The following is a 144,179-nucleotide window of genomic DNA, read 5'->3' as shown; positions in this document are numbered from 1 at the left end:
GGAAGAAACCCTATTAGGTCAGGAGAAAAACCTAAGGTGACCCTAGAGGAAGCAAGGGTAGGAGAAATACTAGTTGTCACATCAGAGTGGTATCAAAGCAAGTTAAAGACTTGGGAAGGAAGTCTATGTCTGTAGCTACTGGAGAGTCATTGGGTGAGTCAATTATGGTAACTAATGTAGAGATAGCTAAGTAAGTGGATGAAGAAAAGGAGAAGAATAGAGTCCTTGAAGAAGCCTTAATAGAAGTGAAGATAAAGTTTGATGCAGTTGCTTATGCAGCCAAGAGAAAGGAAGAAGAAGTTATTGGAAAGGGTAAAGAGGTAGTAGAGGAAGTTTTTGTCCTTGAAATAAAACCTATCTTGAATGAAGAGCCCTTCTTGAAGGCTATAAAATCCCTAGGAGGGAAAGCCTTGGAAGATATGCCTCTATTTAATTGAAAGTTGAACATAGATGCAATGATGGATTGGATAGTTGTAATGGAAAACTATTTTGAATGTGAAAGGGTGTTAGAGGCACAAAAGGTCAAGATCCTAAGGAGGTTAGGATAGGAAGAAACCCTATTAGGTCAAGATAAAGACATAAGGTGACCCTAGTAGAAGCTAGGGTAGCAACAAGGCTAGTTGTCACATCACCCTCCTGACCCCCTCCCTCCCTCCCCCCTCTCAATATCTTGTTTCAAATTAAGACTTCAAACAAAACCTTGAACTTCAATTATGAACTTTGAGGTACAAGATTCAATTTCAATAAACCCTTATTTAATTATCATTTTACAAAGAATAATTTTACAAATAAATCATTAATGAAAAATTAATTCACTGTATGGAAAATTTGGAAATCTTTTCCATGTGCTAATTTTTATAAATTTGAAACTTGGGTGTTGAAAGCATGATTACAACTAGCTCTAGCTGGGGATATGGGTCCTAATGTATATGAAAAATATAGCAACATTTGGTAAAGAACAATGCCTAACCATTGGGGAAATAGAGTCAACACTAAGTGGGGAATAAGGGACTTCTTGTAGAGAGGGTGCAGAGTAGGGAAACAATCCAAAACAACTAAACTATCAACAAGCCAAAAACCAACAAACTAAAACTACTAGACTTGTGCCTTTGGTGAAATGGTGGGGCTTCTTTCCTATAGGGCCTAAACCATGGTTAAATTCTCCATAGGATCACTCTCTACTATGGTTCTTAATTGAGAGTCATTTACTTTGACCCTTGGTGAAATAGTGGGGCTTCTTTCCTATAGTGCTTACAACCAAGAGTCAATAAATTATTAATCAAGTAAGACATATCATTGTCTACATAGAAATTTGAAATGCTCAGAGCTCTATTAGGCAAGAAACTAGAAGGATGAAACTTAGTGGTAGGGACTGATCCTAGAGGGATAGGAAATTGAAAGGCGGGGATCTTGATAGGTTCTGCAAGAGAAAAAGACACATTAGTTTCTTGTTCCACAAACTATGGGGTTGGGAATGCCCTTTCCATTCCTTTTCTTGCAAATCATGTGTTCAAAAGGGACCTTGAGAAAGAACATAATTTTTCATAGAATGTGCAAGAGAATGAAATTGTTTGTAGGATGGAGGACAAGGTGAAGAAGAAAGTGCTAGAAAATCAAAGGAAGTGGTCTTCATTGTTCAGGAGAAAAGCTGGAGGCAAATTATCTTTCCCTATGGTCACATTGAAATCCTAGTTGGAGAAAGGTTAGTTCCAAATATTTATTCTAGATTTTATTGTTGATTTCTCTTTCTTGACTATGGATTGTACTCTTGTTGGGAAATTTATGGGGGCTAGGCTTGATATTGATGCATTGAGAAACATGATCAAAGAAAAAAGGATTGTTTGTGGTCAAGTTGAAATAGCACCTATGATGAATGGTTTTTTTTCCTCTTTTTTTAATTCTAACAAATATTTGAATATGGCACTTTGTAGTGGACCATGGTCATTTGGTAATATTACTCTTAAAATCAAAAAATGGGAGCCAAACATGGATTTATCTAATGCCTTATTCCTAACTACTTTGGTATGGGTTAGGCTTCCTAGATTACCTTTAGAGTTTTGGCATGAAGATATTTTTAAGGGTATTGTTGATTCTTTTGGTGAACTTTTTGTAGTTAACAACATCACGGCTTCAAAATCAAAACTCTAGTGTGCTAGAATATATGTGAAAGTAGCCCACTTGAAAAACCTTCTTGAGAAGGTGGAACTAATTTTAAAACTTGGGAAAAGGGTGCAAGAGATAATTTTTGAAGATCTTCCAAATACTTGTTTTGTTTGCAAAAAACAAGGTCATTAGGCAAAAAATTGCCCTTACAAGAGAAAGAATCAACCAAAGATAGCTAATGTGGAGAAAAAGAAAGAAGTAAAGATCAAAAAAAAGGTATGGAAACATAAAGAAATACCTAAGAAAGTGACTAAGGATAAAGATATCTTTGAAAATTAGGAGTCAAGAATGCAAACAGATCCAACTTTGACTTCTCTTGTGCATAGTAAAGAGAAAATGTAGATCCTATGAATTAGTTGGTAATCTATCAAAAAAATAAATTAGAATCAAAATATCTAGAAGAATTAGAAGAGATAGAGGAATGTGAAATTCTTGGGGAAAGGAGTAGATCTTTGGCATTAGAGAAACATAGATTGTTGTAATCTAGTCTCTTGAGCCTCCCCTCTATAAAGAGATTATATCTTTTAAAGATAGATTTGAATCCAAAGAAGTGGAAGGGAAATCTAAAAGGAAGGAACCTAAACAAAATTAGACTAAAAAAAAGAGAAGAAAGGTAACATTGTTTCAAAAGGAGTGGAAACTCAGAGTAGTAAATTGGAGTTGTTTCCAAAATTAAAGTTGAATGTTGGTACCCTAGAGAAACCTAGAAGGAAATTTTTTTAAAAAACTAGAGAAAGTGAAAGCTTACATAATATTGCTAGTGGAAAGCAAGAAACTATTCTAGATTTTACCCCTAAAAAAATATAATGAATATTATAACTTTAAATATTAGGGGATTGAATAGTATCCATGAACTAGATATTGTTCAAAAATTTATTAGGGAGCATAAATTGGATATCTTATTGCTCCAAGAAACTAAAATGGATAAAGTGAAGGCTAAGAAGATCAAGTCCTTTAACAATTACTATATAATGGCTAGTAGTTCAAAATGAGAGCTTCAGGGGGAACAATGATTTTGTGGAAGAGATCTTTGTTCTTAAGAACCTTGTTGAATGCAAACAAACAATTTATGGGCATTAAAATTAAAAATATAATGATTGTTATATTGTCAATTTGTATGCACCTAACATCAAGAATGCTAGAAAAAAGGTGTGGTAAATTCTTTCTAACATAAAGAGTAAAGATGATACAAGCTAGAGTTGTTGTTGCACCAAAAGGTCAACCTGTTAATGCCTTATACAACCACTAGACTTATAGAACACAAGAGGTGGTTAAGCCATGTAATGAATCCTAAAGGGGAACATTGGTGGTTAGTCCAACAATTCCCCCCTCAACGTCACCCAAGGAGATTTGAACCTGTGACCAAGCTCTGATACCACTTGTTACAAGCTAGAGTTATTATTGCACCAAAAGATTGACTTGTCAATGCCTGATACAACCATTAGACTTATAGAACATAGGAGGTAGTTAATCCATGTCAAAAATCTTGAAGGTGAACATTAGCAGTTAGTCCAACAAAAGATTTTTATGGAAGATGGATTTTTTGGGAGGATTTTAATGTTCCTCTTTATGAGCATGAAAAAAAGGGGTAAATGCTAGTCAATTGGATGGAAGGCTAGATTTCATGGATTTTATTAACAAGGAAGGCTTATGGATATGATCTACAAGTTATTGAGTTTACTTGGAGTAACAAAAGGATAGGTGATGAATGTATCCAAGCTCACTTGGATAGAGTTCTTATTTCTCCATAATGGACTAAAGACTTTGTGTGTAATCTTAAGGTAATTTAGAAGATTGGTTCGGACCACTTTCCTCTAATTTTCACTACTAAGAATATCCATTTCAAAAAAAATATTCCTTTTAGATTTGAAAAAATGTGGTTGTATCATCCATAGTTTGAAGACCATTTGGCTAAATGGTGGAACATTAACATTGATGGCACTACTCTTTTCTGGGTAGCTTCTAAACTCATAAATGTTACAAAGAAAGTTAAAATCTAGTATAAAAGATGTTTTGGTAATATTTTTTATAAAAAATTTATAATCAAAGAAGATCTAAAATTAATCCAAGATAGGATTTAGAGGGAAGGATACACTTTGGTTTTAGTGAGGGAAGAAAATGAGAAAATGGTGGAGTATTATGATATTGTTACTAAATAAGAAACTCAGTAGAGGCAAAGATCTAGATCTATTTGGTTGGATGAAGGTGATAGAAATACTAAATTTTTTCATTTATCTACCTTGAAACATAGAGTTAAAACTCATATTTCAAATCTTAAGAAGGGAAACATGAAGATAACTGAGCAAAAGGATATCACAGAGGAGATGGTCTCCTAAATCATAACATTGACTTAACTCATTAGGTGATAGATGTTATTCCCTCTTTGGTTATAGAAGAGAAAAATAGAATGTTGTGCTCTATTCCTAATGAAGCAAAAATTTATAAGGTTGTTTGTTCTTTAGGAGGAGATAAATCTTCAGGACCATATGGTTTTCTTGTGTTCTTTTTTAGAAGGAATGGAAACTTGTTGGGAAAGATGTGTGTGATGTTGTTAAACAATTTTTTGGGGCCAAAAGAATATTGAAGGAAATAAATTCCACTTTCATATTGAATCTCCAGATCAATTTAGGCCTATCAGCTTATGCAACTCTTTTTATAAAATTATTTCAAAATTCATAACCTCAAGGTTGTTGCTTCTACTATTGTCATTATTTCATAGCAACAAAATGGTTTTTTTTTCCTAGCAAATAGATCCTTAATTCTATTATCTCTGTGCATAAGAATATCCATTATTTATCTCTCTCTAATAATTAGGGCTTTATTATGAAAGTTGATAGTGCAAAAGCTTATGATAGAATTGAATGGGCTTTTCTTTAGTAGATTTTATTGGCTTTTGGTTTTAGTATCAATGTAGTGAAGATTATCTTATAGATGATTTCTACTACTTTGATTTTTGTCCTAGTTAATGGTTGTTCCTTAGAGTTATTTAAACCTTCTAGGGGATTGAGATAGGGAGATCCTTTATCTCCTATCTTATACACTATTATGGCTGACTATTTGGGCAGATATATTAGGAATATGGTTTCTCTAGGGGATATCAAAGGATTACAACCTTCTTCTCATCCTCTTATTTTTTCCCATGAGAAATTTGTGGATGATATTATTTTTTTGGGTAAAGTTGAGGTTAGGAAGCCAGGAATCTTAAAAAGGCTCTTAACCTCTATACTTCTACTTTTGGTCAATTGATTAATTGGAATAAGAGTTCCTTGTATTTTATCTATATTCCTATTTCTAGATAGAGTAAAATCACTAAGATTCTTGGCTGTTCTATAGATTCTTTCCCTTGTATTTATCTAGGCCTCCCTTTGGGACCAAATTCTTTGGACTCTTTTTGGGATGATCTTGTTAAAACATTCAACAAGAAACTAGTAGGATGGAAGGTTATTATTTTGAGTCAAGCTAGTAAAATTAATCTTCTCAAGGCTTGTCTCAAAAGTATCCCTACTTATGCCTTGAATCTCTATAGGATTAAAGCTAAATATGTTGATTCTATTGACAAAATTCAAAGGAACTTCATTTGTTCTGGTGCTGGGGAAAGGAAGAGAATGGATTTAATTGCCTAGGATCAAATTTATAAGCCTAAAATGGATGGTGATCTAGGAATTAGGTTGGTGAGAAGTATGAATAAAGCACTTCTTGCTAAGTAGGGGTGGAGAGTTTATCATGATGATAAGGAATGGAGTACTATCTGGAAACATAAATATCTCATTAATGCTCCTTATTTGTCTAATTCTCTTACTTATCCTAATGTTTTATCTCCTTCTACTATTTGGGGAGTTGTACAAGGAGCTAAAACTATTTTAATTAAAGGTTGTTCTTGGAAAGTGGTTAATGAGCAAAAGATCAAGTTATGTGATGATGCTTGGATTCTAGACCATCCTTTGATTAAGGATTTTGAGGATAGAACTTTGATTGACAGAGTTAAACAAATGTTTAGAACTCTTGTTGAACATTATTGGATTAATAAAAAATGGGTTAACCTTGCTGATATTAATTAGTCTTTTCATAATACTCAGTTAATCTTGAATTATTTTAGCCTTTATCCTCATATTGAAGATAAAATGATTTGGGGTGTTGATGCTAGTCGTTGTTTTAAAGTCTCCTTTTTCAAAATTGAGGAAAAAGGTCCTCGACCTTTGTGGAAAAAAACTTGGATAAAAGTTCTCACTCCTAAAATTTAAAAAAAAATTGGATCTTGCTTCAAAATAAAATTCTTACTTTGGATAATTTGCAAAAAAGAGGAATCAATGTGATCAATAGATGCAGCTTATGTAAAGAGGACTATGAAGAAAGAAACCATATTTTCTTAAATTGTAGCTATAATCAAAGTGTGGAGTTACATCCTTAACTATTGGAATTTAGATTGGGTTCAACACAATAAAATTGATCATTGCTTCTAGAGTTGGACTTGTCTGTCTAAGGAGGGAAATATTGGTTTTTTGTGGAAAATTATCCTACCCCATCTTTGGTGGGGAATCTCAAAAGAAAGAAATAATAGAATTTTTTGAGACAAAGAAATACCTGAGTGGGTTCTTGGTCATAACATAATCAAAGCTATTAAAGAAAACTTCAACTCACGTAGAAAATTTAGTGATCAATTCTAAATCAATAATACTATGCAGACTAAAGGCTTTAAAATTATGATTGATGATCAAAGATAGAATATCAAATGGAAGTCTCCACCTATGGGATGGATCAAAGGAAACTTTGATTGTGTTGCTTGTTGGAGTTATTTCTTGTAAGGAACATATCAAGTGGATTTAATCTTGATACTAGGAAACAAAGATAGGGATAGGCCTAAGGATTAGCCAAATCCCATAATCAGCAAGGCCAAATCTCTGATCTGGGCCAACATTAATAGAGTCATCATGAATCACTTCACTTTAGGCTCTGTAAGGCCAAGGTGGGAAAACCTCAGGAATTAATCTAGTTAATTGGTTACTTTCTATTTCTAGATTATTCATTACAACAGAAATGGTCAATATCCTTATGTAATTTGCTAATAAACCTTTTGAAAATAGTAGCTAACTATGACCAAAAAGTAGATGAAAATAAGTGATGACCAGCATTTAAGTTCTTGATACATTAAATAGTAAATTGATTTGTTGTTGTGCATGTTCTGTAATGAAATGAATCATTAGTGTAATCTTGAACTTTTGAATGGACCAATGTCTTATCCAATGGGATATAAAGTCAAAGATTAGTAGATTTGGACCTTTTTAATCAACTTGTGATTAAAAGTGTCAACATTAAACTCTAAGTTTTATTCTAATTCTCATCCTTTTCACCAACCCTAAACCTTATCAATTACATAAAGCAATTAACCAATTCCTTAAATTAGTAGCAATCAATAAGAGATATACAACTATTTGAATTGCATTAAAATGAAGGAAACCAATGCGTTCAGTCCCAAGCTTACAGATATGTGAGAAAGAGACAAAACTTAAAAGATAATGACAATTAAGGAGAAATCCTTCTCATTTAGATCTTAATAGTACTAATAGAAACTCATAATATGATACAAAGACAAAACATGGGTCCCAAATGTTCTCTTTTTGCATTCAATTATGCATATAACTGAACTCATTCAAATAACTACAGAACAAATGGATGGACTAGAAAATAATACATGACATATGTGAAAAATTCTACAAATAACCCACCTCTACTTTTAATCTTGGAAAACCATATATAGGATTGCAACAAGCTACAAATAAGAGAAAGACACGTGTCAAAAAGTTACTAGGTTCCAAAACTTTGGAAGAAGGGAACAAAAAGGTATATAGAACATTTTTCAAAAATATTGATCAGAAAAAGATTAGCTAAGGAAGTAAAGGAACACTTATATTAGGTATCTGATCTCTTTTCTTCTTGTCCTTTTCCTATCTTGTTTACAAAATATCTAAACTACCTCCCACCGATAGAGCCTTAATTTCTCCTACTACTTCCTAGACATAAATTTGCCTTTGGTGGGCCACTCTATAGTTTTTACCTCTTGTAATTCTTGAGTGGCTTTAGTCCACTTGGTATCCATGACTGCTTTGTATTCAACAATGAACTTATTTAAATCTATTTTTGCCTTAAATAGGGAATTAATCAATTTACTATAGGGAATGCCTAAAATGTCCTAAAAAATTAGCACTATAGCCTCTGGGTCAAAATATTATCAAAAGAAGTAGACCACTCCTTCTAGTCTTTCACTATGCCAAAAACATCCAAAACTAGTGGTATGCAGGGTTGTATTCCCTAGGATAAAACATTCAACTTTCCTTGTGTAATCTATAATTTTCTAGTGAAGAAACCCATCAATTATTTCACTATTTATAGGCCTTCCCTCACCAAAATTATTTTGTCAAGTAGATCTAGCTTTTTAGCCATTAATTAGCCTCTCCAAAAATTGAATATATGGCCCCAAAAGATTGAATGTGGGTGATAGCCATGATAGTGGCTCATTGCAAAATTGCTCAACACTTTGTAAAGTAGTATAAAAACCATGAGCCTATGGTGACATATTTTTTCAAAAAATCAATCCTATGGCTCCTCACATTCCTAAGGACAACTATCTTTATATCCCTCCCCACTGAGTAAATGAGCATCAATGCTCATTCTTCTTGGTTCTGATGCCTCATCTTCATCCATATCCTCTATTAGTACTAAGGCCTTAGTTGTATCTTTAGCTAGTTGTTGTTGACTTTCAATTTCCTCTCTTTGTTTTGCAGCAACTATCTACTTTGCTTGTGTAAGTTGCTCTTTGAGAGATGCAACCTCATCTTCAAGTTCTTGGACCCTAGCCTCAAGCTCTACAATTCTCTCCTTATATACATGGCTACTCTTAAGCTCATCTTCATAGAGCTTCCAAACATCTATGTAATCATGTATGGATTTTTCAAGTCCTATTTTCATCTCCATCTCCTCTACCTTGGCTTCATTCATGAATGAAATTTTTTTTAATGCCTTGGAAATCTCTATGCCAAAGGTGCCCTATAGAGCCACACAATCATGTTACCTTGTTCAATACTCTATACATCCATCAATTTTGGCTTATTGGAGGTAGGAGACATACTCCAGATTGCAAGAGACTTTGTATCAATATTAAAATGAGTCCCCCTCTTCAATCCATCTACACCAATTTCCTCATATGAAATGGCATTCTCCTACCTCCTTATTTGATCAAACATAAATGCTTTTTCTAAGTCCCATCTAGGCACTAATAGCATGCCACTCCTTTGTACTAAATCTATGGCCTCCTCTAGATTCATAACCTCACTCTTAGGATCATAGGCTTGCAGCTTCTCCACAGGCTCCATTTTTTACTCATCAAACACTCCTAGTTTCATCTCCAACACAAGTTCACTTTGTTTTATCTTTGTTAATGAATAGATTTTCCTTCAAGAATATGTGTGCAAATCTAACCCTGAATGCCCAAGTGAAAGGACAAATCAACACCAACAGTTGGATAGGTTATCATGACATTGATAACCTTCCTCTAAATTTTATCAAGTACAACTCCCCACATGAGATATTCAATTAATTAAATGCTGATTCTTTTAACCAGAAAGCACAAAAGGATATCAAGCATCTATCCATAAATACAACATAGATGCAAAAACATATACTACTGCATGAAAAGAAATGGTAAATGATACAAAGCCCATTCACCCGACATGCTATAAAGGATGAAAACAAGAAATATGTTTTCCATCTTCTTGAGAAAGTGCAAAATAGAGAATGTATACAAGAAACAATGATGGTAAAAGCATGTTTAGAGAAAATTAAAGTGACACAAAGTTCACAATTAGTGGAAAGAGGATCACTCAAACTCAAAGTTTTGACATACAATCAACTTTCAAGTCTCCCTTCCCTAAAGCATAAAAGATGCAAAGATCTAATTATACATTTTCAATTACAATCATCATTAAAGAAGGTTGTAACAAATAAAAATTCTCCTATTGCTAACACATAGTTCAGAAAAGGAAAATAGAAACTTGTTTTTCCCCCATATCCTTCACAAGAAAATGGCATAACTCTGAAAACTTCTCCCTTTATTGTAGCCCATAGTCTACAGCCTCTGAGAGAAAAGATGGAACCCTCTGTCTTGCTGCTGCTGGCTTATTTATCTCTTCACTTCCCATGGCTTTTCAGTTTCCCTAACTAAATCTTGAAACCATTTCTTTTCACCTTCCTTGATAGATTTTCTTCAATTTTTATGATATTCAACTTTTAAAGGTTTTTTACTAAATCAAATGTCATCTTAGCATATTTGGACAAGTGGCAAATGAATAAACTAGTCCAAAATATTAATAAAAATTTGTTGTTGGGCGGATTTTTTTTGACAATCAATTTGGGTCTCAATGTGGGGGCTATAACTAATTATTTCACTGTTGGATTTCTTTCATTTTGGGATATGTTGGTGAGATCCTAATTCTGCACAACTTGATTGGAGCGATCGAGAAAATTTTGTTCGAGTCAAAAGTTATTGAGGACTGAGTGAAGGTCTGTATGATTGTCAAAATTATAAAGTTTCCAACAAGAGCCTTATATCTTTGTTGTATGCACTGCTCTTATATTGAGCTAGTGCTTCAATGCAAACTCATGGTTTGTCTCATGAGATTGTTTAGACATTCCAATAATGGGGGTCGAGCTCTTGGTTTGGGACTTTATTTTTCCATGCTTTCTTCATGATAAAACTTGATTATCTCATCCCACTATGTTCTTGTGATAATTCTAAAATGTTCAATCACATTAACTGTTTATCCTTTGCATGCATATCTTTGCATTGAGTCATTTCCATATCTTAATGTTGCCATTCCTCTATCATAAACTTCATACCTAGCACACTTTGGTAGTAGTCTGTCACATGACTCATGTTTTGGCTGATGCCAACCTCTAAATTAAATTTGGGATGATTTATAGAGTAGTTCAAATCCATTTCCCATATGTCCATTACCCTGTTTATATCTCGCCATTCAAACTAAATACATTAAGATATGAATAAAGTGGAGCCTTCAAACTATATAGTGAGATTCTCATTCCTTAATATGTAGCTGGTATTATTGTCATGATATGAAACCATTTCTAAACACCATAATATTTCCTTGCTTGAAATATTCCAAACCCTCTATCAAGCTTAGAGATTTCTCCCCATCATATGCCCCAAAATTGACCATTGGACTATCAGGGAAGACAGGATTGTGAGTGTGCTTTCAATATTCATTACTCCTCACAGCTGCAAACTTAATTTGTTATAGAGGTTAATTGCATGACCTTAACTAGAGATGCCAACTTTGAATCTTTGAGCATTTAAATCAGCACATTGCAATTTTAAATGATATCTAAAACTCAAATATGAAACAAAAACATTGGGAATCTCACATTACTAAACCTCTTCATCTATGGATCATCAAACTTGAAGACAGTGAGCTTGAATCTTGTTTCTGAATCTGCATGTCAAAATATTGAACCAATTCAAGCTGTTGAACCTCTTCGAACCCTTGAACCTAATCTTCATCTTGACCTGCACTTTTACATCTTCTGAAACTATTGAGCTGATTGATACTAAATTATGAATGCAGACTAGATTTTGGTATTAAGCTGAACACAAATTATGAACCATTCTAAATTAACAAATCACATTTTCAAACCCATTTGAACCATTGAACCACTTTGAACTACTTCGAGCTTCAGTTCAAAGTGGTTCAACAAATATTCACTTGAAGTTTTAAGACCATGATCATGTTGGGTGCTAATAGGGGCTCTAACTACAAGATTGATTTTGATACAAAATTAAAGAACTCCAACAATCTCTAGGAAAAGAACAGTACCTTAACCATTGGGAAAATATAGTCAGCAAGAGAAGAAGACTAGGAGCTTCTTGCAGAGAGGGTGGTGGGGAGCAGGGAAAAACTAGAAAACCAAAATGAACAACAAAAACCTAATGACCAGCAAGCACAAGGCTTGCACATTATTCAAACTACCACTACACACAACAAAGCATATTTACAATATTTACAAAGGTAGGAAGAGAACCTACCATGAGAACTAGAAGAAAGAAAGGGTTCATGTAAATCTAGTTATAGGCTAGGAGAAGTAGGAACCTTTCCACATCAGCAAACCATGTCCCAGTAGAACAGCTCCATACCATTGCTTGTTGATAACTTTTTCAATGCCAATCTTCAAACTAAAATGACATATGCATATGCTGATCCAACTCTTTTTCCAAAAATCCATAACTCATCATAGCACTCTTCTAATTGATCTTTCACATTCATGGGGTTAGATTTTGATTCATGCTAAAAAAAAAAAAAATGTAGACATCTCACCAAGAAATGATGCATAATGCCTGGAAACACTATTATGAAGATTCGATTCCTGCAAATAGTCATGGTCAACTTGCAACCATAGAATCACCCCATTCAACATGGGATCAACCATTGGATATATGTTTTCTTCAGTTCTCTCAAGAATCAAACTGTCATCAAGCATGCAATGCACAATATCTTTTGTCTTTCCCAATGTGCCATCACATTTTCCAACACTACTTCCACAATCCAAATCAGAAAAGCCACACATAGATAAATGGAAAGAAAATTTATTAATGAATGTTTCATTCTCAACCTGATTTGAATGAATACTTGGGTTGCCATTAAAGGGACAATTTGGTTGGAGTGATGATACAAATCTACCTATAATTTACTCTTCCTCATTGGGAAAAGTGTCTTTCAGCATTTTGGCTAAGTCATCTAGTTTTTCTAAAAGAATTTCATCATGAGAAGCTCCAGCCAAAGGCATCTTTATCTCATCACAAACATCATTTCCATTTTTAGAGTGACAAGGCCCTTTAATGGGCTAACCACCATTTTCACAACAGGACATATCACTTTTAGCTTCACTTTGTGGAAGAAAAACATCTTTGTTGTGTATGCCAAGCATCCCATCCACTTCACCATGGTGCTCAACCTCATTTCCACATTCTAAATTTTTTAGAGCAAGGTTGTCTTCTTTGATAACTAATTTTTCTTGTAATTGTGACATCTCATATTTATGGTTATTTTTCTGTTTCATCTCAATATTCACATGGTAAAAAGAACTTTCAGAGTAAGATAAATATTTATCATCAGCATATGTCATTTTACTATTAGCACAACTTCCAAAAGGAGAATATGATATGGCTTTATTATCATAAATGATAGATTCTTTAATTTGTTGATTAAAATTTTCAAAATGGAAATCATTATTCATTCTGTCAATGAGACTAAAAGTTTTATGCTTCTGATTACTATTTGGAAAATCTTTATTATTTGGACCACTTGAATCTAGATGACATTCCATACCTATGGATTTGAGAGATCTAGCCTTTGGGCTAAAGAAAGATTGTGACAAAACCTTGTCATCTAAATTTACGAGCTCTTTAGCATTGCTTTGCTCCTGCTTATCATTTTCAATATGCAAGTAGTAGAATCATGTCATCTTTAAAGCATTATCTTCAGCTAACAAAGGTTCTTGGAAATCTTCATCATTAAAAACAATTAGATTCTTAAAAATAGAATCATTGGGAGTGCATTTGGTTTTTCCTAGAAGACACTTCTTCTTTTTAGCTTCCTCATCAATATAGTGTTGTTGTCTGCAATGGTATTCTTCCTTTTGTGTGTCCAACAAATTTTGCACTCCAAGGCATTGTAACCAAAACTTGACTTCGACATCCATAGAAACAATAAAGAAGCATATCTAATTATTTTCATTAGGTTGATAAGATAGAGGAATTTTACCAATAGTCTGATTAAATCTATCAATGAACTCCCTTATAGATTCATCTTCTTTCATCTAAATTTAAATAAGACTTGCCAACAATTAATGGGAATCAATTGTGAGTTGAAATCTCTCAAGGAATCTCTCCTCAAGATCATCCCAAGATGTGATACATCCATATTGTAAATGCTGAAACCATTCTATAAATTTTCCCATGAGGCTTTGAACAAACAACTTGATGAACACATCTACTTCATGTACACCAAAAATCCCACATGCAGCAGTAACTGCTTTGATGTGACTAGTCGGGTCTTGTGTTTTGTCTCCATGAAACTTGGGAAGGTATTCCCATGATCTCTTTGGTAAGGCTAAATATTGGGCCAAGGTAATTGGTCTAATCCAAGTCCCCCGTGGCTGAGTTGCAATTGCTACCATAATACAACTTGGAACTCCAAAATCAAAGATTCAATAAGTTTGTAGAGTTGCCAATTTCCTGCATGCAGAGATAATCATAAAACTGAGGAAAAAATGTTAGGCAATGATCTTCATTTCCTCCCTAATAGAGTCACCAAAAATCTATTAGTGAATAGATTGTCCTTGAGAATATGTGTGCAAATCTAACCCCGAATGCCCAAGTGAAAGGAGGAATCAACACCAATAGTTGGATAGGTTATCATGAGATTGATAACCTTCCTCTGAATTTTATCAGGTATAGCTCCCCATATGAGATATTCAATGAATTAAATGTGGATGCTTTTAACCAGAAAGCACAAAAGAATATCAAGCATCTATCCGTAAATATAGCGTAGATGCAAAAACCTATACTACTACATGAAAAGAAATGGTAAATGATACAAATCCCATTCACCCGACATGCTACAAAGGATGAAAATAAGAAATATGTTTTCCATCTTCTTGAGAAAGTGCAGAAATAGAGAATGTATACAAGAAACAATTATGGTAAAAGCACATTTAGAGAAAACTAAAATGACACAAAGTTCACAATTAGTGGAAAGAGGATCACTCAAACTCAAAATTTTGACATATAATCAACTTTCAAGTCTCCCTTCCCTAAAGTATAAAAGACACAAAGACCTTATTATACATTTTCAATTACAACCATTAAAGAAAGTTGTAAAAAATCAAAATTCTCCTATTGCTAACACATAGTTCAGAATAGGAAAATAGAAACTTGTTTTGCCCCCATATCCTTCACAAGAAAATGGTGTAACTCTAAAAACTTCTCCCTTTGTTGTAGCCCATAGTCTACAACCTCTAAGAGAAAAGATGGAACCCTTTGTCTTGCTATTACTGACTTATTTATCTCTTCAGTTCCCATGACTTTTTAGTTTCCCTAACTAAATCTTGAAACATTTTCTCTTCACCTTCCTTGATAGATTTTCTTTTATTTTTATGACATTCAAATTTTAAAGGTTTTTCACTAAATCAAATATCATCTTAGCATATTTGGACAAGTGGAAAATGAATAAACCAGTCCAAAATAATAATAAAAATTTGCTACTGGGTAGATTTGTTTTGACAGTCAATTTGGTTCTTGGTGCGGGGGCCATAACTAATTATTCCACTATTGGATTTCCTTCATTTTGGGATATGTTGGTGAGATCCTAATTCCACACAACTTGACTAGAGTGATTGAGAAAAATTTGTCTAAGTCAAAATTTATTAAGGACTAAGTGAAGGTCTATATAACTATCAAAATTATAAAGTTTTCAGCAAGAGCCTTATATCTTTGTTGTATGCACTGCTCTTATATTGGGCCAGTGCTTCAATTCAAACTCATGGTTTGTCTCATGAGATTGATTAGAAATTCCAATAATGGGGGTTGGGGTCGTGGTTTGGGACTTTATTTTTCCATGCTTTCTTCATGATAAAACTAAATTGTCTTATCCCATTATGTTCTTGTGATAATTCTAAAATGTTCAGTCACATTAACTATGTATCCTTTGCATGCAGTTCTTTGCATCGAGTCATTTCCATATCTTAATGTTGCCATTCCTCTATCATAAACTTCATACCTAGCACACTCGAGCAGTAGTCTATCACATGACTCATGTGTTTTGGCTAATGCCAACCTCTAAATTAAATTTGGGATGATTTATATAGTAGTTCAAATCCATTTCCCGTATGTCCATTACCATGTTTATATCTCACCATTCAAAATAAATACATTAATATATGAATAAAGTGGAGCCTTAAAACTATATAGTGAGATTCTCATTCCTTAATATGTAGCTGGTATTATTGTCATGATATGAAACCATTTCTAAACACCATAATATTTCCTTGCTTGAAATATTCCAAACCCTCTATCAAGCTTAGAGATTTCTCCCCATCATATGCCCCAAAATTGACCATTGGACTGTTAGGAAAAATAGGATTGTGAGTGTGCCTTCAATATTCATTACTCATCATAGCTGCAAACTTAATTTGTTATAGAGGTTAACCGCATGACCTTAACTAGAGATGCCAACTCTAAATCTTTGAGCATTTAAATCAACACATTGCAATTTTAAATGATATCTGAAACTCAAATATGGAAAAAAGAACATTGGGAATCTCACATTATTGAACCTCTTCATCTATGTATCATCAAACTTGAAGACAGTGAGCTTGAATCCTATTCCTAAATCTGCATGTCAAAATATTGAAACAATTTGAACTGTTGAACCTCTTCGAACCATTGAACCTGATCTTCATCTTGACCTACACTTTTACATCTTCTAAAACTGTTGAGTTGACTGAAACTAAATTATGAATAGAAACTAGTTTTTGGTATTAAGTTGAACACAAATTCTGAACCATTTTGAATAACAAATCACATTTTCAAACCCATTTGTATTGTCAAACCACTTTGAACTACTTCAAAATTTAGTTTGAAGTGGTTCAAAAACTCTTCACTTAAAGTTTTAAGACCATGATCATATTGGGTACTAACAATCTTATATAGGAAACTCTTGAATTCAATGGATTTGATGAATTCATCATCCTCTAAGAACTATAGAGCTTGGATGATCCTATCATCTAGCCTTGCTACTGCTAGTTCCAAGTCTATGAGAGTATTTTATGTTGCATTTATTGTAATGCCCTGCCAAGAGATCCAAATAATTAAACTAAAGTTTTACTAAGTTTGGTAGCATTTTTTTTTTAAATACATGAAAGTAAAATCATTTACAACTTATACATAGTAATAGAAGCAATAGCAATGTCCATCTAAAAGTAAACATAACAGGTTACATTTTTAGGAATCCATTAACGTTGAATTACATCTAAATCAACTAACATTATGTTTCCATCCACATAAAATAATAATGAAAAGTCCAACGTTCTTAAATTACATTTTCAATTTCTCGATCATCCACTCTACATGCCATAGGGTATGAAAGGCTTAAAATAATATACATAGGTGAAAATAAACTACATCATCATACTAACTCTAATCCATGATGCAATAACATTAATAAAACCATAAATAATACATGATACAACATCATAAAAGATATAAAAATCCATCATAAAAGATAACAATATATTACAAACATAAATAACTAAGTGCATGGTTCCTCCCAACCATTAATAGCATCATTAGACCATTATGGATCCTAGCCATCCCTTTGTGTGTAACATCCCAAAGCACTGAAGAGATCATCGATATTAACATAGTAGGAATGTCACTCCTAAAACATCCTACATCATACGCAGAAAGTAATCTAACATGTAAAGTAAAGCATAGGATAACATCATCTAACATATGCAAATCATCAATAGAAGGATAAGAGTCCACCATCATAATCCATGAATGCATCAGCCACAGTGTCTCAACAAATCTCAAATGATAAGAGTGATAAAGCACTACCACCTAATTGCATGGAACCTAAATGGTCCACTCCCACCGTGTTGAGGAGATAATATCAAGTCCCAAATAGGTTATCAAAACCACTTAGAATAAATACTCTCTAAGTCTAGGAATCCTAAAAGTATACTAACTCAAAGGTTCCAATCACAAAACTAACATCTAATTCTCAAAGGCACACAATGACATGTAGGAAACCTACTCTGTAAGCGGGCAAGTGTCATCACATATATCATGTAGAAGTTACCCTGGTAGTTAGCTTACAACTCCACAGGTCCCTACTGATCCTTATACGGCCACTAGTATCCTCGCATACTGATAAGGCATACTATGGAATGCAAGGTCGCAACCAAGCATTCTCTCTACTCCCATCCTAGTCTGTACAAGCACTCAAGGCATGGGCGAGAACTAAAACAATTATGTTTTTAGGTTCATTTAATCCCCATTTAGTGTAAATGTTGTCACTTATTAACAAAACTTACAATGAGTTACCCTAGCAGCCACTTAGGGCCCCAACCCCCATTGCAAGCCACTTCTCGACACTACAAGTAGATAACCTACCCTAAGCTCATGGAATCATAAAATCACCAAAATCACCATAGTCCTATACAAGTGACTGGAAAAATACCAAAAGATAATCCATAATAAGAGCATTAAATATCCATAATAAAAGCATCAAATCTCCATGAGCAGATGAAAAGCATCCATAGATAATCATGACCACAACAATTCTCTATTGGCAACTAAAGGTATCAATGATAATCAAAAGTATCCATTGGTTCTCAATAACCAAAATATATCTCAAAATCATACTAATCGAAGACTCCAAAATGGTTGAGTCAAAACATGTCACAACATGACATCATCAAGAAATAAATCAACACTTTAGTCCCATCATGGAAACTGGAAAGTAATCCAAGGATAATTGATCGATGACTCAAAAATGGTTAAGTCAAGTGTCTCAAATACACATACATCTTAGCTTCACACAAGAAGATTGATGAGCAATAACAATCAGTAAATACAAACATCTCATAGAGCATGCCATCACATTACCATGGTTGGGTTTAGAAAAGATCGAGATCAAATAACATCAACATGCCATCACAATCATAACCCCTGAGCCTCTGGTAGACGTCTTATAATTGGTCAACACTAGTCAACCCAAAACTCAAAATAGATAGCATAGAGAAAACACAATGCAAACACATGTTTTGGTTTACTAAAATCACATAGTTGAATTAAGTGTGGGGGTTTTACTTTCTGTTTGCATGTATACTACAAGTATATAAGATTAATCATTTGACCTACAAGTCAACCTGTTTATTCCCCCGATAGCATTATCCTTCCATTATTTAAAATAATATTCTAAGAATAGCTTAAGGGTAAATACTTTACTCATTAAACTAATCATCATTGACCCTTAATTAACTTGTTCTCTTTATTCAACTAAGATCCATATTCTAATTGATTAACTCTTCTTTAATGTTACTTCAACTTTCAACATAAATCAAGGATCATTATTCGTTATATTATAAGAGAGCCAATTACTAGTCTTCAAATAAGAAGATTATAACTTTATTAAAATGATCAATTAAATCAATCAATTAACATAGGTACACAATCCATGACCTTTTTAACATTCTAATAGTTCTCAATTAAATATTACTAAGTCTCACCATTAAAATATCTAAGGTCATTATTCAAGTCATGAGAGTACGACTTGTCAACTTCGATGTAAATACTTCATAACTTCGCTAGAGGAATCGATATTAGCATATCAATTAAAACTTCATTACATATCTTAATTATTAATTAAATTTAATTAACTCTAATTAATTAATTTAATTAATAATTACATAACCATACCAACAACTCAGTAAATATCAGTTGATTAATAACTAACTATAATTTGTACGTTAGAAGTCAACTATAATCTAGTACACAAATATTCATATTCATAGTTCAATAATAATAACTTGTTAATATTTAATAACAAGCTATAGTGGGAATCTTATTAATAAATCTATAATGACCACATTCATCTTTCTTTTCAATGAGTACTAATATTTCCTTAACAAATTCGTATTATCGATAATCATTTCAATTAAGACTCTATCGCACAACTTAATTATTAACATCATAGTTATAATAACAACTCAATGAATATCAATTGATTAAAAATCAACTATACTCCAAATCCAAAAATTAATATCTTTTACAAAACTTTAATCATAAAATAATCTCCACTAGATTAACTCTAATCGGATTAATTGAGAACTATTTAAATAATTTATACTATTATTTATTAATAGTTTGTTAGACCCAAAAAACATTAATAAATAATAAACTCATCAAACTATAGATAATCGATCTTAAAGAAACCTTACAAAACTTCATTGGTTAATATTTAACTAACTCTTAGCATAATTAAGGTATATCAAATATCTCTCCTCTTTAATAATAATTGACAAATTATAATCATGTCATTTTCAATAAATTGATTTACAATTTCGAGAACCCCAAAATAATTGATAACTTAAATATTATAACATTTAAACTCATTTAAATAAATTTATTAATTATGATTATACAACTATATGTATTTTATTACTTAAATAAAAATTTCATTAATATTATATATACATATACATATAAACGCTTAATATAATATGAAAATTGATATATGCATAATCAAATTCGCAACATACATATCACACAACCTATTTATATCAACAGTTTCCGCAGTACATATAGTACACTGCGGACTATATATAATAATCAAATATCGATCCCAAAACTCATACACACTACGATATAATAAATCGCAATAGTGTTGTTCGCCTTGGCCGTGCGGCCTCTGCCCTCTGACGCAGGGCTTGCGATGGTAGTTACAATACCTGTGGCAGTGGGTATAGGCGACTGCCAATGGGTGAATAACAAAGTGGGGATGGGGTGGGATAAAACCCCCCCTCCCAAACATGTATAAATTTTATAACATTTTCAAACATTTTTTTTACAAAATGTAATTCGAATTTTGTAAACAATTTTCTTCATTGCGCTTTTTAATATTCAACTTTTCAATGAATATGTATGTATGTATGTATGTATGTATGTTTGTATGTATGTATGTTTGTATGTATATATATATATATATATATATATATGAATATGTACATAAGTATGTAGATTTGTAAATATGTATGGGTACATTTCTATGGAGAACATACACACAATATTTTCTTTTCAAAATAATTGATCTCTAACTTTATTCAATATTCCACCTAATAGGTTTGACTATTAGTTTTGAAAACATTTTCAAATCTATTTCTCAATTCGATTCTAATTCTAACCCAAGCCCAATTTAGATCTAGTTTCCTTCCTAAATTGAAACTAGGGTTTTCTATTGTTTTCTTTGCATTCAAATAAAAATTAACATATGTATCTAGATTCTAATTTCAAGATTGAAGATTCAATCACAGAGAATATTCAAACACATATAACAGACACGATGAAGACAGGAAGAGGAAGAGTGCAAATAGATTATGAAAAAATCATGAGTGCACCTGGACACTGATGCTAATTTTTCATGCCTCAGAAGTCCATAGAAAAGTTCCTTCCTTCTCCAACATTCACAATTCCTCCAAGATCCAAGCCAACCAAAACCTCCAAGTGACTAGAAGTGCTTGTAGAAGCATATGAGCATGTAGAAGCACATGAGCTTCTCAAATGCATGTAAGCTTTGAAGCTTGTCCAAACACACTAGGAGAGCCTCTATTTAAAGGCCTCTAGGATGCATCTAGAATGTCTCTAGAAACAACTAGAAGATAAGAATGAGTCTTCTCCAACCTTCTAGATGAGTCAAAAGGTTGTAGACACCATGTGCTCAAATAATATGCTAACTCCTAAGTGTAGACAACTTGTGCATACTTAGAGTGCAAACTCCTGTGTTGTCTACATGACAACTCTTGAGAATTTGCAAACTCCTAAATATTAAAATAATGCACAATAATTAATATAATATTTACTTTACTCTTTCCAATTTAATTTATTAATTTTTAAATCTCATGCACTAACTTTAATAACTCCACTTGTTTAACCTTAATATATTTATATTTTAATCACATGCACACATCATGCAACCTTTAATCTTTTAATAATTTTAATATATTGTCCACTTTTAAATTCATTTCCAAAACTTTATTGCTAAAATATTTATTAACATAAATAAATATTATCACATTCCAACTTTTAAAATTATAACTTTTATCTTAAAATTTAATTATTTTATTTAATTAATTTCACAATTAATTAAATAAAATAAATATCAAAATATCATATTAATTTTTCATTAAATTAAACCATTAATGAAATCCTTTAATTAGGCTTAATTAATAGAAAATATATCAAAGACTCATAGAATAAAATATGAAAAACCCATTATAGAAAAACACATACAAAATCAAATCAAAAGGGTTAATATCATGAATTATATCATCTGACATATTCGGAGGGTACTCAACTCAGATACTTGTCCTAATTTCCAATTAGGAAAAATAGCTTAAAGGGTTGGGATTTGGACTTGAGAATTTATCTCCCCTCTCTTACCATTGAGATAATGCGATAAGGTACACTCATCTTGGCAATTCAGGGAAGTCAATACCTGGTACCTACAACCTACATAAAATCCATGCATGTACAAGCACAATATATACTAAGATAAACAAGCAATGGCAGGAAGTGGTGTATCGTGTTGATCCCGACTAGCAGGTGGCTACGACTCCCTTCCTTAACTACATCAGAAATGCCATACAAGAAAAAACACACACACCATACACATGCAAGTATGGGGTAAGTATCCATAAGAAAACACATGTGATAATAAACCATCTAATCTAATCAACAACTGAAAATAATGTAATAGTCATCATGCATACATGAAATGTAGAGTCTAAGTAATCTCATCACATATCAATTGAATCTATAGCACAATATTTGATAGTCTCAAAACAATGATGCTTACCATCAACATAAAACTATCCCTAAAAGAGTTCGACAATGATAACAAAAATGTGACCTAGGGGCAGGCACTACATTTATTCTATTTTGTAAATAATTTTTCCTTAAGTCAAGAAAGTATTGATTATTCCTTGGTAAAATATATAATATCCTCTATTTTACCTAAGTAGAGATGTGGAAAATTTTCTATCTTTTATTTTCCTTTTCCATCCATGATGTTTGAGGAGGATCATCTTCTTCTACTTAAAGGGTTACATTAGGCTCAAGGCTATTAAGGAAAACCCTATCTTCTTCTCCTATTGGGCCCTCTAGCATTTTAGCCATGATCTTAGCATGGCTTATAACCATCTTCCTAATCCTCTAAGGATAGGGGATATCCATGTAAAATCTCATGAATTGGGGATCTATTCTTTTCAATTCTCTCTCCACCTTAGGACATCATCAATCTTTGCTAGCTTGTCAGCTACCTCATCCTCTACTACTATGTTTGGAATAGTATCCTCATGAGGCGATTCCTTGGTGCTTGGCAGTACAGAGTTTCTCATTTCTTTAAGGGTGACCCTCATCCAATTATCAAGGTCATACATTCTATAAGGGCCAGTGCACAAATTGTAATGGTGAAAATAAGAGTGGATTTGGTCTAGGGCCTCTTTGCCAATTGTAAAATCACCAATCCTAAAACACCTACACAAAAAGGTTCCTCTATATACTTTGGGTCCCAAGTACTTCCTATTGACCATAAATAGTTTCCAAATAAATTCAATTATTCCTAACCTAGGAGGGATAAAATTAGGTAATATATGTGGTGGTTGAGGACAACCATAGACTCTTATTAAAGAAGATGTGGGAAATAAGAAAATATCTCCCCAATTGTGGTCAAGTATTTTTCCCTTAGGAAGTAGGGCTAGTCTCTAAAGGCCCTTCAAAATATCAAGAGGCCTAAAGTATCCTGGATCTAACATTCTCATAATTACAACACTAAAATTATTGAAAAATGAGACAAAATAAGAAAAATGGTAAGTGTTGTCCCATACCCAAGGCTATAGTTGTACTGGTAGGTATCAATTGACATCAAAAGTCTGATCAATAAAATTAGAGCTTATGTATCCTACATTCTTGTAGAGAATCAAGTGCATTAGTAGTGAATAGTGATGGAAAGTGAAGTCTTTTAATTCCACTCTCTAAGCCTTGACAATGTTTTCTTTCATCGCTTCTAGAATAGGATTTACATAATCATACTCCCCACCATGGTAGGAGTCCTATATATCTTTGGAAATTATGAATTTTGCACCATAAACCATATCAGTGCCATCTTTTTCAACCACTTTATGGACACCATATATAGTTTTGACATAATAATTCTTAAATTTGTCTAGTGGCATCCTTTTCTCAACCTTCTTAGGGTAATCACCCACTTCCTTCAAATCCATGGGAATATGTTGTAGCATTGATCTCAAAATGTATGCCTTTGTGTTTGCTTCAAATTACCTCTATAAATCTTTTAAATCTACAGGCTAACCCATAGCTCCATCCAATCCAAAGACCTCAATGAATGATTCTTGGTCAATGGTATAGAGGATGGTTTCATCTTTCCTATGGAAGGATTTTTGTGGCCATATTGTAACATCGAAACAGGGCCTTCATCAGGTCTACATCTACAAAGACCTCTGGAAATGTCAATTTGGTGAGATACTTCTTCCACGGGTTGTAGATAGGGATCTTCTTTTTCCTGTTGTGATAGAAGTATTTGAAAAGATCTGAACCCATAACACTAGAGCATATATCATCACTGCAAAGGGCATATGGATCAATGAAGGCTTGATCATCTATAGAATTAGCATTGGAAGAACTAGGAAAAAGCTTTATCTATTCTTCAGTGAAACTTTTTGGTTTCTTCTATCTAGTTTTGCCTCCTTTAGAGGTTGAAGTTTCTAAAACTACCATGTCTAAGGCATGAATCTCCTCTACTTCTTTGTCATACATTTTGATACTATGCAAGTAAACACCAACTATAAAAACTACTCTGTTCTCAAAAGCTCTGGAAATAACAATCTAGAATGCACTGAAAACTCTGGAATTGCTCAAATTCTTTCTCTCTACAAATGATAAACTATGATTGTGAAGTGGGAAAATCTTTACAAATTAATATTTGTAGATCAATTTTCACTTTGCATTGATTTTAACATGCTTGAAATATGATATCAACCCATTTTGTCAACTCAATGGAGCATAACCATTACTATCCAACAATGGAAATTTTGTACTGCACTTAATTCTTATTGGTTGAGAACCTTATTGTTGTTTCTAGCTCAAAAAAGTGACCTTTCATTTTAATGTCAAAGAAAGGCCTATAATGCTATGATAATGACTGATGAAAAGACCTCTTTTAGCATCTTATTGTTGCAAAAATGGTTTTTTGATGTTATGAAAACCCTTGAAAAACCCTTTTTGACCAATCGAACATAGTAACAAAACCATTATATGATCTTATGACTCCCTTGTTGTCATGGCATTGAAACTAACCCTTTCTCCTTTTATAATCTCTTGGTAGACATCTTCATAGCATCGTAGCTTGATATTCCTCTTCATATGATCTTATGATCACAATCTCATTTTCTATTTTGTAACATCACCAGTTACATTTGGGACTTCTATGATCCTCTGATAATGGTTAACCCTTTACATTGTAGCAGCATAGTCATTATAATTTTTGTGTACGATCTTACAATCACAGCTCCATCATATCATCAGACCACACTTTGTTTTGTCATGAGATCTTATGATGAACTATTCATCATAGAATTGGAGATCATCATATGCCATTTCAAAATAATATAACATTTCCTTTGGTCCCACTTTTTCCTAACTAAGAACACACCTGGTATCCATCCTTCTATTTTGACCAATGAAAAATTAGATACCTGTCTACCAATTCACCATCACCATTGCTTACCTTTAAAACCTTTATGATCTTATGACTATTGTTACTTTTATCATCACAACACTCCATTATATCTTTCATGATCCTACGATATTCATTGCTTTGTAATATTGTAGCACCCATTTTCATCACTCTCAATGCCACCATGACCTGCCTTATCATAGTGTTGGGGATGGCCACATACTAAACCATTTAAAAGTATGACACAATCTTATGACACAAAGGAACTCATAAGGTTAGAAATACAGATTATACCATTCATGATATGATGACAACACATTTATCTTAGGATCATAACAAAGAAAATACTTTCTTACGATGCTCCGCTAACCCCTTCATTGCAATATCATAAAGGAAGAAGTTAAAAGTTAAATGAAAACCCACTTAATTTCAAAAACATAGGGTTAGGGAATAGACCAATTTCATGAATATTTTTTCAATATGAGATGAAATTTAAATCCTAGGGTACTAAACCTCACACTTAGGATAATTGATAAAAAATAATTGGATTGGGAAAAATTATTTCTAGGGTTTTTTCTACAAATGGAAACAAGGTATGTGTAACCCTAAAATAAATTTAGTATTTTCACCATAAATTTGAAAATTAAGCTCAGTGAAAATAGGAGCTATCAGTGACTCTATCTGGAGATGATGGATAACTTGTATTGCAAGAATTTAGAATTTTTGGTTTAAGAAAACCACACACCTAATAACTCAAGGTAACAACTTTCTGAGACTATATAGAAAAATATACATATATACAAGGGTTATATACATATGCATAGGTATTTTTTAAAAATGTACATAAGTACAAAACCTAATTATTTTTCATAGAAGATAAATATCTTTAGGAGAAGTATTTCTTCAAGAATTGTCCATGAATTGGAAATTCCAAAAAGTTTTTTGATAAGTCCTTAATGAAATATGAATCTTCACCCCAAGCTGAATCAACCAAATAAGGACCAAGCCAAATAGGATTGAATTTTCCATGTTTACCTTTATCTTCTAATCTTGCATTCTACATTAAGACAAGATCATCATATTCAAATTTTCTAACCACTACCTTTTTGTCATATAAATGTTTTCTCTACAATTGCAATTTCATGTTCTTGGCAAAGGCTTCTTTCCTTTCTTTATCTAATCCAACTAATTCATTCATGCTCTCATGAATATCATCAAAAATATCATCATCATACATCTGAATATAGTTATACAAACCCATCAGATTATTCTGAGGCACTCTAGCCTAAATTCCATAAACAAGGTCAAAAGGTGACACACATATTGCCTTCTTAGCTATCATTCTATTTGCACAAATAGCTAATTGAAAATTTGAATCCCAAGCCCTTTTGTTATCATCCAAGGTCCTCTTTATGACCTTTAGTAAACTCTTATTTGTAGATTCTACTTCTCCATTTCCTTGTGGATGACAAGGTGATAAAACTGATCTAGTGATACCATACTTTTCATAGAAATTGATGAATTCCTTAGTTCTAAAGCACATAGAATTATCTATTACTATTCTTTCAGGACACCCAAACCTTGTGATAATATTATTTAGTAAAAAAAAATTTACCACTTTACTGGAAGAATTCCTAATAGGAATTACCTCCACCCATTTTGTAAAAAAATCAATTCCAACTAGTATCCAAGAAAAAACACTACTAGAGCTAGGTGAAATTTCTCCTATAAAATCCATTCCCCATTTCTAGAAGGGTTCTTGGACCTCAACTGGTTTCAAAGATGTATTTCCAAAGAACTTAATTTTCCTACAAATATCTGGCATGAACCACATTTCCTAACTAGGTTTTGAGCATCTTTAAATAAGTTAGGCCACCAAAAGCCTATTCTCATAATCTTATGGGTAGTAGTCTTTGCCATATAATATGCACCACATACTCCTAAATGCATTTGATTCAATATCTTTATTTATTTATGTTGATCAATTCATTTGAGAAACACACCCTCAAAATTCATCCACCACAAATCTCCATTTACTACAATATATCTTACTGCATGTAATTTTATAGTTCGATTTACATTATCTATTAAATGAGGTGGAGATTATATCACATCTTTGTACCATTCACATTGATCCATATCACATATACCAAAACTAAGGTTTTGATCTTCAACATTTATCGGATTAGCATCTAATTTTGTCTGTGCCATGAGCTTAGCAAATCTCTGACACTTTACTAATTTAGTAATTTGTATGTCTATGTTAAATTCTTGGATTCTATTAATCCATCTACATCTTCTGCCTGATACTTCTTGTTGATAGAAAATATCCTTTATTGTTGCATTAGGTACAAATGAAATAACAATAGCACCTACTAGGTAACACCTAAAGGCCTTAACAACTTTAAATAGGGCATATGTCTGCTTCTCATTTATGTCATATATAAGTTCTACAGGTTGCAAAGACTTACTAAAAAATGCTATGGGTTGTTCATATCCATCTTCATTTTTTTGAAGTAAAATAGCTACAATAGTATGAAAAGATGAAAAAAGAGGAAATATGCATAGGCTTTTAATAATTAGGGGTCCTAAGGACTGGAGCATTCTTAATAGCATTTTTAATTTCTTGGAAAGCAATATTAGGCTCACCTTCCCAACTAATTACAACTCCTTTTTTGAGCATTTTTGAAATTTTCCTACTAACTTCAGCAAAGTTAATCATGAATCTCCTCAAGAAATTAACTTTTCCAAAGAAAGATTGTATACCTTTAACACTTTTTGGCTTCAACACTTTGTCAATTGTTGCTACCCTTTCAGGGTCAATTTTTACCCCTTCCTTTGAAACTATATGTCCAAGAAGCTTTCCTTCTGTCACCCAAAGGTACATTTTCTTGGATTTAAAGATGCACCATATTCCAAGGCCTTAATAAAAATCTTTTCAAGATGCTTGTAGTGGTCTTCAACCTTTTTGGAATAAGTAGTTAAGTCATCTTGATATACCACCATGAATTTATCAATATATTCTTTGAAAATAATATTCATAGTCCTTTAAAAAGTTGCTCCTATATTTATGAGACCAAAAGGATTCTCACATGCACATAAGTTCCCCATGGAGTGGTAAAATTTATCTTGAACTATTCTTTTTCATCAACAAGTACCTAGTTATATCCTAAAAGACCATCCATCATAAACATTAAGTCTAAACCATTCACATGTTGTAACATAGCCTCCATGTTAGGTAATCCATGATTGTCTTTTAAGGATGCAATATTTAAATTCTTGAAATCAACACAAAACCTAATGTCATCATTCTTCTTTCTGACAGGTACCAAGTTAGACACCCATGAAGAATGTCTAATTGGCTTAATTATCCCACCATCCCTAAGCTTCAATAGTTCTTCTTGCATCTTAGGAGCTAAAGTAGGATTCACAGGTCTTTGATTCTATCTGAAAGGTTTTACATCTTCCTTAAGAGGTATAACATGTTGGAATATATCTTTCCTATGATCTTTGAGGTCCTAATAAGACTATGCAAAAACATGTCTAAATTTTCTTAACAAATCTATCAAGGTTTTTCTAATTCAGGGCTTAAGGTCTTACCAATGTATACCTTCTTTGGGGAATTAGTTGTGCCCAGGTTGATTTCCTCTAACTCATGTGGTTTCTTATCTTTTGCATCTTAATGCACTCAATCCTAATTATCAAAAACACTCTCCAATACAACCAATCCCTTAGGTACCTTATTGGTCTTTAGCTATACGATTTCTTGGCCAAAAATCTTCTCTTTTCCATCTATTGTTTCTACCCAAGAACTATAATCAAGTTCCTATCCATGATGTTTATGCTCATTAAGGAGAAAATTCAATATGTAGCTATACAATTTCTTGGCCAAAAATATTCTCTTTTCCATCTATTGTTTCTACCCAATCACTACAATCAAGTTCCTATCCATGATGTTTATCCTCATTAAGGATAAAATTCAATATGTCCTTATCATCCTCAAAAACTTGCCAACTATGTACATTATCTGGGATTGAAGGCCTATTCTGCACTTCCATATTAGATACACCAGCAAATGATATGTCATCAAGTTTTATGGCTACATTTTCCAATAAATCAGCCATTTTATTATTACTCCTATCTTTCCACATTATTTGAAAGGCATCAAAAGACTCAATCATATCCTAGATAGCATTCCTATATTGTTTCAATCTTTTACTCTTTGACACATGCACTCCTATAACCTGAGAAATAATCAACTAAGAATCACCTATAACATGTATTTTCTTGATTTCATGGCTTGCTACAACTTATAATCCTAACAATAAGGCCCCATATTCTATAACATTATTGGTACATGCAAAATTAAGAGAAAAGGAATACATAAATGTTTTTTTGTCTAGGGAGACAAAAATAATTCTTCTCCTAATCCTTCCTTTGAGCTTGCTCCATCAAAGTCCATAACCTTAAAAGGTATTATATTGTTTGATGCACCAGAGTCAATCATACAATTCTTTAAAGTTGTTAGAAATAATAAAATTGAAATGAACTAAAAATAAAGAGTTATAATTTAATCCAACAGAGTTTGTGATGAACATAATTACCATACTTTATGAGAGCTTTCTAGGATCAACACAAAGGTGGAGACAAGGATTCTAAAAGTGGAAAGAAAAAGAAAACCCCTTGTGAATTATATGAATGAGGCAAATTCCTAAGAATGGAGAAAGAGAGAGAAGGAGATAATGTGGAGCCATAGGGCTCATTACATGAACTACATCATGATTGTGTGTTGTGTAGAGAATGAGAGAGAAGCATCTATTATAAAGAGATGAGAAGAGGAGTTATTTGTAACTCCCATGTGAATGATTGCTAAATTCATAAGTGTGCACATAACAAGTTTCATAATCTTATTAAGGAAGAATAAACTATTTTCCTTAATATAGGAATTACAAAAAAAGACTTGTCCTCACATGTGGACTAGAGGAAAAAAAACATAAGGGATACCTTGGTTTATACCATTTAATAAATACAACCAAGGAAAGATTACAAATTCTAACACCCCCCTTTAATCTTTACTTGGAGAAATTACACCAAAGGGTATTAAACCCAAATTTTTACAATGAAATTCTAAATAGCAGCAACTTGATCTTTGAGAATGTCTTCAGTTATGCAAAAGGTCTCTTGTGAGTGTAGATAGACCTTTGTAGAGCCCAGAGTGAAGTGCATAGGTCATTAAAGTACACCAAATAATATTGTCTTCTATGTGTTTGGATGGATTACCTAAAAAATATAGACACAAGAAACAAGACAACTATCCACAAGAAGCATTCATCTTATATTCAAATTAGAAATCCTTTTGAATAAGGATAAGAAAACTCTCATAGAATAACATAGAGGAAAATACATGTTACCATATAGAAATAGAGATAACCTAATATCAAGATAAATTATATGCTCAAAATATTATCAATAAGCAAAAAAAAAGTTTGATTAGTGTCCTCACGAAAAGTATATTATACTAATGTATTAATGACCATAGACAAGGCCAACTAATGATTCTTGCATCAACATTGCATCAATCACATGGATATAGACAGTCCACTTAATGAATCATCCCACTGCAAGTTAATGGGGGCATCCCTCCACAACGTGCATGATTCATGATCTAAGAAATGAAGTATGCAAATCATTATCACATTAATATATGAAAATAAAGTATAAGGAGAGACATGCAGATCAAATTAGTATTATCATGATATTTGTTAAGGTATTAATAAGGAATGGATTATGATGATTTAACAACATTATTACCTTCAAATTGGATCAAATCATCTAAATTTGGAGGGAAAAATCCAATGATAACATCCTCTTTATTGAGGAACAAAATGGAACAACATGGAGGGAAACTCCATAAATATCAATCTTTCAAAGTAGAGCATATAGAATCAAATGGAGGGAAACTCCATATAAATATCAATCTTTCAAAGTGGAACCAATAGAACCAAATGGAGGGAAACTCCATCAAGATATTATCCTTTCAAAGTGGAAAAAATAGAACAAAATGGAGGGAAACTCCATGTAAAATATCATCTTTTCAAAGTAGAACAAATAGAACCAAATGGAGGGAAACTCTATATAAAATGAGTGCACACTAATATAGGATAGAGGGATACTCCGTGGGCCAGATAAGAAAACTATGTATCAGTTATACTAAGGGGACTTACATAGTTAACCTTGACAAAATTGGCTCCCTATGCAACTCAAAAAAAAAATCATATAAATCATGTAAATCAATGGTATAAAACCATAAAGTGTCAACATGGGCATGGAACAATGCTATAAAAGCATAAAAGTGCAACTATGTGCACATCAAAATATCACAATAAAGTTGAAGGAAAATGTGTAAGATAACTCATAATCCAAACAAAATTGAGGTAAATGAAAAGATCCAAGGAAGATTAATGAGAAATAAATATTATATGGATATTAGGTAGAAAACTCCATTGAGGGAAAACATGAGTACTTAATTCATTTCTTGAAGGAATATACCAATTTCTGATTCATCATAGTCATAAGAAATTATATATTTATCAGTACATATATGTGTGCACCCATATATATTTGAATAAATATATGCAAATGATAAGTCACAATACTTGAAAGAATTTTGATTTACCTTTAACAAAAATAATAATAATTATAATTCAAATAGAATGATCTTTTTGTACAAAGACAAAATATCTTAAGAGATGAGGAAAAAAAAAGCATAGCTAAAGAAATATCATCTTCTGATATTAAATATTTAAAGAGTGTATGTGACTAAACTAAGTAATATGTACAAAGTATTATAAGTATCATGCCCTTTAGAAAGGTTAATAAGCTCCAACTCAAGGATATACAATTTAATGGCAACTCAAAAAGATCAAATAAAGTCAAAATATTTTTCATAAATATTAAAGGTGTGGTGAACATTAATGTAATCAAATAGTAAGGTAAGCAATATGGAATTCATAAAAAAATCAATGTAATTACCTATTTGATTTGCGATAGGACTAGTTCAAACAAAATTTATGTTGAAAAAAAAAAATGTAATTAGATTAAGTTTGAACTGGAAGTGAAACAACCAGCTTAGTGAAATGGCGATTCAAACTATTAAGTGAAACTAAAGTTGACATGATTAGAATAAATAAATAAATTATATCCACTCCCTATAAAATGAAATTAAAATTTGAAGGGAAAAAATCACCTTAAAAGTAAATTTCCAAATTTCTAATCATAAAAAAACTAAGTATCAAAAGAATTATTTAACAATAATTTCATATTATGAAAGAAAAATATAATTTCTCTTGTTTAAATGAAGAATATTTAAAAAGAAATCTATTTATGATCTTTAAAAAATAAAAGTTAAATAAAATGTGAACCTTTTATCTTAGACTAATAAAGTTAATAATAAAAACTAAAAGAAAACTTTGACTGTAGGAAATAAAGAAAACTTCCTTATTGAACTATTAGAGTAGAAAGATTCTATTCTTTTGAACTATTAAAAAAATGCTATCGTATATAGTGGAGTGGAAATTTGAGTTAGAAAAAAAGTTTAGACAAAGGTAAGAAATTCAAGTAGCATTGATTGAATTATATAAGAAGATGCATAAGAGAAAAATTGGAATTGGAGAGAAGAAAGAACATATAAGGAACACTTATAAGAGAGTGATTACGAAGAAGATACATTGAAAGACACATTACTTCACATTTCTTTCATTATATTATAAAAAAATCTCTTGAGATTTCCATATCATAAATATTTTTGTTGTTATGTAATGGTTATTGGGTAAACAAGAGGGCAGAAATTCAAAGAAAATTTAACAATAAATTTTTTCAAACTTACATAATTTATATAATTTTCAAACTTATCTAATATGTGTAACTTATATAATTTCCAAACTCTTGAAATAGAAAAGAAAAAAAATCAAAGCCTAAATTAGATTTAAAACAAACTGAAAATACATTTTTTTAAAATTGTACGTATATAAATCTTATATAAAGAAAAAGTGTCTTAATGATTGCTTCAAGAAGCATAGGAAATAAATAAAAATTCAAAATAATGTAGTGTTTCAGTTGTTCAATCTAACATTAGAAAGAATAATAATGATAAATCAAGCAACCAAAAAATTAGTAAAATATCTGCTTCTACAATTTTGATAGACAAACAAACATGTTTGGCCAAATACATGGAAGATGTTACAACTCCATATAATGATGGTAAATTAATATTACAAAAAAAAAATGCTATCCAAAAAGGAGTTACTGTGTTGCATAAAATTGTAACCAAGATTATGCAAACCTCAAACTATGAACATAGCAATGGAGAAAAATGTTCGGTACGCTTTTAGGAACACAATAATGGATGAATCTCTTGGATGTATGAATGCAAATGGAAAATGTACCTAGACTAGATGATGTGAGAAATAAAAATGACAAAATGATGATGCAATGATAAGAAATTCTAATGGACCTCTAATGATTCCTAACCCAGCCGGGGTTCTCTTCGTGTGTGTGTATATCATGGTGTGTGTCTCTTATGGTGTCAAATGCTTGAGACAAGATGTATATTTAAAGTGGATGGAGGAAGCATCTAGAATGTGCTTAGAAACCACTAGGAGATAAGGATAAGGATAGACAACTAAGCACAGGAGATAAGGATAAGAATTGACAACCAAGCATCTTATCTCACATTCTAGATAGATGGATAAAACTGATGAGATGGCATGTGTGTAGAAGATTCCTATGGTGTAGACAACATGTGCTTAAAAGATGTGATGACAACTCATATGAATGCACGTACTTCTAGGAAGTTTGAATAAAGATTAAATTAAATAGAATTTAATTTAATCAAGGTCTAGAAGAATTAATGGGAATATGTTGGATTTTAAATAAATAAAATTTATTTTAAAAAAAAGGAATACGTGGAGAATCATGTGTTAATTTAAATTAACACATTAGAGCTAGGAGTATTTAAATTAAATTTAAATACTTAGGCAAAAATGAACTTATTTAATTAAAATAATTTAATTAAATAAGTAGAGGAATGTGACTAGTATTAATTAAATTAATAAAGTCATTCAGGATAATTTTTAGTGTATACATTTTACCCCTCTTTGATGTGATGTCGGGACGGCATCATATCAAAGAAAATACAAGTTGCTCCAGAGAAGGAAGGAGAATCCTGATTCCCCCTCATGAAAATTGTGCAAAAAAAAAAAACAAATTTGGGCAAATTTCGTGAAAAGGTCTTGGAACGGAAAGAAGGGAAGGAAAGAAGAAAAATAGGATGATGGAAAATGATAATCTAAATGCAACTTAACTACATGAATGCAAGAGATTCAATTGTGTTCATATGGAGAGCAAACCATATTGTAATATTGCAAGAGGAGTTATGCACCAAATGTTATAGAAGCATAGATGACAAGATTCCTTTGCGTGTATTAAACTCTTAACACAATGAATGCAGGTTTCAGAGTCATGAGGGAAAAAATGACATATACGCACTGGAGAGGTCTGGGAACACCCAATGTATTTTTAAGGAGCTTGGTGGAAAGTGTGCTAACCCGTTGCCCCCAATGAGCAATGCATTAACATAACTTGAAACTCACATAGTTGTGCTAAAGAATCATGAAAATAGATTAGATTGCAAAATAACATGTGTAATCAGGATAAGCCACTCAAATGATACTAGGATATGGAAGATCGAGGCACACTGGGGAAGGCTATCACTGACTCACAAAGATAAAATTAACAAAAAGACAATATGACTAAGTAATCATTCAATTCACCATGCTTTCCATGAACTTGAAAAATTTGTTAAATTTTTTAAGCCTGTGTAGGAAGGAGTCATCCTGTAAGGAAAAAACTAATTGATTGATTGAATTGAAATGAGATATTTGTGATTGATTGTTGGCAATGACAGTAAAAGGAATGATATTCTCAAATCATTGAGTCTAAATGTGAATTTTTGAAAGCTTGTTTGCAATCACTATTTGATGAGGTTGGTTTTATGGATGGAAGCTCAGTGTGGTGAGAATATGAATAAGATAAGATAATGAATGAATGAATTGGAATGGAATGGAAGGAATGAAAATAAATATTCTATTAGAATAAAATGTGTTGAATGGAGGACTAGAAATGTGATCAAGATAGATGCAAATAGAATGAAGGAATTGACTATGGAAATGATGTGAATGAAGTGCTTGGAAGAAGAGAATATGATGAGATTAGAGGATAAATGAATTGATTGAATAGATTGGGAGACTTGGATTGAATGTGGAAGATTTGGATTGGATTTGATATGAATGAATAGATAGAGTGAATAGAAATGAATGAATGTGGAATAAAATGGATTGAGACCAATGACAAGGGATAGCCACGGTATGAAAATGGATAGGAAGGTTGGGTAGATGTAGGAATGGAGGAATAATATGAATGACCAACGGATATAGTGTCAGATAATGGGGAAACAAGAACCATATTTCAAAGGAGCGACCAACAATGCCCCATTCCAAGGATATGAAAATGGAAGGAAATAATGGTGGTGAAGGATTGACGAATGGTGTGAAAGCTTGCATATGGAGGAAGAGAAGGCATGTGCTCTTCTTAAGCATGTATGAGCATTTTTGTTATGGTATTGATTATGAGCATGGGTATGAAAGTGGAATGAAGGAAGGCATGAAAAAGGGATAATGATATGAAGGATATGAAGGAAATGTGTGATAAGAAATGGATGAAATGAAAGGGATAACCAAAATCAAGGGTATATGAAAGAAGGGATAGACATGCATAGGATTATGGATGGAAAAGATATGAATGAACATAAAAAGAGGATGGGAATGTGTATGCGTATGGATGGAAAATGGATGCATGAACATGAATGTGACAAGGACTATGTCAAGATAAAATTTATGGAAAAATTATGGGAATATGTAGGAAAGGATATGTGGATAATGTGGAAGGGATATGGAAAGTGAAATTCAAGATCAAAGATGGAAATGACAATGGACGATAGATGGAATATAGAAGAAAGGTAAGGAAGAACAATATGGATGGAACTTGCCCCTAGTGTAGAGTGCAAGTGGAAAAAGGGAAGTTAATGAATAGGTAAGTGAAAGTGGAAGACAATAGATACATACTAGGAAAATGAAGGGAGGACTCAAGCATTTAGGTATATGGATGTATCCCTTGATATTTTTTTATTATATTTTATTTATTTTCAAGGAATTGCTGGTATTTTCTCGTAGATGTTGATAGGGTAAGGAAAAGAATGCTAAAGTGAATTGGGGAATAGAAGACAATGACCTATGAAAAAGTTTGGATTAAGGGAGTTGAGTAGGTAGGAGGAAAACATGGTTGATGGATACTAGGTTGGAAGACTTGTGAAGGAAATGGAAAGATCTTCATTGGCTCACACCTTGAAGGGTGGTGGAAAGGAGTAAATTGTGAAGGATATGTAAGAGAAAGTTGGAATTTTGGGTTATAGGGACCCAAAATAAATGAAGGAGATGATAGAGTTGGGATGGTGGATTTGGGTGTATAAGGACCCAAAATGGATTTAGAAAATGAAGGTTGAGAGATTTTATGAAGGAGGGAGGTTTTTGGATTAGCATTGGATGTCATTTGGAATCTTTCTTTGAGATTTATTGCCACATTAAGTAACTTTGGTATCCACATAACTTTTGCACTTTTGATTTTTAGCCTTTGTGGCTTTTTAATTGCATTTTGGATCTGATTTTTCTTTTCTTGGACATGTCGCTTAGATGGGACATGTTGATCTTTACACTTTTGTGGATTTTGGACTTTGTTTTCTTTTTCTTTAGCATCCAATTTGCTTCCATTAGCCATAGTATGGGTGCATGAAGGATGTATGGAAGGTGAACGTTGGGAGGAATTCAAGGATGTGCGCCTTTGTTGATCTTTATGAGGGGATAAATTGGAAAATGTGGATAAGGTAGAAGGATGTATATAAGGACCTAATATGGAAGGAAGGGAAGAAGAGTTTGATGATGGAATATAAGGACCTAGAATAGAAGGACTATAAGAACCTAGAATGGATGGACTATAAGGACCTAAAATGGACTTGGAAGATGAAGGAGGAAGAGTTTTGGAATTGGAAAAAGTGGAAGGTGTACCAACATCTTGAGGAATTATTTTTTTAAGGGGATACTTAGCATTCTCAATGCAAGATGCGAGTCTAGGTGTATGGGGCTCATGGGGAGATTGGATAGGTGTAATAGGATCATGTGAAGGAGTAGTGTTATGAGGGGGATCATGAAGAATAATAGGATCATTAGATGGAGAAGGATCATGAAATTTGGATGAAGGGGTGGATGGATCTTGACTTGGAAGAAGATCATTGAGTGGAACGAGTGGATTGTGAGATGGAATAGGTTCCTAAAATGGAATGGAGGGAGTGGAACTATGAGATGGAGTACTTTGATCTTGACATGAAAGAATATCATATAGCTCAAGGAGTGGATCATGAAATGGACTAGAATCATATGAGGACGTGGAAGGAATGGAATCATGTGGTGAAAAAAGATCATATAACATGGTTAGTGGATCATCATATGTGGGTGTGGAGGAAATTTGATCTTGACATGGAGGAGTATTAGTGAATGGAGTGGAAGAAACTTTTTCATGAAGGGGAATATCTATGGATGGTAATGCTGGAGATGGAATGGAATCAGTAATGTGCATGGTAGGTGTAATGGCTTAATCTTGATTAGGAGGGGAATCAGAAGATGGACTAGGAGGGATGGATGAATCTCGAGGGATATTGGAATGATGGGATGGAGAAGTGCTCAGATCTAGAGGAGAAACATCATGCTTTGAAGGAAGGTCTTGAGATGGAACTGGAGATGAGGCTTTAGGTGATTGGCTCACATTATGCTGAATTTTCAATCTAGCCAAAAGTGATGTGAAATACCCCTGACGAGGTGGGGATGACATTGTTGTAGGCTTAGGAGATGTTGTTGTTGGATGACTAGGGGATGATGTAGTTATAGGATTAGGATTTTGTGGAGGTGGAATTATGGGTAAAGGATTTGGATTAGGTTCATAGTAAGGGGGATTACATGGAGGATTAGGATTGGATGGGGCATGAGCACTAATTCCTTTGAGATATGAGAGACAATTCTTCATTTCCTCCATTTTCTTGGTAAGGTTTTTTACATCTGAGGCATTGTGTGGGCCGTGAATGGAATTGTATGGAGGGATATGAGGGCTAGAAAATGAAGGACACATAGCAAAGAAAATGAGCTTTTCCTATGGACTTAGTTTGTCCAAGAGTGTATTCTTTAGTTCCTCAATTTCTATGGCGAGGTCATTTATGACAGAGCAATTATATTGGCTATGGATGGAATTGTCTACAGATGAAGGATAAGGAGATAGATTTCCCTTGTCAAAGGTAGGAGAATAATGAACATGAGATAGATTAGAATTGAAGTGTTGAGAAGGAATTTGATATGAAGAAGGTACGAGACCACGTTGTCATGCAATATTGTCAATTATTGAAAGAACTAAATTTTAATCCATGGATGCAAGATGAAAAGATTTGAAGAGGGAATATGAACTCGGAATTAGGAGCCTTGTGCTGATTGGACTTTGATTTGATTTGGAATTGAAATTGATTGCACTTCATATGATTTGATTTGATTGAATTTGAATTGATTTGATATTGATTTGGTTTGGATTTGGATTGGATGAGGGTTCAATTTGATTTGATAAGAACCCTATGATAGTACAAACAAAGTGAATGTTTAATTTGAATGAAAGTCCAATGATAAGGCAATGCTCCTATATCCAAAGTACAATATGTGATGTCAGATTGAAATAGAAGAAGACGTGAATGAAATTTTTGAAAGATTGATTATGACTTGGATGACTGAATTGGACAAGGGATTGGATTAGAAGAATGCTGATTTAAAGAATTGAATTAAGAATGCATGATGAGCTTGACTAGGGAAATTGAATATGAATAATGATGAATCATGACTAGTATGAAGATTAGGAATGTGATTGAATGACGAGAAATGTAAGAGGGAACGATGTCTTGGATAGAAGAATATGTGACGTGAAATGAATTGGAATGATGATTAAGAAGGGATTTTTTGTGTTTTTGAAATGTTTTTTTGATTTTTTTTAATTTTTAGGTTTAATATGCAAAAGAAAACAATGAAATATGTACAATGCCAATGTGCTTCAAACACGTCAAACACACCAATAGTCCTATAAGGTTAAACTAGGCTATACAAGGCTCAACTAGGGGGCATCCTTGATATACGCAAGGTACATGAGGCCCGAATCTGTAGATCAAAGGAAATACTGCCACATAGCCGGGGGGAAACAGTAACCCAATCTCCTCCTTCACTTCCCAAAGGTATAAAGCTCTTTGGGGCTTAGCCAAGAGTGACAATATTTACACTTCCAAGAGAGGTGTCTTTCGATTCACCTCCTGATTTTTATACTCCGCCAAAATGCTGGAGTTGAGGTCGTCCCAAGGGGTGATGAAATCCCCAAGCAGGCCTCCTAGAAAAATAAAAACAAGTCCACTTATTTCTTGTGCACCCAATGTCACCCAAAGGCGCGAGGGGAGAGAATACGTAAGTGGACTTAGGTTTAAAAGACACTTGTTCGTTACCAAAGAAATTTTAAGTTTTCTAATCTAATTAAAGACACATGTGATTAAAATGTACAATGTTCATTCAATGTTGTGAAAATCAGGCACACGAAAAGAAATTTTTTTTTTAATTTTTTGAATATTTATATAAAACACACCCTTATTTATATATATATATATATATATATATATATATATTTTAATTTTCTTCTCCCCTCCCCATTAATATGTACTAACAAGATGATATAAAAGAAAATAACCCCCCTATCTCACTTTTTTTTTTTTTAATAACCTAAATAGCATAAAGAAAATTGAAAAACCTACCTCAAGCCCCTATATTATTATTTTTACTCAATAAAGAAGAACAAAATATAGGGTACTCACCTCATGCGCTCCAAAGATGATGACGGACCTCGTGGCTTGATTAGACGCTCCTTACGCAAGTTATTCTCCAACCGCAAGCCTCCAACCTTAGCTTGAACAAATTTGAAACCATGAAGTGGGTCCCACCGGGCATGCCAAAATGTGTTGCATAAAATTGTAACCAAGATTATGCAAACCTCAAAATATGAACATAGCAATGGAGAAAAATGTTCGGTACGCTTTTAGGAACACAATAATGGATGAATCTCTTGGATGTATGAATGCAAATGGAAAATGTACCTAGACTAGATGATGTGAGAAATCAAAATGACAAAATGATGATGCAATGATAAGCAATTCTAATGGACCTCTAATGATTCCTAACCCAGCCAGGGTTCTCTTCGTGTGTGTGTATATCATGGTGTGTGTCTCTTATGGTGTCAAATGCTTGAGACAAGATGTCTATTTAAAGTGGATGGAGGAAGCATCTAGAATTTTCTTAGAAACCACTAGGAGATAAGGATAAGGATAGACAACTAAGCACAGGAGATAAGGATAAGAATTGACAACCAAGCATCTTATCTCACATTCTAGATAGATGGATAAAATTGATGAGATGGCATGTGTGTAGAGGATTCCTATGGTGTAGACAACATGTGCTTAAAAGATGTGATGACAACTCATATGAATGCACGTAATTCTAGGTAGTTTGAATAAAGATTAAATTAAATAGAATTTAATTTAATCAAGGTCTAGAAGAATTAATGGGAATATGCTGGATTTTAAATAAATAAAATTTATTTTAAAAAAAAGGAATACGTGGAGAATCATGTGTTAATTTAAATTAACACATTAGAGCTAGGAGTATTTAAATTAAATTTAAATACTTAGGCAAAAATGACCTTATTTAATTAAAATAATTTAATTAAATAAGTAGAGGAATGTAACTAGTATTAATTAAATTAATAAAGTCATTTAGGACAATTTTTAGTGTATACAGTTACATTTGTTGACATGAAGGGTTTCGAAGAGCACAAAGATACTTTAGGTGCACCAGTCTACCCTTGTAGGTATTAGGAAGACAAGGCAGCAAAGGAACAACAAGGAATTAGAAAAAAAAGGCTTTCACAAGAGCTAAGGAGAGAGTGCAAGGGATGACAAAAATCAAGAAGGGGCAAGGAAGGGGATAAGAGGGTATCCCGTGGAGGCACCGATGAACTGAAATGGTGGTGACATCCACAAAGGCCAAAGCCAATCTACATCAGCAAGCACACCATGTGGGAGAAGGAGGAAAATGTGGATGAAGGGGGTCTTCAAAGGCACAAAAGTGTCAAGGACTAGCTAAGCCAGAACAAACATAGGGAGGTCCTCCTTCTAATCAGTGGACAAAGAAAGTGCAAGCCCAAATTTTTTTATATTTAAAAGTAAGAAAAAAACAAAAGAGCATTCATCTTCCATAGGCTACTTGGAAATGGGGCCATACAAAAAATATAGAATGAAGGTGACAGTAATCAAAAAAAGATAGGGTCGAAGCTCGACTACAGATTATCAACCTGCAAGTAGATAATATAAATAGCAAAAAAGTACAACTTCACCAACATGAGGAGAGGAGGCAACACATGAGAAGAGAAGTCATGAGTAGAGGATGGGTAGCCATAAATGAAAAGGTAAGGAAGAGGGAGCAGCTACATGGAGAGATGTAAGAGGAGGGCATGACAATCATTTTTTAATATCAGACATGACATTAAAATGAGAGGCACGACAGGGTGAGCTCTAACTAGTGAGAGAATTAACCTTGCAACTTGTTAGAAGCAAGAGAAATAGAAGGACAACACCTTACCAATGTACAAGGATGGATCACATGATAGATCCAAATAGAAACATGTAGCAACTCATGCAAGTAGGAGAAAACAAACCTCACATAAGGAGCAGAGAGGGAGAAGACTCTTATGCAAGTAAGAAACTTATAAATTATATAAATGAGTAGGCACAAAAAGAGATTGATGGAGGCTCATGCAAGCAACCAAAAATAGAAAAAAAATTAATGAATCCTCACACAGGATGATTGTGTGAGAAGAGGAGTTATTTGTAACTCACATGTGAATGATTGCCACATTCATAAGTGTGTGCATAAAAAGTGTCATAATCCTCTTAAGGAGGAATAAACATTTTTCCTTAATAAAGGAATTACAAAAAAAAGACTTGTCCTCACATGTGGACTAGAGGACAAACAACATAAGGGATACCTTGGTTTGTCCCATTTAATAAATACAACCAAGGAAAGATTACAAATTCTAACAAAAAAATTACCCTTTATGACTAGGCTGAGGAAAAAAGGGTCAATTTCCTACAAATATGTAATTTTTGAATTATCCAAATACATTTGGGGTATTTGGGACATGACACCATTATCCTCCTTTTCATTTGTTAGGATTGGGAGTTGTTGTGTAATTGCTGGTTCTTGTGTAAAAATAGTATTATTATTTATCCCTCCTAACCAAGAAATTGCATTACCTTTGTGTTCTTTTATCCTAAACATTTATGACAAAGGAACCTTGACAGGAATCTATGAAAACATAGAAATCATATCAACTAGATCATAATTGGTAGGTTTAACATTAATACTTGTGCATATAGGAGTTTGAACAATAGACGATTCCTTTTTCTTAACAATCTCAGGTTTTGATCCTTTTCCTGATGTAATTGGCTTGGTAGCTTCAAATTCTTGAAAATGTAGCCTCCTTTTTAGTTCCCACTTCTTATTTTTATTTTCCTTGATCTTAGAAGTCTCAGGAACATTCTTCTTATTTTCATGAGTAACCTTTGCAATATAATCCTTGATAAAAATACCTGTTGGCTTCACAAGGAACCATTTACAGTTCTATTCCTCAAAGTATAAGTACTTTGGACTTGTGCAACCATTTCTAAAGTAATCTAATCAATTTCCTCTTTGGAAGGTTTTCTCAAATTTATATGATCAGTTGCAGTAAAAGTGTTACATATAACATTCTCATCCAGATCTTCATTATCAAAAAACACTTGTTGATGATACATATGACACAAATCTCTTTGATCAGCAGTATCATATTCAAATTTTTTAATATCAGATTCTCCATCACTATCACAAAGATGAATCATATTACATGTCACATCTTCTTCATTTTCTTCTTCTACTTCTTCAACATTTTGTGCTTGCTGATTTGTAACAAAAGATTGAGACACAACATAAAAAATTAGGGGAATGGGGAGATTGACAAGTAATATACCAAGGCACATCCTCTACCATATTTATAGAATGTCTCTACAAAGGATTTGGTGTTCCTCTATCCATATTTCCTTGAGTGGGATTAGGAACTGGCTTACCATCCTTCTACTGAGTAGTATAAGGATAGTTTTGCATCCTAGGATCACTATTAAAATTATTATTAAAATGATCCTTCTTTGCAACATTTGGTTTGTTTTCTTGGTAAGTTGGAGGACTCAATTTCTTTAGTAAACTTAAAACTTGCCCCATTGTATCATCCTCGGGTTTCTTTCCTATAATAGCCTTTTCATTATCTTTCTTACCTCTAGGATTTAAAAACTTAGGGTCATCCCTTTTCCCAAGTTTACCAGTAGTTCTTCTATTTTTTTCAATATTTATAGCCATTGTATAATCATCCCTCAATGTTTTTGGATCTTTATCTCTAAGAATATAAGCCATCTTACTATCAAAAGAATTGAAGTAAGTAATAAGAAAAACATCTTCATTTAATCTCATCACTTGGAATAACTTATACATACCTTTTTGAAATCTAACATTGAAGTCAAAAGCTTACTCATTTGGATTCTTCTTGATGTTTTTCAAGTCATTTAGTATGAAACTAGCATTAGTCTTATCACCATATTTTCCTTTGAACAATGTCTCAAGGTCATTCTATGACTTGATACTGTCATCAAGAAATCTTCTAAACCAATCTCTGGCATCCTCAATTAGTCAATGAACAAAAAGTTTCATGACTACATCTTCATGTTCCACCTCATAGTCATTTACCATATCAATGAACTTTCTGAGATGCTCTTCACTAGTAATAGCATTATTTCCAGCAAACTTTGTGACCTTTTCCCTAAGGTCATTTGAGATAAGATGAGGAAAACCAGGGATGCCTAAGAAAGATATATGTCTATATTTTTCCATATAAATTGGTTTCCTTTGGAAAATTGGAAAACTTGAAGTACTTTCTCCAGTAGACTGACTTTGAAAAGGAAAATAAACTTGTTAGGTCTGTTGAACAAGGGGAGTCTGACCAATTGTTGAAAAAGTTGAACTAGGGGCTAGTTGTGAAGAACATTGGCCTATTGTCAGAGGACCAACACTAGATATAGTAGGAATAACTTGTGAAGGTTGGCTAGGCTAAATAGCTAGGGCAGAGTTTGACTTAATGAACTGAATGTTTCTCCTAGTCTCAGTTGCTTGAGCTTCGTTTTCTACCTTCTCAAGTTCCTTATATATTCTTCCTTTTCCTTTCTAGCACTCTCCACATCTAAATCAATTTTTTTCATAACAAAAGAAGTGGGTTTATTAGGAACATGGGGTTCATTGATCAGCATCCCAGCAACCTTTTTCTTTCCTTTTTCTAAATCTCTCTTATTGACCTCTTCCACTCTAGTCTCTAATGGTTTGTAAGGGTGAACCTATGTAACAATATGGGCCTCCTTTTGTTTAAGAAGTTGTTCCTACTTTTGAACATTAGACTAAAACATCCATATCTCCCAAGATGTGAGAGTGTAAATTAGAAGATCTTTCCTCCAATTTCTTGTTTTGATCTTGTAAGAAAGCCATTCTCCTAAGTAAATTATCTCTTTCAATAATGGTATTCAAAATAATTTTCTCCTTTTCCTTTTCCAAGCATATATATCTAGCTTCCTCTTCTATAACTCTCTTCCTAAGAAGGACAAGTTCTGGAAGTAGCTCCTCATGATCTATAGTAGCAGTTTTAGAATCCACTGGATCAAAATCCATAAGATTTTCTATATATGGTTCTTGTCTAGGACTAAAACTCATATCCAAGTTTTCCCTAAAAACCCAAATGTGGCTCATTTCATTTACTAGGTTTGGTCTATAAGGGATACTCCCCCACAAGAGACACATTTTTATCATGAAAAACCCTTTGCTCCTTTAATAGAGTTGATAATGTTTCCCCCAATAATGTAACCTCTTCTAAACTAGTACTCTTGGAAGATGATTCATTTTTCTTATTTTGATGCTTTCTTACCCTAGGAGGTAACTCATCTAAAAATGGTATCTCAGGGTGGTCCTTTGTAAAAGCACACGTGTTCTTCTTCTTCTCAACCATTTGGTTTAGGATTTTCTTAAAATTTATAGAACTAGCTACAAAACCTTGACTTGAGTTGGGAAATATAAAATGAAGCCTAAACAACAAAGACAATGAAGAATAACAAAGAAGAAAATCAATAACTAGGATTTTCTATAGATAACCCACCTCCACTTCTCATCTTGGAAATCCATATATAGGATTGCGACAAGCTATAGATGAGAGGAGGACACATGTCAAAAAGTTATTGGGTACCAAATATTTGGAAGAAGGGAACAAAAAGGTATATAGAACATTCTTCCAAAATATTGATCAGAAAAAGATAAGTAGCTGAGGAAGTAAAGAAACACTTATATCGAGTATCTAATCTCTTTCCTTCTTGTCCTTTTCTTGTCTTTTTTACAAAATATTTCAACTATCTCCCACTGGCAGAGCCTTAATTTCTCCTACTGCTTCCCAAACATGAATTTCCCTTTTGGTGGGTCACTCTATAGTTTTTACCTCTTGCAAGTCTTGAGTGGCTTTAGTCCACCTAGCATCCATGGCTGCTTTGGATTCAACAATGAACTTATTTAAATCTATTTTTGCCTTAAACAAGAAATCAATTAATTTATTATAGGGAATATCTAAAATGTCCTCAAAATTTGACACTGTAGCCTCTTGGGTCAAAATATTATCAAAAGAAGTAGACCACTCCTACTCTTCCAGTAGCATCCAAAACTAGTGCTATGTAGGGGTATATTCCCTAGGATAAAAGATTCAACTTTCTTTATACAATCTACAATTTTCTAGTGAAGAAACCCATCAATTCTTTTACTATTTCTAGGCCTTCCTTCACTATAATTATTTTGTTAGGAAGATTTGGCTTTTTAGCCATGAGTACAATTAGCCTCTCCAAAAATTGAGTATATGTCCCCCAAATACTGAATGTGGGTGATAGCCATGATAGTGCCTCATTGCAAAATTTCTCAACACTTTGTAAAGCATTATAAAAATCATGAGCCTGCTATGAAATATTTTTCAAAACTTCAATCTTATGGCTTATCACATTCCTAAGGACAACTATCCTTATATCTCCTCCCTGCTGAGTAGATGGAGCATCAATGCTCATTCCTCTTGGTTATGATACCTCTTCTTCTTCCACATCCTCTATTTGTACTGAGACCTTAGTTGTATCTTTAGCTAGCTCTTGTTGACTTTCGATTTCCTCTCTCTATTCTACAGCAACTATCTACTTTTCCTATAACCTAACCTCAAGTTTTGAAATTCTCTCCTTATATACATGGCTGCTCATAAGCTCATCTTCATTATGCTTCCTCACATCTATGTAATCATGTATGGATTTTTCCAGTCTTGTTTCCATCTCCTCTACCTTGGTTTCATTCATGAATCAAAAAAAAGTTAATGCCTTACAAATCTCTATACCAAAGTTTCTTTGTGGAGTCCACACAATCATGTTACCTTGTTCAGTACTCCATACATCCATCAATTTTGGCTTACTAGACGTAGGAACCATACTCTAGACTGCAAGAGACTTTGTATCAATATTAAAACTAGTCCTCCTCTTCAATCCATCTACACCAATTGCCTCATATGAAATGGAATTCTCCTACCTCTTTATTTGATTAAGCACAAATGTTTTTTCTAAGTCTGATCTAGGCAATAATACCATGCCACTCCTCTATCCTAAATCTCTAGCCTCCTCTAGAGTCATAACTTCACTCTCAGGATCATAGGCCTACAGCTTCTCAACAAGTTCCATTTTCTACTTATCAGACTATCCTAGCTTCATCTTTAGCACAAATTCACTCTATTTTATCTTGTATAGGAAACTCTTGAATTTAGTAGACTTGATGAATTCATCATCCTCTAAGTATTTTTGAGCTTGGATGATCATATCATCTAGCCTTGCTACTGCTAGTTCCAAGTCTGTGAGATTATTTTCTATTTCATTTATTCTATTTTGTAAATAATTTTGCCTTAAGTTAGAAAAGTACTTACTATTCCCTAAAAAAATCTATAATGTCCTTTGTTTTACTTGGGCAAGGATGTAGACAATTTTGTGTCTTTTATTTCCCTTGGCCATCCACGATGCCTAAGGAGCATCATCTTCTTCTACTTCAAGGGTTACATCAAGCTTAGGGCTATTAGGGAAAACCCTGTCTTCTTCTCCTATTGGGCCCTTTGGCATTTTAGCCATGATCTCAACATGGTCAGAAATCATCTTCCTAATCCTCTAAGGATAGGAGATATCTATGTAAAATCCCATGAATTGGGGATCTATTCTTTTCAATTCTCTCTCCACCCTTAGGACATCATCAAGCTTTGCTAGCTTGTTAGTTGTCTCACCGTTTGCTACTATGTTTGGAATAATATCCTCATGAGGCAATTTCTTGGTTCTTGGTAGTACATAGTTTGTCATTTCTTTAAGGGTGACTCTCATCCAATTATCAAGGTCATACATTCTATAAGGGCTAGTGCACAAATTGTAATGGTGAAGATAAGAGTGGATTTGGTCTAGGGCCTCCTTTCCAATTTTAAAATCACCAATCCTAAAACACCTACACAAAAAGTTTCCTCTATGCACTTTGGGTCCCAAGTACTCCCTATTGACCATAAGTAGTTTCCAGATAAATTCAATTATTCCTAACCTAGGAGGGATCAACTTAGGTAATATATGGGGTGGTTGAGGACAACCATAGACTCTTATTAAATAAAATGTGGGAAAAGAGAAAATATCTCCCCAATTATGGTCAAATCTCTTTCCCTCAAGAAGCAAGGCTAGTCTCAAAAGGCCCTTCAAAGTATCATGACCCCTAAAGTAAACTAGATCTAAAATTCTCATAATTATAGCACTAAAATTATTGAAAAATAAGACAGAATTAGAATAATGGTAAGTGATGTCCCATACCCATGTCCATAGTTATACTGGTGGGTCTCCATTTACATCAGAAGTCTGATCAATAAAATCAGAGCTTATGTATCCCACACTCTTGTAGAGAATCAAGTGCATCAATAATGAATAGTGATGGAAAGTGAAGTCTTTCAACTCCCTACTCTAAGCCCTGGCAATGTTATCTTTCATCACTTCTAGAATATGATTGACATAATCATACTCCTCGCCATGGTAGGAGTCTTTTACATCTCTAGAAATTATGAATTATGCACCATAAACCATATCAGTTCCATCTTTGCCAACCACTTTATGGACACCATATATGGTTTTACCAAAATAATTCTTTAATTTGTCCAATGGCATCATTTTCTCAACCTTCTTATGGTAATCACCCACTTCCTTCAAATCCATGGGAATATGTTGTAGCATTGATCTCCTAGTGTATGCCTTTGTGTTTACTTAAAATTTTCTATGTAAATCTTTTAAATCTATAGGCCAATCCATAGCTCCATCCAATCCAAAGGCCTCAATGAATGATTCTCAGTCAAGGGTACAGAGGATGGTTCCATCTTTCCTATGAAATGATTTTGTGGCTGGATTGTAGCATTGAAACAAGGCCTTCATCAGGTCTACATCTACAAAGACCTCTAGAAATATCAATTTGGCAAGATTCTACTTCCACGGGTTGCAAACATGAATCTTCTTTTTCTTGTTGTGATAAAAGTATTTGAAAAGCTCTAAACGCATAACACCAGGGCATATAGAATCTCTACAAAGGGCATATGGATCAATGAAAACTTGATTATCTAAAAAATTAGCATTGGAAGAACAAGGAAAAAGCTTTATCCATTCTTCAGTGAATCTATTTGGTTTCTTCTATCTAGTTTTTCCTCCTTTAGAGGTTGAAGGTTTTGAAACTACCATGTCTAAGGCTTGAATCTCCTCTACTTCTCTGTCAAACATTTTGATACTATGCAAGTAAACACTAGATATGGAAACTACTATCTTCTCAAAAGCTCTAGAAATAACAATGTGGAATGCACTAAAAACTCTAGAACTGCTCAAATCCTTTCTCTCTATAAATTGCAAACTATGATTGTGAAGTGGTAAAATCTTTACAAATTAATATTTGTAGATCAACTTTCACTTTGCATTGATTTTAACATGCCTTAAATATGATATCAACCCATTCTATCGACTCAGTGGAGTGTCACCATTACTATCCAGTAATGCACTTTTTGTACTACACTTAATTCTTATTGGTCAAGAACCTTATTATTATTTCTAGCTTAGAAAAGTGACCTTTCATTTTAATGTCAAAGAAAGGCCTATGATGCTACAAAAATGATCGATGAAAATACCTCTTGTAGCATCTTATTGTTGAAGAAATGATTTTCCAATGTTACAAAAACCCTTGAAAAAACCTTGTTGACTAGTCAGACATAGTAGCAAAACCCTTCTATGATCTTACCACTCCCTTGTTGTCATGGTATAGAACTAACCCTTTCTTCTTTTACGATCTATCAACAAAAAGATTCATAGCATCACAACTTGATCTTCCCCTTCATATGATCTTATGATCACATCACCATTTACATTTGGGATTTCTCTAATCCTCTTATATCTGTAGCATCACAGTCATTATAATTTTCATGTGTGATCTTATGATCACGGCTCCATTGTATCATCAAACCACATTTTGTTTTGTCATGAGATCTTATAATGAACCATTCATCATAGCATTGGAGATCATCATATGTCATTTCAAAATAATATAACATTTCCTTTGGTCCCACTTTTTCCTAACTAAGCACACACCTGGTATCTATACATCCATTTTAACCAATAAAAAACTAGACACCTATCTTCCAACACACCATCACCATTGCTTACCTTTAAAACCTTTATGATCTTATGTTTTTTGCTGCCTCATATCATTGCAACACTCCATTATGTCTTTTATGATCCTATGATATTCATTGTTTTGTAATATCGTAGCACCCATTTCATCGCTCCTGATGCCACAATGACCTTCCTTATCACAGTGTTGCGGATGGCCACATACTAAACCATTTTAAAATATGACACAATCTTATGACATAAAGGAATTCATAAGGTTAGAAATACAGATTATACCATTCATGTTATGATGACAACACATTTATCTTAGGATTGTAACAAAGAAAATACTTTCTTATGATGCTCTACTAAAGGAAGATGTTAAAAGAAAAATGGAAGCCCTCTTAATTTCAAAACCTAGGGTTAGGGCATAGAAAAATTTCATTAAGATTTTGCAATATGAGATGAAATTCAAATCCTAGGGCACTAAACTTCACACTTGGGATAATTGATAAAAAATAAATGGATCAAGGAAAAATATTTCTAGGGTTTCTTCTACATATGGAAACAAGGTAAGTGCAACTCTAACAATCAATTTAGAATTTTCACCATAAACTTGAAAATTAAGCTGAGTAAAAATAGGAGCTATCACTGCTAAAGTTAATCCTTGCAAAGCTAGTTGTGGAGGGGTTTTGAGGGACCATACTTGTAGAATTATTGATGTTATTTCCATTCCTATTGGGATCTCTACCAGCCATAAAGTTGAGGGAATGATAGCACTATATACTATGAGGTTCGTTGTGGAAACTAGTTATCAAAATATTTGGATGGAAGGAGATTCTTTTAATATTATTAATATGCTCAATAACAAGAATTCGATCACTTGGTCTATTGAAGATAGTTCAATGAAAATCAAAAACCTAATGAATAAATTGACAATGTGATATTTTCTCATATTTTTTGAGAGGGAGATTTTATTACTAATTGGATTACCAACCAAGCTATATATCAAGAAATTAAACTGAGGTGGCATGCTGATCTAAGAAAGAGTGTGGAGCTAACTGTGTTTCTTAATAATGACAAGACACACACAAAAGAAGGAAATATTTCCTAAGATTGGAAAATTTATGAAGAAGAGTGATGTGAGTACACTATTATGATTTATGTTTGGCCCATAAGTATAGTTATTAGCTCCTCGGTAATATTCATTACTTTTCTTCATTTTCTGGGTTGTGCTACTCTAGTTTTCTATAGATATTTTAAAGTTTTCAAGATGGGTGGTGAACCTAGAAAGCAAGAGTAGAGCAATTGCAACACTTGGAAGGTGAAGGCCTCTGTATGGAAAATCTTGCAAAAAGGAAATGTGAAAACCTATTTGGAGTGGCTCCATGGTTATAAACCTCATATAATGGAAGCATTCTTCAAAAATTGGTTTGAAGATAGGGTGACTTTGCATGGGGTCATGATAAATTTGACTAACAATTTTATTGCTGAGGTTACGAGGCATCCAAAAGAATGATTAAAATTTAGTAAGGAGACTAGCATTTCCAATGTGGCCTTCAAAAAAATTCCTAAGATAGAAGCTAGAGAAAAATGGGGATTTCTACGAATTGAAATAAATTAAAGTTATCTGGAGGGATGTGTTGTCTTGTATCCATGAGTATTTTATTCTTGATGGTAGGGATAAAAGGGTCCATAAATTTTACTTTATTTTCCTAAATCATTTTAGGCACAAAGATAGGATTTTCTTCCCATTTTTCTAAAATACTCTTTGCTTCTTAGTCTTTATGCTCATAGAAAAAAAGAGTCCTATCCTATTTGCATGAAGTTTTAATTTTACTTACTGAAAACTATTGTAAAAGTAAGGCTATAAAGCCCTCTCCAATAAATGAGAAAAGGAAAGGGACTAGAAGTGTGATGTACCCTAAGAGAATTAAGGTTGAAGAAGGCGTAGTTGTTAACAAGAAGGTTTCAAAATAGGAAAGGACTAAGAAAAATTTTGAGGAAATTATGAAGTCTAAGAATTTGGACAATAATGAAAAGGTGGAAATGGATAATGTTGAGAAAATAGAAAGGGGGGATTTCAGCTCTAACCTAGATGGGTACTCTAGGAGTAAAGGTGTGTCTACTGGTAAAGATAATGTAGAGGGAAGTCATAATAGAAAAATGAGTTCGGAATCCCATGGTGAGGAAGATGAAAAACAATGTGGTCACCCTTCATATAATGCCAGAGAGGAGAAGATGGAGGAGTAAATAGGAAAAGACCTTGTTGGAAAGGATGATAGCCAAAGTAAAGGTGGGAACGAGGAGAGGATGGAAAATATAGACATAAATATTGATACCTAGATCAATATTGTTTCTTCCTTTGAGCCCAGGAAGGTGGATGACAAGAGGGATGATGCTAAGCTCCCCTTTCTTCACACTACAAAGCTTAAGGTATAGACATCTCTTAAGGGTTATTTGTGGCTATATAATGAATTAATGGAGTTCAAAAAAAAATGGGGATAATGCAGAGAGATTTGGATGTTGAACAAGATAAGATTACCCAGCTGGAAATAAAAATTGGTAGCATTCCTAATAACCTTAAAGATTAGGAATAGAAGCTTCATCACCTAACTAAGGAAAGTGGGCTAAAAATGGAATAGGTCACTTCTAGTCTTTGTCTAGTGGTGGCTAGTCTGGGAAAGAAAAGTAATGAAAAATTTTGTCACCTGGCAATGCTGGAGTGGAGAGTCCTAGTGGGCCTAGTAAGAGAACAAGGTAGAGTACAAGGATAAAGGTTGCTAAGGCTCTTGGGGTTCCTATTCCTTCACCTGCTAACATTATCTAGGGTACTATAGAAGTAGATAAAGAGGTGGTGAACATTATCAAGGAGTTGTTGTAGGTGTGGGCTATGGATCGAGCATGTTGGTTTTTGGTCTAGGGTGTTTTGCTAGTTTTTCCTTTAGCTTACCTATTTGTTTAAAACTTAGGTTTTAGGTCCTTGTAAAAACTAGTCTTTTTATATGGTTTAAACTCTTAGTTCTAGGTCCCTATACAACCTAGTTTGGATGTTTTTCAACTTTGGGTTTCAAGTCCTTGTAAAACCTGGTAATGCTTTAAATTTTTATCTTTGGATGTTTGTAAAGGGTTTTGGGTCCCTTCAAAACTTGTTTTTACCATAATCTAAACAAAGTAAAACTACTCAAAACCAAAACCAACTAGAATGAAACTTATATATAACTATGTACAGATGAGAAGACCTCACCACAAAGGGGTTAGAAAGAAATAGTACTCACACAAAGCCATTTATAGGTTGAGAGAAGAACAATCCTTTCTTGAATAGAAGTTTGCATCCTAATAAAATAATTTGATACCAACCCCATTTGGAAAATTCTTCATCACTATAGGCCATACCAATTATGTATAGGAACCTTGTAGTTTTAGGTGTTGCCTAATATAAACTACCATGGCATTTTTGTGTATGAGAACACAAAGCATACCATAAGAAATTTCTTCTTCTAATAGATTTGAATGGCATATAATTGAATATTAATATTATTATGGTCATAAAGATGATAATAAATGCAACATCGACTAAATTCACAAAACATAACTTCCAAGTTTAAGGTAACCACGCAATTGGAGTTTTTCTAGACCACACTACTATTAAGCAATATGTCCTAAATCTAATCATGCATTGTTGTAGCTACTACAAATTTTGGAGGATGCTTTTTTTTTTATTTCATCTTGGTATCTATTAGCTACCACAAATCTTCACAATCTTGAGATTGAAATTTTTTAGAACTATAAATCAAATCTTCAATAATACCATGTGTTGATCCACATTTTTGTAGTGATGTTGAGTAATCTTGTAAATCCAAATCTTCCCTTCTAAGGTCCTCTTGTTTATTAGAAAAAAAGAGTCCCTTTGCAGTCTCTACTATCCATGAAGTATTCTTTGAGCTATTTATCAATTCTTGAGGTTTTTTTACTTTGACTGAATTGTTCTCTTTCTCTTTATGTGAATTTTCAGAATTAAATGACTACTTCCTAGAGCATGACTTCACTTCACTTTTAGTATGTATTTCATCATGAGGAAATGAAATATCCTTATTGTTTGAATGGAATGGAAAGTTTCTAGAATATGATTACTATATTCTTTTCGGTGAAAAGAACTATCAACTTGAGGCATAAAAATTTCATGATCATTTCCAATACATGGCCTAAAATAATAAGGCTTGGACACTTTTAAAGAAAAGGTCATGGCATTAACATGAAAAACATTCACAAGACCCTAATCTTTGAAAGAATTTTTAGCAATAAAAAATGCTCTAAACATGAAGAAAAATTATCCAACACAGGAACAACATTTTCTGAAATAACTTCATCTTTCCTTGTTGCAACAAAATCTGAAAACTCTTTATTCAAAATTAATGTATCAAACAAATCAGTACCTAACTTTTGGGAATCTTCTTAATTGATAACAGACAAGAATTGTTCAATGGCTTCTACCTTCTGCAAATATTTCCACTCAAGTGGGTCAATTATGGTTGGGGCTGCAATACTTAAACATTCTTACCATCATTAGGTGTTGCATACATTTCAAATTTTTCCCTTTCATCAAGATATGCAAAGTATAAAGAAATTTCAATTTGGCACACATTAGCTTTACTTTTAGCATAAAATGTTTCATGCAAGGAGATATATTCTACAATAGACTTATTTGAAGAACCACATTCATCCTCATCCCAAGAAAAATAGAAGGCCTTATATTCTAATTGCATAAGAGGTTGAAAGTAATCAATTTTAAATTTTATAGAAAAGGGATAACTTTTAGCACTTTTAAATTCAAGAAACATAATGGAGCTAGAAAGAGTTTATTTTCTTACACCACTCTTATTTAACATTATAGGATCATCACAAAGATGGGTCATTTCTTCCTCAGAGAAAAGGGACATTTTCATTGTAATTTCACCTTTGAATGAAGAAGTGTTCTCCAAATTGTCCAATAAGCTTTGATCCTTCACTATTTTTGTTGAACCATTGTTATCTTTCTCCTTATTTGCTCTAGAATCTTCCTCTACAAATCAATTTTCAGAATTGAGGGACTATTTCCTAGAGCATGATTATGCTTTACCCTTGTCACAAGCTTTGCTAAAAAACATCAAAAAAAATTATTTTGAAAACTAAAAGATTATAGAATAGGTCCATCATATTCTTTCATGCGAAAAGAACTATCAACTTCAAATATGAAATTAAAAAATTCATGTTTGGGTTGTTTATAAATTTGAAATTCTTTGTCTTCTATATTATCACAACAGTTTGTTTTCCTAAGATTTTGAAACTAAAACTTTCAAAGTCTAAAAGAGGTGTAGAATTAGGTGTGTTATTTTCTATTAGACTTACCAAACTTCTTATATCTTGCTCATTCTTACTCATCCATGCCTTCTCTTTGTGAAGTTGATGTTGATCTCAGAATGATTTTGACAATTTGAATGTCAACACACTTAAGCTATTTTCCAAGTTCATGTCAAGCTAGAAATATATGCTGAGTATAATATATATACAAGTGCCAAGTTGTAATAGGTGCTGAGTGAGAAAGATAGTAAGTGTTGAGTCATTTAGATGCCAAGCAAATAGATAGTGCCAAGCAAGTGTATGTGTCAAGTGAACAATAGGTGTCAATAATGAGAGCAATGTTTTTGGATTAGATTGTGTGAGTTTTTTTAGCATCAATATTTTAGATCATACTACATGATCCATCATCAAGATGAGAGAATACTAGAATATGAAATATGCAGACCAGGAAACCTCAAGCAGTCCTGATCTGCATATTTCATTTTCTGGTATTCTCTCATCCTGATGATGGATCATGTAGTATGATCCAAAATGTTGATGCTAAAAAAACTCACACAATCTAATCCAAAAACATTACTCTCATTATTAATGGATTGTGGAAATCTATTAATGTTAATAGGTGTCAAGCAGGACAAAATTTTAGTATGTGTCGAGCATCAAGAATCAGCAAGTGTCAAGTAACACAGTATTGGCATAAGAGTTTGTGCCTTCAAAACTAAGATGTAAATCATGTTGCATGACAGATAATGGATAGATATTGAAGCTTAGAGATAAGATTGAATCTATTTGATTCCCTATGTAATCAACATACAACCAATCAAATAATTGGAATGCTAAAGAGGCAAAAAGGATGAATCTCAACCATAGATTCATACCTAACCCTAAGTCATGAAAACCTTTTTAAAAAGGATGAAGCCCCATAATTAAAAGAGGTGGATTGAGTGTAAGAGAGTGAAGAATAGAAGGATAAGAGGGTGAAGTGTTAAGAGGATATTCAAGGTGACTTAGCAAAATAGAAGAATTGCAAGATTAGTTAGTAGAATAGAGAATCAACACTACAACAACATCACATCAAATCAACAAGGATCAAATTGGATTGAATAGTGATCTAAAATTAGCAATACCAAATTGTAAGTGATTAGGTCAAACATTCTACTATATTCTCTAACAATTGTATTAGTAGAATGAAATCCTATGGACTTAGGTTGGTTTAACAACCATTGTATAAATTCTTTAATAGAGTGACATTCCAAGTGAATGTTTTGTAAATCCTTTAGACAAGTACACTTTTAACAGGGTGTAAAGCCTTTAATAGGGCGAGCTTTTCATAGGGTAGACCATGGCTCATGAGCAAACTTCATAACCTTGACAAGTTACATTATTTTGTAGTGATAAGTTGTGGGTGTCATCCCCACCCTAGTTTTACCTTCTCATTTTGGAGGGTTTATGGGTGATCAAATATGGTGTCAACTATGTTGGAGTTTGAAAATGTTACCCATTTCCAATTACCCTGATGAGAATATGACACATCTAGGGGTAGCTAACTCCCATTATCAACACATCCATTCAGACACTAGGCCAACTATAAGGCATGACCCTTCTTCTTCTTTAGGCTTTGCAAAACCTAGGCGGGTGGACCTACAGATTCTGTATATGGTACCAGTTGTCAAAGCATACACTGAATCTAATATGAAGCAGATAAAACCCTTATTTCTCCTGATAACTCATGAAATGACATCCATCTATAGTAGCTAAATGCAGATCTAGGAATCTCATGAGCTGAGTGAGGGCATTCTATTATAGCTCTTCAACATGAAAGGGGAAAAGCATTTGATTATTGATGTTGATCTCAGCAAAACCTCAAATATGCAGCAGTATAACAGGTGATCCTATAAGTGATCAGTGCCTTATCTATTGGGCAATTCATACAAAAACCTAACACACATCCCTGAAAATCATTGATATGTGCCATACATCAGAACTTCCTGATCTATCTAACCACTTTGTGAACTAGACATTTGCATCCTTCTGAACCTCATACTCGACTTATCCCTTCATGAAATCTACAATCCTATGATGAGGAATCAAGCATTTACATAACTCTTTGAGTCATAAGCAAAATAAATCAACATATACAACCAATAAGTTGCAATTGAGTTTCATATTCTTTGTTTACAAAACACAAAAGATCACAAACAGCATGAATGAGAGACAAGATATCAAAATGAAGATTGACTTGTTGTTGCCTTATCATTCATTTCCTTGAAACAAATTACAATAAGATGCATGAAATTTAAATGCAAAGCTACCTAATAGATCAGACTATCTGTATTCTTATTTCTACTGTTGTTCACATGAGAGAAATTGCTGAAGAAATATGTGGTATCACAGTATGGGAACATATCAAAATTGGATCCAAAATTTGGTATCTTAGTAGTGACTGGTTTTTTTTCCAAAAACTGGAACCCATCAAACAATGAAAGATAGAAATATATAGCAAACGAAAGAATCTTGGATCTAATCTTCATGTGACAACTGTCCATTTGAAAAGCAATCCTCTGTAACTGAAAAACTTCTTTCTTCCATCTCTCATTCTAATCTGATCTTGTTTCATCATTTCTATTACTGACTTGCACAATATCTCTGTTGAAATGATGCAACATTGCTGAGTCACCACAATATATGATTTACCCATTGAAATGCTTGGCAAAAATTGGGTTAAATTGCGTGAATGTGAGAGACGTGAACTCCAACCGCATTCTTACCAAGTTTTACTGATCCCCTAATTGGATTTTTAATTTTTTACCTGTTCCATTGAGAAAAACCCCAAAATTTACATTTTTGGCTATAACTCAAGCTAGGAGGTACCTGTGCAAGAACCAACCTCAAAATCGAAAAATTCAGCTCTTCCCGATTTCGGTGGTATATTGGAGCATCTATTTTGGGCAAAATTTGACCCAGATATTGCCCTCTGAAGTTCAAGCCTCTGCTCATGTCTCTATGACAATATTTCACAAATATATGAACTTTCAAAAGTTAAAACTATATCAGAAGTTCAAACTTTATTTAAAAATAAGTCCATGTCAGTTTCTTGGCAAAATAATTTTAAAATCATTTTATTTTTCCTAGCCTCTTTAATTTTGGGTCAACTCCAGGTTTGACCAATGCCATGTGTCACTTTCTGATTGGCTGTTGACTCTTGTCGGATTCCTGAGTTTTTCGGCGACCTCGCTATGTCGCTAGCCGAATTTTTCAAGATTTTTCGGCAAGCGACATAGCGACCTGCCAGATTTTTGACTTTTCCAGCCGCCTCTAAGCTGCTGACGTCATCATTTGGGCATGCATTTTCTTTCAAAATTTACTTCATTCCTTCTAGCCGACTGGGACCCACGTGCACCTACCTTGCCTTTTCAAAATACTTTGTCTTGTTGACACTATATGTTTGAGTGCAAAAGCATATAAAGACTAAAAATAGTTACCACTTGCTCAATGTGGGATAATGTTCCTCAATGGTTCTTTCTCTTTGTGTTTGTTGTGATTGCTAAATGCATGAGTTTTCTTTTGCTACATATGTGTGAGTTGTTCCAGCTCCTTTGACATGAGTTTCTTATTCCAAACGTGAAGCTCCATCTTGCTGGTTGTTTTTGCTCTGAATCTACAGACTTTTCATTGTAATGGTCATTTCTTATGCACATGGTCATTTAAAATGCTACTGCTCCCTTCAAAAATGTGGATGCACCTTTAGAGAAGCCATGGGCTTGAAAAATGGGGGTTCTTTGCTTCCTTTTATATGCACATATGGTCTTTTATTGATTGCTTTCTGCAAAAACGTGAATCACATGTTGCCTTGAGCTTTGTTTCACCAACAAATTTGTTCATTTCTCTAAAAAACGTGGATGCTTCTTCCTTAGTGGATGTTTGACTCTTTTCTTGGTGATGCCTCTGTTATGGCATGAAAGCCCTCTATTTTGCTCAATGCATCTACACATTTTCTTAGTTTTCTTCTTGTGTTAAAACATTATATTGTCAAAACAAATAGCCCCTCACATTTATTTGATTCTTTTATCATTGAGAAAAAGTCCAATCTCATACATTTAGTGAACTAAGATAATGGCAATGACTACAGTGAAGCATTGTAATGATTGTATGTAAAACAATCAATTTAAAATTTCATTTTAAATCATTTCCGCATTAGTGTGAAATTTGTGTCTGAAGACCCGCCAGGTGGCCGTAAAAACTAACTCAATCAGGTAACTAGGCCATGAAAATCGGCATGAGTGTTCAATCCTGCATACTCTATCACACTACAAATTTTCAACCCATGATGGATTCCCAGTCAAAAGATTTTAATTTCCGAACATCCATACTTCGATTACTCTGCAAGCAAACAATGTTAAAAAACATAAACTGGGCTCAGGTTCGGCATTATAAACTGGGTTATTGATCACTTGGGGTTTTGAAAACTAGGATATAAGTTCTTTGCCATGAAGAGGATATAATTCCATGTTTTGGGCTCATGAAGAATCACAGGGCACATTTGGCGAATTTCCAAAAATAGGCACTTGGAAATTTTAACTGGCAAATGTGTCAAAAAGTGGTTTTTGGCAAATGTACAGACATAAGAAAGTATGCAAATGGATTCATCATGACTTAAGAACTGGCATACTTCAAGGATTTCTAGGACACAACACAATGGTACAATCCATTTAGGCTAGCCAATCATAGGATCAAAGTTATAACATGCCGAACAGGGGTATGGATCAATCTGGATACCTTAGCCGTAACAAAACAATGCAAATTGGGTTTTTGACCATGTTAGCAAACTGATCAAATGGATTCGACATGATCTCAAAATTGGAACATATGAAGTGTCTTACTTCTAGAACACAATACAAAACAAATTTTTTCATTTGGGTCAACTAGGTCAAAGATATGATTGGTCGAACAGGGCTTCCCAGAATTGTGAACAACTAGTTAAATGCACAAAACAGTAAATGACCAACTTTGCGGGGTGCAAAACTTAGTCAAACGGATTCGAAAAGACTTGAAAATTGAAACATAGGTTCTCTATTATGGACCCTAAACATCCCCAAAGTGACTAGTCATGACACAGTCCTGGGTAAAAGATATTTAGATGCAAACTGGGCCTCTGATTGCTATTTGACACTTGTTAGAATTGCAAATTTTGACACTAGCTCAAAATGGGACTTCACAGAATGATTTAGGATGGCAAAATAACATTGTGGATCATATGCATATGTCAAATGAAAGGTGTTAAGCCACTCAAAGACCATCTAGGCCTCAAGCTACCAACTGACCACATGCATAAAAGGCACTTGAGGACATGATTTTCCAAAATTTTCAAAATGTGACTAAAAATGAAGCATGCAATTTTCAGTCCCACCAGTGGCTCTGTCTAGGGATGCATGTCCCTTGAGGGCATGGAAAGGATTTAAATCTCTGGGAGAAGTAGACTACACAACTGAACAGCAAAACTCTCTCGAACAGCTTTATTGAAAACAGGAAAACTACTCTTAACTATGTACAAGAGATGGCCCTGAGCCACCGAAAAGTTTCAAAACTCTTTACCTCTGTCATACACCTTATTTTCATTTACATTTTCCTGAGGCAAACTGAAACTCTCATCCTTATTTGTTTCACCCATCATATCAACACTTTCAACTACTTCATTAGGCAAAACAAAACTGCTATCATCATCTTCATAGTGCATATAAAAATCAGACAAACTTTCTACACCTTCCTCACTATGAAAATATGAATCAACGTGATCATAATAACTTACATCAGACTGAAAATGAAACCGATCACTACTGATTGAGTCATAGATTCCTTCCACCGAAAACACAAAAGCTTGATATTCTACATCATTCACCAAATTGCAAACACCAAAAACTTGCAACTCACGTTGTGCCTCCAGCTCCAAAAAATACAATGGATCTGAATCAACTTCATGTATCATGTCATCACATACTGAATCAGATCTGAAACTTACTGAAAAATTATCACCATAGTCTTCAAACAAAGGTTCATCAGACATATGAAAAGAATCTTCATTAAAATTCTCATCAACAAGAACTCTACTGACATCAATATTCTTATCAAAGAAATTGCTAGAGATACTTGTGAATGCGTCAAACTCACTAGCATAAGACTCACCAACCTGTAGAGAAGATTTAACTATAGATTCATGTGTACCACTGTCAGTATTCACTTTATTGCATGAATCATCAAATCTCATCTCAAGTAACTGCAGATTATTGTCACATACTCCATCTGGATCAGATAAAAAACCAACTGATCTCTCATCAGCATTAGTAACATCAATCATAGGAATTTCTTCATTAAATATTAAATCAGAATCAAAAGACATCAACAACCTCTCGTTATCATCTCTATAACATAGATCTGATTTAACATCACTCATGACAGTAGTAAATACATCTCTACTGGTCTTCATTTCTTCAAAAAAATCTTCATGCTTATGCTGAAAGTCTTCAAAAGAATAACAATGTTGATATGCAGGAGAACAAACATAGGGGTATACATCATACCTTACATCATCCTTACAAGATGCACACACTAATAAAGGTGAAGTTGAATCACACATTGACATATACCTTTCAAACTCATGTTGCAACAAGGCTGAGACCTCATTTGTATTCAACAGATCTCTTTCGCAAACTTCTTCATGTTGATTGCAATTATTTCTCAGATAATCTGAAGAACTTATAATAGTGACACCATTAGTCATACAATCTGAACAATTAGTACTACTTTCACAATATATATCCTCTTCCCTACACCACATCTGGACATTAGATGCTTCACTACATTCAACTTCATTGCAGGAAGATATTTCAAGACTACTGTTATAACTCTTTTCATTCTCAAACATATTGTCATAGGACTCATCACTTTCACTATGACTATCAACATTTTCAATTTCAACAATACAATAACCATTCTTTTCTAAATAGCCTTCACATTCTGTAAATATTCTCTCAAAGTATTTAATCTTTTCAAATCTTGCTTTCGCTGTCCAATGTACTAAATTAGGCATGAAGACTAATAAACACACAAAAGCCCATGATAATTCATTGGGTCTTGCTGAAATGGGAAGCTCTAAGATTTCCAACTTGAATTGCATGTAAATCTGAACTGCATCTAAGTCATCTACACTTCCCACATTCCTTCGAATAGAAGAAATGACTTGACTATGAAGCTTTCCATACAACATAAACAAATTTTCATGTACCTCTTCATAGCTTGATAGAGTATTATCAGATCTACAATCTGAATCCATTTTGAGAATGAAATTTTTACCTCTTGATCCTAGTGCTAAAAACCACTGAATAGAGGCAACCATGTTTTTAACATTTGACTTCCATGAAAAGAAAACATGAAAACCAAAATACCTTGAGTGCTGGTGCTAACTTCGATCTGCTGATTTGGCATAGATGCAAGACTGAAAATCCTTTACACCACTGGTCAAAACTTTGTAGAGCCGCCACCTCTTTACAAGAGGAATATAACAATCACTGCTGTGATTCACTTTTACATTTCAATTTCTTTATAACAGCAGATTTCAAACAGCACTTCAAAACTTATCAAGAATTTAAAACTTCTTTTCCAAGATCTATCAACAATTTCAGATCTGCCCATACAACTGAAAGTCCTTCAAAATTTTGCAATGAAATCAACTAGGAACAAACTGGTATAGAGATTTGAGAGTCGCCACTCACACTTGGTGAGAAATAAAACATAATTTGTTACTTGACAAATCTGAACCAGACCTTCAATGTAGGAGAAACTTGCAGATCACTAGCATCTTGAAAAGAAAATATACTTTATAAATGAATTCTTGACTCTGAAAATTTCTCAACAGTATTTGCAAAAACTGAACTGATTGAAGATAGACCTATGACAGTCATAGAACACAATTTTCATGCAGTTTCAACATACTGCTGATAATGAATAAAGCTTAACTAGGGAACATGAAACTTCAGCAAGGAAAAGGAACACATCTTGCTATTGATATGATATATCCAATCTGTTTCACATCAGAGGCTCCTGTTCTTTCAACAAAATGGATTGCCATCTTATTTCCCCAGCAGAGTCACCATTTTGTTGGAGTTTGAAAATGTTACCCATTTCCAATTACCCTGATGAGAATATGACACATCTAGGGGTAGCTAACTCCCATTATCAACACATCCATTCAGACACCAGGCCAACTATAAGGCATGACCCTTCTTCTTCTTTAGGCTCTGCAAAACCTAGGCAGGTGGACCTACAGATTCTTTATATGGTACCAATTGTCAAAGCATACACTAAATCTAATATGAAGCAGATAAAACCCTTATTTCTCCTGATAACTCATGAAATGACATCCATCTACAGTAGCTAAATGCAGATCTAGGAATCTCATGAGCTGAGTGAGGGCATTCTATTATAGCTCTTCAACATGAAAGGGGAAAAGCGTTTGATTATTGATGTTGATCTCAGCAAAACCTCAAATATGCAGCAGTATAACAGGTGATCCTATAAGTGATCAGTGCCTTATCTATTGGGCAATTCATACAAAAACCTAACACACATCCTTGAAAATCATTGATATGTGCCATACATCAGGACTTCCTGATCTATCTAACCACTTTGTGAACTAGACATCTGCATCCTTCTGAACCTCATACTCGACTTATCCCTTCATGAAATTTGCAATCCTATGATGAGAAATCAAGCATTTACATAACTCTTTGAGTCATAAGCAAAATAAATCAACATATACAACCAATAAGTTGCAACTGAGTTTCATATTCTTTGTTTACAAAACACAAAAGATCACAAACAGCATGAATGAGAGACAAGATATCAGAATAAAGATTGACTTGTTGTTGCCTTATCATTCATTTCCTTGAAACAAATTACAATAAGATGCATGAAATTTAAATGCAAAGCTACCTAATAGATCAGACTATCTGTATTCTTATTTCTACTACTGTTCACATGAGAGAAATTGCTGAAGAAATATGTGGTATCACAGTATGGGAACATATCAAAACTGGATCCAAAATTCGGTATCTCAGTAGTGACTGGTTTTTTTCCAAAAACTGGAACCCATCAAACAATGAAAGATAGAAAGATATAGCAAAGGAAAGAATCTCGGATCTGATCTTCACGTGACAACTGTCCATTTGAAAAGCAATCCTCTGTAACTGAAAAACTTCTTTCTTCCATCTTTCATTCTAATCTGATCTTGTTTCATCATTTCTACTACTGACTTGCACAATATCTCTGTTGAAATGATGCAACATTGCTGAGTCACCACAATATATGATTTACCCATTGAAATGCTTGGCAAAAATTGGGTTAAATTGTGTGAATGTGAGAGACGTGAACTCCAACCGCATTCTTACCACGTTTTACTAATCCCCTAATTGGATTTTTAATTTTTTACCCGTTCCATTGAGAAAAACCCCAAAATTTACATTTTTGGCTATAACTCAAGCCAAGAGGCACCTGTGCAAGAACCAACCTCAAAATCAGAAAATTCAGCTCTTCCCGATTTTGGTGGTATATTGGAGCATCTATTTTGGGCAAAATTTGACCCAGATATAGCCCTCTGAAGTTCAAGCCTCTGTTCATGTCTCTATGACAATATTTCACAAATATATGAACTTTCAAAAGTTAAAACTATATCAGAAGTTCAAACTTTATTTAAAAATAAGTCCATGTCAGTTTCTTGGCAAAATAATTTTAAAATAAAAATTTTAAAATCATTTTATTTTTCCTAGCCTCTTTAATTTTGGGTCAACTCCAGGTTTGACCAATGCCACGTGTCACTTTCTGATTGGCTGTTGACTCCTGCCGGATTCCTGAGTTTTCCGGCGACCTCGCTATGTCGCTAGCCGGATTTTTCAAGATTTTTCGGCAAGCGACATAGCGACCTGCCGGATTTTTGACATTTTCGGCCGCCTATAAGCTGCTGATGTCATCGTTTGGGCATGCATTTTCTTTCAAAATTTACTTCATTCCTTCTAGCCGACTGGGACCCACGTGCACCTACCTTGCCTTTTCAAAATACTTTGTCTTGTTGACACTATATGTTTGAGTGCAAAAGCATATAAAGACTAAAAATAGTTCTCACTTGCTCAATGTGGGATAATGTTCCTCAATGGTTCTTGCTCTTTGTGTTTGCTGCGATTGCTAAATGCATGAGTTTTCTTTTGTTGCATATGTGTGAGTTGTTCCAGCTCCTTTGGCATGAGTTTCTTATTCCAAATGTGAAGCTCCATCTTGCTGGTTGTTTTTGCTATGAATCTACAGACTTTTCATTGTAATGGTCATTTCTTATGCACATGGTCATTTAAAATGCTGCTGCTCCCTTCAAAAATGTGGATGCACCTTTAGAGAAGCCATGGGCTTGAAAAATGGGGGTTCTTTGCTTCCTTTTTTATGCACATATGGTCTTTTATTGATTGCTTTCTGCAAAAACGTGAATCACATGTTGCCTTGAGCTTTGTTTCACCAACAAATTTGTTCATTTCTCTAAAAAATGTGGATGCTTCTTCCTTTGTGGATGTTTGACTCTTTTCTTGGTGATGCCTCTGTTATGGCATGAAAGCCCTCTATTTTGCTCAATGCATCTACACATTTTCTTAGTTTTCTTCTTGTGTTAAAACATTATATTGTCAAAACAAATAGCCCCTCACATTTATTTGATTCTTTTATCATTGAGAAAAAGTCCAATCTCATACATTTAGTGAACTAAGATAATGGCAATGACTACAGTGAAGCATTGTAATGATTGTATGTAAAAAAATCAATTTAAAATTTCATTTTAAATCATTTCCGCACTAGTGTGAAATTTGTGTCTGAAGGCCCGCCAGGTGGCCGTAAAAACTAACTCAATCAGGTAACCAGGCCATGAAAATCGGCATGAGTGTTCAATCCTGCATACTCTATCACACTGCAAATTTTCAACCCATGATGGATTCCCAGTCAAAAGATTTTAATTTTCGAACATCCATACTTCAATTACTCTGCACGCAAACAATGTTAAAAAACATAAACTGGGCTCGGGTTCGGCATTATAAACTGGGTTATTGATCACTTGGGGTTTTGAAAACTAGGATATAAGTTCTTTGCCATGAAGAGGATATAATTCCATGTTTTGGGCTCATGAAGAATCACAGGGCACATTTGGCGAATTTCCAAAAACAGGCACTTGGAAATTTTAACTGGCAAATGTGTCAAAAAGTAATTTTTGGCAAATGTACAGACATAAGAAAGTATGCAAATGGATTCATCATGACTTAAGAACTGGCATACTTCAAGGATTTCTAGGACACAACACAATGGTAAAATCCATTTAGGCTAGCCAATCACAGGGTCAAAGTTATAACATGCCGAACAGGGGTACGGATCAATCTGGATACCTTAGCCGTAACAAAACAATGCAAATTGGGTTTTTGATCATGTTAGCAAACTGATCAAATGGATTCGACATGATCTCAAAATTGGAACATATGAAGTGTCTTACTTCTAGAACACAATGCAAAAAGAATTTTTTCATTTGGGTCAACTGGGTCAAAGATATAATTGGTCGAACAGGGCTTCCCAGAATTGTGAACAACTAGTTAAATGCACAAAATAGTAAATGACCAACTTTGTGGGGTGCAAAACCTAGTCAAACGCATTCGAAAAGACTTGAAAATTGAAACATAGGTTCTCTATTATAGACACTAAACATCCCCAAAGTGACTAGTCATGACACAGTCCTGGGTAAAAGATATTCAGATGCAAACTGGGCCTCTGATCGCTATTTGACACTTGGTAGAATTGCAAATTTTGACACTAGCTCAAAATGGGACTTCACAGAATGATTCAGGATGGCAAAATAACATTGTGGATCATATGCATATGTCAAATGAAAGGTGTTAAGCCACTCAAACACCATCTAGGCCTCAAGCTACCAACTGACCACATGCATAAAAGGCACTTGAGGACATGATTTTCCAAAATTTTCAAAATGTGACTAAAAATGAAGCATGCAATTTTCAGTCCCAACAAACTATTTTTATGCATACTTTTACTTTTAGGTTATTTAAATATGTATCATGCATGTATTGATTTAAGTTAAAAATTTTATTTGTTAAAGTTTGGTACTTCTAATACTGTCCACCTCCCCCCCCCCCCCCCCCCCCCCCCAACTCAAAACTATACTTCCCACTTGTAAATTACAAAATTTGGTATTAGAGCTAAGTTCTCACTAGAAGAAGCTTACAGCTTAGAGAAAAAGATTTAGAGATGGAGTTCTACAAGCTTGGGAATATTATAGAGAACTAGGAGATTGAAATACATCTCATTCTACTTTCTCTGGAAGAAGCTAGGTAGGAATTTAGGAAATCCCTAAAGAGAAGAAAAGACATTGCCATAGTTGAGAATGATACTCAATACAAGGAGATTGACACCACAAAAGTATTTGCAAATGAAGACTCAAAGGAGTTTGATGCAACAATTGTAGACATAATGGAGAAGAATAGAGCTCAAGTAGAAGAGATTAGAACTCTCAAGATTGAGCAAGAATCAGAAGCCATGATGCTATGTGAAGTGACTAAATAGAAGAAGAGAGCTATTGAAGATAAGGCCATGATAGTAGATGACAAGAGTAATCTAGCCAATAGGCTAGAAGAGAAGTCATTTGAGCTTGCAAGAACATCCAACATGCAATAGGATACCCTAAGTTAGATGATGAATGCTCATCATGAGTTGAATATCAAAGACATTGAGATCACCACACTAAGGTTGTAAAATGAACAACTACAAAATGATTTGAGGAGAGAAAAAGAAATTGCAAAGAGCTTCAACAAGCCTAATCAAGCCATCAAGTACTTTGAGCAAGTACTAAAATCTCCAAGATCTAGAAATGACACATCAAGACTAGGCTATACTAGCACTAAAGAAGGAGAATCATCCAAGACTACTGAAGAAAGAAGGGACAAAGGTAAGAACTCAAAACCCACTTGTCATTTTTGTGGTAAGAAAGGACATACTACTAATGTATGCAAGAGCAAGAATGCCAATTAGCATGACAAACCTAAAAACATGGGTCACTATCATAAGTGTAATAAGCAAGGACATTAGGCACATGATTGTAGGACTAGAACCATTAGGACACTAAGATTTTAAGGTCATTGCTAAAACTATCAAAAGTATGGACATAGAGCCTTTGAATGCAGATCCAAGCCCATGTGGTCACCAAACAAACCAGCAAAGGAAAAAAGTTATGGAAATCACTACAATTGGGACTACAATACTAGGAAGAGCTATCACTATTGTCAAGAGTATGGACATATTCCTAAGAACTACATAAGAACACACTTCAGTGGTAACTACAATAGATGGTTGAGTCAAACCACTTATTTTAGTTGCCTTGAGATAGGTCAATTAGCAAATATTGCCCAACAAGGTCAAAGGCACCCAACTCTGAGTTCAACAAAGGGAAAGGGAAAGTTGATGTTGAACACATCAGAGGAGAAATGAATAGGACATGGAAGAAAAGAGATGGAAGAAACACATCCAATGGAGGGATCAGTTCACCTAATAGGTCAAGTGGTCACACTTCATCCAACTAAGTAAAAGAAGGTATGTGGAACTGATATTATTTTCTTTATCATACATCAATTCCAAAACAAGTCAACACTAAAAATAACAAATCAGCATGAATAAAGATGTAAGGTTAAAACTTCAAGTTCTCATCCTACTGCCAAGTGTGACAAGTTACCTTCAGCTACTAAATAAAATCCTAGTGTGTGTTGAGTCATCATCCAAGACTAGTTGGAGATGAGTGAGTAGTTGCTATCAAGAAAAATAATAATAGTTGATGCTAAGTAAGGGTAATGTTCATAGATGCCAAGTGAAGTGAAATTCACATTGATGCTAACTAAAGCAAGAAATTGCATACAAGCTAAGTGTCCAACTGTATATGTATTAAGCATTTAATGTTGTATATTGAAGGGTATAAGGTCAATTTTTTTATCATTTCTCATCACAATGAACATAGAGAGAAGAGTAAATGAAGCAAAGATGAAGCATTCGAGCATATTCTAATAGTAATTCAATGTGGAAGAGTTGTCAAAAGTTGTAGCTAACTTGTCAAGGGATAAGGTGAATCCACAAGAACCACCTTCTGATATCCCTTTAGCTACAAGTGGACAACCTATAGAGAAAATAGGAATAGACACATCTACCAAGGTTGACTCCATAATTGAAGTCTTGATGATTGAGCATAAGACTCAGAGTACATAGATGAAAGAGCCTACAAAGGAGAAAATAGGGAAAATATACACTTTTGTCCCTATAGTACAAGGACAAGATGCCCCACAAATAATAATGATTGACAAAGATAGATCAGAAGAGGACAAGGAAAGTCCAAAAGAAAAGGAGTAGGAGGCAATTCAAACTTTGGTAAATTTTCCAACCACTAGAACTCCTACAATGCTTTAGAAGCTAAGCACTAATGCCATGCCATTGCAAATATCTGCACCAAACTTGAGCTCCACAAGAGTAGTAAGGGTACTTCACTATGGAGACCCTACATTGGATTAAGAGATAGTCATTCCCAAATATGACTATGAAAACATTACTCTTGAAAAAATAAATCTAATGCAAGAGGCATTAGAGACGAAAAAGAAGCAAGAGATACTCATAAATGAGTATAAATAGAAGCGAGCACTACATGAGATCAAGGACATCTTCTTATATGCCTTTAGCTTACAATCACCTAATGAAACAAAGCTGATTATGGATCAACTTTCAGAAATAGCTGACTAGGTGCAAAGTGAAGACCATGACACCAATGCAAAACTTATGCAATGGTCAGAAAAGAAGTTTCAAGCAAAGGTAAATGAGAAAATATCTAGTGAAATATCACTTTCATAGGTAGAACTAGCTAAGAAGATAGAAAAAGTGAAGGAAGTACTTGAGAATATCTTCTCATTGTACACAAAATTGTGTGATCCTTCAATTTTCATACAAGAAACTAGCTAGAGAATAATGAGCTTGGAAATAAACTTGAAGATATTTGGCATGCAATTTCCAAAAGATCTAGCTCAAAGTGAGAAGCATTTTCACAAAATGCTTCACACACAAAAGGAACTAGATTTATTGACAGCAATTGAGGCTAATACTAGAGCCAAATTAGTTTAGATTCAATCCGCCCTAACCCCTCACATGGAGATTTTACAAAAAGAACTAGCATATGCAAAAAAATTATTAAAGATCCAAATCTTTCTACATTAGATGGCTTAGTTCACCTTGTAGTAGAGATAGCTATCCAAATTAAATCCCTAGAAGTTGCACTACAAAATTGGGATGTTGCTCTAAGAATTGTAATGGAAGTGAAAAGAACTTTCTTGGAAAAATACTTAGTTAGAGTATAGAACCTTTGACATTAGTGTCAAAAAGGGAGAGAAATTGAAAAAGGGGAGAAATTGTAAATAGAATCTTGAAGGAAACTTAATCTACAAAGGGAAACATGTGAAAGGGGGAGTCAAAACAAATAGGGAAAAAGAGAAGACAAAGGGGGAGTGAACAACAAAAGTAAAGAAATAGAGCACATTAGACAAAGAGTATCACAATGAATCAGCATGAGACAAATCCACTATGAGAAGTTGTGGATATAGTAAAGGCACATCAACTTAGGGGGAGTTACAATATTTGAGATATATAGTTCTTCACAAAATTTTGAACAAATTTTGAAGTATTGTATATATGCCAAACTACAATTGTATTATACTTAAGGGATTCAAATACATCATGTATAGTTAAGTATTTTTGACACTAATGTCAAAGGGGGAGATTATTAATCTCAGAATGCTTTTGAAAATTTAGTGTCAACACACGTAAGCTATTTGCCAAGTTCATGTTGAGCTAGCAATATATGCCAAGTATAATATATATGCAAGTGCCAAGTTGCAATAGGTGCTAAGTCAGAAAGATAGTAAGTGCTAAGTCATTCAGATGTTGAGCGAATAGATAGTGCTAAGTGAACAAAAGGTGTCGAGCAAGACAAAATTTCAGTATGTGTCAAGCATTAGTAATCAGCAAGTGCCAAGTAATATAGTATTGACATAGGAGTTTGTGCCTTCACAAACTAAGATGTAAATCATGTTGCATGATAGCTAATGGATAGATCTCAAATCTTAGAGATAAGATCAAATCTATTTGATTCCATATGTAATCAACATGCAAGTAATCAAATAATTAGAATGCTAAAGAGGCAAAAAGAAGGAATCTCAGCCATAAATTCATACCTAACCCTAAGTCACAAATACCTTTTTAAGGAGAACAAAGCCCCATAATTCAAAGAGGTGGATTAAGTGTAAGAGAGTGAAGAATAAAAGGATAAGAGGGTGAAGTGTCAAGAGGACATTCAAGGTGACTTAGGGGTAAGTGCACCAAATTGTGGTGCCAAAAGAGGGGTATAAGTGGACACCTTTTTCGTGAAATCGACAAATTTTGAAGTTCAACAAGAATTTGAAGATAGTTACGCTCAAAATTTTAAGATATGACAAAAACAAAAGTCGTAGTCATTTGAATCTAGTTTCTAAACTACTAATTTTTTTTTCAAAATGGTTTAGTTTTAAGTCCTCAAAAAAAGGGGCCACAAAAAGTGGTACTATTTATTCCAAAAAAATATAACATAGTAGAAAGTGTGGCCCCCCTAAAATTTTTAACTTTTTTTTTGAAATTCTTAGATTGCTCTAGTCAAAAGTTACTTAACACTATGTAGTTTATCCCAGATTTTTTGGGTAATTTTAAAATGTGTATTTTTTTTTAATGAATTTTTTAAGTAGAAACATCCCAAAAACATGAAATATTTGTGTGCTCCCCCTAGAAATAATTGAAAACTAATCTAAAATCAAAACCTTTTTTTTTCAAAGTGTGTAGAATGGAGTCTAGTTTCTAAAAAGCTAAGTTGTTACGAAATTCAATGAATGAGCTAAAATCTATAGCCCAATTAGTACATGGTGGTTTTTGACAAAAAATGAACATACATCCAAAAGAAATTATAGATGAAAGGCTTGAAATAGTTCAAATTGAAAATAAATTATATGGTTAGATAGCTAACACAAAGACCTATAATGTTATGTAACCTAATCTTATCGATACCCAACCACGAGTAATCTTGAAGGGGAGCACACAAGAAAAATCAAACATTTTTGGTATGTTTGCTAGAAAACACATCTTAGACATGTTTATGAACTCCCAACCTTTGGGTTGGATCTCCAAGGTAAAACCAAGCCTTAGGCTTGGTTTTAATACAAAGCTTTCAATAGCATGTGTGACCTATAGTGTGCACGTGCTATTACAAGCATTTAAATTCTCAATAGTGTTTTCACACTATAGTGTGCACGTACCATTGAGACCTAAATTGTAACCAAATAGCAAGAGAGAGCTAGGTGGGGGGTGGGGTGGCTGGGGGGCAAGGGAATGGCTATTTGTGTGTGTGAGAGAGAGAAAGAGATAGAGAGAAAGTAGGGGATGGGAGAGGGGAGAGATTACAGGATGGGAGAGAGGAAGTGAGAAAGAGTAGGGATGGTAGAGAGAGTACAGGATGGGAGAGTAGGGGTGGTAGAGAGAGTACAAGATGCAAGATAGAGGAAGTGTGAGAGAGAGTAGGGGTGGCAAAGAGAGAGTATGAGAGAGAGGAAGTGTGAGAGGGAGTACAAGTTGGGAGAGAGAGATTGAGAGTAGGGGATGGGGGAGAGAGAGAGTAGGGAGTGGGAGATAGAGTGGGAGAGGAAGAGTGAGAGAGAGGAGCATGGGAGTGCATGTGTGTGAAAGAAAGAGAGTAGGGAATGGGAGAGGGGGAAGATAGAGTAGCTTGAGAGAGAGTAGGAGATGGAAGATATAGTAGGTGATGGGAGAGGGAGAGAGAGGGGGGATGGAAATGTGTGTGTGTGTGTGTGTGTGTGTGTGTGAGAGAGAGAGAGAGAGAGAGATAGAGAGAGAGAGTAGGGGATAGGAGAGAGTGTGAAAATATGAGAGAGAGTAGGGGGTAGCAGAGAGAGTAGAGAGGGAAAGAGTGAGAGTGAGAGAGAGTGTGAGAGAGAGAGTGAGAGAGAGTGAGAGTGAGAGTGAGAGAGAAAGAGAGAGAGAGAGAGAGTAGGTAGTGGGAGAGGGAGAGAGAGTGAGAGAAAAAGTAGGGGATGGGAGAGGAGAGAGGGGGGATGGGTGTGTGTGTGAAAGAGAGAGAGTAGGGAATGAGAGAGGGGAGAGAGATAGAGAGAGTAGGGGATGGGAGAGAAAGAGAGTAGGCAATGGAAGAGGGAGTGGGAGAGGGGGAGAGATGGGGGATGGGAGTGTGTGTAAGAGAGAAATTAGGGGATGGGAGAGAGCGTGAGAGTGTGAGAGAGAGAGTAGGGGTGGCAGAGAGAGAGTGAGAGTAGGGGATGGGAGAGATAGGGAGAGAGTGAGAGAGAGAGAGAGAGATAGTAGCGGTGGGAGAGGGAGAGAGAGAGGGGGAATAAAAGTGTGCAAGAGAGATAGAGTAAGGGATGGGAGAGAGTAGGTGGTGGGAGAGGGAGTGTGAGAGAGAGAGGGTGGGAATGGAAATGTGTATAAGAGAGATAGAGTAGGGGATGGGAGAGACTGTGAGAGTTTGAGAGAGAGTAGGGGGTGGCAGAGAGAGCTCATACAAGATGTGAGAGAGTGTGAGAGAGGGTAGGGTATGGAAGGGAGAGTGAGAGTAGGGGATGGGAGAGAGAAAATAGAGAGGGATAGAGAGTAATTGAGAGAGAGAGAGATAGTAGGCAGTGCAAGAGGGAGTGGGGGAGGGAGAGAGGGGGGATGGGAGTGTGTGTGACAAATCTAGAGAGTAGGGGATGGGAGAGGAGAGAGAGAGGGGGGGATGGGAGTGTGTGTTTCTATGAAAGAGAGAGAGAGTAGGGGATGTGAGAGGGGAGAGAGAGAGTAGGTGATGGGGAGAGAATAGGTAGTGGGAGAGGGAGTGGGAGAGGGAGAGAGGGGGGAATGCAAATGTGTGTAAGAGAGACAGAGTAGGGGATGGGAGAGAGTGTTAGAGTCTGAGAGAGAGTATGTGGTGGTAGAGAGAGCTTGTGTAGGATGGGAGAGAGAGAGAGAGAGAGTGAGATTAGGGGATGGGAGAGAGTGAGAGAGAGTAAGAGTAAGGGATGGGAGAGAGAGTGAAAGAGTAGAGAGGGACAGAGAGAAATTGAGAGAGAGATAGTAGGTGGTAGGAGAGGGAGTGGGAGAGGGAGAGGGAGAGAGATAGGGGGGATGGGAGTGTGCGTGATAGATCTAGAGAATAGGGGATGGGAGAGAAGAGTGTGGGGGGATAAGAGAGTGTGTGTGTCTATGAAAGAGAGAGAGTAGGGGATGGGAGAGGGGGGAGAGAGAGAGTATGGGATGGAGGATAGAGAGTAGGTGGTGGGAGAGGGAGAGAGTGAGAGTAAAGGATGGGAGAGTACATGAGAGAGAGTAGAGGATGGGAGAGAGAGTGTGAGAGAGAGTAGGGAGAGGGAGATAGAGAGAGGGGGATGGGAGTGTGTGTGACAAATATAGAGAGTAGGGAATGGGAGAGAAGAGAGAGAGGGAGGGGGATGGGAGTGTGTGTGTGTCTATGAAAGAGAGAGAGAGAGAGTGTGTGTGTGTGATAATGAGAGAGAGTAGGGGGTGGCGTAGAGAGAGAGTATGGAATGGGAGAGATAGAGTGCAAGGATGGGAGAGTGAGAGAGAGACAAAGAGTAGGCGTTGGTAGAGAGAGAGTATAGGATGGGAGAGACAGAGTGAAAGGATGGGAGAGAGAGTGTGAGAGAGAGTAGGGGATGGGAGAGAGTGTGAGAGAGATTTGGGAATGGGAAAGAGAGAGTAAGAGTAGGGGATGGGAGAGAGAGAGAGAACTTGAGAGAGATGGATAGTAGGCAATGGGAGAGGGAGTGGGAGAGGAGAGAGAGGGATGGGAGTGCATGTGAGAGATCTAGAGAGTAAGGGATGGGAGAGGGGAGAGAGAGGGGGATGGGAGTGTGTATCTAAAAAAGAGAGAGTTTAGGGGATGGGAGAGGGGAGAGAGAGAGTAGCGAGAGAGAGAGAGAGAGAGAGAGAGAGAGAAGCAGATGGGAGATAGAGACTATGTGGTGCGAGAGGGAGAGAAGGGTGGATGGGAGTGTGTGTAAGAGAGTAGGGGATGGGAGAGAGTGTGAGAGAGAGAGTAGGGAGACGGAGATAGAGAGAGGGGGATAGGAGTGTGTGTGAAAAATTTGGAGAGTAAAGGATGGGAGAGAAAAAAGAGGGGGGATGGGAGTGTGTGTGTCTATGAAAGAGAGAGAGTAGGGGATGGGAGAGACTATGAGAGTGTGTGAGAGAGAGTAGGGGGTGGTAGAGAGAGTATGGGATGGGAGAGATAGAGTAAATGGATGGGAAAGAGTGTGTGAGAGAGTAGGAGGTGGCAGAGAGAGAGTATGGGGTGAGAGAGATAGAGTGAAAGGATGAGAGAGAGTGTGAGAGAGAGTTGGGGATTGGAGAGAGAGAGAGAGTAAGAGTAGGGGATGGGGGAGAGAGAGAGAGTAGGGAGGGAGAGAGAGAACTTGAGAGGGAGATAGTAGGCGATGGGAGAGGGGAAGAGAGAGGGGGGATGGGAGTGTATATCTATAAAAAAAAGAGTTTAGGAGATGGGAGAGGGGGAAGAGAGAGAGAGAAGCAAATTTGAGGGAGTGTGAGAGAGAGTAGGTTATGGGAGAGAGTAAGGGTATGGGGGAGAGAGAGATATAGTAGGAAGTGGGAGAGGGAGGATGGGAGTGTGTGTGAGATATCTAAATAGTAGGGGATGGGAGAGGAGAGATGGTGAGAGAGGTAGATAGAGTAGGCGGTGGGAGAGGAAGAGTGAGAGAGAGAGTAGGGGATAGGAGAGGGAGGAGAGAGAGTGTAGGGGATGGGAGAGAGAGAGTAGGGGATAGGAGAGGGGAGAGAGTAGGGAGAGAGAGAGAGAGAGAGAGAGAGAGAGAGAGAGAAAGAGAGAGAGAATAGGGAGGATAGAGAGTAGGGAGGATGGGGAGTGATGTGTTTTTACATAGTGCATATACACTTTATAATGCATATGCACTATAGTGTGTACACACTATATGAAATCACCTAAAAATGGTCAAAAAGAAACTTTGGGGCCCATTTCATCCATTCTCTAACTTTGGTCTATTATGCACTCTGTTATTCTGACAGAAATCATGGGTTTCAACATAAAAAACACTATTTCAACACTTTTTCAAGCTAACAAACACCAAATTCAATCATTTAATATGCAATTTGAAGACTTTTTGAATATTCCTTGTATAGAAAAAGTTAGTGCAATCCATTTTAAATATTGTTTGTTGATATATAGATACAAATTTGATTGTAATTTGATATGTTGTTTAATATATAGTGAATTCATTGAAAATTGTATGTTTGAACAAAATGTTATTTCAAAATGGTTAGAAATTTGACAAGTCCTTTGATATATATTGTGTATTCATTTAAATAATTGTAATTTTTATATGTATTTGAATAATTTGTAATTTATACATTTTAAGTAATTCAGATGTTTGAATAATTTGACATGTAGAAATCATCATCATGCCAAGGAAGAAACCAAAAACTCAAACAAATGAAGATAGGGAGAGAGATTTGGAAATTAAAAGAAATAAAATGAAATTACTACGTGAACAAAAAAATTTGCAAAGCAATAATGAAGAATTGACTTTCAAAGAGGATCAAGAACTACCAGTATAAAGAAACAAAGAGGAAGAATTAGAAAGACAAAGAGAACGAATAAGACTATTACACTCAAGAAGACAATTGAATTGTGAAGCTACACCATCTTCCAATGTTGGAGTCATATCATCCACTACACCATCTTCCAATGTTGAAGTCATATCATCCTCTCATGTTGAAGAGACACTGATTTGTAGATCTGACAATATACACACTCCATCATGTCATGTTGAAAGCACAACATCAACACATCAAGTAGGTGATATTACATCTTTTACATATTATTGCCAAGGCACATCATCTTCAGTTCAAGGTACACAATACACTCAACTTTATATTGATGTTAAAAATGTTGAAAAAATTGAAGAGATTAGAACACCTTCTAGAATTTGTTTTAGAAGACCAAAATATTTGATTGATATTGATACTAACATTTTGAAATCAATGCTTGAAAAGATTAGCAAGCGTACTTGTCAAAAAAAAGTTAATCATATATGGAGATTATTTTTTGAAGAATTAAATATTACAAGTCAATGCTAATTATTTGTTGAAATGATGAGGAATTTGAAATTTAGGGCTATCATGAAGATTCTTGGGCTAAGAACAATGGACGATTCAAATGAAAAAAGCATTGTAAAGAATTAAATGAGTGCTTATGACAAAGTGGGTTCTAAATCATGCACTAGAGATAGTAATATCACAAGACAAATACTTATATTGACAATAGTAAGTAGCCAAATGAAGAAAGCTTGACTCATGAGAAAGACAAGAAAAACATTAAAAATTGGTAGAGGTACTCTAAGGAGAGCCATGCCAAGGTGTGAGAGATTGGAAGATCCAACAAAAAATGAGTTATGGACATTTAGTGGTAGACTACCATGAAAAGGTAAAGAAATTAGTGAAGCCTTGAAATCATTGATTGAAGATTTTTGGAAAAATAACACACGTGTTTCCCCTAATCAAAGAGATGTTGTAAGAAGAAGGATTGGTAGCCAAAATCATGATCCACATGTGAAACACTTTTTGGACTCAACTCAGACATAATTTTTTGCAAAATTTATTAGTATGTATCCTCAAATTTGAATAAGTCAAAGATTTTTTGAGATGGGTAAAACTTTTTATGTGAAGATAAATCACACACACACAACTTTTTGTTGTAGGATACATATTGAATTTTCTAACCATTTTGATATTTTTAGGCATATATGTGTAGTTTTGCATTCTCATTTTGTTTTGCAGGATTGTGACATGAATGAGCTACCAAGATCTTCAAGAGAATTCATATCCAATACTTTATGTGAAATAGGGGATAGCCAACAATTTTACAAGACATCATGCTTGGATGGTATGTGCTTATTTTGTGGTTCTTTGCAACTTTTATCAACTTGTCAACATATGGATAGTACACATGCAATTGAAAATGAAATAGTAGATTACAAAAAATTTAAGATAGTGACATATGCTCTAAAAGATGGAAAACATTGTAAAAGATGCCATTTAGTCATTGAAAAGATTCTAGTGTATGAGTTCATGAATATTTCTCATGAAAAGATTATTTACGAGTATGCAAGGCATACCCATAGAGCTCGATGGCTGGATTTGCAATTCAAGTTGTGCAAGGATACATTTCCACTGGATACCATTGTTTCGGTTGTAGATTTCACAGAGAACTACACACTACAACCACAAAATGAGGTGCAAGAAAAGTATTATACTTCTCAAAAGGTTTCCATATTTGTTCACATAACATTCATGCATTCACCTGCAAGTATAGAGGATGATAAGAAGATTTTGAGGGAGTGCCATTTTTACATCAGTAATGATCGATCACATTCTACGGAGTTCGTACATGATTTTTTTCAACTATTTTATGGAGATTTGGCTAACAGGGGCATAACATATTGTTAGCATATTATTTGGTTCGACAATTGCACATCTCAATTCAATAATGCACGGATGTTCTATTGGTTGAGAAGGATGCATAGGTTGTTTAGAATTCAATATATGTAGAATTTCATAGAGGCTGGCCATGGTAAGGGAGAGCACGATGGTGTAGGTGCATGCATTAAAAGAGCCTTGGCTCATGAAGAACTAAAGTACAAAGATGGAGCAATATTGATAGATGAAAAATCCATCATCAAATGGTGTAATTCTACAATGGGTCTAGGTAAGGAAGGTGATTCTACAGTTCGTAGATTTTTTTGGTCGATAGATAATACTAGCATTGCACCATATCAGGATTGTTGCACACTAATAGGATCTAGTGAGTTACACTCTTTTAGAAGCTCTGATACAGGTTCATGGAGTATCCACATATAAAAAATGGTATGCTATTGTCCATCATGTGTAGAGGAAAATTGGGATGATTGTGAGTCAACTGAATGGGTGGACAAATGGGATATATGGGTTTTGGACCCAATTGACACCTATCATCCCCCACAAGCACTGGAAATGGTAGAGATGGATTTGTCTATTGACTTTGATCGCTTGTCAGATCTAATGCAACTTGGTAATATATATATATATATATCTTCATAATTTCAATATGTAACTTTATAACTTTTACCCAACTATTTTCTAAATTAATGACCACATTTTGTACATTTGTCACTGTAGGCCATGTTTTTGTTGTTATTGCACCTAAAGACAATGAAGAAGGGACAGATTATCATTTGTGTCGTTGTGTTGAAGCCAAAAAAAAATTGGATCACTTGGTTATAGATGGTGAAGGTTTAGAGTACCATGTCAGTGCAGCGGTTGTAACTGGCACATGGCTTAGACGATATCCTATGAAGAACCCTAACTTGTAGTTATTTGAGGATTGGCAAACAAAGAGGAAGATTCTTCATTTTTCAAACCTTGTCACATCAAATGTCCACTTGATAAAATATGGTGAAAAACCACATAATAAGATTCTTTGAAAATTTTGCGAGTCAGATCATGAGGCAATATTTGAGACATTAAAATGTCCAGCAGATCCAGTTTGTTCATTAGATTGAATAGGGAGAGAGGGAGAGAGAGAAAGAGTGATCAATTGGATCCAAATACAATGTTGCAACCTCTTCCCCAAGATTTTCCACATGACTAAGGTGGACCATATTGTTATGATGTGTAAGTGATGAGATTTAGTTTAAATCATAGATTTTATGTTTTGATTTTTTTAGAATCTAGATACATTATTTGAATTTATATTAGATTCTTTAATAGGACCCATTTTTAGATTAGTCATTTGAATAAGTGAAAGTTTAGAATTTGTTGTTTCGATCAAAATGTAATCAAAGAACATGAAAATTGTTAGAATTTGAATGCTTTGTGATGTAAAGTCATGATTGTGTGCATGTAACCAGAAACTTCAAACTGGTGAAAGCAAGGATACAATGGGAGAAGTTTTCAATACTCATCAAGCAAGGGTTACCATATAACTCAGAAAGCAAGGATTTCTACAAATGGATAATTCTAATTGACAAGCCAAATTCAATTTTTGTCATTCTCTAATTTTAGTGAATTAATCTTATCTTAGATTTTTTACTGTGCTAAGTCTTCATTTGTAGGTCACCAAAGAAGAGGGCTAATAAAGTCAAAGCACTAGTGATAAAGGGTGAGATGCCAAAATCATCTACGAAATGGTATTATCAATTTACATCCTCAATACTTATTAGTTTTATTTGTTCAAGTACCATTGTGTGTTAATCATCTTATGCCTAGAATTGCAGAGGATCACAATCATCAAAAAGTAAGAAGGAAAATAGGTCTCGATTTGATGATAATGGGGTAGTTATAGATATAGTTCTCTCTAAGGATAATGTTGATCAGCTGATGTATAGGTTGAGAGAACCAAAAGACTCTTTAGGTCTACTGAAAAGAAATTGAACTTCTGATATTTTAGGATAAAAAATGTATATTGATGGATTTGACAAGAATTTAAAGTATACATAAAATCAATTTAGTCTTCCATAAAATGGTTTTTATATTGTTCCAGTCTTTAATGTGATTTAAGTGATGTGGGTATATATTGGGTAGGTTCAACGTATGCTTTGAATGATATATCCATGTTCATCATGAGATGACCATCTCAAAAGTGTTTATTGAGCTCATTTTCCTGGCTATAAGACTAATACTCTTAATTTTCTTCCAAACCATGGTTGCTTGTAATAGATACCCAAGAATACTTGCAATCATTGCATTCCAATTTCTTGGACTTTGACTCATTATTATGATAAAGTTGGAATGTTGGAAAGGGTTAATACTTGATTATGTATATTCATCCCATGTGTGTTCCTTGAGGTTTTTACTATTGTAACATTTTAAGATTTAATTTTGTGGATTTTTCCCTCATTTTGTACATGATAGGTTTGTTCAAGTGACATATGATGAGGTTGTATGTACCATGTAATGATTGAGTTGAAGTGATTTATGAAGTAAAGGGCTATTTAATGTAGCTATTTAAATCACGCATATTTGATGGCCAGTTCCCTATATTTTCTAGTCCTTTTTCACAACACTATTTCTAACATAGTTTTAGTTGTTCAAGTTCATGAATGATCACAATATCCGTGACTATACAACAAGTGTGTGTGTTTGATGCAATGCCCTCCTATATTCCCCTAGGAACCACAACTCAACTCTAGGATTCTCTTGTATTCTTGGAATCTACCCAAGGAATTAGACTCTAATAGGGTTCAAGAGGAGGTCTCTGACTTGGTAACATCTTCCTACAACCATGTCTAAGAGTTTATAACCCAAATCTTCAGTTTCTCTTCTAAACACTCACATTGCTCACCATGCACCTAGTGTACCTTAGTGCCTCCAACATACCAAAACTCATCATTGGCTTCATACCATGACCCCAACAACTTGGATCATCTCAAAAATTCCCATCTAACATGTTCCAACTCCTTGCACACTCTCAACAACTCATCTCTTACACTTTCTCAATTTTGCCTCTTCTAGGCTTGTTCCAACTAGCCCTTGCCAGTCACTAATTTGTTATTTTCTCCAAACTTTCCCAAAGAAATTCCTAAAATAGTGGGTTATTAAAATACCCTTTTCCTCATTCTAAAATATACTCCAAAACCAAATACACTTGTTTTGTAAAATATCACTCAAAATTGGCTATTTCAGTCGACCAACTAGACCTAGTTTGAGGCCATTTACAAAGCAACTCAAAATTCCTTGACTCTTGGAACTCCCATGACCAAAAATAGTCTTAAGAAACAACTAAAATGCAAGGATTCTTCTATTTTTTGGGTCTCATGATCAACTTTACAATGGTTTTTACAAAACCCTCCTTTCTAGCCCCTTTACCCTAGGTCTTTCTAGAAATCTTACTTTGTAATGTCTCTAGAACCCAAAATTGGTTCAAACACATTCACTTTGGTTATATTAGATGAATTCCAACATAAAATTCAACTCTTGTTTGGAGAAAACACTAAATCCACCTTTGGAGCAGTCACATACCCCTTTTTATGCACTCTTTCTCACTCAACCCCATACCCTTGGGCATCAAAAAATAAACCCTAGGTTCTTCCCTATACATGAATGATTAAAGAACATATGTTACAATATTCTTGACCCATTCCACAAGCCCCAGTAACCACATAAAGTACAATGGGTCAGATTCACAAAATAACTCTCAAACCCCTCTTAAATTATCACCTATGGTACATTTTAGGACAGTCAATATGAAAAATACAAAAGATTTACTAAACCTTCATACCAATGATAAATGAAAGTTAAAAAATTTCCCTATCACCTCCAAAAAGAATCAGATCAAAAGGTACTATGAAAATGAAATTACAATAGTTACAAGTTTAGATTATTTATCAAAATTTTAGGGAAAACTATGCATTCATTGGTCAAACTTCAAAACTCTTACATTACCAATCAATTTCGACCATCCAAACTTGTCTCCCACACATGGGAATGAGGTTTTAGATTCATTTAGACTCTCAAAACCAAATGAAGCCTCCCTAGCTACCCCTCTAACCACCTTTGTGCATTAATCACCTTATTTTGTTGTTAAATTGACACTTTTAGTTGTCAATTGACAAGTTTTTGATATTCTTTGCTACATGACTATCCCATTACAGTAATATGGTCATTTGAGACCTTATTAAACACAAAAAATTAAACAAAAATTACAATAATATGGTCATTTGATAGCCTTATTAAATTATTCAAGACCTTTATAGGTCTTTTCTATCCACCCCTAACCTAAAATCAATCAAAATCCATTCCTAGTGACCCTTAGGTACCTTGTAGGCTCAATAATGCCATTAAGGCTTACATTAAAGCTTTGATTACAATATGATCAATCTATGATCAAAACAAGATCACATGTCCAATCCACCTAAGGATTGCTCATCTTGCCTCCTGCTTGTGACCTTGGTGCTCCTGCACCAGTGTTGGTCAACAATTGGAAAATTTGTGTTATCGATTGAGCTACTAGATCTTATCATTTTCATTTTCATTGAAGACACCAAGGACTAATGATCCAATGGACTTCTAATACAGGGAGACTCTACCCTGCAAGTGGACTCCACTTCACAAGCCCAACCCTCAAACTTAGGGTACTCAAACAACTTGGATCAACACCTAGGAACTCCCTGCCACCAATAGGCCTACAAAGGCAGATACTTCTTAAATGGTTTTAACACTCAATTTTTCAAATGGAAATGGTTATCATAGACTCAAACCAACAAGAAAAATCCCAAACTTAAGGTTTCTTAACACTCAACAATCAAATTTCAAAATTGTTACTACTACTTCCTACTAGGACAATTTCTAGTTTTAATGGTCAAACTTCCAAACCATACAAAGGACCCCCCACTATTTTTTCATTTTTAAAAACTCTTAAACATCCCTGAAGAGATTCCAAAATATTAACCACCAACTCGGCTCCGGCATCAAGTTATGCCCACTTTGTGTCACAGTCCTAAATGGCCAGTTTAGGATTGGTTACAAGGAAAACATAAACAAATGGGTTTATAGACTTGGTTCAACCCATTAGATATCTTCTATACATCAAACTTATCCTTCTAAACCCTTCACCTAGGTCAGATTAATTAGTTTGGGAGCCTGATCCTTCTTTTTCCTTCAAATCTAGACTAGACATAAGATTATGTTCAGTCTAGGGCTTGCTAGTAAAAATAGATGCCATGCTCCTACAGCCCTAAATCTTTGCCATCTCAAAGAACCCTCTCCTAAATTTTATTCCACAAAGCAGCATTGAAATCCCATAGTGGGTTTGCAAGTTAGGATTCCATCTTGCTGAAACTCTCAAATTTGGAGTAAATCTGACCTATCTACACTAAAACTGATATAACTTTTTTTGTATACAAGATAAAGACCTCAAACCAATTGAAATGGAATCCTAACTCAACTCTCTATCCAAGAATATAAGACTTGTACCACCATCAATCCGTATAGGCTGTACAAAATTGAAAAACTAGTAAAAAAGGCATAAAATTTGAGTTTTTTATTCACCAATGTTGTCCATTGTCCGTACAATGACCTTTCCTACATGTGGGGATCTTAAGTACATGCCTTAAAATAGTTATAACTTCCATTTGGATGGTTGAAACACCATAAAACCTCATTTTTAGTTTAACAACTATTATTTGCAAAAATTGCTCTTTAGCAACTTTTTGCATTTTGCAATTTTTTGCACTTTTTTGCCAAATCTCTCTCACCTTTTGTCATGGGATCGAACTGTCTACTTCATTAGCTCTAGGTGGTCAAGTAAACCCTATCCCTAACCTTTTCCTATCCCCTTTAGCACTCGAACATTCTCGAACATGCTGAATCAAAACATCCCTAAGGGTCACTAAATGCCATAGGGCTGCGATCTTTGATGGGGCATATCTCAGAGCTTGTGTGAGGTATGGATGTGATTCTAGTTCCTATAGGACCATGTTATGGAGGCCTACAATAACCTCTCTCTCTTTTTGGAGATCACACTCTGTTTTCATTTTACAATGCCATCTCAGGTGATGTTGAAACTTGCAGTGTTGGCCAGTACAAAGTTGCCAACTGCCAAATCTCTCTCACATTTCATTGTGGGATTGAACTTTCTACTCCATTAGCTCTAATTGGTTGGGTAAACCCTATCTCCAACCTTGTCCAATCCCCTTTAGTGCTTAAACATTCTTGAGCACGCCAAACTAGAATGTCCCTAAGGGTCACTAAATGCCATAGGGATGCGATCTTTGACAGGGCATATCTTGGAGCTCATGTGAGGTATGGATGCAATTCTAGTTTTTATAGGACCATGTTGTGGAGGCCTATAATAACCTCTCTCACTTTTTTGAGATCACTCTCCATTTTCATTTTACAATGACATCTTGGGTGATGCTAAAACTTGCAGTGTTGGCCAATACAATGTTGCCAACTGCCAAATCTCTCGCACCTTTCATCGTGGGATCAAATTGTTTACTCTATTAGCTCCATGTGCCTAGGTAAACCCTATCCCCAACCTTTTCTTATGCCCTTCAGTGCTCGAACATTCTTGGGCACGCTGAACTGGAATGTCCCTAAGGGTCACTAAATGCTATAGGGCTACGATCTTTGACGAGGCATATCTCAGAGCTCGTGTGAGGTATGGATGCAATTCTAGTTCCTACAAGATTGTGTTGTAGAGGCCTACAATAACCTCTCTCACTTTTTGGAAATCACACTCTATTTTCATTTTACAATGCCATCTTGGGTGATGTTAAAACTTGCAATGTTAGCTAGTACAAAGTTGCCAACTGCCAAATCTCTCTCACCTTTTAGCATGGGATCAAATTGTCTACTCCGTTAGCTCTAGATTACCAAGTAAACCCTATCCCCAACCTCTTCCTATCCCCTTTAGTGCTCAAACATTCTCAAGCATGCCAAACCAGAACGTCCCTAAGGGTCACTAAATGCTATAGGGCTCCAATTTTTGATGGGGCATATCTAAAGCTCGTGTAAGGTATGGATGTGATTCTAGTTCCCATAGGATTGTGTTGTGGAGGCCTACATTAACCTCTCTCTATTTTTGCAGATCACACTCCATTTTCATTTTACAATGCCATCTTGGGTGATGTTGAAACTTTCAATGTAGCCAGTACAAAGTTGCCAACTGCTAAATCTCTCTCACCTTTTGGCATGAGATCAAACTGTCTACTTTGTTAGCTCCAAGTTGTCAGGTAAAACCTATCCCCAAACTCATCTTTTCCCCTTCAGCTTTCAAACATTCTCAAACACGCCGAACCGGAACGTCCCTAAGGGTCACTAAATGCTATAGGGCTGCAATTTTTGATGGGGCATATCTCAGAGCTTGTGTGAGGTATGGATGTGATTCTAGTTCCTATAGGATTTTATTGTAGAGGCCTATAATAATATCTCTCACTTTTTGGAGATCACACTTCATTTTCATTTTACGATGCCATCTCAGGTGATGCTAAAACTTGCAGCGTTGGCCAGTACAAAGTTGCCAACTGCCAAATCTCTCTCACCTTTCATCGTGGGATCGAATTGTTTGCTCTGTTAGCTCTGATTGGATAGGTAAACCCTATCCCCAACCTCATTCTATCCCCTTTAGTGCTCAAATATTCTCAAGCACACCGAACCAGAATGTCCCTAAGGGTCACTAAATGCTATAGGGCTGTAATCTTTGACGGGGCATATCTTAGAGCTCATGTAAGGTATGGATGTGATTCTAGTTTCTACAGGATTATGTTGTGGAGGTCTACAATAACCTCGCTCTCTTTTTGGAGATCACACTCCATTTTCATTTTACAATGCCATCTCAGGTGATACTGAAACTTGCTATGTTAGCTAGTACAAAGTTGCCAACTACCAAATCTCTCTCACCTTTTGGCATGGGATCAAATTTTCTACTTTGTTAGCTCTAGGTTGCCAAGTAAACCCTATCCCTAACCTTTTCCTATCCCCTTTAGTGCTCAAACATTCTCAAGCATGCCAAACCAAAATGTCCCTAAGGGTCACTAAATGTTATAGGGCTGTGATTTTTGATGAGGCATATCTCAGAGCTCGTGTAAGGTATGGATGTGATTCTAGTTCCTACAAGATTGCATTGTAGATCCTATAATAACCTCTCTCACTTTTTGGAGATCACACTCCGTTTTCATTTTACGATGCCATCTTGGGTGATTTTGAAACTTGCAGTGTTGGCTAGTACAAAGTTGCCAACTACCAAATCTCTCTCACCTTTAGTTGTGGGATCAAACTTTTTTCTCTATTAGCTCTAAGTGGCTAGCTAAATCCTATCCTCAACCTCATTCTATCCCCTTCAGTGCTCAAACATTCTCGGGCATGCTGAACTAGAATGTCCCTAAGGGTCACTAAATGCTATAGGGCTGCGATCTTTGAAGGGGCATATCTCAGAGCTTGTGTGAGGTATGGATGTAATTCCAATTCCTACAAGACTATGTTGCGGAGACCTACAATAACCTCTCTTTCTTTTTGGAGATCACACTTCATTTTCATTTTATGATGCCATCTCAGGTGATGCTAAAACTTGTGGTGTTGGCCAGTACAAAGTTGCCAACTTCCAAATCACTCTCACCTTTCATCGTGGGATCGAACTGTCTAATTTTTTATCTCTAGGTGGCTAGGTAAATTCCAAAAGGGTGTCTGAATCTACCCATAGAATAGTTAGATTTCAACCTAAGAGGAATTTCAGTCCAGAAAATTAGAGTAGGAGACCTACTAGGAATTCTATGATAGTCAATATTTTGTACTATATGACAATTAGAGGGTTAAACCAAGAGTTGATTCTCAATCAGTTCAACATAAGGAAGGTGCCCCAATAGAAACTTGGGGTTGGTGAAGCCATTGGTGAAGAGTTACAGTTATTGGCTTGGAATAGGGCTAGTGTCCCTAAAACAAAAAGGTACAAGATCTTGATTGGAGAGGTACTCACCTTGGAGGAGTTCACAAATGACCTTATCACTTTGGATAGGCCACAAAAATGATATCCTAAAGGAGTGAGATATTAGGAAGGCCACAAGTTTAGTTTGGTAGATTAGGAAGAAGAAAGTGCTTAAACCTCACTTCTTGCTCAACATCTCTGCATTAGTGAGGGGGAGATAAAGAGGATAGATGGCTACATAGATATGGAAAAAATATAAATATAAAGAGGGGGGGAATAAGAGAGAGTGAGATCCAAGGATAGAGTGAGATATTTAGAGCAAAGTTGTATCCATTAAAATCTTTAATAATAAATTAAATCAAAATCAATACAATTTATTACTTAAAGATATTCATAGTTCCATCTAACCACCTCCCAAATCAAAACATCATGGAGCCAAGATTGCAATCAAGGGACAAAAAAAGACTTATTCAAAATAGCATCTGCATATGGATTTTCATATAGCATAAGACTACAATGAGCTCTACCTTGGACAACCTCTACACAAATGTGTTGATCATTAGGATCATCATAATAAAATGCCCACTTATCAACCATTAAATCATCCTCAACTTCCAACTTATAGTATGCCCTTATTTTCACCTTCTCACCTCTCTTTGCAACATAAGCATGTTTCTTAACACTATACCTATAACTCTAATGCTTGCTGAACATGGAGAAGATTCATAGAGATAGAGGGAAACAAAAGAAGGTGTAGGTAGACATGAAGATTAAAGGAAATAAAAACATAGTGATAAATGAATAGAGATATAAGAAGAGGATGAATGTGAGATAAAATAGAAAGAGTTAGGGAGATGTAGAGAGACATCTAGATGGTGATATATATTCATAGAGATCATCATATTAATACTTAGTTTTCTCTAATTCAAAAAATATTGAAGATATCATGCTAGAACTCTCCTATTGATTTTGTATCGACTTCATACTTAATTTGTCTTCTTTAGGTCATCCTTTTTAGGTTTAAGTGTATGTGCATACATCAATGATTATTAGCAATTGTAAAACTTGGTCTTCTTCTTATGTATCAATATTTCTATGCTTAGAAGAATATACTATTTATTTGATTATATATCTATAAAATTGGTCTATACAATGAAGGCCAGTCATCTACAATCCAAGGTTTTAATTCAACTAACAAATGGAGAGCTTCTCAAGCTATTGATTTCTTTCATGGAGTTCCTAATAAATCTCAAGGTTCTCATTTAGGTAACCAATTGCCAGGAGGTCCATGAATATTGCCTAATAAAGTTTATTGCCAGGAGGTCCTAATCGATCTTGACTGATAAAGTTTATTGCCAATCAATATTGTATCAAAAATTCAAACTAATTAGGTACTGAACTAAACTTGATAAACAAATGATAGAGAAGGAAAACTTTAAACATGAATAAGATCATAAATCATATCATGATGAAATATTGCAAATGATTAACTTATGCTTAAATAGTGATAAAGTTTATTGTTAATCAATATTCTAGAAAAGTTTCGAATAGATTAGTTATTGAATTTAATGTCACACATAAAAATATCTAATTTAATGTCATACATGCACATATCTAATTTAATGTCATACACAAACATATCTAATTTAATTTCATACATGAACAAACATATAATATAAAATGATAACCAATAATGTCATATATGAACAAACATATCATATATTAACCAATAATGTCATAAGTCAAATAATGTCATACATCAAATATAAAAATTCATATACATCAAATGTGTATCAAATATGTCCATTGATTCCTATATATATACATGTCTAGATCAACTATATCTTTTCCTTCCCATGAGGGGAAGGAAACAAATCTCTCGATGTCTTCTATCATTGTGTAGAGGGAGATGGTGGAGATGACGGGGTCCTCTTAACACGCTCACTCATCCTCTTGTTGAGGCTCTTCTCTAACTTGAGCTGATAAAAATAAAGTAGATATGAATCAATATTTATTATACATTGAAATCAAATATATGTACACACAAAATCAATTATTTTCTTACTGCCATCAAATAGTCACTTTGTAAGTCCACCTTGAAGGCTCGTGGACAATTAGGAGTGATGAGACCCTACAAAAATTCAATGAATATAATCACTTATAAATAACATTAGAAATTTTGAGACTAAATATTATAAACAATAACTAAAACAAAGAAAATTCTTTCATACATCAGTCAATGGTTGTGAGCTAGCCATAGTTGTGGCCACTTCACAATTAATAGACTATCAGAGATGAGGAGGGGTGTTTGGCGTCATGAGCTAAATGTCATACAATACATGTTACATGTAACATGAAACAAATATAATCAAATGAATTAAATTAACATGAAACAAATATTCTTGTACATAGCTTGTATGATGTCTATGCTCTGAGTCCATAGTAAAGGTTAATGGTCCAATAGAGAACTGAAGCACATGCATAATTTTTTTCATCAATTCTTAATATGATTACTCAATAAATATATGTATTAATTTAAATGATTAAATCAATACATACCTCTAGACTCATGGAGGGGAAAAAAATGGGGCTAGAGGATCGCTGCTAGGCACGATAACACTCTGACCCTAAATTTTGAACAATTTCAATAGATGCTAATTAATTAATCATTCACTATACATATGAAATGTGATAAAATTAGTAAATTATAATTGTAATTTACCTATGTGTCAATGCCAAAAATTTTGTTCAAAAACTGATCAGTGACAAGCCCATCATCCACACCATCTCCAGCATGAGTGCCAAATGTGCATAGGGATTTGCATGAAGTGCACATGTGACCATGATGCACAGAAGGCTCCCCCTCAACTAATGGGCTCATGGAATTGATAAGGGTCTGTGTCAAAGAATTAATGGTCCCTAGAGCACTAGCCTCTACATGTTCCTTCACAAGTGAAGGAATAGTCACATGCTCACACTATGGCTTGACCACAAGTGCCCTAACTACATTAGGGTCATGACATGCTCTTGACCTCTCAAATGATGACCCCCCACTTATACCTTGGGAGTCTAATACATCAAAATAATTGGGGATCTCCCCAAGGACAAACTCACAATATAATTTCTTCAAAAAATACATGGGGACCTCATGATTGTTGCAAGGAGGGGCATCAAAAACCATTCACCATTTATTCCAAAAATTATTTCTAATAGAATCATGTATGCATCAATGGATGGGGAACTATTTACTACCCTCTCTAACAGTATTTTTCTCATCGAGTTTTCTAAATAATGCACATATTCTACCTTTTGGTATTTCTTTTTTTTAACATCTTCATATGACAATTTATGTGCATAAAATATTTTTTGTTCATCCCTCTTAACACGCCAAATATCTAACTGACAACTAACTGAGGCTATCTAGGGCTTAATGGATTCAAGGGATGATGCCAATTAAGCCCTCATTGGATTGGTTTTTCTAGATTCTTTCAACTGAGCAATGAGTCTTTTTAATTTAGTTTTGCCTCTCTCTATTTCATTTATTATATTTTCTTGTGTGCCTAGCGAAGGTCTTGCAATTGGTTCAGGTAGTGAAATTTGTTGTTCTTCTTGGGGAGGGTTTTCATTTTGAGGGTTTTGAGGTTCTTGTAGATTTTTCGGTTGATTATGGACATTTCCTGATAAAAAATCAATTGAAATCCAAATAAATAAATAAATTTAAATAAAAATTGTAAAAACCCTACAAAAAAATATAAAAAACCTACAAAACAGTATGAAAAACATATCAAACAATGCAAAATGAAGTTAAGATCACATACGAAATTAGCGTGGGCATGCTTATGATCTTGGATTTTGCCAACAAGGAGGCATATTGGCACCCAAGATGGTGAAACCCTTTCTTTCTTGAACCCACATATGTGCTGCTGGTGTAGGAATGCAAAAAAATAGAGATGAAAATGATGGGTTGTAGGTATGTAGCCCATCTATAAAAAGTAACATTTTTAAAGTGCATATGCACTATAGCATGTATGCACTATAGAACATATGCACTATGGCTTGGGTTACCCAAGCCATAGTGCGTACACGCTATTAAAAATAGAAAAGAAAAGAAAAAAGAATTGTCACCTTTTTGGCACCACAACTCGATGCATATGCCCTTAGCAAAATAGAGGAATTGCAAGACCAGTTAGTAGAATAGAGAATTAGCACTACAAAAACATCACATCACATTAGTAAGGATCAGATTGGATTGAATAGTGATCTAAAATCAGCAATACTAGATTGTAAGTGATCAGGTTAAACATTTTACTATACTCTCTAACAATTGTATTAGTAGAATGAAATCATATGGACTTAGGTTAGTTTAATAGCCATTGTATAAATCCTTTAACAGGGTGACATTCCAAGTGAATGTTTTGTAAATCCTTTAGATAGGTACACTTTTAATAGGGTGCAAAGCCTTTCATAGGGTAGACCATGGCTCATGGTCAAACTTTGTAACCTTGACAAGTTACATTATTGCTGCAGTGATAAGTTGGGAGTGTCATCCCCACCCCAGTTTTACCTTCTCATTTTGGAGGGTTTTTTGGTGATCAAATATGGTTTCAACTATATTTATGCATGCTTTTACTTTCAAGTTATTTAAATATGTATTATGCATGTATTGATTTAAGTTAAAAAATTTATTGGTTAAAGTTTGGTACTTCTGATTCAGCCCCCTCTCAGAAGTATACTTCCCACTTGTAAATTCCAATAGTTGAGAGGATTCATGTTGAACTTCTTGCTCATTCATAATGAGATAACTAGTTGAGAGTGATGAAATTTGAATGATCAAAGCCTCTTCATCACCAACCTCTAGTTCTTCTTCAAGTTATTGCAATTTTTTATTGTGTTCTTGGAGGTACTTCAACTTGTGAAATCTAAAACAAGGACTTTTCCAAAGCAAGGAAGAGGTGTGTGTTAGAAACAATAATCCACCAAGATAACTAAGAGGGAGGGGGGTGAATTAGTTAGCCAACAATTAAAAAACTTATCTTCTTTAAATAAACTTAACCATTCAACCAAAGTAAATAGCAACCATATAAAGATGCACATAGACAACTACACTAGATATGTTGACTAGGGAAACCCTTGATCAGAGGGAAAACCCTAATGGGAATGATGCCCACAAGATGATGTACTAATATAAATATTCTTTATTAGAGGATGGACCTTGTTAGGAGTCTATTATAAAATTTAGTACAATGAGTCCCTATTAGGAGACAAATATGTGTTAGGAGATTCAAACACCATTAGGAGTTGTTCAAACCCTATTCAAAATTGTAGTACAATGTATGCAAGATGAGCCCACTACACAAATATGCAATTTCAACTACAAGAAAATCTCAATACTCAAACAAGTAATTTACTATTATCTTCTTCTTCCCTCTATCCTTTCCTCTATCTTGTTAATCAAACAATTCACTGTCAAACCTTATAGACTAGGTCATGAACCTCAAATCCAAATACCAAACCTTAGATCACTCAAAAAAGACCTTGGCAATGAAGTTTCCTTCAGTTCCACACTACTTTTCTCAACTTCACATTTTGCACTCTCTACTACTTCTTAAATATTCATAATTCACATTCCATACATTACATGATAAAGGAAAATGTCCTTCCTTTATATTGAATCCATAAAACAATTCATTGAGTCGGCTATTAGACCTTGCCAATTAATTATTATAGGACCACATCAAGAACACATTACACTTAGTGATAACACAAATCTTCTACCTTGTAACTTGAGTAACTTTCCATATATGCAATATTATGATGAGCAAGCTAAGCTGCATCATCCTCAACATGTCTTCTCCATGTCCTTAACCTTGATCTTCAAGATATCAACTCTATTAAGAGATATAACAAGTTTACCAGAACATGGCTCTGTAAACTCTATCTCAAAATAGATATCACCAAAACTTACATAACTTCTACTAGACTTATCCTTTCTAGTTTTTACATTAACTGCATATGCCAGATACTTAGAAGTATCTCTCATAACCTTTGGTGTTTATCATGCTCAACTAGTTGTCTATACCAACTTGATCTTTTTGCTATTCTTTTGTCAAATACCACAAAAATCATCAAACATGCTATGTTGACATCAATGACAAACTCAATCATGAATGTAATGTATCATCATCAAACCAATCTTCCAAAAATCTCCTAACAATCTCCCACTTTGTCATTGATGGCAACATAGATGAAAAACATGTAATTCTAAGAATACCAACAAAATATTGTTCATCTTCAAATCCTCTTTATCAATCATACTCCCCCATTGATATATCACAATGTGCTCAATACCAAACTATTACTCTGCATATCTGCTTATGCCGAACATCTTTCTTAGCATACTGCCAAACTTTTCCCCTTAGCATAATGTTTTCTTGTAGTGCTTCTCCTCCATTTAGCATAATATTTTTCATGCCAAACTTCTCCCCCATTGACATCAATGTCAAAGGTTTTTGCAACCAATATCTCTACATAAAAATCTACAACAACTGATACTTATTCATCTTGAGTGTCAAAAGACATTATTCACAACAATATCAATTAAGAGTCCTAGATGACTTTTTCTATCGTAGATACTCCCCCAAATAAGAAGCATCAACATCTAGTCTAGAAAAAAAATGGTGCTCTGTTACCCTAGACTAATGCATTCTTTCATCTTCTACTCTAATCTAGGAAGGGGAAAAACCCCAAGCATACCTCAAAAATGCTCAAAAGTCTCTTTGGGAAGAGGCTTAGTAAATATATCTACAATCTTCTCTTTTCTGCTCACATACTCCAATCTGATTTCCTTTTTGCAAATTTTTCTCTCAACACATAATACTTAATAGAAATGTACTAAGTCCTCAAATGCAATATTGGATTCTTAGATATATTTATCATGCTTGTGTTGTTACAATGTATAACAATAGGTTCATTGATTTCTATCCTTATATCCTTCAGCATATGCTTCATCCAAATAACTTGATTGCAATTATTTGCTACTACAATATACTCTGCTTCTGTTTTACTTTGAGATGTATAGTCCCACTCCTTGCTTAACCAAGAAACCAATCTTCCTCCAAGAAAGAAAGCTCCTCTACTGGTGCTCTTTCTATCATCCATATTGTCTTCCCATTTTGCATCAATATAAGCACTTAGAGTAAAACCATTAGATCTATCATATCATAATCCAAACTTAGATAATCCTTTCAAATATCTAAATCTCCTTTTCACTACTGCATAATGTGCTTCTTTTAGATCAGCCTAGAATCTTTCAACAATTCCAACTACATTTTCTATATTTATTCTTATGTGAGTCATATATTGCAATCCTCTGATCATAGATCTATACTTCATCTATTCAATAGTAGGTATCTTGTCCTTTTTAGATAACTTGTGTCTAGTTACCATTGGTGTTCTAATAGGTTTACATGTCTCCAAACCAAACCTTTTTAATAAATCCTTCAAGTACTTAGTTTGAGAAATATAGATTCCTTCTTTATTCTATACAATCTATAATCCTAGGAAATATTGCATCTCTCCTATCATACTCATTTAAAATTCTTTCTTCATCTCTTCTACAAACTTCTTTCTTTCTTCATCATTTCCTCCAAATATAATGTCATCAACAAATATTACCAAAATCATCAAACCATCATTAGTTTCTTTCCAATACAAATTACTATCTGCCATACCTTTGCTATAGCCAATCTTTGTCAAATTCTTGTCTAACCTTGTATACCAATTTTTGGGTGCTTGTTTCAATCCATACAATGATTTCCTTAGTTTTCATACTATGTCCTTGTCATCTGTCAAAGGACATCCTTCAAGTTGCTCAATGTATACCTATTCTTCAAGTTCTCCACTTAGAAATGCTAACTTGACATCCATTTGATATACTTTGAATTTCTTCTATGTTGCAATGGCTAAGAATAATCTTACTACTACTATTCTAGCCATTGGAGCATAAGTCTCCTCATAATCTATTCCTTTTTGTTGTGAGTAACCTTTACATACCAATCTTTCATTGTTTCTTACAACTTATCCTTGCTCATTCATCTTGTTCCTAAATACCCATTTGGTTCCTATCATGTTCTTGTCTACGTTCTTTCATAGCTTGCTTCTAATAGTCATCTTTACATGCTTCATCTATATTCTTTGGCTCAACTTGAGATATCAAGCATAGTTCTTCATTCACTCTACTCCTTTTCATTACACCTTTGTCTTTGGGTCCAATGATTTTTTTGGATGGGTGATTCTTTATCATGTTCTTTCCTAAAGTAGGAGTTGTTATCTCAACTCCTAGCTCTACTAAAGGTTTTGAGCTTTGTTCCTATCTTGGCTCTCCTTTATTCTACAAATCATTTTTAGTCTCAAAAATATCTCATCATTCCTTCGCTTGGTAAAAACATCATCATCTGAATTGTTATCAACTATTCTCTCGTGTATTCTAAACTTCTCATCAATTCTCACATTTGCACTTTCCATAATAGTCTTGGTTCTTTGATTATAACATCTATAAGCCTTAATTTTCAATGAATAACCAAGAAACATACCTTCATCACTTCTAGCAAAAAACTTACCAATATCATCATCTCTCTTTAAGTAACACTTACTTCCAAATATTCTGAAATATTTAACTGTAGGCGAATGACCAAACGACAATTCATAAGGTGTCTTGTTTGTAACCTTCTTGACTTGCACTCTATCTATAGTGTAGACTATTGTATTCAAAACTTCTCTCCAAAATGTCTTGGATACATCATTCTCTACTAACATAGCTCTTACAACTTTTGTAATAGACTTGTTCCTTCTCTCTCCAATGCCATTTTGTTCAGGGCTTCTTAGAGCTGATAGTTGTCTTTTAATTCCATTTTCCTCAAAAAACATGTTAAACTCATTTGAAATAAATTCTCCTCCTATATCTTATCTTAAACATTTAATATTTACACCATATTCATTCTCAACTCTATTCTTGAATATCTTGAACTTGTCAAATGCCTCAGATTTATCTTTAAGAAATGCAAGCCACATCATTCCAGAAAAATAATCAACTAGAATCATAAAATACCTTTCACCATAGAATCCTCTAGTCTCTTTAGAACCATTGAGATCTATGTGTACAATCTCCAACTTCTCTATAGTTGTAAACTTCTTGCTGGGAAAAGAAGTTTTGTTATATTTTACCAAAATGCACACCTTGCGAATTGTGCTAGTAGGCTTTACAATATTTGGAAAATCTCCAATAGAAAACATTCTACTTGTCCTTACAATACTATCAAATTTTATATGATAGAATCTCTTATGGCATAACCAACTTTCATTTACCTTTGCAACCAAACATGTCATTTTAGTAGGATTCAACTAAAATACATTACCTCTAGATTTGATTCTTGTTCCAATTATCTTTCCATCTTTATCTCTGATCATGCATGTATTTTCTATGAACTATGACTAATACCTTTTTTCTACTAGTTTTCCAACACTAAAAATATTATTCTTTAAACCATCAACAAATTATACATCCTCAGTGTTAGTTTTACCATCAACAAAGTATACATCCTCAGTGTTAGTTTTAACATCAAGAGTTATAGATTCAATACCTTTAACTTGGCATGTTGCATTGTTTCCAACTTTGACAATCCTCCATCCTAACTTTTGAAGTCAACAAAATTTTTCATGTCACCAATAATATGATGTGAACAACCACTATCAATTATCCAATTAGATTTCTTCTCAACCTATGATACCAAAGCTACCTTCTCTAAAATTTCTTCTTTTATTACTACAAATCCAATTTCATCATCACTAGCACTTAATGCTTGTTCATTAGAGTCACAATCTTCATTTGCACACAAACATTCTCTATCCCTTTTATACTTATAACTTCCCTTATACTTTCTCTCCCTTTTAGGATACTTAGATATATAATGACCATATTCATCACAAGTCCAACACTTAAAGATTTTCTTACCTCCTTTTTTTGTTGTTACTAGAAGGGTTACTTTCTTCAATCTTCTTATCTTCCTCAGATCTATTGCTACTAGAAAAATCTCCTCTAGCACTTGTGCTCCTTGATAGGTTGGGTCAAATATTCAAGGCACTAAAATCTATCTCTATTTTGGTCAACTCTCTGGACTATCTAAGTTCATTCTCAACTACTTCAAGTCTTCCAAGCAATGTCTCCTTTGTGAAATCTTTGGTACATGATATCAAAAACTATATTATATGAATTGTTGACTTGAATGGTGGTGTTAGATTCTTCAATATCTTTCATATAACCTCATCATATTCTTTGGTTCCTCCTTGAGCTTTAATACCTATAGTAATTTTTGATATCCTACCTATATATGTTTTTATAGATTCAACTTCCATCATCTTAGCACCTTGAAATGCACAAATCCAATTTTTTAGCCTCAACTTCTTAGAATTTTTTTCACCTTCAAAACTATTTTCCAAAGCTTTCCAAATCAAATGTGAAGTAGCAACTAATTTTACTTGAATGTACTCAATTTCAGGAAGTGTAATCAATAGTGCTTCTCTAGCTCTCATGTCACACATGAAAAGATCTCTTTATGCCTCAAAGAAACTTTCCAAATCCTTTTCTTTAATGATTTTATTTGCTGAATTTGTCAAATTCTAATATCTTAGACCCATACACAACAAATGTGTCTTCATATTTTCCTTCTAGCTATCATAGGTTTGTTCTATCAAACTTTAGACTATCTTTCTTGAACATGTTCACCATGGATCTCCCAGATCTTTTAAACTTTTTCTTCAAAGACCTGATGCTCTAATACCAATTTTTAGAAACAATAGTCCACAACACTTATCTTCTTTAGATAAAATTAACCATTCAATCAAAGTAAACAGAAAGATGCACATAGACAACTACATTAGATATGTTGACTAGGGAAACCCTTGAATGAAAACTCCTTGGGAATGATGCCCACAAGATGATGTACTAATATAAATATTCCTTGTTAGAGGATGGACTCTATTAGTTGTCTATTACAACATTTAGTACAATGAGTCCCTGTGAGACTTTGAATCCCTGTTAGGAGATTCCAACCCTATTAGGAGTTGTAGTACAATATATACAAGATGAGCACACTGCCTAAACATGCAATTTTAACTACAAGAAGAGCTCACTGCTCAAACAAGTAATTTACTATTATCTTCTTCTTTCCTCTATCATGTCCTATATCCTATCAACTAAACAATTCATTGTCAGGCCTTGTAGACTAGGTCACAAACCTTGGATCCAAATACCAAACCTCAGATCACTCAACAAAACCTCAACAATAAAGTTTCCTTCACTTCCCCACTACTTTGCTCAATTTTTCATTCTGCACCCTCTACTACTTCTTGAACATTAACAATTTGCATTCCATATATTACATGATAAAGGAAAATTTCCTTCCTTTATATCAAGTCCATAAAATAATTCCTTGAGTCAGCTATTAGACCTTCTCAATTAATTATTATAAGACCACATTAACAACACATTACACTTAGTGATAACACAAATCTTCCACCTTGTAACTTGAATAACTTTCTACATATGCAATATTATGACAAGTGAGCTTAGCCATGTCATCCTCAACATTTCTTCTCCATGTCCTCAACCTCAATCCTCAAGATATCAACTTTTCTAAGAGATATAACAAGTTTACTAGAATATGCCTTTGTAAACTCTACCTCAGAATAGACATCACCAAAACTTACATAACTTCTTCTAGACTCATCCTTTCTATTTCTAACATTAACTATATATGCTAGATACTTAGAAGTATATCCCATAACCCCAGGTGGTTATCATGCTCAACTAGTTTTCCATACTAACTTGATCTTTCCAATAATCTTTTGTCAGATACCATAGAAATCATCAAATGTGTTATGTTGACATCAATAAAAGAACTTAGTCATGAATGTAACATATTATCAGCAAACCAATCTTCCAACAATCTCCCAATAGCTTGGTCATCTTCAATGCTAAGGTTGATATTTATGGCATGAGAGATGTGTTATTTGTAGTTATCCCATAAATATTGCAACACTTTATCATTCACTTGGATAATCTCTAAGAAGGTAGGGTTAGGTATTTTCTTCTTCATGATGTTTAAATTAAGCATGGTCATTGCACAAGGCTTCCAGTCTCATGTACACAAAGAAAAATTAAAAATTGAAGAACCAAATATTAGACACTAATCTTTGTTTTTGAGTCTGCAAAAAAGTTACAACAAATTTGCTAGCAAATAGATTCTTCCCTATTATAAATGATTATAAATTTACTCAAGAATATCCAAATAAGAAGGCACAACTTGTGACTAACGATTGAGTCACTTACAATGGCTATGTGCAAGTTCTCTTTGAGTTTTAATATGAAGGCTTAGCTCCCTTCTAAAAGGTATTTGATCAATTATATGTGTATTATGTCTTTAAACTAAAGACATAAAGAATATTAAGATTCACTCATCAACATGAAATGAATGTTAGTTGATAAGTAGGAGATAATTTCCATAGTAAGTCAAATTATGATATTGCTATCAGGATTTAACTGTGTGATAGCAATATCACATAGTTAAATCTTGATAGCAATATCACACAATGAATGTTAGTGTTAGAGAGATCAAATTTCCACAATCAATTAGAATTGTTCGTTATTTCTTCTTGATTAGATTGTGTTGGAATTTTTACCATCAATGTTTTGAATCACACTACATGATTCATCATCAGGATGAGAGAGCAAGAGCTGTAAAAAAGTGAGTTGTAGATTAGGACAGACTGCAAAGAAATAGGAGAGAGAGAGAGAGAGAGAGAGAGAGAGAGAGAGAGATGTTTTTTCCAAACTTCTTTGTGTAAAAACATCTCTCTCTCTCTCTCCCCTATTTCTTTGCAGGCTGTCCCAATCTACAACACACCTTTTTTATAGCTCTTGCTCTCTCATCCTAACAATGAATCACATAGTGTGAGTCAAAATGTTGATGGTAAAAATTCCAACACAATCTAATCCAGAAGCAATAATGAACAAATGTTAGTGTTATCTAGTTTCCACAATCCATTAGTAATATTAGAACTTTTTTCAAATATGAGATGAAATGAATGTGTTTACAAATATGAACAATCAAGAGAAAAATCAAAAAATGACCAAAAGATCATTTAATAAATCCTCTCTATTGTGGAGAAAATGAGAGAACTAAAATGCCTTAATTTGTAGAACATGAGTATACAAACCAACAAATCTATTCTCTTGACATGGAAATACAAAATTTCATTCAAAATATAAAAGAAGTGACCACACAATTAATTTCAATCCAAGAAATAAATATATAAGCCTCATGATTTGATATATAAATTCCTCTTTATCTCAAACTCATGACAAAACAACCACATGATCATTTTCTCCCTGCAATCCTATCAAGCTACCCAAAAACCAAAGTAAAAGTACAATAATTCCCTCTAGTCCCTCCTACAATATTTTTTTATAAAATTTCTTTTCTCCTCCTTGTAGCCACATGACCTAGAAAAGAAGAAGAACCCCTTACTTCCCTTTCTTTGACATATATATCTTTCCTTTGATTGAATACCTCTTTCAATTTAATAGTTTATTTCTTTTGACCTTTATCTTCTTTGTAACATTTCCTTTCTTTTATGTTTTGAAATAAGATATACATATAAAATATTTATTTTAAATTTTATAATAGTATATCTTAACATATTTGAATTATAATTGAATAAATGGCATTTAAATATGTTAAATCAAAATTAAAATATGTATGTTGCTAGATGGATAGAAAAATACATCTACCAATAGAAATGGGTCATATTTTGGGGGTATATCTTTTGTTTTTACTATTGGATTGACCTCATTTTTGGATATGGTTTGTCAATCCTAGTTTTCTAATCTTTGACCAAAGTGATTAGAAAACTAATCACTAAGTCAAAAGATATAAGCCACTAAGTGTGGGTCTAGATTACTATTATGAAATTATAATTGGAAAACTGTAGTTACTAGCCACTTTCACATCCTCTACAACCCTCCATGTAAGGCTATTAAAAGACATGTTTTTGTTGTCATGAAATCCCAATAATTGCATGGGTTGGATAGTATAGAAGTGGTTACTATTTTCATCATATTTATATATATCATGTCTACTCTTAAGAATTTTCCAATTATTGCCATGCTTGGATCAACATTATGTCAAATAATTTACATACATTCTAATGCAGGCAAGAGATGAATAACTAGGGCCAAAGGCTCACCTAGCTATCAAAACCATCCTACAAGAGTTAACACAATGGAAGAAAACACAAAGAGAAACAACCAAAGGAGGAAGAGGAACAAATACTTCTATTGATTCATGAAAATATTAACGTACATGTCCAACTATAAGGCCTTCTAGGTTATGGCCAATTAAAAATACTTTCACTTTCAAAGATCCAACTACAATTTCACACCTTTCATTTCTGCTCCACCTTCTCCTACTCACTAACTCCCTCCTCCCTTCTAAACTCAAACCTAGACCTCTTTACATACTAGCCAAAATGGCTTATAGAAGATTCTAAAACAAGGAAAGCCACAAGTCAGCCCATAATAGATTAACTACCTATACCAAAATTAAATGCAAGCAAAGTCGGCCCAAACTAGAACTAGACATAGATAACACAGCAAATGAAGACTTTGCAAAAATTTGCACTCAACATTTACATGGGCTCGGCACCCAAAGGATCACTCGGCATCAAGAGGAGCTTGGCACCCAAAGGATCACTTGACACCCAAAGGGATCACTCAACACCAACAAGAACTCGACACCCAAAGGATGACTTAGCACCAATAGGAACTCGGCACCCAAAGGATCACTCAGCACCAATAGAAACTCGAAACCCAAAGGATCACTTAGCACTAGTAGGTAGAAAGAACAAACGTGCAAGTTTGCAAGGAAACCCAAGATGCTCCTACATTAGATAACTAGGGTTGGATAAATAATTCTCTTGAATCACACAAGTGTCACAACCTGAGTTAAATCCAACTTAGATTGAGAAATCCATTTAACATCTTCAATTGGTCTATTCTTCCATTTCACAAAATACTCATAGTAATATTTTCCTCTTGTAGTCTTGCCAACTCTCTAATCCAAAATCTATTTAACTTCTTTAATCTACTTCTTAGGATAATCATCAAGTATAGGGACTTCATCATCTAACTCATGATACTTATATAAATTAGCAATATTGAATATAGGAGATATATCCACATCATTAGGTAACTCAACTTCATATGCATTACCACTATCAAACTTATTCAAGATCTTACAAGGTTCAAATTTCTTCATCTTTAGCTTATTGTATGTTCCAACAAAAAATCTTCCTTTCTTCAAATAAATCATTACCTCATCACTAACTTCAAAAGCAAGATGTCTTCTAGACTTATCAACATTCTCCTTATACTTCTAATTACTTTGTTCTGACCTCAACTTCACTTCCTTATGTAAAGACTCCATAAAATCAACAAATTCTTCTTATGCAGAGCTTATCTTTTCTTCACTAGCAACATCTCTCAAATCTAATATACCTCTAGGATGCATTCCAATAACTATCTCAAATGGTGTCTTCCGTGTACTCCTATTCATAGAATTTTTATATGCAAAATCAGCTTATGCCAATACCATCTCCCAATTACTTAGCTTATTCCCAAATAAACATATTAGCAAATTATGCAAGCTTCTATTCACAACCTCTATCTATCCACCTGTTTGTGGATGGAATTTAGAACTAAACTTCAACTCAGTACCCATCTTCTTCCATAAAGTCTTCCAAAAATAACCAACAAACTTACTATCTCTATCAGAAATAATACTTCTTGGTAATCCATGCAATCTCACAATCTCTTTAAAGAAAATTTTAGCAACATGCTCAACATTTGATGTCTTCTTACATGGTATGAAATGAGCCATCTTAGAAAATCTACCCACTAAAACAAATTTGGAATCATACCCCTTTACTATCTTAGGTAATCCAAGAATAAAATCCATACTAATGTCACTCTAAGGTTTCTCAAGAATAGCAATAGGTGTATACAAATCAGTATTCTAACTTACTCCTTTTGCAACTTGACAAATTCCACAACTCTTCACAAATTTCTAAACATCCTTGTACATTCATGGCCAATAATATTTCTATTTTAGGAAACTCAATATCTTATCAATTCCAAAATGTCCAACCAATCCACCAGTATGCTTTTCTTTAATCAGATTCAATCTCACAGAACTTCTAGGAATACACAAATGAATGCCTTTGAAAAGAATACCTTCTTGAATGAAATCCTCATCATACTTACTTATGTGATCTATTAGATGTGGTGCTCTACACTCTCTCCACACCTTAGAAAAATGAGGATTAGCATCATACAACTTTTTCATTTCATCAAAACCAAGAACTTCAACCTTCATTTTAGTCAAAAAAGAATGTCTTCTATTCAATGCATCAGCAACTCTATTAGTAACTCCACTCTTATGCTTGATAAAAAATGTGAAACTCTATAAATACTCAACACACTTTATATGTCTTTGATTCAATTTATGTTGACTTCCCAAGTATTTTAAAGCTTTATGATTAGTATACAAAACAAACTCCTTAGGAATCAAACAATGTCTCCATTTCTTCAATGCTTGAACAATAGCATAAAACTCTTAATCATACATAGAATACTTCCTTTTAGCATCATTCAAATTTTCACTAAAGAAAGCAATGGGTTTACCTTCTTGACTCAATATAGCTCCCATTGCACTACCACTAGTATCACATTCAACTTGAAATACCTTATTAAAATTAGGTAAGGCCAATACAAGTAACTTAGCAATCTTTTTCTTCAAAGTCTCAAAACTATTATTAGCTCCATGTGTCCACTTGAATTTTTTTTGTCTCCTCTCATTGTATCAATCATAGCATTACAAACAACACTGAAATTCCTTATAAACTTCTTATAAAAACTAGCCAAACCATGAAATGATCTTACCTTGCCCACATTCTTAGGTGTAGGCCATTCCAAAATTGCTTTAACCTTCTCAAGATCCATCTTCAATCCATCAGTTGAAATCACTAATCCCAAATACACAATCTTCTCTTGCATAAAGAACACTTTTTCAAATTAATTAGAAACTTTTCCTCTTTCAACCTCTATAATACTTGTCTAATATGCTCAAGATGTTCTTCCTTAGTCTTATTGAATATTTGAATATCATCCAAATAAACAATCAAAAACTTACCCAAAAATCTTTTTAGAACTTCATTCATCAACCTCATGAAAGTACTAGGTGCATTAGTCAAACCAAAAGGCATAACCAACCATTCATACAAACCATCTTTTGTCTTTAAAGCAGTCTTCCATTCATCAGCTTCCCTAATTCTAATTTGATGATATCCACTCTTCAAATCAATCTTGGTAAAATACTTTTCTCTACTCAAACAATCCATTATGTCATCCATCTTTGGCATAGGAAATCTATATTTCACTATGATCTTGTTAATGGCTCTAGAATCAATACACATTCTCCATTCTCCATTCTTTTTTAGGTGCTAATGTAGTAGGTATAGTACATGGACTCAAGCTTTCTCTAATCAAACCTTTCTACAACAACTCACACACTTGTCTATTAAGTTCTTCATTCTCTATAGGTGTCAATCTGTATGGTGCTTTGTTTGGAAAACTAGCTCCAAGAATCAAATCCATACAATGACTTATGCTTCTCATTGGTGGTAAACCATTAGGAATATCCTTAGCAATAGTATCCTTATACTCATTTAGCAATTTTGTAATTTCTATGGGTACTCGACCATCACTATCTATTGTTACTCAGTCATTGCTACCAACACTTGGTCCTCTAGGAACTATTGCAAAACAAACTTGATTCTTTTTCACTTCCTTTTCAAATTGCTTTCCATTAACTATGCAGACTTTTATTATAGTACAACTGACCTCATCTATACTTTCAATCAAAGGTAGTAATGTTTGTTTCTTCCCATTTACCCAAAGAGTATATTGATTCAATCTTCCATCATGTACAACATATATATCATATTGCCAATGTCTACCCAACAAAATATGACAACAATCTATAGGCATAATATCACAGAAAACTTCATCAAAGTGATGTCCAATCTTGAACTTCACAAGGAATTGCTCCCTTACCAATATCTTATGCTCATCTTTGATCCATGAAACATGATAGGGTTTAGGATGCTTTAGCTTCTACAATTGCAACTTTGTAACCAACTCCTTTGATGCCAAATTTGTAGAACTTCCACTATCAATGATCACTTTGCAGCATTTTCCAGCCATCTTACATCTTGTCTTGAAAAGACTTCTGCTTAAAATAGGTTCCTCATCACTTCCCTTATTACATAAGGTTCTTCTCACCATCAAATTTTCTCTAGCCTCAGGTCCACTTGGTGAACCCTCATCATCTCCTTGAATCACAGCATTTCTATTACCTTGCCCACTTTGGGATCATCTACATTCAAAAGATCTATGTCCCTCTTTACCACATCTGAAATAATTACCATGAGATCCACCTCTAGAATAAGAATTACCTCTTCCTTGATAAGAATTAGTACCTTCTCGGTAAGAATTACCACTTTTCCATTTAGTCTTTCCTTTTTCACCATTCTTCCATTTAGATTTTCCTTTATCCTGCACATAATTGTTAGATCCACCACCTTCACCATAAGATCTACCTTTGCCTCTCTGAAATCTACCACCTCTACTTCTTTATCATTGTCCATGCTTCTTTGCTAAGATCTCCTCAGCTTTCAAGGCATATTGATATGCTTCATCTACACTTTCCAACCTCACAAAACTTATTTCATCTTTTATTCTAGATCTCAATCCATTAATGTACGTTGCAATTTTCTCAACATCATCATCCACATGTTTAGATCTGATGTCCAATCTATAGAATTCCTCAGTATACTCTTTCATAGTCATGTCTTTTCATTTCAAATTCTACATCTCTCTCAACAAGCTAACTTGGTAATTAGCAGGAAGGAATTTGTTCTTTAACTTGATCACCATCTTTGGCCAAGTTCTGATCTTCTCCTTTCCTCTCCTTTGTCTATCAATTTGCAAGTGCTCCCACCATAGTGATGCATGACCTTTAAACCTAGTGACTATAATATTCACCTTTCTATTATCAGGAGTGCTCTCATACTCAAAGAAATTTTCCATATTAGAGATCCAATCCAACGCAACATTGGTATCCAATTTTTCATCATAAGGAACAACTTCTATAGTAGGCTTTGAATTTTCCCTAGACAACACTCACAACAATCTTTCCTCATCTTGATCTTCGTCAGGTTTCAGATTATGGTTTGGTGATGTTGTTTCATCATCACTTACATCATCAAGATGTGTTCCTCTCCTCTAGGTTGTCTCCACAGCATCTAATATAGCTGCAATTTGTCTCAATTGATTCAATATAGCATCATCAGCATTTCTTCTACCACAAACCATCTTTACAAATTAGGTTCATGCAAGATCATAACCCTCTGCAGGTTATAGGTCAAATTTGTAGATCTACCACCTTGCAACAAAATCCAAATTAGGGTTCTACATGATCCAATCTCCACAAGGAAAAACCTCAAGCTCTGATACCACCTAACATAGGCAAGAGATGAATAACTAGGGCCAAAGTCTCACCCAACTATCCAAACCACCCTGCAAGAGTTAACACAATGGAAGAAAACACAAAGAATAGCAACCAAAGGAGGAAGAGGAACAAATACTTTTATTGATTGATGAGAATATCAACATACATGCCTAGCTATAAGACCTTCTAGGTTACGACTAATTACAAATACATTCATGTTCAAAGATCCAACTATAATTTTGCACCTTTTAGTTTTGTTGCACCTTCTCCTACTCACTAACTCCCTCCTTCCTTCTAAACTCAAACCTAGACCTCTTTACATACTAGCCAAAATGGCTTATAGAAGATTCTAGAACAAGGAAAGCCACAAGTCATCCCATAATAGATATTAACTACCTATACCAAAATTAAAGGCAAGCAAATTCAGCCCAACCTGGAACCAAACACAGATTACTCGGCAAATAAAGACTTCGCAGAAATTAGCACTCAGCATCTACACAAGCATTGCACCCAAAGGATCACTTAGCAACAATAGGAATTTAGCACCCAAAGGATCACTTAGCACCAACAAGAACTCAGTACCCAAAGGATCACTTGGCACCAATAGGAACTCGACACCCAAAGGATCACTCGGCACTAATAGGCAAAAAAAGAAAAAGTGCAAGTTTGTAAGGAAAGCCAAGATGCTCATGCATCACATTCCTACACTCTTCTCATAACTATAGTAATTTTTTCAAATTTTTTCCCTTGTGTCAATGTTTGAGTGCTTTTTCATTCTACAAGAGAAGCTTCTCCACTATAATGCTTCTAGTTGTAGCAGTAAAGACACCTTGGCCAACAACAAGATCAACAATGTGCCAAATAGTTTCCTCTAAATCATCCCACTATTTTGTTGCTTAATCTACCATATTTTTTCTATAATCATGTGAATTGATTTAACTACTTTCAAAATAGCATGAATCTTCTCATGATCAGACTCAGTTTGTGGTTTGGGTTTGTCATTACCCATAACAAGATGAATGGATGGAAGTCAAACTTGGAGACCCACCAAGTTTATTAGTCACTCTAAATAAATCAACCATTTAAGATATGTTATCAATTTTTAGTTTCTTAATCACCTTGATTCTAAATTTTTGAAATTATGAACCTGGTTAGAGCTTTGAACTCTAAAATATTAAATTTTGATTCTAGACCTGTACTTTGAACCTGTGGGCTTGAATAGTTGAACTCAAACTTCTAACTTGAATTGGAATGGTGGTCCTTGAAATGATGATCAATATTGAACATTAAATTACAAAATTTCAATGCCAAACTTGGATCTACATACTTGATCTCTTAAATGTGATCTTTGAACTTGCAATTTCAAACCAATGAAATTAAAGTTTGAACTTGATCCTTGAACTTGAATTATGAACTTTGACATTCTAGGTTCAATTTCAATAACCCCTTTGTTACATTATACTTTTACAAAGGATCATTTTACAAAATTATTATTAACAAAAACTTAATGCATAGTATGGGAAATTTAGAAATCTTTTCCATGTACTCATTTTTAGAAATTTGAAACTTGTGTGCTGAAAGCACACTTACAGAGATCCTCAAGGAAGATTTTTCATTTATGACAACAATATCCAAAGGAATGGTTGAGTGAATTCAATATGTTATACTACCCATGTTCAATGTTGTCTTCCTAGCTTATTTCATTTGATTCTAAACATCATGTTTTCTAATTTCATTCTTTTCAAGATAAGAAGTAAACTTTTTCTCTTTTTTCCCTTCTATATCTAGCTAGTTACCTAGAATATTTTCTTCTTTGAAAGAATATCTACCTCCTATTGGTGTTTTTTAGAACTTATATACCTTCCAAAAAAATTATTTTTCCTTAATCAGATTAGAATCATCATTATTCTATTGTCTTTCTATTTCTTAAGTTTTATTTCTTGCATACTCTACTTCTACATTTTCTAACATTGGATGTAGATCTTCTATACTAATCTCATAATCTAACACCCTATGTTGTTTTTTATTTCTTGGTCTTTTGAATCTTATTATTTCCCCTCTTTACTTCTCTATTTTAGATGAGTCTATGATTTTAACAACATTTAAATAGTTTTTTTTACCTTCTTGGGTTTCTATGTGTTTGGTATTTCTAATATCTCTATTTTATTTTTCTAAATCATTAGTATTTCTTCTTATTTCTAATCTCTCTTGCTTGATTTATTGATCCTTAGTATTTTTTTTTTTTTGCTATGAGGCCAATAAGGATTTTTTCTTCAATATATGATTGATCTTGTCCCTAATTAGATAATGGGAGTAAAGAGGTGAAACTCTCATTAGCCTTTTCATTGTACTATTTAAGATTATAATCTTGGCCCCCACCTTTATTAGGTCATTTTGTGTGCTTCATACCAAAGGGTTAGTTTGTCACTTAAATCACTTTGAATTAAAAAAAAATCATGTGTTAATATTTCATGTTCCTTTAGATTATCTCTAATATTTTCTATAAATAGATTTTTCTTCATGCTTATCTCACATTGTTGTAATCTATTTATGTTTTTCCTCACCTACAAACTCTACCTTGTCTTTATTTTTCTTATGAAATAAATTTTCTATATCCTTAAACTATTCTCTATTCCCTTAATCTCCTATATCTTGAAATAATTATTTATTAGAATAAAAAGGTGTTTTCTATTATCTTTCCTTTCTCCTCCATTTCTCCCTCTTGTGTTTCCTCTTTTGGTTGGAAAATATTGCTTGCTAGGTTTGACCTTGGAGTTAATGTTAGGATGAATACTAATGGTATTCCTATATGGGAGTATACTAGCATTTCTAAAGAGATGATTCATTGATCATATATTACATTCATGGCAATGTTTGTCATTGATATCAACATACATGTAGTTCTATGAAGAATAAAAGAGTAGCTGGTGTAGATTGAAGCCACATGATTCAAGGATTAAAGATGAGATGTTCTACAATTACGTATGTGTTCATGAGTGTGTCCTAATTATGTGATTAATTGTACATGCAGTAACTCAAAGATGGATGACAATTATTAAAGATTTATTGAAGACAACATGCATAAAGATTTTAGTGAAGTAGTTACTGGTAAACTAATTATATCTTACACATAGATGGAATTAAGCTTGTAGAGGTAAAAGACATATTGAAGATGACACAATTAAGTGGGAAAAGTTAGAAGTAACACGCATGAAGAATGATGAAGACTAAGAGTTGACAATTTTTTGTCTAATTATGTAATTGATGAAAATTATAATGTAACATGTAATTTGGTCCCATATTATCATTATAAATTGGGAAAGCCTCAAGGATGACTCGATAATTAGTATTAGGACTTGGTATAAAGGAAATATATTTTTCTTTATTTTAAGTTTGGATCAAGTGTGGTTTTGATTGAAATATGAGTATGCAAACTTGGATGTGAAATCCATTGAATGAATTATTGAATATCTTTTCATCAGAGGAGTTTTTGGTACACGTAAGGCATAGTGAGCAACAAAAGTGATTGTATCTAGTAGAGAGTACTAGTGGACAGTTGATTGTTTGGTATTATTCTAAAAGGAATACTACTAAGGCTATTTAGATAGTGCATTCAATGGTCTTTCTCTAGAATCTTTTTGGACACTGGGTCCTTCTACCTTCTACAAGTCCTAATAGGTTAAGCACAACTCCTAACATGGTTAGAATCTCCTCATAGGGATTTAAAGTCTCCTAACAAGGACTGATATATACATAATATAATTCACTAACTCCTAAAAAGATCCATACTCTTACAAGGAATTTATATATTAGTACATAATTTTGTGGGTAGCATCCTCACTAGGGTTTTCCCTCTAATCAATGATTCTCTAGTTAACACATTTGGTGTTATTATGTATGAGTATCTTTTTATGGTTATTGAACTTATTAATTACATGGTTCATAATTAATAAGGTTGATAAAAAAAAATTAATCTAATGATTGATTCACCTCCCACCCCCCCAGTTATCTTGGCAGACTTTAATTTCTACAATTGGTACCAGAGCATCTGGTCCTTGAAGGAAAAGCTTACTAGATTAAGGAGATCTATGGTGAATTATTTTAGAAAAGAAATTTTGAAGTTTGATGGAGTTAATTATGAAACTTAGAAAGAGAAAATTAAGACACACCTTCTATGCATGGGTCTAGGATATTTGTTGATTACTAAGAACCAGAAAGAAGTGATTGAAGAAGATAAGCTTGAGGATTGTAATAAAAGACAAAGAGACTTTTTTACGTGCAACGTGCTTCCTAGAGGAGAAAATTTTGATAGTTCTTCCTAAAAAGGATTATAGTTAGGTAAAATATTTAATATTAGCACATGAAATTTGGCAAGCTTTGGAATCTACATTTGAAGTTGATAAGCATGCTAAAAAGGTTAGATTGTAGAATTGGATTTGTTTATTTCAAGAAGCCAAAATCTAGAATATGAATATGTATGAAGTTATTTGGTAGAATATCAAAAAAAATTTGTGGGAATAAAGTCTTGTGATAGAAAGAATGATGAAGATGAAATTATATAGAATATATTGAAAACTTTCACACCAACATACAAGTAGACAATGCAAATAATTAACAGGTTATACCTTGTGCGAAGAATTTCACAAGAGAAACTATTCTTGGATGATTGGAGTTAATTGAGATTATTTTGAGATAAAATGGAGATTTTCCTAGATTTGAGACTTCTTTTAATGCATTAAGTGTTCAACCTACATTATCTAGAAGTGCTAGTACTAGTATAGACTATTCTAGCAGTAGTAGAGGAAAACCATAAGAAGACGAGAAGATTGAAGAAGGAATTTTATTGCTTGTAAGAAGAGAACTTGAATGTAATAAACTATTTAAATGTTGGTCTTGTAATGAATATGGTCATTATGTTTCTAAGTGCCTTGAGAGAGTAAATAAGTACAAAAGTAGCTTTAAGCCTAGGAGGACTAGAGGATGTCTTTATACAAATGATGAGGATCTAGAAGCTAGTGTGGAAAGATTTTTGAGTGAAAATGATGAAATAGGATTTGTTGTGATTAATAAAGAAAGTCCTAAAAAGAATAAGTTGGAGAAGAAAAGATATTAGTATCTCAAGTTGAAAAGAATAAATATGATTGGATTATAGATGGTGACTATTGATATCACATGATTGGAGATATGAAAAAAAAATTTGAATTAAACATTATGATGGAAGAATTGTTAGAGTTTGGAATAATGTTTCTTGTTATATAAAAGGAATAGGACCTATTACTCCTAATGGAAAGACTAACAATGATGATGTTTTTTTAATGGATTGAAAGATAATCTTTCTAGTGTTGGACAACTAGTGGAAAAGGGATGCTAGTTTTAATTCACATAGAAGATATACATTATCAAGGATAAAGATGGTAAGATTATTGGTACTAGTACAAGGTCAACAGTTAATGTATTTCAGTCAAATCCTACTAAGATGACACACTTAGTTTCTAAATTTGATGATAATTGGTTATGGCATAAAAGGTTTTGTAATAAAAGGTTTTGTCATATAGACTTTTATAACATTGTGAAAGTGAGTACTAAACTTATTGTTTGAGATTTGCCTAAATTGTTAAGAAGAAAGGTTCATTTCCAAGAAAGAAATACACTACATTTGTAAAGTTAGAGATTCCACATACTGATTTGAGTGGTCCTACTAAAATAAGAGCATTATATTGTGAAAGATGTTTCATGATTCTTATTGATAATTTAACTAGGATGATGTGGGTAGCATTTATTAGAAAGAAATCTAAAGCATTTGATAAGTTTAAGGTGTTTTAGAATAGAATTGAAAATGAATTAGAATTAAATATTAAATGTTTGAGATTTGATAGAGTTGGAAAGTTTACCTTGAATGAGTTTAACAATTTTTGTGAAGTAAATGGTATTATAAGATAACTAAAAGACAACTTTCAGCCCATACGAAATATATCTATAATAGAGGAAATAGGAACAATGATGTTTGAGAATGTTGTATCAAAGATATTTTGGAGAGGATTGCTATATATAACAGCATACACCACGAACATAGTACAAATTAGACAAGGTACTGGTAAGACACCCTATGAGCTTTGATTTGAACATGCATCCACAATTAAGTATTTTAGAATTTTTAGAAGTGTTACATAAGAGAGAAGATGATATTGGCAAGTTTGATTCAAGAAGTAATGAAGGTATGTTTCTTGGTTATTCATTAAAAAATAATCCATACATATTTTTTAATTAGAGGACTAAGACTATTGCTAAGAGTGGAAATATTAGAGTGGATGATAAATTTAGAATTTAGGAAAGAATACTTGATTATATTTCTAATGAAGAGATTGATCCAAAGGTTAACCAAGATAATGTTCAGTTATTTTATGAAATTGATACTTATTTGTAGAAGGACATACAAACTATGGAATAGAGAAAAGAACCAAGGAGTGAATCTAAAGATGAAGTTGGAGTTGAGATAGTGACAATTAATAGGAATTTGATAAACAATAACCCTTCTAATAAAATTATTGGCAACGAGGAAAAAGGAGTGATAGAAAGGAACAAGGTACAAAAAAAAAAAAAAAATGTTTGATTTCACAAGTGGAACCTAAGAGTGTTGATGAAGCTAACAAAGATGATTTTTGGATTAAAGCTATGAGAGAAGAATTAGATCAGATTGAGAAGAATGATACATGTGAATTGGTTCCTAGACCTAAGGACAAGAATGTTATAGGAACTAAGTGGGGTTTTAGAAACAAGATTAATAAAGAAGGAAAGGTTGTGAGAAAAAAAGAAAGACTAGTATGTAAAGGATATTTACAACAAGAAGGTATTGACTATGAATAAATATTTACTCCTATTGCTAGAATAGAAGTAGTGAGAATATTTTTGACATGTGAAGCTAACAAGAAATTTAAAGTATATTAGATGGATGTAAAATATACATTTCTAAATGGATAACTTGAAGAAGTATAATTAAGAAACTTGAAAGTTTTCCTTTGAAAGAAGGAGATATGGTTTGTAATCTAAAGAAAGAATCATATGGACTAAAACAAGCACCAAGAGCCTGCTAGTGTGCAAGATTGGATAGGTATTTGGTAAAATTGATATTTTCTAAAGGTACTATAGATAGTTGTTTGTACTTGAAGGAATTTGAGATGGACATGAAATTGGTGATATGAAGTATTTCTTTGGATTGCAGATTGTGCTGAATAATTATGGTTTTTTTTTTATCACAAAATATGTGTTTAAAAGATTTTTAAAAGATTTGGTTAGGAAAGTTGTAAGTTTATTGGTACACCCATGGTAACTACAGTAGTAAAATATATTTTTATTTGAATGGTACACCTAATTTTGGGTTATGGCATGAGAGATCAAATGACTTTACCTTATGTGCATATATTATTGACCTTATGGTCAAACTATTTGTTAATTAGTGCCAAAAAACTTAATCATTTCATTGGTTACATTGTTACCAAGCTATTGTAATGTTAACCTAAGGACTTGAGGATAGGTAATGAAAGATTGCAAAGTGATCTTAGTGGAGAAAGGAAAACCAATGAAAGGATGGTGAAATCTCAAGAAAGAATGAATCAATTGAATGAGAAAACTTGATTTTGACACAAAGGCAAAGCAAGATTAGGCCATACAGATGAAGGTGAATCATCATAACAAGGAGCTCAGAAGAACAAAAGACCTACATGTAGTCATTGTGGAAAGACATGGCATACATCAAACAAGTGTTGAAGTAATGGTAAATTAAAATCTAGTGGAAAATGTTACTATTGTAACAAACAAGGACAGGGAAAAAGTGAATGCATAGAGAAAACCAAGTTTGAAGGAAATTGTTTCAAATGCAACAAACAAGGGCACAAATATTTGAAATACAAAACCAAGAAATGGAATACAATAGAAAAAATTGTGAAAGCTATCTTTGGTTGGGATTATAGTACATGATGAATATTTTATTTGTGTGGTTAGCACGGACACATTGGAGAAAATTTCATAAGAAATCACATGAGGAATAGAGACCCTACAAATAGATGTTTTGTATGTAAGGAACATGGTCATCTAGCTAGAAACTATATGAAATAAGTTATAGTTGAAGATGAAAAGAAAGCAAAGGCTGACAATATCATAATTAAAGTAAGGCAGCAATGGATAAAGAAATTTCCATAGAATACAAGTCAAAGTGATGACACCAAAGTCAATGAGTTGGATGACTCAACCATTTCAAGCTAATTATCCATGGAGATCAGTAGAATAGTGATTCAAGAAAAAATCTTATATTAGTTCTAGTCGGCAAGAAAGAATATCCAAATCAGCATTTTAGGTGCATTGGGATCACTAAGTTGCATGACCTTACTAAGAAAAGTTAGGTTGCATGACCTTACCAAATAAATTTGGGTTGCATGACCTTACAAAGAAAATTTATCTTGCATGACCTTAATGAGAAAAGTTGAGTTTCATGACCTAATCAAGTTCAAAGTTTTAACCAAGTCTAGATGGCATATACAAAGTTCAATACATAATCAACCTTATGCTTATTGAGTTAAAGATCAAAGGTATTTGCCAAGTTGAATACTTAGCTAAGCATTTCATGTCTGCCTAGTTTAATATGCTATCACCAATATGTCCATAGTATAATGCATTTATGGTGACTTAGAGACAATATTTTTATTAAAAGGAAAAATAAAAGGGTTTTATTTTTCACCATGATTTTAAGAGCAAAAAGAGAAAAGCATCCTGAGCCCCCAAGAAACTCAGAGTGAATTTGTCTAGTGCAGGATCACCTAGGAGCAAGGTCAAACCCTAAAGTAATTTTTTTTTGCACATGGTCTAACCAACCATGGAAATAGTACAAACTACTTGAAGAGTTCCAAGGTGAGTTTACAAAAGTTAATTTGGTTGATTTGAGTCTCGGAGTTAAAAGTTATCAAGTAGGTCCTAGGAAGAAAAAAGTTACTCAAAGTGCTTAAAATGGAAAAAATAATCTAAAGAGAGTCTATGAGTGGTTAAAGTAGGTGAAAAGAGGTAATTTGATAATATGAATCCATGTCAAAATGTTTGTGGGTCAAGGTTAGAGTCTTGGTTTGCAACAATTGCAAAAGTTGCTCATTGACAACTTTTCAATTTTGCAAAGTTACTTAGCAACTTTTCAGGTAGTTTTTGGAAATGAACTACTTGGAGTAGTTATGGATTAGTTTAATTCCCAAGAAGGAGGGGATAGACTATTTAAACATCCCTCAATCCAATTCTTCGGATTGGATACTTGGATGTATAGACAACACCTATTAGTGCAACATTGTATGAGCATTGGAGCAATTTTTGGGAACCAATCAATTAGAGGAGTTTATTGTGTTATTATTTTCATTGATTTGGATTTCTTGGATCATTTTTTGAAATTATGTATACTTTTTTGGATTTAGGTGTTTCATTTATTTAGGTTTAGAAAATCATTTTCTTTATGTGATATTATTGTCCAATTTTGAGTTGTTAGCATAGAAATGGCTATGGCTTGAACTTCTATGGTAAAACTCTCATAGACTTTGGAAATCAGGAAATAGAACTTATACAAGTTGTAAATATGGATGGTCAGGTTCCTTCAAGGAAGTTGGTCTATTTACAACCAAGCCCTAGACAAGCTAGCAAAGCTTGGCAAGGTAGATTATATTCTTGTGAAAAAGTGTAGTAGTGAATAGGGGATTGGTACGAGTCAATCTCTATAAGGTATGGCAAGAGTAGGGTACTAAGGGTGTTGGTTTCAAAGGAAGATGTAGGAAGTGAAGAGGAAGATCTTAGAACAAGAGAAAACTTTCTTTTACCTTAGAAACCCTCAAAATAGGGGTTTTCAAAAATCGTAGTATATAGACAATACTACGACCTAAGACCACCAAAATCCTTTAGCCTAGGTCCATAGGAGGAAAATTCCTTTAGACACCAATTGGGATTGATAAGGGTTTTTGGAAGGAATTGCTAAACCCTTATTTTAAAGGAGGGATAATAGGGGCTCTTAGGGCTACAAGGCTACTTTGAGCAATTTGGGGTTACGAGTGTGATAGACCTAATAGAATGATGTAGAATGGTGAGGAATGTGTCAAGGAACTCATTAGGAGAGCCTAAGCTTGGTTTGAACCTATAATTTATAGTGCAATGGCATTTTTCATTGTAGGCTTAAATGTGCCTAGTGGAAAGAAAGAATGGGAAGGAGAGAAGGTAAACTTGAATTTTTGGGGATTTCTCTTAGAGGCAGGGGACCTAGAGTGTGATTCTCTAGACAAAGGTTGAAGAAATAACCCTAGGAGGCCATAGGTAGCCTCAATGGATCGAGTGAGATCTTTTGGAAGGAAGATCCTCATCAAAGTGGTATTAGAGCCAAAGATTTGTGGTTTGTAGTAGGTGTTCCAACCTACTAAATCAAGTGGGTCAGTGTAGATGGTGACAATGAAGAGTTGGCCAAAGAGGTGGATGAACAAAAGAAGCTCTTGGAAGAAAAGATTAGGGTTCTAGATGAAGCCCTAGAGGAGGTCAAAGACAAGTTGAAAGAGATAGAGGATGCAACTCAAGCTAAGGAAGATGGAGAGTGTAGCAAGGGTAAAGAGAAAGTAAGTTTGGAGGATGAAGTTCTTGAACTAGATCCTCCACTTGGTGAGAAGGAGACATTCCTAAAATCCCTCAAAGCATTTGGATGGAAAATTCTAGAGAATGTGTCTCTATTCCATCATAAAATGGATGTAGAAGTAATCTTGGAGTGGTTGGAAAGTGTTGAGAACTACTTTGAGTGTGAAGGGATAACAAAGACCCAAAAGGTGGGGTTTGCAAAGTCCAAGTTGAAAGTTCAAGCCTTGACATGGTGGAAATTTGTGCAATAAGAAAGAGAAAGTGAGGGGAAGAATCCTATAGCCAATTGGAAGGAATTTGTGGCAAATATCAAAGACACATATCTCCTAGAGGACTATGAGATTTAGATCCATAAGAAGGGGAAAATTCTCAAATAGAAGGAACTTGATGTGGCTACCTACACTAAGGAGTTTTAGAAGTTGGCACTAAGGTCAAGGGTGCAAGAAGAAGAGAGTATCAAGGTGGCAAGGTACTTAAATGGTCTATTTAGGATGAACTAAGTTTTTAAAGCCTCACCGCACTTCAATTTTGTTTTCAAATGGCTAGGAAGGTGGAGGAAAAACTAAGGAAGGAAGGGGACTTCAGTTCTAAGAATAGGGCTAGAGGTAAGCACTTCAGAGGTGGTTAAAGGGGAGGCTCTTGTGGTAGGAGTACTAAACAAAGAAGTGATGGAGACTCTAAGTGGAGTGAACAGTCTAGTGAGACCAATCAAAGAGAAGGATCTAGTATAGGTAGAGGATTAAATAATGTTGGTAGGGGTAGATATGATAATAGTAGATGATCCCATTTTAGCAACATGAAATGCTATAATTCCAACAAGGTAGGGCATTTGGCTTATAGATGTCTTAATAAGGCATCAAGGTCCTATGGAGAAAATAATATAGCCTATGTTCAAGAGGAAGATAATCAGAAACAAAGTGAAGTGGATCTTGACTTGGAAAAGGGTGAAAACCTCATGCTAAGGAGGGTTCTGGTGAAGGAGCCAGTAAAGGAAGAACACAAGTAGAGAAGGGAACTATTTAGAACTACTTACAAGATAATAGACAAGGTATGTAATGTAATCATAGAATCAGGGTCTACTAACAATATTATGTTAGAGGAGGTAGTGCAAAAACTTGGATTGACAATAATACCACATGTATGTCCATATAAGGTGACTTGGTTGAACAAAGGATAGAACATCTTAGTTAATGAACAATTTTGGACAGAAATCAACATTGGGAAATACCATGATAGGGTCCTACATGATGTACTTCTTATGGATGGTTGCCAATTACTACTAGGGAGACCTTGGTAGTTTGACAAAGAAGCAGTACATTATGGGAAAGATAATAAATATTCTTTTTAAAAAGATGAGGTCACCTATAGAATACAATCCATAGTAAAGAATAACAAAGTAGAGAAGGTTGCTACTAAGACCTTGTTGATGAGTGGCAAGGAGTTTCTTAAGGACTTAAAGGAGAATGACAGAGTAAGGTATGCCTTTTATCGCCAAAGTTTGCACCCTCACCTGAAGTGTGACCTAAAGGCAACCTTGTGTAACATGGAAATGACCTCCAAGTGTGGGACTTGTACTCTAAGGTTGAATCTCTAGAGAAGACCATCTTCTTTACAATTAGGATGCACCTAACTACTACTTTGAAGAAAAAGGGGGAAGGAGATGTAGGAAAGCAAATTGCTAAAAGGGAAAGGGGTGATGCACCTAATTGAAATGGTCACAACTCTACTCCTATATGCTTGACACATCAATGAAAAGCTAAATACTCAACTCTCGATGCTATTCTACCTTCTAAGAAACCACACGAGGGTTCAGGTTTGATCGAATGCTAAAGGGGAAAATACAATTTCACAATATAGCAACCACCAATAAATCAAAACTCAACATATAAATCTAAGGAAACAGAACAAAAATATTTAAAGGAGGCAAGATACTTGCACAAACTAATGAATAGAAAGAGAGGGTAAGAAATTGGCTATTTCATTAATGGAAGGCAAGAAATACAATTATAGAGCACAAGGCTACTACAATTAGACATTATCAAAATAGAGAGGAACCCAGTAAAAGTATTTACAACTTGCCTTTATAGAGTTTAGGCATAACTCAGATCTAACTTGAAGTTCAAACCCCACAAGATGGAGTCAAGTTGTAGAGAATAGCAATAAATGAATATCAAAATAAGATCTAATCTTGAAATCAATCTATAGTAGAAGTGACTAGAAGAGACCAAAATCAAAGCATCCAGTTGTATGAGATCAAATCCAAAAGATCTAATCATTACATTTAATAAAGAGGCCTAGAGATACATTAATGCCATGGAACAAGCCCCAGAATGTTGATTTTCCTTGAAGAAATGAACCTTGCAATGTGCCATGACCACCACAATTAAATCCACACCACTATTAAAAAAAATGTGGGATGGGATAACATGCACATTAACCCACCATGAAAATATAGAGTTGACCCGCCTGGAATCAATTTGATCTGCCCAAAAAAGATGTGAGCCGTTGATGTAGATTTTCTTTTAAATATGGATGGCTCAAATGCACTCAAAAATATCTCCAACTGATGAACAAAACACAACCATTGATCAAGATCTTTCATATAACCACAAACAACTGAGATGAAGTGAGGAATCTCCAAAGATGCCCAAGATCCAATAGCCATCATATGTTCGCAAGAGAAAAATGAAGCAATGCAAAAATATGACCACTATCTGATTAAAAGAAACCTTTCATAAGAAGGATCCACCATGTGGAACACAACAGTTGGTCAGCATATTAAAATGGTTCACCTAGAATGTTAACTCGGCCCAAAAATGTGTGTTAACCCACAACTCAGCACATGAAGGAAAAAGTGAACCAACTTGGCAAGTGGTCGCTATGTCACATAAAAAATACCTTGCAAATTTTCATACTAACATAGTGACCATGGTTAACATGCAATGTTAACCCCAGTAGAAATACATGTTAACCCACTACTTAGAACATGAAGGAAAAGGGAACCAATGCAACACATGAAGAAACTATGTTAACATGAGATGTTAACCTACAACTTGGCACATGAAGGAATTGTGCTAGCTCAGCATATGAAGAAACCCGAGTTAACACAAGATGTTGATTGAGAAGCATGTTAACCCACATCAAAAGAATCCATCCCATTGAAGATCTCTCTAATCAGTTATTAATGATGGGTTGAATGGGAGGCAAAAATGGCCAACATTCTTGGTGTGCCAAAACTATTATTGCCAAATTTTACACACTCACTTGAAGTGTGACCTTAAGGCAACTTCGCGTAACATGGAAATAACCTCCAAGTGTGGTACTTGTTCTTTGAGGTTGAATCTCTGGAGAAGGTTGGCTTCCTTACAATTAGGATGCACCTAACTACTACTTTGAAGGAAAAGGGAGAAGGAGATGTAGGAAAGCAAATTGATTAAAGGGAAAGGGGTGATGCACCTAATTGAAATGGTCAAAACTCTACTCCTATATGTTGACACATCAATGAAAAGCTAAATACTCAACTCTCAACTCTATTCTACCTTCTAAGAAACCACACAAGGGTTTGGGGTTAATCAAATATTGAAGGGAAAAATACAATTTCACAATATAGCAACCACCAATAAATCCAAACTCAACATATAAATCTAAGGAAATAGAACAAAAACATTCAAAAGAGGCAAGATACTTGCACAGACTAATGAATGGCAAGAGAGGGTAAGAAACTAGCTATTTCATTAATGGAAAGCAAGAAATACAATTATAGAGCACAAGGCTATTGTAAGTAGACATTATCATAATAGAGAGGAACCCAGTAAAAGTATTCACAACTTGCCTTTATAGAGTTTAGGCATAACTCAAATCTAACTTGAAGTTCAAACCCAACAAGATGGACTCTAGTTGTAGAGAATAGCAATAAATGAATATCAAAACAAGATTTAATCTTGAAATCAATCTACTATAGAAGTGACAAGAAGAGACCAAAATCAAAGCATCCAACTATATGAGATCAAATCCAAAGATCTGATAATTAAATTAAATAAAGAGGCCTGGAGATGCATTAACAACATGGAACAAGCCCCAAAATGTTGATTTTACTTGAAGAAATGACCCTTGCAATGTGCCATGACTACCACAAATAAATCTGCACTGCTATCAAAGAAAAACATAGGATGGGATAACACGCACATTAAACCATCACAAAAATATAGAGTTGACCCACTTGGAATCAATTTGATCTACCTAGAAATGATGTGATTTTTTGATGTAGATTTTCTTTTAAATATTGAAGGCTCAAATGCACTCAAAAATATCTGCAACTAGTGAATAAAATACAACCATTGATCAAGATATTTCATATAACTACAAACAGTTGAGATGAAGTGAGGAATCTCCAAAGATGCCCAAGATCCAATGGCCATCGTATCTTCGCAAGAGAAAAAGGAAGCAATGCAAAACTATGACCATCATCTGATTAAAAGAAACCTAGCATAAGAAGGATCTACCACATGGAATGCAACAGTTGGTTGGCACATTAAAATGGTTCACACAGAATGTTAACCTGGCACAAAAATGTGTGTTAACCCACAACTCAACACATGAAGGAAAAGTGAACCAACTTGGCAAGTGGTCACTATGTCACATAAAAAAAATATCTTGCAACTTTGCATAGTGACATAGCAACCATGGTTAACACACAATGTTAACCCAAGCAGAAATGTGCATTAACCCATAATTTGGCACATGAAGGAAAAGGGAACTAGCTTGACACATGAAGAAACTGTGTTAACATGAAATATTAACCCACAACTTAACACTTAAAGGAATTGTGCCAACTTGAAATATGAAGAAACCCAAGTTAACATGATATGTTAACTTGACCAAGAAGTGTGTTAACCCATATCAAAAGAATGTAGCCCATTGAAGATCTCTCTGATTAGTTATCAATGATGGGCTAAATGGGGGGAAAAATGGCCAACATTCTTGGTGACTCAGAGGGGATGCTTTCTTGCTAAGCATAGACTAGTGGCTTTAAACAATCGATTGGGCATAGAGTCACTACCAAGAATTGATGCATTATCCCACCTGCAACTTCACAAAATTTTGCAACCAAAAAAAAAACTCTAGAGAGCTCTGGAAAGCTCTAAACAACTCCAAAAAAAGGAGCAGATGTGCTCCTACACTTCTTGGAAAATAGGAAAGAACTGGAAAAAAAAACTACTCTACTATGTACAAGTATTCACAATGCAAAATTTAAACAAAACCCTTAACTAGCTTGTTGAAGTAACTACCCTTCCTCACAAGTTAATTTTTTCTTCCATGCATGAGGGTAGTTGAAGATATCAGCAAGCACAACAAACCTACTATTGCATGGAATACCTCATTCCCAATGTTGAAAACAAGGAAGCTTCTCTCCAACACTGGGATGACTTGATTATGAGCAAGACAGACTTGCTCCTTCTTCTGGTAAAATCTTCCTCATACTCTGGAATAAGCATGACTAAAGGCAACATGCTAATTTTTTGCAAAACTATATTCCTTAAGGGGCATCCTCTTGATGGAACTAGGTCTAAGCAATTAGTCTTGACCACACTTTTGTGCTCTACAATAGTTGTATCCTCATGACCAATAGGGTTGGCTCTAATGGTATGGTTGTCAATTTGTGTGCCTCCATTTGTTGCATAAGAGGGGACTACTCTGTGTGAAGTGAGCAAGCCTAGGAGGCTCTTGTACTTTAGCCACTTGCAACTGGGCAAGCTTGAGCCTTATCTCCTCCTAGCATATAGTAAACCTTATGTCAATGTCCTCCTTAAATTGAGCCTTGAAAACTTCCCACTCTAGATTTTGGATGAATATCAAAAGCTCACTTTTATTCTCATAATATGGAGGGAAAAAAAAAGGGTCTCTATGAAGCAGGTCCATGTTGAAGCATTTAAACAGGAAACTTCATAGAAGCATCAAGAACAAGAAGATCAAAAGATCTTCACACAAATCAACACTTGATCTATTGAAACCAGAAGATGCATAGAGTCACCATGGTGTTTGATAAATGCCTCCAAAGGTTGATGGCACTAAGAATAACACCCAAATTCTTAGTGAATAAGACTACAACTAGCTAACCAAAAAACTTATGAGGCTGAATTTGTGTCCCACCGAGCATGCCAAAACTATTATCACCAAAGTTTGCACCCTCGCCTAAAGTGTGACCTAAAGGAAACCTTGCATAACATGGAAACAACCTCCAAGTGTGGGACTTATGCTCTAAGCTTGAATCTCTAGAGAAGGTCAGCTTCCTTACAATCAAGATGCACCTAACTACTACTTTGAAGGAAAAGGGAGAAGGAGATGCAAGAAAGAAAATTGTTGAAGGGAAAGGGGTGATGCACCTAATTGAAATGTCATGACTTTGATCCTATATGCTTGAGACATTAATGAAAAGCTAAATACTCAACTCTTGACTCTATTCTACCTTCTAAGAAACCACAAGGGGGTTTGAGGTTGATCAAATGCCAAAGGGGAAAATACAATTTCACAATACAACAACCACCAATGAATCCAAACTCAACATATAAATCTAAGGAAATAGAACAAAAACATTCAAAGAAGGCAAGATACTCGCATAGACTAATGAATGGTAAGAGAGGGTAAGAAACCAGCTATTTTATTAATAAAAGGCAAGAAATACAATTACAAAGCACAAGGCTACTGCAAGTAAGCATTATTAGAATAGAGAGGAACCTAGAAAAGTATTTACAAGTTGCCTTTATAGATTTTAGGCATAACTCAAATCTAACTTGAAGTTCAAACCCCACGAGATGGAGTCAAGTTGTACAGAATAGCAATAAATGAATATTAGAACAAGATCTGATCTTGAAATCAATATGTTGTAGAAGTGACCAAAAAAGACCAAAATCAAAGTATCCAGTTGTATGAGATTAAATCCAAAAGATCTAATCATTACATTTAATAAAGAGGCCTGGAGATGCATTAACACCATGGAACAAGCCCCAAAATGATGATTTTCCTTGAAGAAATGACCCTTGCAATGTGTTATGACCACCACAAATAAATTTGCACTGCTATCAAAGAAAAATGTAGGATGGGATAACGCACACATTAACCCACAATGAAAATACAGAGTTGACATGCATGGAATTAATTTCATCTACCTAAGATGTGAGTTATTGATGTGGATTTTCTTTTAAATATGGATGGCTTAAATGCACTCAAAAATATCTCCAAGTGATGAATAAAACACAACCATTGATCAAGATCTTTCATATACTACAAATGGCTGAGATGAAGTGTGTAATCTCCAAAGATGTCCAAGATCCAACAACCATTGTACCCTTGTAATAGAAAAAGGAAGCAATGCAAAAATATGACCACCATCTAATTAAAAGAAACCTAGCATAAGAAGGATCCACCATGTGGAATGCAACAATTGGTCAACACATTAAAATGGTTCACACAAAATGTTAACCCAGTGCAAAAATGCATGTTAACCTGCAACTCATCACATGAAGGAAAAGTGAACCAACTTGGCAAGTGGTTGCTATGTCACATAAGAAACTACCTTGCAACTTTGCATAGCGACATAGTGACCATGTTTAATGCACAATGTTAACCCCAACAGAAATGTGTGTTAACCCACAAATTCATATATGAAGGAAAAGGGAACTATCTTAGCACATGAAGAAACTATGTTAACATGAGATGTTAACCAGTGACTCAGCACATGAAGGAATTGTGCCTTCTTGGGATATTTAACCTGACCAAGAAGCATGTTAACCCACATCAAAAGAAGCCATCCCATTGAAGAAATCTCTGATTGGTTATCAATGATGGGTTGAATGGGGAGAAAAAATGGCCATAAAAGCCATTATTGTGAAAGCCAAAGATGAGGAGACATCTTCACCAACACCTATCTGTGTTGAGGTACAGAAATTGTTGGATCAGTTTAAGGACATAATTTGTGATGGGGCACCTCTTACTCTACAACCTAAGAGGTCCATAAGTCATCAAGTTGACTTCATACTAGGGGCATCATTGCCTAATAAAGTTTCTTACAAGATGACACCAAAGTAGAACAAAGAGATAGCAATACAAGTATAAGAATTGCTTGATTAGGGACCTATTAGGAAGAGAAAAAATCCTTGTGTCATAATAGTAGTCCTAGCACCAAAAAAGGGAGGTAAGTGGAGAATGTGCATTGATTCTAGAGAAATCAATATAATCACAATTAGATATAGATTCAATATTCCTAGAATAGAGGACCTAATGGATTGTTTGGGTGGGGATAGGCACTTTTCTAAAATTGATCTCAAAAGTAGCTATTATCAAATTAGAATGAAAGAGGGGGTGAATGGAAGTCTACATTTAAGACTACTAAGTGTCTCTATGAGTGGTTGGTTATGCCATTTGGCCTTACCAATGAACCTAGCACCTTCATGAGGGTCATGAACAAGTTATTGAAGGACTACATTGGAGTTTTTTTTGTAGTGCTCCTAGATGACATCCTCATCTTTAACAAAACAAATAAGGAGCATATGAAGCACCTTAATTGGTGTTGAAGAAGCTGTAGGATGAGAAGTTGATAGTCAACTTAGAGAAGAGTGAATTTTATGGAGGAGGATCTTGTATACTTGGGGTTTGTAGTGTCCCAAGCCAACCTAAGGATGGAAAATAGTAAGGTGGAGGAAATATTGAGTTGGCCTACACCTAGATCTTCTACTAAGGTCAGGAGTTTGCATGGCCTAGCTTAATTTTATAGGAAGTTTGTAAGAAGGTTCAGTGAAATATGTGCATCAATGAATGACACTATCAAAGGGGGCATGAAAACCAAGTTCATATAGACTGAAGTAGTAGATAAAAGTTTTAAGAAGCTAAAAAAGGAAGTGGAAACACAACCTATATTGGTTTTTCCTAGTTTTGAGAAACCTTTTGTGGTGGAATGTAATGCTAGTAACATAGCAGTAGGGGAAGACTTGAGCCAAGAAGGTAGACTAGTAGAATTTTTTAGTGAGAGGCTTAATGAAGCCAAGACAAGATACTCTTTATATGATCTAGAACTTTAGACACTTTTCCAAGACCTTAAAAAGTGGAGACACTACCTATTACCAAAGGAGTTTGTGATCTTCACAAATAACCAAGCACTAGGTTTTATTAACTCACAAGAAAAGCTAAGTCTAAGACACATAAAGTGGATGGAGTTCCTATAATCTTATGTTGCAAGCATGAATTCTAATGATATTCCTATGGGGGAGTATTTTATATATGTTACTATGATGATATCTTACATTCATGATTGAGTTTTTATTGATGTCAACATAGCAGTTTTTTGTGGTATCTGATAGAAGAACAATGGGAAGATCAAGTTGGTAGAGATGGCTAGTTGAGTATTCTAACTATCTAAAGTTATGGGAGATACTTTTCAGTATCTGGTATATGAAATTAATGTCAAAAGAATAAATTATAAGTCTAGAATAATTTATGTAAGTTTTGGTGATGTTTATTATGAGATAGAGTTTACAGAGGCATGTTCTGGTAAACTTGTTATATCTCTTAGCAAAGTTGATATTCTAAGAATTGAGGTTGAGGATATGTAGAAGGCATGTCAACAATGACATGGCTAAGATCACTTGTCATGATATTGCATTTACAAAAATTTATTCAAGTTGCAAGGAAGAAGATTAATGATATCTCTAAGTGTAACATGTTTGTAATGTGGTTTTATAATTATTAATTGAGAAGGTCTAACAAATGACTTAGGGAATTGGTTTATGGAATCAGTGTAAAGGAAGGACATTTTCCTTTATCATGGTATGGGTTTATTATTGATTTTAAGTAGTACTAAGAGAGGAATGTGAAGTTGAGTAGAGCATAGTGAAAATGAAGGAAACTTCATTGCCAAGATTTTGCTTAGTGATCCAAGGTTTGATATTTAGATCTAAATTTTGTGACCTAGTCTACAAGGTCTAGCAGTGATTAGTTCAGTTGATAGAACAAAGGAAAGAATAACATAATAGTAAATTACTTATTTAAGTAGTGAGCTCTTCTTGTAGTTGAAATTGCATGTTTTGGAAATGAGCTCATCTTGCATACATTGTACTATAACTCCTAACACAATTGGAATCTCCTAAAAGGGATTCAAAGTCTCATAACAGGAACTCATATGTACTATATATTGTAATAGACTCCTAATAGGGTCCATTCTCTAACAAGGAATATTTATATTAGTACATCATCTTTTGGGCATCATTCCCACTAGGGTTTTCCTTTTGATCAAGGGTTTCCCTAGTTAACATATCTAGTGTAATTGTCTATGTGCATCTTATTTTGGTTGTTTTTTACTTTGTTTGAATGGGTAAGTTTGTTTAAAGAAGATAAATATTTTAATTGTCAAATAACTAATTTACCCCCACCCAACCCCTGATTTATCTTGGTGGATTATTGTTTCTAACATCTTATACATTCACAATCAAACACAAGAAGGGAATCAACAAAAAGGTAGTTGATGCCTTGAGTAGGAGATTGTTAATAGTTTAAGAGGTCAAGTTGTAGAGCATAGGTTTTGAGGGATTCAAGGACCTATATCAGGAGGACATTGATTTTTCAAAAGCCTACAAGTTATGTAAAGACTTTTCTAACCATTTTCATAGTACATTCTTTGAAAATGGGTTACTGTTTAAGCGGCCATAGTTTTGCATCCCAAGGGGAGCTATAAGAGAGAATCTCATACAAGAAAAACATAATGGAAGCATGAAAGGACATTTTGGTTTGAATATAACCTTGGAACATATGGAGAGGTTCTAATATTGGCCCAAAATGCAAAGAGACATAAGGAGATATGTGGAGCAATGCAACATATGTCAAAAAACCAAGGGGACTTCATCAAATATAGGACCCTACCAACCTCTACCCATTCCCAATACGCCATCAAAGTGTATTAGTATGGATTTTATAGTGGTGTTTCCAAGAACCAAGAGAGGACTAGAAAGTGTGTTTGTGGTGGTAGATAGGTTCAACAAAATGAGTTATTTTATTCCATGCAATACAACACATGATGCAAGTAACATTGCTAATCTATTTTTCAAGGAGGTGGTGAGAATCCATGGCTTACCAAGAAGCATAGTGGTAGATAGGGATGTAAAGTTTATGGGCCACTTTTGGAAGACCCTATAGAAGATACTTGGAACAAACCTAGCACATAGCTATGCCTACCATCTACAAATAAATGGTCAAATGGAGGTTATAAATAAGATCCTATGATACCTTTTCAAATGCTTGACTAAAGAGGATGGGCAAAGTTGGGAGCACATGATACCTCAAGTAGAATTTGTTATAATAATAGCAAAAATAGAACCATAGGGTTAAGATCTTTCCAAGTTGTGTATGGCACACACCCTAGGGGTATAATGAAGTTGAGGGACTTACCTTCACATGAAAACATTAGTGGGCATGTTGATGATTTTGTCCAATCTATGAAAGAGGTACATGATCAACTTAAACAAACCTTGATGGAGGAAAATATGAAGTTGAAAGAAAAGAAGCATGAGGGGAGAAGGGAGCTATAATTCCAAGTGAGAGACCTAGTAATGGTTTACTTGAACAAGGCTAGACTACCCAAGGGAATACCAAGTAATTTGTAGATGAGAAGGATTGGGCTATGTAAGGATGTTATAAACTTGTAGGTACCAAAAAGGGAGCCACAATATGTGGAAAAGATCTTGGACACGAGAGTGAAGAAAAGTACAAGAAACAAGGTGTACAAGGAGCACCTAGTAAAATGGAAGGATAATCTAAAGCTGAAGCTACTTGGATTGTAGAGATTGATTTCAAGAAGTAGGGCATTAACAAGGAGCTCATCAATCCAAAGGTACCTTGAGCTCTTCTTGATAGGGGGAGAATGGTGTAGGAGCACCTAGGAGTAAGGTCAAAACCTAAAGGAATTTTGGTTTTTACATGGTCTAAAAAACCATTGAAATAATAAGGACTACTTGGAGAGTCCCAAGGTGAGTGTAGAAAAGTTAATTTGGTTGATTTAAGTCTAGGAGTTAAAAGTTGTCAAGTAGGTCCTGGGAAGCCAAAAGTTGCTCAAAGTGCTTAAACTAGAAAAATAATGTAAAGAGACTCAATGAGTTGTTAAAGTAGGTGAAAATAGGTCATTTGATGATATGAATCCATGTGGAAAGCTTTGGGACCAAACTAGTCAAGGTTGGAGTCTTGGTTTGCAACAATTGCAAAAGTTGTCAAAAAGTTGCTCATTGACAACTTTTCAATTTTTCAAAGTTCCTTAGAAACTTTTCAAGTAGTTTTTGGAAATGAACTACTTGGGGTAGTTATGGATTAGTTAAATGGCCAAGAAGGAGGGGGTATACTATTTAAAAATTCCTTAATTCAGTTCCAATGGTTGGATACTTGTGTGTACAGACAACACCTATTAGTGCAGCACTGTATGAGCATTGGAGAAATTTCTATGAACTAATGAATTAGAGGAGTTGATTGTATTAATATTTTTATTGATTTGGCTTCCTTGGATCATGTTTTAAAAAGTGTGTATAGTTTTTTGGATTTAGGTGTTTCATTTCTTTAGGTTTAGAAAATCATTAGCTTTGTGTGATATTATTGTTTAGTTTTGAGTTGTTGTTGGAAGCATGAATGCTAATGATATTAATATGGGGGAGTATTGTAGAAATATGATTAGATAATTTTCATGATGATATGTTACATTCATGATTGTGTTTTTCATTGATGTCAATATAGCAATTTTCTATGGTATCTCATAGAAGAGTAGCAAAAAGATCAAGTTGGTATGTATAGACAATTGAGCATTTACACTAAGTGATGTTAAAGGGAGATACTATTAAGTTTCTAGTATATGAAACTAACCTAGGAAGCATAAGATATTAAATCTAGAAGAAGTTATGCATTTTTGGTGAAGATTTTTCTGAGATAGAATTTATAGAGGCATGCTTTGGTAAACTTATTATATCTCTTAGTAGGGTTGTTATTCTGAGAAGCTAAAGCTAAAGATGTCAAGAAGACATGTTGATGATGATGTAGCTAAGCTCACTCATAATAATGTTATGTATACAAAAAGTTATTCAAGTTACAATGTGAAAGATTAATGTTATCACTAAGTCTAACATGTTCTTAATATGGTCCTACAATAATTAATTAAGAAGGTGTAATAGCCAACTCGGGGAATTTTTGTATGGATTTAGTATAAAGGAAGAACTTTTTCCTTTATCATGTATGGATAAATGAAAATTATTGTAAGTAGCACAAAGAGTGGAATAAAAAGATAAGAAAAGTAGATTGAAGGTGAAGGAAACTTCATTTTTGAAGTTTTATTGTGTGATCTAAAGTTTAATACTTGGATCCTAAGTTCATGACCTAGTCTACAAGGTCTGATAGTGATTGGTCTAGTTTATAGGATAAAGGGAAGAAGTTAAAGTATAGTACATAAAATTATTCTACAAGGAATAGTTGAGAGATCAGTTAGATAGTGAGTTTAGTGGTCTTTCTCTAGAGATTTTTTGGATAGTGGGTCCTTTTATCTTCTACAACTCCTAACAGGGTTTGAATCTTCTAGCAAGGATTCAAAGGCTCCTAATAGGTACTCATATTGACTAAATATTGTAACAAACTCCTAACAAGTTTCATCCTCTAACAAGGAATATTTATATTAGTATATCATTTTGTGGGCATCATTCACACTAGGCTTTTCCCTCTAATCAAGGATTTATGTAGTTAACATATTTGGTGTAATTGTCTATGTGCATCTTGTTATGGTTGATGTTTATGTTGGTTGAATGGTTAAGATTATTTAAGATGGATAAATTTTTTAATTATTGGATAACTAATTCAACCCCCTCCCCCCCCCCCCCCAGTTATCTTGGTGGACTATTGTTTCTTAAAATTGGTATCAGAGCATCAGGTCCTTGAAGATAAATTTTAACAACTTTGGGAGATCCATGGAAAACATATTCAGGAAGGATAGTTTGAAGTTCAATGGAACAAGTTATGATAGTTGGAAAGAAAAGATAAAGAAACATATGTTGTTTATGGGTCCATGATATTGGATCTTGACAAAATAAGTAAAGAAATCATTGTTGAAAAAGATTTGGAAACTTGTACTGAGAAAGAAAGGGAACTTTTCATTTTCGACATGAGAGCTAGAGAAGCACTATTGTCTACACTTCCTGAAATTGAGTATAAGCAGGTGAAATCACTTAATACTTCTCATTTGATTTGGAAATATTTCTAAAATAGTTTTGAAGGTGATGAACATTCTAAGAAATTGAGGCTACAAAGTTGGAGTTGTGCATTTCAAGATGCTAAAATGATGGAAGATGAATCTATAAGAACATATATAGGCAAGATATTAGAAATTACTGTAGGTATTAGATCTCAAGAAGGAACCAAAGAAGATGATGAGGTGATATAGAAGATATTAAAGAGCTTAATACCATTATTTAAGAAATAATTTAAAATGATACAGTTGTTGATATCTTGTACCAAAGATTTCACAAAGGAGACATTTCTTGGGAGACTTGAAGCAGTTGAAAATGAGCTTACACAATCCAAAGAATTGACTAGAATAGAAACAACTTTCAGTGCCTTGAATATTTGACCTATTTCATCAAGGAGAAAAAGTGCTAGAGGAGACTTTTCTAGCATTTAAAGTACAATACACATGATTATTCTGCAAGGAATAATTGAGAGATAAATTTATAGTGAGTTCAATGACCTTGCCCTAGAAGTTGTTTAGACAATGGGTCCTTCTGTCTTCTACAACTCCTAACAGGTTGGACTCTTCCTAATCAAAGTCTCCTAATAGGGACACATATGTACTAAATTTTGTAATAGACTCCTAAAAGGGTCTGTCCTCTAACAAGGAATATTTATATTAGTACATCATCTTGTGGGCATCATTCCCACTGGGGTTTTCCCTTTGATCAAGGGTTTCCCTAGTTAACATATTTGATGTAATTTTCTTTTTGCATCTTGTTATGGTTGTTTACTTTGGTTGAATGGTTAAGATTATTTAACATGGATAAATTTTTTAATTATTAGATAACTGATTAACCACCCCCCACCCCCTCTCAGTTATCTTGGTGGACTATTGCTTCTAACAATTATTAGCATAGAAATGGATATGGCTTAAACTTCCATCGTCAAACTCTCATGGCCTTTGGAAATTAGGAAATAGCCCTTGTATAGGTTGTAAATATTGAAGGTGGGGTTCATGCAAGGTAGTTGGCCATGTTTACAAGCAAGCCCTAGGCAAGCTAGCAAAACTTGGCAAGGCACAATGTATGCTTGTAAAGAATTGCAATGGTGAACAAAGGATTAGTATGAGTCAATCTCTATAAGGTATGGCAAGAGTAGGGTACTAAGGGTTTTGGATTCAAAGGAGGAAGTAGGAAGTGAAGAGGAACACCTTAGAAGAAGATAAACCTTTCTTTTACCTTAGAAACCCTTAAAATAGGGGTTCTTAGAAACCATACTATATGTACAATACTACAACCTAAGACCACAAAAATCCTTTATCCTACATCCATAGGAGGTAAAGTTCTTTACACACCAACTAGCCTTATTAAGGATTTTTGGAAGGAATTGCTAAACCATTTTTTAGGAGGGCTAATAAGGGCTCTTATGACTAGAAGTCTACTTTTGGCAATTTGGGGTTATGAGTGCGATGGACCTAAAAGAATGATGTAGAATGGTGGGGAATGTGTCAAGGAAGTCATTAGGAGAGCCTAAGATTGGTTTGAACCTAGAATTCATGGTGTAATTTGATTTTCCCTTGTAGGCTTAAATGTTCCTAATGGAATAAATGGTAAGGAGAGAATGTAAACTTGAATTGTTAGAGAGTTTTCTTAGAGGAACAGGACCTAGAGTGTGATTCCTTAAAGAGAAGGGTTGAAGAAAGAACCCTAGGAGGCCATAGGTAGCCTCAGTGGAGCCAATGAGATCTTGTGGAAGGAATCTCCACATAATTGTCAAAGTTTATTCTTCCATCACAGAGCATTATGGCATCCTCATCTAGCAACAAGATCAAGAAGGGTTTTGAGATGTTGGTAAGGAACACTATGCGTGAAGCCTCGAGATTCAAAATTTGTCCTGCAATTGCAAAGGAATTAGACCTAGTTGGTGCACATTCACAAATTCAACCAAAGGTAATATTGATACATGATATTAGATCCTTTTATCACTATTCAATTCAAGAATTGGGAATTATAGAGCTGAATCAACCATATGAAGCATTGTGTGTAGACAAAAAATTAAAACTCGAGCATGAACACCTAAAAGTGAAGGATTTAACCCACATTCTATATATTCCAAGGGATTTCCAATTTAAGTATATTAGGTTTATCCTAAGTCTTTTTCATGACATACCAATTCTGGCTCAACCAACCCATCCAAATAAAAAAGAACATGACTCAAAGGGTTACTGAGTGTCCCATGCTTGATAGACCTAAAATGACAAAAACCCTAGGTCAGGTTGACCTAGCAAAAAAGACTCTTGCTGAGTGGGATGGAAGAGGAATAAAGATGAATGGTGTTATTGACATGGAGATTAAGTTCAAAATTCATGTAATTTTACACAAGATACACAATTCTAGCCAACTAAAAAGTGTACCATGTGAAGTTGTAGACTTGGCCTTCAAGGTAGTCAAGAACAATCTTTCTTTTGACTCCCCAAGTTGTAGCTACACCAATTAAGAAAGAGCATGGAGAGCATTCGAGCATCCAAGACAAACCCATGTAAGTTTGGTTCACTTCTGGGATGTTTATTCTTTTATGTTCAAAATTTTTTTCCTTCTAAGGACAATTTAGTATGGAAGAAGGATAGACCCATTATATATCAAATAAATAAATTTATAGATGAAATGGGAGACAATTTTGAGGGCATCTTGGATGCATATTTTGAAACTATTAAGGAAAGGATGTAGAGTAGGTTCAAAATAACTAAGAAACTAGTGGATGATTATGAACACGATATATGTTTCCTTGTATATTGTGACAATGTACATATTCAGGCAGTTAGACCTAGATTTGCATGGCTAAGACCTCTTGGCTATGAGGTAAACATTTTTTGGTGTAAATAAGTATTTACTATTTACACTTACTTAAGTTTACTTAGGTTAATGCATTATTTTAATATTTATTTATTAGTCACCTAGGAGTATATGTACTCTTGTGAGTTGTCATGTTGACAACACAGGAGTTTGCACCTCTTTTATGCACATGGTGTCTACAACACAGGATTTAGCACACTAATTAAGCACATGGTGTCTAAAACATCTCCACTTGAGATACACCTTGTCATTCTCATCCTCTCATCTAGAATGATGGATAAGATGTGTGCTTAGTTGTCATGCTTATCTTATCTCATGCCTCTTTCTAGAGACATTCTAGGTGCTTCCTGAGAGGCCTTTATTTATAGGCACTCCTAGTGTGTTTGTACACACAATACATAGTGATGTATCAAGACATGCTATGATATATTGATCATACTCTTTTTGGTCTACAATTGTGCTTGTGTTTTTGTTCTACGATCTTGGGTGAATCTTTCCCTAAGGTGAATTCTTACATGGTATTAGAACTCTTAGAGAATTTTCTTCACATGTCCATTTGAGACCATCTTCTTGCTTCAGCACCTTAGCATGAATCCAGAGTATCATTGTCATTGGGAGTGTCTAGAGCTAGATCTGACCTCACCATTGAGTCAAAATGTTGATTCAATTAAAATTAGCTACCTTAGCCCAAAGTTGATTTTGAGGCAAAAAAAATTTACAAATAAGCACCCAAAGGCCCCATTTTGAAATTTGGGTATGGTCATTTAATTGATCTGTTTATTTATTTCTCAGATCTACAATTTTATTCTCTATTATTTTTCTACAATTTTTGTGTGGAAATTTTTGGATTATTTTATCACCCAGTCGAGCTAGCAAATAATTTTTTTTGAAGAATGAAGTAGTCACACCCTAGCCCTACAATTTGGTAGGAATATTCTAAATTTGGTGGTATATCTTACAAATCTAAGTGCATCCACAACATATCAGCCAAATCCAATGCACACAATCCGGCCACATAAGCCACTAGACTAGGTACCAACAAATCTTTTGGCAATTGTTGATTAACATAGTGTGGTATTTTGTTTTTAACCACCACTTGGTGCATACTCCCCATGCATGTGGTATTAAATTTTGAAGCACCCAATGGTTTTAAAAAAACTCAGCTCTCGCAAATCTGTTCCAATGCCACTATTTAATCTTTTCCAATAGCCTTCCATCACTCTACTCCAATGCACCATGAGGCACCTCTACACAGCATCAATGTGGACTACCCTCTTGCATAGTGCAATAGTCCATGTCAACAAATCCACACCCAACATGCGGACTTTGCCACATCCACCTACTGACTTAGCATGCCCTACTGTACATCGAATAAGCTGACACATGGTGACACATCAGCATCTGAGTCAACTACCATTTCATTTTATGTTGTACATGTTCGTACAATTCTATATGGTTCTATACAATATAATATCATCCTGAGATCATGTTGGCATCATCATAGGGCTTGGGTATGCTCACATCATCAGTTCCTAAGGTTAAATTTGATGGTCATCTAACCATCATTCTCAAGAATTTTATAACTACTGTGATGGTCATTTGACCATCAAATTTAAGCTAGCAATTTTTCTTCTAGACCCCTCTTTAGATGTAGTTTTGATTTGGCAGCTTGACTTGACGTAGGCAAAGGGTGAATAAATAGGGCCAAAGGCTCACCCCTTTCTATTATTAGGAGTGTTTTCATACTCAAAGAACTTTCCCATATTAGAGATCTAATCCAACATAGCATTGGTATCCAATTTTCCATCATAATGAACAACTTCTATAGTAGGCTTTGAATTTTCCCTAGACAACACTTGCAATAATCTTTCCTAATCTTGATCTTCTTCAAGTTTTGGATTATGGTTTGGTGTTGCTACTTTATCATCACTTATATCATCAAGATGTGCTCCTCTCCTCTAGGCTATCTCCACTACATATAATTTGGCTGCAATTTGCCTCAACTGATCCAATATAGCATCATCAACATTTCTTCTACCATGAATGATCTTTATAAATCAAGTTCTAGCAAGATCATAACCCTCTGCAAGTTATAGGTCAAATCTATAGATCTACTACCCTACAACCAAATCTAAATTAGGGTTATACATGATCCAATCTCCACAAGGATTAATCTCAAGCTCTAATACCAACTGACGCAAGCAAAAGAGGAAGAAGAGTGAGATACTTTTATTGATTCACCAAAATATCTTCATGCATGCCAAGCTATAAGGCCTTCTAGGTTATGGCCAATTACAAATACATTCACATTCAAAGATGCAACTGCAAATCTGCACTTTAAGTTTTACTCTCTAATCTCCTTCCCCAAAACTTCTTCTTTTAAAACTTGCCTAACTCTAAGCCTAAAAACTCTATATATACTTGCCAAAATGGCTTAAAAATTATTCTAGAACATTACATAAGAGGAGGGCCAACCCAACAATGGTTTGGACACATCCCAAGAAAAGATCTTAACATAAATGTCACGATCAAAATAAATCCCACAAGTTGGCTCATAGAAATCACTTCCAAATACTGACACTTAGCATACACCAGATAATTCAGCACATGAAGAGTCACTCGGCATACACTAGATAACTCGACACAAGAAGAGTCACTCGATATACACTGGGTAACTTGGCACATGAAGGAATTGCTACAGTAACTCAACACTAACTAAGTGCTATAGTAACTTGGCTCCAATTGAGTGGTACAGTAACTCGGCTCCCATTGAGTACTACAATAACTCAACTCTCATTGAGTGCTATAGTAACTTGGCTCCAACATGTAGAAAGAACAAAAATGAGTAGGATAACAAGGAAACCTAGGATACTACTACATCATGACTTTGAGAGGCCATAACTTGATCATCTGGACTCCAAATTAGGTGTGATTTTTTTTTTTCAGGTAAAATTTCCTGAACTTTTAGTGGTGGTGTTCTTTTCTAGTTTTTGTGGAAGGATTTGTTATAAATTGCATTTTTTGGTGATTGTACCTATCCAATCCTACATTTTGCAACTTGAAATGCTTCATATAGGCTTATCTAGACTTGAAAATAGGTTCTATTTTTTTCTACAAGTGTGCTATTTTTTGTCTACTTTATAGTTCTGCATTCAAATTCTAGGGTTGTATGCACAAAAATATCACTTTCAGAACTATGGCCTTTTCTACATTGTATTGCTTTCATTTCTTTTCACAATTTTTTTACATCTCAACTACAATGCTTAGTTCTAGATTTAGGCCTCAAAAGGTAGTTGTAATAGGAAAAATCAAAAGTCCACTTTTTACATTTTGACAGGTGGCCTATTGTACATGCACTACATATAAAGTTCTAAAGCATCTTTTTTGGGGGGGTTCTTTTGATTGAGTGAAAAGAGGGTTGTGTATTATGTCTCTCTTGTGTGCTCTTTTCATTTTCTACATCATGGGTTCACCTAAATGTCCACCTCTAACTTCATGCAATTATTCTACATGGAAAGATATTGCATGGAATAGATTAATGAAAAAAGGTTACAATCTTTATGTTGATGGCACAATTCCCAAATCCACTGATGCTAAAGAACTCATTAATTGCAAACAACAAGACCAATAGGATTTAGAAATTATCAATATTTGTGTGCATAGAGATTTCTTCTTTCATATTGCCAATTGTAAGGAATCCAAACTACCATAGGACAAACTTGCTGCATTGTATGGTAAGGTGGATGAGGAAAATGGATTTCAGATTGAGGACAATCTCTTTCTACTAGATCCAAAGAACGTTGACACAATTCAAGATTACATCACCAAATCCAATGAGTATAGGGCACTAATTAAAGACTATGGAAATTCCATGAAGGATGAAAAATTGATTCATCATATCTTGAAGATGCTACCTTTAGAGTATGCTTCCTTTGTTTCAAGTTATAATACTCACAATGTTCCACAAAAGCCTCATCTTCCAAGCCTTTTCCTCTTCCCCCTCTTTCATCCCTATTATTCTAATCATGAAAATAGTTTAAATTGTTCCCCATTTGATTCTGACTACTACTATTGGCCTCATCATTCTTCTAATATTTATTTCAGCCTCCATAAGACCATCAACCAGATCTCTCACCACACTTGGCTATTCTATTTTGTTTTCTCTCAAACTTCTTGTTCAACTTTTCCTCTGCTCTTAGGAAAAATCGATATGCCTCTTCAAAATTGTTAATTCTAACCAAGACTAGGCCTCAATCTATTAAGGCAATAGGTGACTTTCTCCTTGTAAGCTTCTTCTACATGGCACATTTTGATGAGTACTAGGTAGAAGTCTTCTATATACTCCTAGATAAATCTTCTCACTTGCTTCAAACCTTGCATTTTCTTCAAAAGATCAAAGTCATAATCAACAAGAATAAATTGTTGCTTCAACTTATCTACCATGTTATCTCATCTTTTTATTTTATCCTTTCCTCTTCTATTTTTCTCTAACTAGATCTCTTGCCACCAAATCTTCACATGACCCTTTAGTTTGGGCCCTTTAGTTTGGATTTCACAAACTTGACCCTACCATGATCCTCAATATCTGCATACTCAAAATATTCTTCTAATTCATTGATCTATTTGACCAAGTTCCACATGGTTAAAATTTCTTGAAAAATGTGGGAACCTCAAACTTGGGTCTTTTCCCAATCGTTGAAATGGCCCTAAAAATCCTTTCTTTCTCTTGGTTAAGAGCTTCTCCTTCTTCTTGCTCAACATTTCATTCTCCTTCTCTTGCATGCTCACTCTTATCTCTTATGATGAGATTCATCCCTTAAGAAATGTCTTCTTGTAAGACTTGCACTTGTCTTTGGAGGGCTCTAAAACCCTCAGGTGTCACACCTCTGACTCTTCTGGCACATTCCCTTTGTGGAGACATTTTTTACACCTATCATTGAAACCTTAAACCATGATCCTAGTGCAAAATACCTCATAGTCAGTAATCTATCTACACACTTAGGAACTCCTACTGATCCACTTGATTAAGGGTTTTCCCTTTAATACCACAAACACACAACAACAAATAGAGAAACAACAATAATTTTGCAAGAACTCAAAATAGGATTTTTATTATCTCCAGAAGTACAAAATTATAGAATTTAGAAAAATAATATGCAAACCCACATGGGTGCCTTCCTTATAATATTTGGCAAGATAAAGATGCAAACCACCACCTGGAGCTAAAGTAGACAACCTATGAGTCTTCCTTATATAGGCATTTTTCACTTCTTAGAAATATTCTAAACACTTAGCCCTAACTTTTGAGGCCGACCAACCTTAAATTACATTATTTTATTACACTTTATTACATAGAATTATCTCAAGGCAATTTACAAATTATATTTTTTAGATGGACCAAATTTGGAGACCATAACTTACAAACTATTAACCCAATTGGATATTATAACACTTTTCAATAATGATGGCTTCTATTTTATAGTGGTTGATTGTACAAGAATTCATCAATCAAGGTTTGATCTTGTTTTAGATCCATTCAGGCTTTCAAAATTGAGCCTAATATTTTTAATACCAAAACTTCATACTGAAAACTTGCAATACCTTCACTAATACATATAATATGGCAATGAAACTCATCTAGTAGGCTAGTGTATCTAAGATGAACCTTCATCTATGAAATTAGAACAATTTGAGCTCATATGAACAACTTACAAAAAATAGTAGGCTTCCACAAATACCAACTTTGCATTGAATTTTGCATTGAAATGATGTATATTGAAAAGATAAAAATAAAAATATTGTTCGATGATGCAAGATTTCCCTTACACCCAAGATGCTCCTACATCATATTTGGTGAAGACTGATAGTAGACAAGTGTACATGAATTAATGAAAGATACAATTGATCATATATTGTTCTGCAACTATTATTTTGATTGCAAGGTTTTGGAATTATTTTGGAAAGATTGATGTTGTGTAACATACAATATATTTTACTAATAGCCAACAATGTTGAGAAATTTTAATTATGATTGAAAATTATAATATTTGTATTGTAACGTCTGGAAACTATATTGTAAAGTTTTAATGATGTTTTGAAGGTGTGTATATCTTAGTGTGGACCTATGTAACTAATTGTATATTTGGGAAGCCTTAACAAACTAAACTAATTAATTATTTGTGAGGGTATAGAGGAAGAATGTTTTCCTTAAGTTGGAAATTATCATGTATGTAATGTATGTGGTTAGTTGATGCAACATTTCATACTCGATGATTTGAGAAGAGCATTTATTGAGATGGTTGATTATGGTGAGCTTCAAAGGAACTAGTTTGGCAAGTTACAAATAAGTTAATTCATTAATTTAGATATGTTATCATGAAGATTTTTCTTCACTCTTGTTGAAGCATTTAAATGGTGAGTCTAATTATCTCCTTATCAAAATTTATTAGGGTTAAAATCTTCTAAGAAGGTTCCAAGGTCTTCTAACAGAGATATGTCCTTTAGTAGGGACTGTTGTATTAATAAAATATAAATGGATCCTAATGGGGTCACATCCTTTCACAAGGAGCTTATATATATATATATATATATATATATAGATATATATATATAAGTTATATATATATATATATATATATGACTACATTGTCTTGTGGGTAGTATCCCCACCATGATTTTCCCTTTGATCAAGGGTTTCCCTAGTCAACAAAATCATTGTATTATGGTGTATGGTTTTCTATTATTGTTGACGAAGCTTTGAAACCCTTCCAAGAAAAGCCTCAAAGATGATGCAGTAAACAAGTAGATTTTCATAATTTTTGAATTTTCTCATTTTTGATAATTTTCAAAATAAATCCTACAAAGTTGGTTTTTTGCCTAAAGCTACTCCAAACTAAGATAAGAAAAATTGCCAACAAACCTTCAAAATTAGGAAACATATTTTGAAGTTATTACAAACACAAATTTCTAAAAGTATAGTTGAAAACTAAAACCTAATTTTGGAGGTCTAAATGAGCTTTCAGGCTCCTAAAAAATGTCAAAACAGCCAACAACCATGCTAGAGTTGATGTAACTCCACATAACTACTTATAATGAAACCACGTGTAAAATTTCAAGAAAAGACTTAGACCCAAGTAAAAAGTTATGACTCTTGGAAGTTTCTGCATCATTCTCCCCTTGTTGAGAAAAAAATAACTCTTGCAAGTTATTTTTTGTGAATTGTTGCAGCTTTGTGGGGTACAACTTCATCACCTCTTACTCTGATAACTAGGTGTTATCTATTGTTGGTAATCCATACCACTAAATCAAATACCTACTATAGTGACTATATCATGTAAATGTAGTGTTTTCTCAAAATTTGGGCAATTTTTTCTTTCTTCTTACATGGAATTTGGGGTTGCTAGTCCACTTCTTGTCTATTGTTTGTCTTATAAAACTTGTCATAGAATGTAGTTATCTAGTAAACAAACCTCAGGTGCATTATCATTGATCATCTTGACAATTTTGCAAGGACCCATCTTTTTGGTCTTCATCTTATCATATGTTCCAGTATGAAATCTCTCACATCTCAAGTATACCATCACCAAATAATCTTAAACAAATATATATTGTCTTCTAATAGCATCCACAATAGCCTTGTATTTCTCATTATTGTCCTACAATTTTTTTCATACATTTTGTTGGAGTTGTTTAACGTGTTCAACAAATTCTTCCCCATCATCATTAATTCTATCTTGAATAGTAAGTTGTATGAGGTCCAGAACACCATGAGGATACTTACCATATACAATCTAAAAAGGGTTATTCCCTATTGATCTATTAACAAAAGTATTAGAAGAAAACTATGCCTAGGGTAATGCCAAGTCCTATTACTTTTGTTTTTCTCCAACAATGCACCTTAACAGATTTCCCAAACTTTGATTGACTGCCTTATTTTTCCATTTA

This window comes from Cupressus sempervirens, chromosome 2 (assembly GCF_028749045.1).
Source record: "Cupressus sempervirens isolate cs-2001-9-10 chromosome 2, ASM2874904v1, whole genome shotgun sequence".
In the NCBI taxonomy this organism is placed as follows: domain Eukaryota; kingdom Viridiplantae; phylum Streptophyta; class Pinopsida; order Cupressales; family Cupressaceae; genus Cupressus; species Cupressus sempervirens.
This window is presented reverse-complemented; position numbering follows the sequence as displayed.